The 144,179-nt window shown below is 41.7% G+C and overlaps 1 protein-coding gene and 1 long non-coding RNA gene across 3 annotated transcripts in view; both read left to right on the plus strand.

Annotated features, from left to right (window-relative positions):
- Nucleotides 1–4,335: 4,335 nt before the first annotated feature.
- Nucleotides 4,336–73,773, plus strand: apba1a (amyloid beta (A4) precursor protein-binding, family A, member 1a). 2 transcript variants are annotated; one of them, XM_039620394.1, is made up of 14 exons: nt 4,336–4,435; nt 6,992–8,614; nt 15,229–15,294; nt 18,257–18,355; nt 18,439–18,478; nt 24,143–24,288; nt 32,935–32,967; nt 44,354–44,440; nt 44,902–45,087; nt 45,167–45,346; nt 45,594–45,806; nt 54,726–54,845; nt 54,949–55,089; nt 73,034–73,773. In XM_039620394.1, exons 2-14 carry the CDS (start codon nt 7,070–7,072, stop codon nt 73,103–73,105), a joined length of 2,928 nt encoding a protein of 975 aa, XP_039476328.1. In that variant the 5' UTR covers nt 4,336–4,435; nt 6,992–7,069; the 3' UTR covers nt 73,106–73,773. The 2 variants fall into 2 exon arrangements, with proteins under 2 accessions (XP_039476328.1, XP_039476329.1); XM_039620395.1 differs by lacking the exon at nt 15,229–15,294.
- A 70,387-nt stretch (nt 73,774–144,160) lies between these two features.
- The window catches only part of LOC120443022, a 1,199-nt gene continuing 1,180 nt past the window's right edge, over nt 144,161–144,179 (plus strand). The window contains exon 1 of the long non-coding RNA XR_005615071.1: nt 144,161–144,179. This exon is cut by the window's right edge and continues 155 nt beyond it. This is a non-coding gene — a long non-coding RNA (uncharacterized LOC120443022).

Below are 144,179 nucleotides of genomic sequence, written 5' to 3' on the forward strand. Positions count from 1 at the left end.
TCCCAAAATCTCAGGACGGAGAGGTTTGATTTACCATCTCGATACAAACAGCTGATGTTCCTGCTGAAGAATCCTTCATACATGATGCAGATAAAGTTAAATGCTTCACTGGTTTACCCAACTACAACATATAAGTATTCATGTTTATCAAGACACACCTGGAGGATACTCAATCTCAGCCTTTCAGCAGTTCTTGCTCACCTGCATACTACTCAGGTTCAAAGCAACCATGCAGTTCCTTGGATTCATGTTTTCTGTACAGGCTTCATTTCACTTGGATTGATTTAGCCTGAGCGGGAACACATACCTTCACTGCCTATGTGAACTTTCCTAAATGTATTTCAGTTATTGATTGTTTTGAAATAGTCATCGGATTTCACTCAAGGATTTCAAGGCCAAAGCTCAAACTTACTCCCAGTACAGTCACACAGTACCATCAAGTATTTGATAGGCATTATTCCCACGGGAGCGATATTATTCGATTCTAAGGGGGGGTGCAGGACCACAGACGGTCACATCACAAGCTCCTACCCGGTGATGTGGTACCAGCAGATTCAACATTCAGGACCATAGTGGGCTGTACTGTGCCGAGGTTCACATACCTGCTTTTACTTGAGGAAAGAAGCAGCTTGGATAGTGGAACCTGAGAACACTCGAAAACTGGAATCTGTTCGAGTGGATTTGGAGCATAATATGTGATACGCTCTGCTACAGGAGCCAGTCCCTGCAACGGGACAATGACGACTCTCATTGAAGTTTACCACACCTGAAAACATTGTACGCATCGCTTGTGCAGTGACTAAGTTTGTAACAACATAATATTTCAGATGCATTTTATCTCTCAGGTAATTGTGCATCTTATGTGATCTTTATGAAATTTAAAAATCTCAATGTATGTTCCTCAGTTTGGTGTTTTGCCCTGAACACAAGAATATTTTGTAATTCTTGTTATTTCAATAAAAACTATATTTTTGCTTCTTGGAGCTCCATTTATTTCATTACAACTGTGCAAAGTGTAAATAATATCAAAGTAATATCTCTAAATGTAAATGGGATCCTGACCCCAATTAACAGAAGTAAGAAGTAAGTCTCGAAAGTCGCCAAATCTGGTCATCGATGAGGAGTACCCATCCTGATTTTATATATAGTCCCATTTGAACCATTTGCAGAAACTACAGATGAGGATGGACGGTATGTTCTAGTTTCTGGGAAAACTGAGGGAGTGGAAATGAGCTTTTTGACTGTATGTGCCCCAGCAGGTAATGATTTCTGTTTTTACAGAAATATTTTTGATTTACTGGTTGGTTCAAGAGGTATAGTCATTTGTGGAGGAGACTGGAACATACGTCTTAATCCCAGATTAGACTCCTTCATAGCAGTCCCTTAACCCTCCTACACAATAAGTGAGTGATAAACCTCAGGAGAGATTTAGGGACCAGCTACACTCACACATGTGCTGTATTCCAGGACTGATTTTTTATTTTAAGAGAGACCGTCACAGAATACCAAACTGCCAAATAGGATGATTCGGCATGAGCCCCCGCATCCTCAGGACCTTCTATCGCTGTGCCATTGAGAGCATCCTCACTGGATGCATCACCACCTGGTATGGCAACAGCACCGCTTACAACCGCAAAGCTCTCCAGAGAGTAGTGCGGTGCTCTGAACGGATAATTGGAGGTGAGCTTCCCTCCCTCCAAGACATCTACAGGAAGCGGTGCCTGAGGAAAGCGGGGAGGATCATCAAGGACTCCAGTCACCCCAGCCATAAACTGTTCAGACTACTTCCATCAGGAAGGAGGTTCTGCAGCATCCGGTCCCGTACCAGCAGACTGAGAGACAGCTTTTTCCACCAGGCCATCAGACTGCTGAACACGTCATAGACACCTCACCTTCACTACTGGAACTTCAACATTATGCACTCCATACTGTACATTAATGCCACTGTTTTGCACATACCAACCTCTGTATATTTTATATATCTTATTTTATTGTTTACTCTATTTCATTTGTAAAATATGTATATACACACACACACACACACACACACACACACGCGTAGAAAAACATATTTAGTATACACATCCAATAATGCATATACTCTTATATATTGTATATATATTTATTACTTTCAGATTTAGCCATTCTTATATTTTTGCTTGTTTTACGTTATTGTATTTTTGCACAACTCTGTTGCTTGAGAAGCTCGCACACAAGAATTTCACTCGCATGTACTGTACCAGTGTACCTGCACATGTGACGTGACAATAAAAGTGATTTGATTTATTGACTTATGTGATCATGCACCTCTACTGTTATCGTTGCAAATTAATAACAATCTAAGAAATTGATTATGGAGGCTGAATACTGATGTTTAAAACAACCAACAATTTACAGGAAAAATGAAAGAAGAAGAAATCAACAGAATTATGGTAGAAAATGACAGTGGAGAGGTGGGCCCTGATATTCTGTGGGACTGGTATGACTCAGGTCAGGATTTTGTGTGTTGTCGTTGCTCGTCACACCTGAGGGTGGCGTTGTTTGTTCTCTGTTACTGTCTTTATTGTCTTGGAGCGACTGTAACAACAGAATTTCCTCAGGGATTAATAAAGCATCCTGATTCTGATAATTCCCTTTTTTAATTAAAAATAAATAAATAAAAGTAAATTATCAAGACATTGCCTATTTGCGAATTTGTTTGGAAAATGTTCAGCTGACACCTGGTGAGGTGTCAGCTGAACCACGTCACAGAATACACTCCAATCAGTGGAAGTTAAACATGAGATATAATTCAGTATTAGGTTTATTTTAGTGTTTCATTTGTTCCTGAGCAAACTGATTTAGCTGAGATGAATCTACAGTTCATAACTGGATAGTTTGATTTCACTTTATTGTGTTACTGAAGAGCTTCTTATATGTGGAAATGAATCTTTCACTCATGTTTGTGCTCTAATGTAGAAATGAGCTATACTTGTTTATACAACTTATTTTGAATTAAAATTAACATTAAATTTTTTTAATACACAAAGACAGTGTGAGTATTTTCACTGAGAGCAGAAACAAGCTGTTAGAAACTTGTTAGACACTATGAAACAAATCATATCTCTCTAATTCAATTCAATTCAATTTTATTTATATAGCGCCAAATCACAACAAAAGTCGCCTCAAGGCGCTTTATATTGTACAGTAGATAGCACAATAATAAATACAGAGAAAAACCCAACAATCATATGACCCCTATGAGCAAGCACTTTGGCGACAGTGGGAAGGAAAAACTCCCTTTTAACAGGAAGAAACCTCCGGCAGAACCAGGCTCAGGGAGGGGCGGGGCCATCTGCTGCGACCGGTTGGGGTGAGAGAAGGAAGACAGGATAAAGACATGCTGTGGAAGAGAGACAGAGATTAATAACAGATATGATTCGATGCAGAGAGGTCTGTTAACTAATATTATCTAATAATAATATCAACTAATAACAGTAATGAACAAGACTAAAGGCAGAGAGGTGATATGATAATAATAAATTCATATAGTTTATATGGCACATGCACAGGTGTTAATAAAATGTTACGAGTCAGTAACATAACATTGAGTAATGACTCAATATTTATTTCATTGAAGTAGTTTGTTTTGTTTTGTTTTTGAACTCATCGTGGACGTCATTAGGCACAGACAGGCCTGCTCGCCTCTCCTTATAAACAGAGAATGGAAGCTGTCTCCTTCACCCACACCTCTGCTGTCTCACCTGCACACACAGCACCAACTGTCAGAAACAGCTCGAAGCTCATTTGCATCTATAGTCTGTTGGTAGAAGATCACAAAAATGTCACAAGTATATCAGCAAACATAAACACCCATCAGCACCAAACAAGAAAAAGCAGACATCAGTGTTACGAAGTCTGTCGGTCTTACAGTTGTAGTGTTACAGCTGAGTCCAGGCTTTCACGGAGAATACATAAAAGCACAGTGACAAAGAGGCGCAGCATCTTTAATTAAAGATATCCTTGTGGAGGAGGTGCCAGACCATCAATCGGAACATAATTCAAAAGAATGCAAAGCGGTGATACTGCACAGCGTTGCGGTGCAGCGTTTTTACAGTTCGTCTCTAAAGAGACTCCAGTAGTGACTGTTTCCCCAACAAGTGGTGTTCGTTAAAACTTATATATATACATTTTTATATATATTTTATATTGACCGGCGTGACTATATGAAGCTTTTTCACCCAGACAATGTTCTCTTTTTAAAAACGTATAAACTTTGTTATTTGTTGTGCTTTATGGTAATGTGACGGTGGCGGTGAGCGGAAGGAGGTGCTGAACGGCTGCGGAGCACACGCGCGCGCGCACACACGCGCGCACCGCTACAGGGAAGATGGAGGACGGTGTGGCCGTAACGCAGAGGACCTGCATCCTTTAGCAACATCACTCCTGTGAGCAGGTTCGTGTTCAGGACCAGGCTGTTCGCTGTAGGCCCGACCCACCGAGCGAGATGCGGTCAAAGCAAACGTCTCCGGGCTGGGCTGTTGTCATCATCATCATTATTGTTATTGTTGTTCTGTGGAGCTTCGCTACGCGGTCTGTTCACTGAGGAGTGGTTAGACGGAAAACTGCGCTCCGCAGATGAAACGTCAAACCAGGATTCAGAGTGAAGGAAAATCCGAAATGGCAGCGTCTTTGTGAGGCTGTGTGTCGGACCCACGCAGAGCGGACATGAATAAATCGGCACATAGAGGCCCTGTTGTCTCCAGGTGCAGAGCCACGGCGGGGCTAACCGGTCCATCCAGCTCGGTGCGATGGTTAGATCGTTTCTCGATGTTTCTTATTGCGTGCTTCATTCAAAGCAGGACTTCAGCTGAGCTTTTGTAAAAGCAGAAGCCGAAATCAAACAGATGTTTTGCTGATGTAGTTGATGACAGGAAAGCTGCGGGTTGTGTAGAAAATTCAGAAAATCTGGATGAAATTGGAAAATCTGGGTAGTTTTGCTTTATTCCTCCTGAAGGTGACTTCTACCAAACATATGAACGACTTCTGTAGTGTTTTAGAAAAAGATAAAGTGATATTTGAAATATTAAAGTACAATAGTCCTCACACATGGAACCACGTGTGTGTGGCTGTCTGTGCATAAGGAGGCAAACTGAGGCCAGCGCCAGGGTGGCTGATGTTCCCAAACACAAATCTCATAACAAATAAGAACGTGTCAAATTTTTATGTAAGAAAAAAGTTCCCGCAGGACTTTGACTGTGCACCGCTGTGAATAATACTTGTATCATTAATAGTGTGTACAGGCACTTTGTAGTTTGAAGTAATTGTTTTCTGTATCATTTTGTCAGTTGCTCACATTGTTGAGGAGGAACTTTAGCTTACTCTTTTTCACATTGTTGTTTCAGTTTGTTGAGCTGTGCAGTCATTTGTTCATGCACACATCGTATTGATCTGAAATCTGGACTTAGGCATGTTGCAACACTTGATTCTTTTTTTTTTTTTTCAGATATTCTGTTGCAGGTTTTGCTGGTGTGTTCAGCGTCTTTGACCCAATTTGGGCCAAGCTTTAGCTGCTGAATAGACGATCTCTTATCTGACTGTCATACTTTGATATTCATTGAGTGAACCATATTCACTCAATGACTAAGGTACCAAGGTTGTATGGCTGCAACGCAACCCCAAATCATCACCCCTCCTCCACCATGCTCGACAGCTGCTAACAGATGTTTGTAGCTCTGATGGTCTGTTTGGGTTTCCGCCAAGCACAGCAGTCTCATTGTGGTCAGACGTCTCAGCCTTGTCTGTCCAAGGAACATGTTCCAGATGTTTTTTGGTTTGTCCAGATACAACTTTGCACACCTAAGCTGTGCTGCCATGTTCTTAGAGAGGAAAAGCTTTGCCATGGCAACCGTTCCAAATAAGACAGACAAGTTCAGTCTTTGAACTTGTAAAGCTCAAAATCCCATTGAGACTTTTCAAAATAAACTGAAATGATATACATTATTCTCAAACATCAAATTTCAGAATACGCATCAAACAAATGACCTCAAAGAAAAACACAAGGTAAATGGCGCTTACAGTCGACGCCCAGCTGAAAACACTTCATGCAAGTCGAGTTGCCTGAGATTCACTGAATTTACAGAAAATAAACTATTTTGTGATGTATATCGTTATCGGGATTAGAAATGTCATATTGGGATATGAGATTTTGGTCATGTCGCACAGCCCTAGCAGTGGCAACAAAACTTCTTGTACTTTTCTATTTTTGGTGTTGGATTCTTTTCAGCATACTTTGGGTTGCGTGACAAGATTACCAGAGGAAAAGACTTGTGGTGTATTCAGGCTCGAGGAGCCTGAATTTCTGATATTTCTGAAATAAAGGTTTAAAAGATACTGAGCTGTGGTAGGACATACAATGTGCTTTTACTCATGTCACACCTTCTTAGTTTAAGTGGCTTAATTATATTTATGTAGTTATTATAGTTTTATATAATTAGAGATTGTTTTTATTTTATTGGATTTTGAAGCTCTTTGAACTGCACTAACCTGGATGAAAAGTGGTATTGATAGAACATCCTCCATGCTTACTGTTACAGTATAACATTTTGACATGTAATGTTTGCAGTATAGCTCCTTTTTAGCTCCTTCAAACTGTTTCAGTGACTGAGTGTTGCAGGTACTTGGGCAGAAACAGCCAAAGCAAAGAGTCCCAAACAGAGTAAGGTATTGTTACCGGTTAGATGGGGTGCTATTTAATCCTTCTCTTTCAGAGATAACCGGATACCCACACAGAGTATTGGTCTGTACAGATTCAAGAGAGAAAAGTGACAATTGAGGTTTGGGTTAATAAAAGTGTGAATCTTTAGCTTGTCAGTTACTGTTTTTGCCTGTTAACCATGCAAGTCCTTGCCGCATCACTTCCAGCAAGAACGTAGGATCAGACACATATTTAGCTCATATTTTTACATTTTTGTTTACTCACATTTTCTTTCTTTCTGTTTACCCTTTGTAGTCATTTCCAGTAGCCTTTGCTCTGTTGATGATGGATTCCTAAGCCGTTCTCTGACACCACTTTACCAACCAGACAGCCATGAACCCCCAAAAGACAGAGTTTGTTCAGGACGTTATGGAGGCGATGGATGGTCCTTCTTGCTATCAACACCACACCAGCCTGTCCCATAACCACAGCAACCAGGACAAGCGCTATAGATGCTGTGAGACTTCAGCTGGTGTCACAACAGAAATGGCCAATGGTGCAAATGCTGAAAGCAGAGTTGGGATGCTACAGCAGTACAAGCCACAGGAGGAGCAAGACGTGGAGCTGCAACATGGAGATCAGTCTTCTAAGCCCCAAGAGATCCAGCCCATTCCCCGACCCGCTGTGACACGTTATCGCAGACAGGGCGACAGTGAGGCCCGGCTCAGAACTCAGCAACAGAGGAACAGAATGAAGCAGCAGAGGGAGGCAGAGAGAGCACAGCAGGAAAGGCAGCAGCATGCTAAGATGACCAAGGAAGCTGAACGTGAGAGGGAGGATTCTATGCTGGCCCGCTCAGCAAGTACTGAGAGCGGCTTCCACACCCATACTGACCGTGCAGAGGGAGACGATATCCCAGTGATGACGTCTCTGGAGCCTGAGGCCCAGCGAGAGTCCGAGGATGATGCAAACAGCTACAGCCTCCCACTACGGCCTGAGGCAGAAGAGTACACTGAAAGTGCAGAGGCTGAACAGCATCATCTTCATTCACATTCTAACTATGCTCTTCAGTTCCTAATGCTGCCGCGTGAATCCTTACTTAATATCCCGAATTCCCAAAGAGAAGATAAAGCAGAGGAGACACTAAATGGTGGCTACTCTAACTGTGTCTACACCCAATCCTATGGCCACTCGGGGGCAAGAACCTGTGTCTCATCCAGTCAGGACTTGGAAAGTTTAGATGCTGGACTTGAAGCTTACTCTGAACCATATGACACATATTCGCTGTCTGAGCATGTGTATGAGGAAATATGTGACGCTCCAACCTCAGTATCAACTTCTGCAAATGTAGCAAACGATAGAGAGTCTCGACAGCAGACAGCGACCAGCTTGCAGCTGTTGCAGGGCGGGGCAGGAAAAGGCGATTACCATCAGCAGGAGGCCGTGGGCTCCCGTCTGCGGCACTACGACGAACGTTCAGATGGTGAGTCAGACAGTCCAGAAAAGGAGGCAGAGTTTGCTCCATATCCTCGTGTTGACAGCTGCGACCAAGAAGACGATATTGATAACAGTGTTAATGGGGCTAAAAAAAGCTCACAAAGTTTTGATCCTGCTGCAAAAGATTCCACACACAAAGAAGAAAAACACCAACCAAACAAATTCTCTCACAAAAGCAACAAGACTGCCAGTCGAGGGAAGTCGGCCAAGCAGCAGGCTGTGACTTCTGTAAAGGAGCCAGTAGCAGTGAGGAACAGTGTGGAGAAGAGGGATGCTATATCTTTAGCCATCAAAGACATTAAAGAGGCCATAGAGGAGGTGAAGAATAGAACAGTCAGATCTCCTTACACACCTGATGAGCCAAAGGAACCCATTTGGGTAATGAGGCAGGACTTAAGCCCCACTGCCGAATGTGACCTACCGACATCACTTGGGGCCGATGTAAGTACAAAAGCTCTGACTGTTATTCATCAAGTTATATTGTCCAGTATTAACTGTTCTTTGGATATGAATGTCTTAATAAGCTGAATGAAACTCGAGCATCAGGAACATACAGAGTTGATTTGCTTTTTACTTTCAACATACACTTCCAATGTCACTTTCCTGACCAATCCTTTTTGATAAGATAAGATGACAGTGTGCCGATCAGTGGTGCATTTGGGTAATCTGGGTCTCTCACTGAGCGTGCTCCTGTGATCGGCCAGCACGTCATGGAGTGGGTGGGAGGTACTGTCCAGCATTGTCCTTATGTTGGACAACATGCGCCTCTGTGACACCACCCTAAAGACATCCACCTCCATCCCCATAACATTACTGGCTGTTGGCATCTGCAACCCTCAACCTGCTGCCCCAGCATGTAACCGCACAGAGGAAACTAATGCACAAAATGATGATAAAATTCAATTCAGTTTTATTTACACAGCACTAGGGATGGGTATCGAAAACCGGTTCTTGTTGAGAACCGGTTCCCACTGTTTCAATTCCTTGGAATCGTTTGCCATTTTTGCAAACGATTCCCTTATCGATTCCAGTCGCCCCGAATGACGTCACCACGTTGCGGAGCGTCGGAGCGTCGGAGCGTACCTGGCAGGAAACACGGCGCCTAAGCGGCTCAAACGCTTAAAAGTTTGTTTATACTTTACGAGAACGGATTGTCATCCGTTCAGGGCAACTTGCAATACTTGCAAAGTAGATATTTCATTAAGGGAGGAAACACTACGAATATGCAAAAGCATTTGCTCACAAAACACGCGATGAACTTAAATGAATGTCTTTAATTCCGCTCCGGACTCGTGAATCTCAACCCAGCAGCAGCGGTAACGTTTGCACGTCATCTCCCGTTAATGCGGCAGGTAAATAATCAACTAACAGTGCATATTATGTTAGCGCGATCTGCCTTATTACAAAACCTGCCATTACTGTGCATTTAGGTGACCATGATGAGACAGACAGAGTCTGGCTGGCGCTCGCTGGCAGTTGTCGCTGCAGTCTACCGGTAGCGTCTCTTTTCAGGCCCGAATGTCACCGAGCAGTGACTAGTTTGTGGTCAAAACCTTGCAGCCATTTGCCACAGCAGATGGTAAGTGAATGTGTTTAATTGTAGGCAGGGACATTACTGGATATTCTTGTGTAATTGCTACAGAATAATTTATGTTATACTTTGTTATTGCTACAGAAGAATATTTATTTTATTATTTTACGTTTACAATTTTCCCCGGGGACCCTGTGACACCCCATTGAAGAGCCGTAGGCTGTGGATCTCTTAAGATCTCACTGTTGGGTTTGTAAGGCCATGTTACTCCTAAATTTCTATCTTGTTGAAAGAGAAGATATAAAACAGTTCTAAGCTAATCGACCTTAGTGTTCTCCTTTTTTAAAAACAAGAATCGATAAAAGAATCGAATCGTTAAACAGAATCGAAAATGGAATCGGAATCGTTAAAATCTTATCAATACCCATCCCTACACAGCACCAAATCACAACAACAGTCGCCTCAAGGCGCTTTATATTGTAAGGTAGACCCTACAATAATACAACAATCATATGACCCCCTATGAGCAAGCACTTTGGCGACAGTGGGAAGGAAAAACTCCCTTTTAACAGGAAGAAACCTCCGACAGAACCAGGCTCAGGGAGGGGCGGGGCCATCTGCTGGCAATTTTATCAAAGAATAAAAACAAGATGAAAATTTTCTGGAGAGACGAGATCCAATCAAAACGAATTAAGTTGTGTAGAAAAGTGGTAGAAAGCTGCATCCCATTCTCCCTGTTTCCTCCCTGTGGGAGCGGGAGCGCAGTAGACATGGGGACACATTCCACATTTGAAGGAAAACCAGATGCTTTTTAAATGGTCTTGAGCAAAACTCACCAGTAGTGATGGGTAGATGAGGCCTCGTGAAGCGTTTCAGCACATTCCCCAAACTGTATCGATACTGTGTCGACACAGTGTTGCTGTTTTGCTCCATACTGACACCTGCTGGACCTTAAATATCATTGCAGGGAACTTACTTGAGACTCACAACAGACACTGATTCAATGACATAGTCATACGTGTATACACTGTAAGGTATTGTACTTTCCATGGAATCATTTTATATGTTTTACATTGCAAATATTGTAGACATCTTTAAAATATATTGTGAATGACATAAAGTAAAAATTAAAACGAAAGTATTGTGAATATAATATTACCCATTTAAATGTAATTGATTCAGAGTTTATTATAAATTTCTATTCAGAAAAATAAGTTTATCCAATGTTTTTTGCATTCAGTCTATTGCGGGGTTTTTTCACACCATTTCCCCAGCTTTGGAAAACTCACAGGCACAGATGAAGCTGGGGTACACAAAAACTGTAAAGTCAGGTGGAAAAGGTTCTGATAAGATGTCTTCCTCATCCCCAGTACCTTAAAGGATCCTCTAATCTTGGAATGTTTCTCTCCGACACTCTCCACAATACTAAGGGGTTGGCAGTCCTTTATAATAAACTTCAGGACTGCCTGGTCCAGAACAGTCTTCCTAGATGCTTGATTTCAAAATAATAAAACACATATAATAAAAAAAAAAAAGTGTTGATAAAGCTGTTCAGTGTCAATATAGGCCGACCTGTGTTCATTCTCAGTGTGTCTCCTCATTTTCATGTTTGGCTCTGTAATGCCTCTGTAACACTGAGGAGGTGCTTTTGTTTGTAAGAAAGCTCCGCAGAACAGATGCGACATTTATCCTGCATAAAATGAAATAAATAATTTACACTGCAAGTCACATCGCTGTTTTTCCTATTCTGATAGATTACACTGAAACAAAGACAGACAAACTATTTGCAGTTAAAAGATCAAAATGATCCCACACAGCAGAAACATTTCCATTTTGTTATGGAAAGATGTGTATTTTTATTTATCTTTGCGAGAGTCAATTTGTGGGGTTTTTTGGTGGCGACTCGTTCCGTTGGCAGATGCGGATGCGGTACCTTTTAAACACAGTTTGGCGCGTTGGTAATGAGCGATACAGCAGCTGTATCGATCACGTGACTTTTTCTTAAAGCGACGCATGCACCGATACAGGCATCGCTAGGTGAGCTTGATACATGCGCCGGTGCGTCAGTGTTGCTGGACCCATCACTACTCACCAGTAAAATCACAACAACCCTTTACACTTCACGTTTTAGTCAACTAAAGTTTCAGTTTTATTCACATACTGCCAAATCACAGCACGAGTTACCTCAAGGTGCTTTACATTTAGTCTTCTACACTCTTATGATTTAGTCATTTAAATGCTCAAATGATGACTCTAAATCAAAACTTTGGCTAATAAACGTGACATGAAATGATGTAAACAGTTTTATGATTAAATCTTTATAGCCAATGACAAACACAGGCATGATATATATGTGTGGAAAATGTTTTTTGAAATGTCATAAAACAAAAGCTCTGATATAAAAAAATGTGTGCATGGGTCTAGTAGGTGAGAATAGGGCAGAGTCCCTGTTTTAGATCTGTCACTGCATTGCATAATGACTTTTATGCTAAGTTGAAGATATCAAGAAAATGTCAGCTACTGATTGAAATGATGCGGCGTGAATTAAGCGGCCACATGTTTAGTTTGGAACAAGTAAGAACCACAATCTCCAAAGATAGAAGCAACCTTTTTGTGAGCTTTATAGAATTTGTAATTAAATGTTGGTGATGGTGGACGAGCGCTCCAGTACTGAGGGAATTGTTTCCCTGTCGGACATCCTTCAGGCACTGGTGCTCAGTCATGCAGTTACCTGTAAGGAGGAGAAGTGGGTGTAAGGCTGAGTGGAGCCACGCTGAAGGTCCCAGAAACCCCTGAAACCAATACACTAATAAAGAGCTAGACTGCTGAGTGGACTCCTGCACTGAAGATTGAGTTTTTTTCCTGAGTTTCTTCCTTGTTTATTAACACTGATCAGGTGCAACATTAAATCCACTCATATGGGAAGTAAATATTGAGTGCAGTGTGTTGTAATAGGTTCTGTTAAAATTAGATGGATTTGACCCTCAATCAGAAAAAAACGCGAATACATCATAGATAAAGTGTTTGAACTTTTTTGCATGTTATCGCTGTGTGGAGTGTAATTCAGAGAAGAATGAGAAACATGTGGTCATCGTGTCGTGCATGCCTGTCCTTTAATGAGACCATGCAGTGCAGGCTTGGGTAGTGTTGAAACTGGTTCACAGCTGCAGGAAAAAAAGTGCCAAAGATGCTCAGTGAGTCGTGTTAAGATGCCTCGGATTAGTGGCTATAGCCATCTACCAACCACTCCACACTCAACTGCAGACCAGCCCATCTTTGCCCCCAAGCCAAAAGTCCTCAGGAACAGTTCGGTAAACAGCTTCCAAACTTCCCAGATCCCAGTCTAATCAGTGACCCAATCCACCAGGGGTCTGCCCTCATTGTCTGATGCCAGATAGAACAGGACACCCAAGGGTCCTGTCTCCATTCTCCGGTGCACTGCAGCTGTTTTGGTTGTGTGACAGAGACCTGCTGACAGCATTGGGTCGGTGGTTCTTATGTTGTGGTTGATTCCAGTTAACACAGATAAACCTTATTACCGTCTCTTTCTGTGGAAAGTTTCGTCCACAGCATGTCTTTTGTCCCGTCTCCCTCCCCTCACCTCAGCCTGGTTCTGCTGGAGGTTTCTTCCTGTTCAAAGGGAGTTTTTCATTCCCACTTTTGCCAAAGTTCCTGCTCAGAGGGGGTCGTCTGATTTTTGGGGTGTCTTTACCTTACAATATCAAAGGCTTTGAGGCGACTGTTGTAATTTGGTGTTACGTAAAGAAAATAAAATTGAATTGAATTAGTGAGGCGGTGGGCCGCCAGAGTTTGAATCCAATCTGCAGGACCAAGTGTGTCCAACTGAATTAAATAACTCACTCATTAATTAACAATTGGAAATGTTTATCCAATTTAATAATGACATATATATTAAATAGAAATTAATTTGATTTGATTGATTTGATCCATTTAATAAATTGTGTATTTAGTTCCAATTTCCATAATTATTTCATGGTTCCTGTGCTGCAGTGTTCATGTTATCCTCGCCCATCAAACACTGAGGGAGTCAAAACCATTGATGACCTTTTATTTTTGTTTTTTTTTACCCAAACTATAAGTCATGTTTTGAAATACTACAGTTTCTTTGAATACACTTTTTAAATATTTAGTTTGGTGTAATCTTCAAATATCTGGTTGATCTAGAGCCTATTTGCAAAAGTGTGCCAGTGTTTTTGGAGATGTCTGTTCCCACTAGTGTAACAGCCGCCTTACTGCTGACAGCGGCACATCATTTTCTAAACTCCTGCTGATCCTCACCACTTAAACACGGGACATATTTCTCTTAGGTTTAGCATTTTTACCGGGACCAGAGACATGTGACCTAGTGTGTTGTTGCTGTTCGTGGATATCCAACAGACTGATGTGTAGCCTGCCTAGATATAATTAAAAAGATCTATTTTTAAAAATATATATTTATTTATTCCTCTGTATTCTAAACATGAGCTCTCTGTTATAAATTTCTAATAAGTCTATTAGAATAAAATCAGATTATCTTTTGATTTGTGTGTGTGTGTGTATACACGCATAATCTTTTTATTAACAGAGATGATGTTGGTGGTTTGTGTAAGTGTACATGACAGATTTGTGTGTGTCTGTGTTCAACTTGAGAGAGAGAGAGTAATTTTAAGTTTTTGGTAATTATTATTCTATAAATGCATTGATTACCAATATTTACATATGGCGTACTAACAGTATCCTAATCTTTTATACTTTTACAGCACATAAATCTCCTCGTGTTTTGGTAGATAAACATCTGAGGTTGAGCAGTTTGGAGTTAGAAAGGCAAGGCTCAGATGTTGAAAGCCAGGCAGGAGAAAAAAAAGGAAGCCCTCAGAGGAGGTGAATGGAAGTAGTGAAGGAGGCCATGCAGAGGGTGGTGTAACAGAGCAGCATGCTAGGAAACAAGTGAGATAGAGGAAGAGGATCTGGAAGAAGAAGAAGATGCAGCTGTACTGTTAATGGCGATGAATCCAAACATGATTTTTATCCTACATAAAATGATCAGGTATAGTGATTGTGTTCTCTGCTTCTGCCATTCCTGTTGAAATGATTTATTTATCGTGGGTTAGAGTGAGAAAGGTAATGGATAAGATTGGGTAAATAATTCAGTGTGGATTGAGTTGCAGCATGACCACAGCTGTTTTCCTATGTAGATAAACTCAGTGATACCTGTTTGATTGCACTTCTGTTTTAAATGTCATTTTTTAAAATTTCCACAACAAAAATTATGTTTAAATAAATCTGGTGACTGGCACAAACACAATGTCACAGACTTACTGATCCATGTAGATATACTCATGGATGTTGATTCCATGGTGAATTCTGATATCCCGGTGAAACCCGACCGCCTGTCGGGTCTGTCTGTGTGATATAACTGTTGCATGTACCCACACAACGACACTCTGCATGCTCGTTCATCTGTGGAACTTCACTGGAATTAGTTCATTTACTGAAAGTCATGGAAAATTTTTGGATGTATCAGGAAGAAAAGTTTGAGGAGGAACAAGCAAAGCAGAAACATCCGACTATCCGACATGATCAGGATGAGGTATGGCTGTTTTGGGGTTTTTGTGTAGATGAGTTTCACTTAGGTGGAAAAATCTAAAACGGTATTTCTGATGGAAAAATGTGTATTTTCTGTGAACACATGCAGGACATGAGAGCATTAATGTTCATTCTAATATGTTTTTCTCCAATATGTTCATGTACTTTACAGGTATTGAGTGTCTAACAAAAATTTTAATTTTAGTTAACACAGACCCAGCAAGCATCGTGTAAAAATAAAAAGAGGATTGAACACCAGATAAAGTTGTTTTAACAGTGTTCAGATTTAAAAGTCAAATCTCTGGAAAAAGAAAGACACGGATTTAAGATTTTTAGGGAAGCATCTGAAGGTGAATATTTCCTAAATTAAACTAAAGTAATGTACACTACTGTGAAAAGCATTTTTTGCTTAATTGTATGATTTAAATGTTTCAAATCATCAAACAAATTTTAATATTAGTCAAAGTAATCCATGTAAATGCAGCTAAATGACCATTTTTAAGTGGTGATTTATTCCGCTAATCAAACCTACCTGGGCCTGTGTGAAAAACTAATGTTCTAATACAAACCCAATGCCATCCCCTCCACAAATGCTCGTCTCACAAAAATACCTGAAAATTTTGCCAAAAGAGAATTTGGTGATCCGGTTATTCTCAAAAACCTGGAGTGTGGCTGAATTTAAACTAATTTATGTTGCTAGGTTTAAGGGAATTTACTCCTTCAACAGTTTTCCCTTAAAAAATAAAATCCTCATTTAAAAATTGCATTTTGCATTTACTTGTGTTATTTGTTTGACGATCTAAAGCTTTAAGTGTGAGAAATATGCAAAAAATCATGAATGAGGCAAATCACTGTAGGTGTGAATAAACAAGAAGACTAAACAAATGAATCTATTAAACTCAATGATAAGATATTGTGTGATTTTAAAACTAACTGAAATATGTAAAAATATACAGAAGTTACGCAGAATAATAATTTTGTCAAGTTTGCTGCCTTTACATAATCTTGTGTAGCCACCCAGACGCCTGAATGACTCCATTGCCATGATAAATGCCATAACTCCAATTCCCAGGTGCTGCCAGGAGGTGGTGCTGTTCTCAGCTGTCAGAATTCTCACTTTTTTCTCAGAATTCTGGAAACGAAAAAAAAAAAAAGACATGCCCACTTTTTTTTCCCAGTGGCCCCATTCCTCTTCTGTATAAATGCATATCATACTCCAAATATACTGGATTTTAAAGTTTGCATGCCTTTCCAGGCGGTCCTGATTAAGAAGACGGTGGTGAGTGAGTATTCGTTGTAACAATTTCACTGTCACTGCACACGGCGACATCTACAGTTTGCACTTCACTCCAGATCAGATCATTCAGCTGAAAACATCTAAAGGGAAAAGGAAGTACAGTGGAATGATCACTCCATTCAGCCAAGAAGACCGGGTGTATGGGATCCAGTCTAACCAGCAGAAGATGAGCAGCCTATGGAAGGCAGTCCTGCTGTGGACTGTGAATACTGCTCTGTCCCAGAACTTTCTGGCCTAGAGGCAGTAACTGAAAACATTTAGTTAAAAGAAAAAACAGAAGCATTAACACAAGAGATGCAGGAACTCAAAATTCAGTCGGATTTGCTGGATCCGATGATAGCATTAGATTCTACTCAGTGTTAGCCAGTAAAACCCCGAACTAACCAGACATGTTACACAGAATAACAGTTTAACTCAACTCTCCTGTGATGGGTGATGATCAGTTTATGGTGTTTTGGGGGCAGTTTGAGCAATCTGTCCACAAACTTGTTCGCACATCAAGAAGAAACTGCTGAGAGAAGGAACAAAACAGTATCTGCTGTCCATGCAACACACATGGTTTGCAGCTTTTCTTACTACATAATTATTATTTGTGCATTAACATTTTTCAAAAGAAACTACGTGTCAAAAGATATGAATTCTACATTCAACTTTTTACTGCAATTTTGAACTACATAAAAATGTCATATCTGTCTATTTTTTTTTTTATTACTTACATTTAGTTAGTTTTTTATAAACTTCTTGTCTGAGTGTCTCTTTTATCCTGATCAGAGGCAGTCATTGCAATCCATGATGAGCTCTTGTATGTTTCTATAAACAAGAAACGAACAACTGAAGGGTTTTGAAGATGTACATGAAGTGTGCATGTAATTCTAATGGGTTCTATTATTTAATTTTTTTAAATTTTTTTATTGAATATTTAATGTTAACCTGCTTCAATGTGAATGCTGAACAAGCATTTTTTGAATTTCCTGTGAATCACTTTAAGTTTAATACCAACACAGATTCCCTGAAAGTTCAAATGAAGGTTCGAGTACCTATCCCTGACTTTCAGCAACCAACACTAACTGGTGACATTTGAATGATCGGCCAGAGAAAAAGAAAATGTATTCGCTGATTATCTTTAAAACCTAAGGAAGAAATAATCCACACATACTAACTGTGAGAATAAAAAAGGTGGTAAAGAAAAAATACAGAGATTTAATTATGATTTCATGAAGTGCTCAGAGACTCCATGCCTGCCTGAAAATATTATTGAACTATATGCCGTCTCTCGCTCTCTGCCCTGTCCCCTCACACCCAACCTGTAGTGTCAGATGACTGCCCCTCGTTGAGCCTGGTTTCATCCTGTTTCTGAAGTAACAAAACAAATTTCCCACATGTGGGACTAATAAAGCTTATCTTATCTTAAAAGGGAGTTTTTCTTTCCCACTGCCAAATTCTTGCTCATAGGGGGTTGTGGGACTGGTCAGATTTCTTTATTAAACTGTCGGCTCTTTACTTTACAATATAAAGTGCCGTGATGCAACTGCTGTTGTTAATTAGCAGTATAAATAAGACTGAATTGAATGTTGTTCTGGAACAGTGTTCTATGTAGTAAGAAATCACAGATGTGCATTCAATTGTGTTTGTCATTCTGCTTTTTGGGCTCCTCGTTCTCTTTCTGCAGTCTCCTGGTTCAGCGTCACCTTCTCCACCAGGAGCAGAGTCCTCCAGTCAGCACCTGTTACAGCACGACGGCTTTGAAACCTCTCCCACCAGTAAAGACGTGAGGTCAACACTGGATTACTCACAGTACTCAACTCACACGCTTAACAATGTATTAACAGACTTTTGTCTTTTTATTTATAGTCCAGGAGAAGCCTTGCATCCTTTCCCACATATGTAGAAGGTGAGTTTAGAACCGGCCCACAATTCCATGATATGAGATCATTTCATATGTCAGTGATTAATGCCCAGGCTAAGCCTGATCTTCTTGTTAACACTATTGGAATATGATCACGGATACAAACAAAGAAAATGATCTTTCTCTGAGGGTCTCTCCCTTAGTGTTAGGGTGAGGAGTTCAGTTGTTGGGGAGGGGCTCAGAGTAGAGCTGCCTGCTCCTCCACATTGAAAGGAGCCAGCTGAGGCAACAGGCAACAGCCTCAGCTGGTTTGAAATGCCTTTCTTAGTTTTTGATATTGTCCATTAAGTGGTTCTTACATTTAACTCAATATCTGAGTGTTTCTTAGTTTAGACTAGTTGGTTAGTTTTTAGTTCTTTCTGCCTCCCCTCCTCAGCACCACCATCACCCTGTGTGACATTCACATGGTCCGATGTTGAGCCACACTGTTGTTCCTGCTCTGTAATCTTTCACACAGATCAACTGCAGCAAAATTCAACCATTATAATCATTTCAACACAACAATACATTTTCCCATTTGTATACTGCATATACATTTACACGCTGTAGCTCAGTCACACATGAATATGCACTTCATCATGTCTCATTCAGTTGACATGTTTTTAACTCAGTCACACATGAATATCATGAGTCTTTATAATTCCAACCTGATGTCTCAGTTACACAGGAATACTTTCACAATCACAATGTGCTCAGTATTATTTCTTTTTTTAAATCATACATGTTAAAGTCAGAGAGTCTCAGATCTCTGTCTTTTACTCGCACACACAGAGCCAAGAACACATCATAGTCATAACTCAAACTACATCATATTATTCATCATATTGATACTTTTATTCATGACTATACTTTGATTAGAATCAAGCTTGATTAACTATTAATTAACATACAGATAAACTCTGTTTTAACATTCCATCAATTTAACCAAAAACCTGGATGTTAAGTCCTTTTATTCCACTTTTGGGCAAAGATGAGTCAGAGGATCTCACCACAGGGGAAAAAGACCAAAAGTTAAAATGCTTTGTTTTCCAGTTTTTAATAAAAATTACAACAATACTGTCACAAATAATTTGTATTACGTGTGAAAGTGAGAGAACCCAAAGTACAGGACTCTGAAGGTAAAGTGCAAAGTTTTAATGCTGATTTAATTTTTTTTTAAGTCCAAAAAATTGCAAAAGTGGGTAAAACAAAGGATAAAATGCTCCAGGATGGCACATCAGTGTGGGCCACTGCCCATTCTCCCAGGCCAGACTCAAGAGCAGGAAGAGACAAAAAAAACTTTGCAGAGATCAGTAGAAGATATTTGGCATGCAGACTGGAGCAGATCGAGTCACCAACCTTCCAGTCTGCCTGCTGAGCTACAACCACCCAGCAGTGGGGGGCACGTGGGGGGCATACAACTAATGAGTACCATTTTGGGTTGCTGCAGTCAAACTGTCAAAATGGACTAGCTTCCCAATCTGTTTTTTCTCTTGATTTTTTTCACGATATCTTTGACTTCAGACCTAAAACAACAACTTCCTTTTTGTTTCAAATTTCTTAATTATGCTTTTCTAACTTACTGATTGTTTTTGATTATCGCAAAACTCTAAGTTTGTATCAGGCCTGGCATACAAACTCATCAACTGATATTTGCTCAGAAAGTCAGCAAAGCTGGCCACTTAAAGTAAAAAAAAGAAGTTCAAATTTGCAAAGCTGTTGTCAAATTAACAGAGGTAAAAAATAAATAAATCTGTAAACCAGAGGTCTCAAACCTGCGGCCCAGGGGCCACTTGCAGCCCACGTCACCACTACCACTATAATGCAGTTTGTACCTGAAGTGACTTTTTTTGTTTGTAGTTGAGTGAAATGTTAAAATAAGTTCTTTAAATGATTGAATATGAAGACAATATGAGCAGAGAGCACAAACATGGTGAGGCTGTGTTAGTGACAGACACACACTAATGCGTGCACTTGTTTATTCTGTTAAATACAAACAGAATGTGTGTGCACAGACAGAGGACCAGTGTGTTTGTTTGAAAGGCTTCAGTTAGTTAACTTTGCAGTTTTGTCTTCTTATACAAGATCTGAAATTTAAAAAACAAACAAAACATTTAAGGAAATATTTTGTTTTGAGTGTTTGTTTGTTTATTTGTTTGTTTGTCTGTTTGTTTTGTACTACTTGGACACTACCGTGTCCTCAAATGAGACGACAGTGCCAGCAGTGGCCCTCAGCTCGTTTAAGTTTGAGACCCTGCTGTAAACAGATCAGCATATGAAGCTGATGCAGTTGTTTAATTCAATTACATTCAATTTTATTTGTAAATCACAACAGTTGCTTCAACATGTTTTATAAGCTTTATGTAAGTTGTTATAATAACTTGTTCAGTTTTGATAATTTAGTAGATAGGTTTGGATTTTTCCCCCTGTAAGGATAAAGACCATATTTGATGATCTGAAACATTTCAGTGTGACAAACACACAAAAAAAATATTCTCAGGATATTTGAATACTCTTCCTACTAGAATTTGTAGAGGTCATTCAAAATTTTGAGTGTCGAAATTGAGTAGGAAAGTGCTATACACACGCGCTCAACTATATTTTATATTTTAGCTTCCACCCTTTATTTTGTTGACAGCGCTGCAAACCCTCGGCCTGCTCTCAGTGAGCTTCATGATGCAGTCACCTGACATGGTTTCACCTCACAGGTGTGCCTGTCAGGGTTCATTTGTGGAATTTCTTGCCTTCTTGATGGGGTTGGGACCATCAGTTGAGTTGTGCAGAAGTCAGATTGACAGTCCATCATTACTTTAAGAACTGAAAATTAAGAACAGGAAATTGCTAAAACTTTGAATGTGTCCCCTAAGTACAGTCGTAAAAACCATCAAGCACTACGATTAAATTGTCTCACATGAGGACACCCCAGGAAAGGAAGACCAAGAGTCCCCTCTGCTGCTGAGGATACATTCATCCGAGTCACCAGCCTCAGAAATCACAAGTTAACAGCACCTCAGATTAGAGCCTAGACAGATGCCACACAGAGCTCCAGTAGCAGACACATCTCTACGCGTTCAGAGGAGACTGTGTGAATCTGGCCTTTATGGTCAAATAGCTGCTGAGAAACCACGACTAAGGAAAAGCAACAAGCAGAAGATATTTGTTTGGGCCAAGAAACACAAGGAGTGGACATTAGACCATCTGTGCTTTGGTCTGATGAGTCCGAATCTGAGGTCTTTGGTTCCACCTGTTGTGTCTTTGTGAGACACAGTAAAAGTGATTGGTTGGTCTCTACATGCATGGTTCCCACCATGAAGCATGGAGGAGGAGGTGTGATGGTGTGGGGGGGCTTTGATGGTGACACTGCACTCTGAACCAGCATGGCTACCACAGCATCCTGCAGCCACATGCCATCCCATCCAAACACACCTCCAGGCTGTGTCAGGGTTATTTGGCCAAGAAGGAGAGTGATGGAGTGCTGCGCCTCCACAGTCACATGACCTAAACCCAGTGGAAATGTTTTGGGATGAGATGGACCGCAGAGTGAAGGCAAAAGGGCCAACAAGTGCTCAGCATCTCTGGGAAGACTCTGGTGGCTGAAAGCTTTTAGAAGATCCCTATTTTCAGATTCCTGTCCATTTCTAACACACACTTCAATAACAGGAAGTGGCAGGACTCCGAATTGTATTTGAAGTCTGCTGTATACAAGGCGAAAAGAAATTTTCAAGGATGTCCTTGAAAAATTAAAAACATAACTCTCATATATTCAATTAAATTTATTAATACAGCACCAAATCACAGCAACAGTCGCCTCAAGGCACTTTATATCGTAAGGTAGACCCTACAATAATACATTCAGAGAAAAACCTCATCATATGACCCATTATGAGCAAGCACTTTGTCAACAGTGGGAAGGAAAAACGCCCTATTAAAGAAAGAAACCAGGCTGGGTATCAGGTGATTGGATGTCAACACTGCATGATGACCATGTGATGAGGAGAAGAAGATGATAAGAACCTTTGAAGATAATAATTTGTTGTTATTTTCTCAGAGTGTTGTTGAAGTAAGCAGAAGAACCTGGAATACCCATTTTACAGCAAGAAACCCAGAGGATTTAGGCTTCTTTTCCTGTCCACTGTGGATTATAAATTGGATTTACTATTTTTAGGATTTGCTCTGCGCACAGCCGCCATATTGGACTGGAACTTAGTGGAAGTTTTGGGAACTTTGTAAGGAATTCTACCTCCTCCAAGGGACTTCATACTGCATGGCTTTTGAAAGAATTCACCTGTGCCCATGGTATTCTCCACTAAACCCTCATCATAACCAGTGACAGGCATTTAGCAACACTTTAGATTTGATATTATACATTTTTACTTTTTTAAAATTAGTTAATTATGTAATTATAATGAACTGATTAAGCTGATTGCTTTGCCCTTGCTAAAATTGCTTTATTAAAATATCCTGTCTGCAGTTAAAGTTAATTTTATGGATATTCCCTTTTTGAGTTTAGATAGAGGTAGTTAGCTGCTGGGTGAATCCCCCAGTACCTGCTTAAATAAAACCCCTAGGATCAGAGACTCGGACGCTTTGAATGGACAGCCAGTCCAGACTTCTGTACAGAGGTAACTGGGATCAACCAGCTGGGCCTTAGAGTTTCTGTCTGAGTTGGTGCTCAGCTCAGGTAAAATAATTAATGTGGGTGATTTTAACATCCATGGAGATGGAGAAAGTGACAGCCTCAACATAACATTTAGTCTGTTATTCGGTTCAGCTGGCTTCTTTCAAAATGTAAAACTTCAATCCTGTAAGTAAGTTTAAGGATATAATTCACCCACTGTTCCTCTGTGCCATGTGCCAACACAACACAGAGTAGATACATGAACTCAATTATCTTGTTGTTACATATTAGAAATATGGATACTGTTTCAGTGATGAGAAAACAAGTACACCCAATGAGTCCCTATTCTCTACCACAACATTTAGCAGCAATGACTTTAAATATTTTTTCTGTATGACTTTACGACACAGTTACATAATTGTGGATCTTTAGTTCATTGTAGCTTGCTGGCATTTGCTTGTGAACAGTTCTTGAGTTGAGGTCAGGACTTTACAGCACCTTTTCTTTATCAGCTGGTTTATTTTGTTACAGTCACTATTCTCTTGAATGACCCAGCTTTGGCCAAGCGTCAGCTATTGGACAGATTGTTTCCTGTCTGATTTCAGTATACAGAGGAGTTCATGGATAACTTAGTGACTGCAAGGTGCATAGTTCCTATGGCTACAAATCCAAATCACCACTGTGGCTGGCAGTTAGTGTGAGTTTATGTACTGATATGCTGTGTGTGGTTTTGCTAAATCTGACCAGACATTTCCATTTTGGTCTCGTTTGTTCAGCTCTGACTGCTTCAGAGCCCCAAACTATCAAAAGTTCTATTTTTAATGATGGGGTCACGCTTGCTATTGATCATTTAATCACGTATGTGTCATTATCATCACCTTGCTGTACCCTCTTCATCCATATGGAAGCAGTGAGGGTGCACTTCATGTTTCCTCAAACTCAGCTTAATGAGAAGCTTTCCCTATCTGAAGGAAAATCAGTTATGTTTAGCCTTTATGCGTTTTTGTATGTGTGTATCATGTAGTGAATCTGAACTCTGTGTCATACTCCAGTTCCAGGTCCCTGTGACCCAGATGACCTAATTGATGGAATCATCTTTGCAGCCAACTACCTTGGCTCCACTCAGCTGCTGTCAGATAAGACACCATCGAAGAACATCCGAATGATGCAGGCACAGGAAGCTGTCAGTCGGATTAAGGTAAAAACACACATTGTTCAGACTCAGTCGCACTATAGTGTAAAGTTGTCTGCACAGAGTCCCAGGCTCAGTAATTCAGTGTCTGTGTGTATAAACCAGCCAAAACCTCAAACCCAAGAGTAACATTGTATCGACCTCGCTTCTGCTACCAGAACAACTCTCACTACTTGCAGCCTTGTGTGGAATTATTTATAGTTCAAAAGTTCAGCATGAGAAAAAAAATTTATTTCCTACGTGCAGAATTTACTGCGTCCACCTTCCACGAGCACAAAGAAGGCATCGTGCACATGAAAGTGTGTGCAAGCATTGCAGCAGATCCAAACCCCTGCATGTAACTCTTTACTCTCAAACTCCGGCTTGTGCAAATCAAATTACTTTTGACTGTTTGTAGGGCAGAGTTTACATATTTGTTTATTTACAAACATTCATAGTGTTCATAGAGAGACCAGCAAGAATAATATTAAAGAGCTATTTCTGGTAGGCACTTGCCCAGCAGTGGGGAACAGGTAAAATATCGTCCACTGTTTTGATAAACAGTGAAATATTTTTATAATTTATCTGTATTTGAATAAAAAAAAAATCACTATGAAAGCTGATCAGTAATTTATTGTCATTTTGAAAGTTTGGGCTCAGTCATTTAAAAGTATGTTCTAATAACACAAGACCCAACATGGATCTGGGCAGGACTGAGCATGGCGATGCAGTGTTGACTGAAAAACATTTCATTCACTGTGTCTGGGAGCATGTTTGATGTTTCAGGTAAGAAAATCCCCCAAAAAGTTGATTCTGTTCATCTGGACGTTTGGGTCCTGTTGATGGTTCCCCATCAACTGTTTCAAACTGGATTAAATCAGGCTTCTTAGACAGCCCATGGCTGGACCTACAACAAGCACTCTTTTGAAAAGTAAAATATATAATTTGCCTTCATAAGTTCCAGTATTAAGCATCTTAACTGCTTTATAATATTAAAGCCTAAATAAACATAAACACCTCCCTGACAGCCTTATGGGAATTAAAAAATAACTTATCCCATGTAAACTGATACCTGTTTGGATCAGTACATATAGAAAATACTACATTTTCTGTCAGGGCATAGGAAGGGGATAAAAAAACCTAGAACATGTTCTTTAAGATGGAAACTTTACTTCAGTTCAAGAACTTATATCAAATTATGGGATCACAACAGAAAATGTTTTAAATATCAGAATCTGAAATCTGTCATACAGATTTAAGCCCAAATAACTGAATCTAGAAATACCAACATGGATAACATCATTTCTGTACCCGCAAAAAAACAATTAGAAGACACTTCACTGGTCGCTGCTGCCTTCACTCTGCTGCGACGGACACACGGTTGTTATTAAGATGTGTGACCTCAGGTCGTACTCTTGGGGGGCCGTGGACACCCAGGGACTCCTGGGTGTTTTCCTGTCCACCACTGGCTCCCCGGGGACAGTGATGCAGTCTCTCACCCTCATTTTCAATTATGTTTTATGACAAATGCTCACACACACACACGCACACACACACACACACACACACACACACACACACACACACACACACACACACACACACACACACACACACACACACACACACACACACACACACAGATGTTACAGATGTTACAGATGTTAATCCTACTCAAAAACTCTTCGAGATCTGTTGGAGTCCGTTGGCTTCATCCTGGACTCCTTTTCTCTTCCTGTCTGTTTTCTTTTCCTGTTCCTACATCACCCTCTACTGTCCAATCTGGGCTTCACCCCAGTCCTCTGCAGCATAATACCCACACAGATAATAATGTGAATAATAAAGTAAAACACTTCACAAGCAAATGTGTTTGTCACAACAAAGCATTCAGATTGTGATTGGACTCGCTGTAACAACCAGACATGACAGATTAACAAGAAAGAAAAACAGAAAGAACAAGATTCAGCTTCGAGAGCAAAGAATTACCTGCTAGAGTGTAAATCTGCTGCAGCACTTTCAAAGCAGACATCCTAAACACTATCCTCTTGTGCAGATCCCCAGAACATTAGTGGCAGACCATGAGGTTTGTAAAGAAGTTAAAGGATGTTTGTTCCCTGTGACTGTTTCACTCCCCTCACCGCCCTCTCCCTCCGTCTGCTGTGTCAGTGATGCAGCATGTGTTACACACAGCCTGCCAATGCTCACAGACACAGGCAAAGAGCAGTAATACATTTACAGGATTCACTGTCAATAATCTTTTATAAAATATTAATAACATATAAATTTACAGTAAAGGATTACACAGCAGTGGGGAATACATTTATTTACAGTAGGTGTCTTTCTGAAACTACTATAACCGGTTTAAATGGTAAATGGTAAATGGCCTGTATTTGTATAGCGCTTTACTAGTCCCTAAGGACCCCAAAGCGCTTTACACAACCAGTCATTCACCCATTGGTGATGGCAGGTGATGGTAGCTACAGCCACCCTGGGGCGCACTGACAGAGGCGAGGCTGCCGGACACTGGCGCCACCGGGCCCTCTGACCACCACCAGTAGGCAATGGGTGAAGTGTCTTGCCCAAGGACACAACGACCGAGACTGTCTAAGCCGGGGCTCGAACCGGCAACCTTCCGATTACAAGGCGAACTCCCAACTCTTGAGCCACGATCACCATCGCCACGTTTAAGGATATAAGGATATAATAAACATGTAATAAGGATGTAATAAAGAAATTATAATTAATAATATAATATCAGTTTGAGGACAACACTGATGTCTTCTTCAATGCCGCGTGGCAGCACAGTGCAGAGCACGTAGATAAAACCTGCTGACACAGAGGTTGATGATGTCATTAACAGTGTTATATCGTCACTCTGTGTGACTGTGGACTCGGTGGTTTTTCCTGTTATAACTCTCAAACGTCCACCTTAAAGCACATAATGTGTTGTTGGAGAGGAAAAGAGGTTGTTCTCATTTTCAACATCTTCATTTAGCCTGGAAAAAGAGTTTGTTGCTCTATAAAAAAAAGCCCTTCATTAAGCTGGACATCTTATTATTTATCACAGTTTGATTAAAATCAGAACCATCCTGATTTCTCATCAGCCACACTCACAACGAGTGTATTTAACTACAAACAGAAACTACTATTAGCCTGCTGGTGGTCAGAGATGTCCTAAAATAATTAATACTTTACTCTTAAACATGATCCATCTGTACCTATAAATAGTCTACGTACCACATGCCTTTAACCCACATAGCAAAATTTGTATGGCCCGGATCTGGCCCACACAATGTGCTTACACATGGCCCACGTACCGCAAAGAATGACGGCCCTTGGGTGGCCCAGATCAGATTTGCCAGAGGTGGCCCACACATGGGCCAGCACAAGGCCAGCACAAGGCCAGTTCTATTATGGGCCAGCACAGTGGTCCTGTGCTGGCCCATAATAGAATACTTAGAAGCCTTAGCTATCTTGAGAGATTGTAGTTGTAAAACTGTAAACTGAATGGTTTATTTGAAGGGTTTTACTCAAGTTTCAGAAGTAATCAGAAACAGCAGAGGTTACAGATTATCTTCTGATGTGGATGTGAACATTTTCCTGCTTCTAAACTCAGATAAAATCAAGGTTGATGTAGTTTTAGTGCATTTGTAGAGGTCTGGCTCTTTTGGCTTAGCTTCTTTAGCAGAGCCAGTTCATTTGAAACCTTCTATTTTAGCCTAATTTAGAAATTATGAATGGTTTGTGTGTTGGGAAGCATTTCTTTTCTGTCTCAGTGGGAGCTATGTCCCCACCTGATGACCACGTGTGCCCGTATTTTTCCCACTCAGAGGACGTCAGAGTTGAAGAAATCCTCCCTGGCCTGGGAAGTTAGGTCACTCTGTGTAAGGTGGAATTTAGAGACATTCCTGTGAATCTGTAGCTGACAAAGGTCACACAGACCGAAACGCTGTAGCTGAATAAGCAAATTATGGTAAGCAGGACAGCATGTGGAGGTTATATTATATTCCTCTCCTGTCATTGATTCAGTTTCCTAGCTTATGGTGAAATGAGAAATTGAAATTAGGTTTTTGGTGTATGTTACTATGGTACATGGTAAACGCACTGGTTCATAGATACACTTTACACAGCATGTCTGATTCACCCCTTCACACAACAACTTCTTTCTACACTTAAATGTTTTCTTTCTGTCTCACACACATTGGTACTCTGATGGTCAGAAAGTGTCTTGGGATTCAGTGTGCTGAAGCAACCACTGGTAGAACCAACAAATTTCCAGTTAGTAGATAACCTGCACTACCTTCTGAGCCACAACCAGCCGTTGTGTGGTGGTTTGCCACACAAATAAATTAAATTAGACTGTATGTGGCCCATGAACCGAATGACTTTGACACCCCTGTTTACATCAGGACTTAGAAATAATGTGTAATATAGTTTTCATGAAATTGTATTGTATCTGAGTTTATCATGCTGAGGTCTTCATCTTCTTTTGGAGTCACAGTTGCTCTCTAGGAGCATCGAGGAACTCAGACTGCTGCTGGAATATTTAAATTAATTTAATTCAATTCAATTTTATTTAAACAGCACCAAATCACAACATCAGTCACCTCAAGGTGCTTTATATTGTAAGGTAAAGAAACATTCTGTAAGAGAGCCAGGGATTAATAATAACTAATAATTAAAGTGAAAAAGGTGACTGAAGAAGAAACATCATGGGAATCCCCGGCAGCCTACGTCTATTGCAGCATAACTAAGGGAGGATTCAGGGTCACCTGGTCCAGCCCTAACTATATGCTTTAGCAAAAAGGAAAGGACATGTTGAAGGACATGTCCTGGTCAAAAATGACTCCAAGGTTCCTCACAGTGTTACTGGAGGCCAAGGTAATGCCATCCAGAGTAAGAATCTGGTTAGATATTATATTTACATAATTGCTGTAGGGGTTAATAAAGTATGCTGATTCTGATTTCTAAGATTTTCAGAGAAAAATATCTGTATATCTGGTGGTTTTGCAGAGCTTGTGACCTGGAAGAGATGAAATTGGAAAACTGTCCCACGTCGGCACTACGTACAACACAACACAACACAACACAACACAGTAACTTAAGTAATAAAAAGAAGAGGAATAAGTGTGTGTGTATTGCACAGTGTTATTATTGCACATTAATTATTATTGCACCTTGTTATAAATATAAATATTATTATTGTTATTGTTTTTATCCCCCCAAAAGTCCAGGGAGGTAGCCAATCAGGTCAGCTGTTTGCACTGTTTAGGGCTGTTGCCCTTATTGTAAAAGCTGTCTTTGAGTCTGTTTGAGTCCCATGTCCACCTCAGATGGCTCGAAGCTGATGAATCAAAGGGCAAAATGGAGACAGTGACAGGACTGAGAGAAGGAAAATGCCAGAAGAGAGGATGAGCCTGTGTAAGGCTCAGGGCCGCGGAGGGCCAACAGAACAGAGAGACTGCAAAGACTGAAAATGTACGAGGGAAGAGGCATGTTGGCACAGGGCCACTGTCTCTACATGCATGGTTTCCACTGGGAAGCATGGAGGAGGTGTGATGGTGTGGGGGTGCTTTGCTGGTGACACTGTTAGGGATTTATTCAAAACTGAACACACGCTGAACCAGCATGCCTACCACAGCATCCTGCAGCAACATGTCATCCCATCAGGTTTGCATTTAGTTGGACCATCATTTATTTTTCAACAGGACAATGGCTCCAAACACACCTCCAGGCTGTGTGAGGCCTATTTGACCAAGAAGGAAGAAGGAGAGTGATAGAGTGCTGCACCAGATGGTCTGGCCTCCACAGTCACCTGACCTAAACCCAATGGAGATGGTTTCATCATCATCGTCATCATCATATTTATTTATAAAGCACTTTAAAACAACCACAGCTGATGTAAAGTGCTGTACATTAATAACTAATTTAATTACAAGAGAAACTAAGTCTCACTCAGGCCAAAAGCCAAAGAATAAAAATGGGTGTTTTAAAAGTGGGCAGTGAAAGGTTTGGGATGAGATGGAGCGCAGAGTGAAGGCAAACAGGCCAACAAGTGCTCAGCATCTTTGGGAACTCCTTCAACACTGTTGGAAATCACTTCAGGTGACGACCTCATGAAACTCATGGAGAGAATGCCAAGAGTGCGCAAAGCAGAAATCAAAGCAAAGGGTGGATATTACGAAGAATCTAAAATAAAAACATGTTTGGAGTTATTTCACACTTTTTTGTTTAATCAGAATCAGCATACTTTATTAAACCCTAAAGAAATTATGTGGGTTACAGTTGCTCCAGTATAAATAACAGAAACAGACTAGACTATTTAACAATACAATATGTTACAGATTTAAGAAATTTAAGAAATAGCACAATGTATACAAATCACTCAATAATAAATATCAAGGATTAACAGAGGTGATTATAAATAAATGTCAAGAGTGTTGACACGAATATTACAGAGTAGAAAAGAGCGTGTGCAACAAGGATGTAACTATTGCAGTGTTTACAGTGTGTTAGATGGAGGAGTTGTACAGGGAGATGGCCACAGGCAGGAATGATTTCCTGTGTTGTTTAGTGGTGCATCATGGATAATCTCAGTCTCTCACTGAACGTGCTCCTGTGACTGCCCAGCATGTCATGGAGTGGGTGGGAAGTAGTATCCAACTTTTACTACATAATTCCATGTGTTCATTCATAGTTTTGATGCCTTCAGTGAGAATCTACAATGTACTACTTGCTGTTCCTAGAGTATTTAAAAGTAGAATGGGAGGCAGAGCCTTCAGTTTTCAGGCCCCTCTTCTGTGGAACCAGCTTCCAGTTTGGATTCAGGAGACAGACACTATCTCTACTTTCAAGATTAGGCTTCAAACTTTCCTTTTTGCTAAAGCATATAGTTAGGGCTGGACCAGGTGACCCTGAATCCTCCCTTAGTTATGCTGCAATAGACGTAGGCTGCCGGGGATTCCCATGATGCATTGAGTTTTTCCTTCCAGTCACCTTTCTCACTCACTATGTGTTAATAGACCTCTGCATCGAATCATATCTGTTATTAATCTCTGTCTCTCTTCCACAGCATGTCTTTATCCTGTTTTCCTTCTTTCACCCCAACCGGTCGCAGCAGATGGCCGCCTCCCTGAGCCTGGTTCTGCCGGAGGTTTCTTCCTGTTAAAGGGAGTTTTCCTTCCCACTGTCGCCAAAGTGCTTGCTCATAGGGGTCATATGATTGTTGGTTTTTCTCTGTATCTATTATTGTGCGATCTACTGTACAATATAAAGCGCCTTGAGGCGACTTTTGTTGTGATTTGGCGCTATATAAATAAAATTGAATTGAATTGAATTAAACAGTCATGAAAATAAGAAAAAACAATAAATGAGAAGGTGTATCCAAATATGTGACTGGCAGTGTAAATAAAGTTGGATTGAAAGACTTGTAAAGCTATTCAGGCAGCACCAGACTAGCTATTTAGTGACAGTCTTTGAAATGAATCAGTAGATATAGAGAGCGATTTACTAGTTTCTAAATGCAGACACGTTTGAAGATGTGTGAGAGATACACATATTGACGGGGTCGGGTTATGTTAAAAAGTATAAATTGTTATACTTTGTTCATTGGTTCAAAGGTACCCCACACTTCTTTTTTTTGCTTGTTTGTTCGGGTTTATTTTTCATTTGAACTGTTCATCTGCCAGAGTAGTCATATTTACAAGACAGCATTGAATGCCCCATTGGTGTGTCAGAAACACTTTTTTGACGTATGTTCCTTGAAGGGGATTGGAGTCGTTCTTTTCCACCGTAGTGAAGGGCTAGGAGTTGAAGAGGAGCTGCTGTATGTTTTTGTCAATGATCTGACTTTGAAATAAAGCATATGGAGTGAAAAAGCAACTCCCGTGGTCATCCCTGCCTTAAAGCTGCAACAGATGCACCTTTAGTCTGTTAAGAATGAGTCGTATGTATATAAAAAATCTAAGATAAACGTATCGCCCTGTCAAGAACACAGACACAGGGTGTGCCTGATTAAATAATGATAGGCTGAGACTTCAGGAAAGCAGGCCTACATGTGAAAATCTGTTGAATTCTGCAGCTAAACTTGACTCATCCATAACTTGGTAGTGAAAAAGTCCTTAGACGGTAATATTTGCAGTGCAGTAGGCCTATGCAGATCAGGCTTTGGAAAAATGCGGTGTTAACTACTAACAACTATGTGGCGTGACTACTGGTGTACACAAAAGGCACTATAAATAAAGCATTGTGGGGCGTGACACACCGTGGAAGTTCACTCAACATAAGGTGTATTATTTACTATATACAGCGAATAAATATTATGCATGCAATTCATCATCCACAAATAAACAGTAAAATCTCCATATGGATATTTTCCAATGACATGGTTAGCATGCATTGGGAAATCTAGGGAACCCACTGCATTAAATCAATTTTACTGTGCTGCTTACAAGTCTGGGTTACTTAGACAAGCCTTGTTTGTTAATCATTAATATTCTGTATATATATAGGTTGTTGAAAGGCTGGAGCATTAGCCTTTTGGAGGTGTGACATAAATTAATATAAATCAATTTAAGTCACACCATTGACAGTTATTTAATACACAAATCCATGTTTTACTGTGTATTGACCTAACCCATGATTGTCCTGTCTGCTTTATTCCATGCTTGGCAGATGGCTCAGAAATTGGCCCAGAACAAGAAGAAGGTGCAGTACCTACATTTCTATCTCATCCTTATCACTGCTGAGTGCAGCTTTTCATGTGTTTTACTCTCTGTCCATTTCAGTGTCTATATGATTATCTAGTTATCGTTGTCCTTTGATACTTTTTAAATGTCATTCTGATCAATTATGGTTTTGCTGAATCTAAATGCCAACTTTGCATTGTTTTATGTTGGACATTGGACATGTTGGACTGTCTATGTAACCTGGAAAGTCTTTTTGTTTTTGACATGTAAGAAATCCATGTACTGTTCGATGCAGGTAACAGTCTGAATCTTCTGACACCATTGGGGTTTGTGGGGTTTGGCCTTGTAACCCCTGTTATTAGTCCTTTATTTATCCAGGTAAAAATCTCACTGAGATTAAAAATCTCATGACCTGGCATCATGGCAGCAAAGGAGCACATGGCCACAACCATGATCTGTGGTATGTGCTCTGTGTCTCTTTGGTTGAAAAAAACCTCTTTTTAGGAGTCAACAACCTGACTACAGGTCGCACAATACATGACCTGCATAATGTTGAATTAGAAACATTATAATTTAACATTTGTTCCCAGTCTTTGTACTGAACAGAGCATATATTGAATTTACTTAACATTACCTTAACATTAGACAGCAACAGTATTGCAAAAATGGTAAATTGATCTTCAAACATTTGTCATTGCCCTTTTTTCAGACAGAACTTCCTTAAACACTTATATACAGCACTGTAGATTATAAGTACAGTTCCCCTCATTGGTCATTACAGCTCCCACTCAGAACTGCCTCGGGAAATGTGAACAAACAAAGGATGAAGTCAAGGCTGTCCTTGCAACCACAATTGCTTCAGGGATATTTATAAGTCTAGCTAAATAGCAGATGTGGTTGTTCAGTTTCAGCTCCTCTGTTCTTGTCCCCCCCCCCCAAACTTGATGGTGTTGCAGGTAGAAGCTACTGATTCTTATATAGCATGTTAAGGTTCAAAAATATAGGGAAGGAAACACAGGAGGAATGCAAGTAACCACACTGGTCCAAAGGGTGAAGACGATGATTTTAATGAAATGACACGCGTGGGAGAATGAGCGGACTCTGTAAGCAGACAGCCCCACAATCTCATCCTCCTAACATCAAAATACAGTTTTATATGCATCAGAGTATATTTAGTGACGCCCCCTCATTGCGTCATCACATACATCAGCTTCAAAACCACAAATGTTCTATTTGACAACTCAAGGCACAATTAAAAGTACACTGGCTTCCATCTTCTCCCGGTGGTTTCCGTAAGCCAGCTCAGCTCTCGCATCGTGCATCTACTGCTTCATCAGTCAACTTTCACCTACACACCCTAACAGTGTGTGTGTGTATGTGTGTCTGTGCGTCCACGTGCGAGGGCGTGCATGCTGTGTACTGCGACGTGTCATGACCTCTCACTATTTGTCTGTCTGTGCGTGCAGAGTTTGCATCTGCTTTTCTGAACCTTAGTTGACCTTAAACTGAACTTTCCCCTATCAGTGATTCCTCTAACTAAGTGTGCGTGTGGTTACGTGTCTGTCCGAACCAAGACTATATATGTGTACTCTACTGAATTAATGTTTTGATCAAAAGCCTCTACTAAAAGCTTAAATCAAAGATAAATGCATACTAACTCTTTGGCTGTTTGGCTTTCACTCGCTCTGCTTTCGGTTTCGCTTCTGCAAAAGCACACCGTTTCCTGTCAGGCTGCAATCAGCTTCTCCCCCACTGAAGACTATGTGTAAGAATATAAAACATTCAGAAACCTTTAACTTATAGATTCAACTGATTATAACTGAACCTGTAATAAACCTGTTAATATTTGATTATGATAACCCCTGTAATACAAATTATAACCTAATGCCAGCACTTCAATAAATGCTTGGATGAAATGATAATTAATGCAATGATAAAGATGATGGTTATGAACAGTAACCCTAAAATAATTCCTATAATTCTACACTACCCTCTCTTGACCTCTTGACCACAAGAGGTCACCATACTGTGTGTTGGGTCACTCCTTGGCCCATTCAGCTGCTTCCCTGTCCATCCCAGACATCATGGACATTAGGATCACTGTTCTTAGCTCTGACCCTCTCTTGGCATCCTGTGACTTAACAAATCAGACAACCTCATGTCATCTAGGTGGTCTTAGTTATAAAATGCCCGCTCCCACTTGAGAACACTTCATGCTTAAGTGGTCTCTGCTCCTCTTCTGGGTCCCACTCTAGTGGAAATCTGGCCACCTGCAAAGGAAACAAAACACTTTCTCCCTACTATGCTCTAAGTTACTCTGTTCCTCGATTGTTCTCAAAACATGAACCTAATTTCATATTTGGTTTTTGACTTTTATTTTCAAATCTTAATCAACCGTACTCAGCATTTGTAAAACTCTTCAAGCACTGCCTTCAAGAGAATCGAAGGAAGCACGTCTCTGCATATGCTTCCTCTTTGCTCCTTATCTGATCATCAACATCCTGTGCACAAACTGTCACTGCTGCAAGGGCCTACCTTTCATCTAAAGTCACCTCTCACAAGCAAAATCATCATAAAATCATTAGAAGGGCTTATTCTACTAAAAGGATCAAAGAAAAACAACCATTTTAATCAACTAAGTTTAAGCATATAATCAATTACTCCTAAATAACTTTCATCATAGCTAAAAGCTCCCTAGGAACAACTTCTGTGTGTTGACACTAACTTCATTTTAACACTCACAGTTCCTGTGTTATAACCTGTTGTAATATATCATTTTATTTCATTTTACTACTCTTAATGTAATGGTACATTCTAATTATATTTTATCAGTCATTATATTTTATCAGTTTTAACCAAAATACATAAGCTTTTCCCCCCTTGGACCTGGTTTAAAGCAAAAACTTGATCCCTTCAACAAGTATTTGTTATCCTGTAACTGCATTTTATATAAGAGGACTAATTTAGAACTGCATGTGTTATCTCCATATTTTACATGTCACACAGTTTAGTTACAAACGAAACTCCTATTCAGTTAAATGCTAAATGGATTTCAGGCCTTTTGCCTGGAATCAATCCTGTCAGGTCTTAATGAGCTCTATATGTCTGTAAGCGTGTGCAATCCTTCAAAACTCAGGTCATTCTCACAGTAGATTGGCTAATCATAACGTTAACCAAAAGTTTATGACCCTCAAGAGACGACTCTCTGAGCCACAACTCCGTCAAAGGCACAAAATGCAATGTGTATGAAAAATCATTTCTACATATATAATCTCCAATATTATTCATTCGAGTCCATACCACTCTTAACATCCTCATAAAAAGCTCTCCTCTACCCTAAAAATAAATCTATTTACTATCTGTTTCTAAAGCCTACATTATAACAACATTCTAGCATTATGTCACTGTTACAACTTATCCTAAAAATCAAAAAGAAATCCCACATTTTCTACTCATAAAATCTTCACTATTTTCCCCAAAGCATATCCTTTATTCCCACAGTTTCCCCTTTAAATTTGGTGTACAACTTCTTATTAACACCAGCAATTTATCTTCTAAACCTAATTCAGTTCATTTTAATCCTTTCTTTTAACAAGTCCTCAGTTTTACTATTTCTAGATTATCAAACAACCCCAATCATTATAAAATCCTAGTAAAACCCTTTCAAATTAAACAAATTAAATCTTAAATCCCTCTTTTTTTTGACACATCTCATGTGGCAAAAACTCAACATCTTCACCCAAGCTTAACAAATTAAAAGGAAAAAGGTTAGTCATTTCATTTCTCAGAACAGCTCAGCAATTCTCCTCTCCGGTGTTTTGCTCCAGCCCTGAAAACCTGTGTTTAAAGAACAAAATCAATTTAATCATCATGTCAAATCTCCTCAAAATCGTTGCTCCATGGAAAGTCTGGATCCTTGGAACTTCCTGGAAACAAAACCTGTGCCTCATTACATTTCATACTCAACTCTCCTTTATGATCTAGTCTGTGTCATGACAAAACAAACTTAAACCAAACAGTTATTAATCCTGAGTTACCTCAGTTAATGGTAACTTGAATCTCATCAAACAATGTTTCCCCTTTTAGCATTTAGCATTCTATAGTGTAATAACATGGTCTAACCCAAATCAACAAAGCAGAAATTCACCCAAAGGAACATCAGCATCCCCAGATTTAAGTCTCCCACTTCTCCTGTTTGTCAACCTTTATTTATTTCCCCTTGGTCCAACCACTCACATTCACTCCCATGCATTCACACATGATATTTTTGCTGATCTGCAGCCTTCACAAGACGTCATCAGATGCTCCACATCAGCAAAATGAGCTCAATCATTCGTTTTATTTCGTTTTCCTTTTTAGGAAAATAGTTCTCTATACTTTTGACTGGATTGAATCGATACAATCCATTTTTAGACAGAGACTTGCCGCCAATCAGTCTCTGATTGTAATCAATTATAATTCTGTAAAGCCCACCTGATTTTCGTACTTGGCAATTTTGTCAGCGCCGTCCGTTCACTCTCTTCCAGGCCTGCTTAGAACAAAAATGAAAAAAGAGAGCTGATTATTAGCTCATCAAAGTACAAAACAAAATCACCTGACAGGTTTTTCCTGAGTGCACTTACTACTACAAAAAATTTTTGGGGCCCCTCTCAGACATATCCATGTCTTAATTAAACACCCTCTCTGGAAATAAAACAACAGCCTCAAAAATCTGAAACAATCTTAAATTTCACCCGTTCAACACACGAAAACCTCGTCAAAAGATCAAAGACCGTTTGCACAATGTCACCCTTCCTCACTTTACCATGTGTTCATTCAGCACAAGATAAAAACCAATTTCAACCACATATCATCCTTAAATTATAAATTTCCTGTCCAAATCTGCCCCTCTGAACAGACCTGACCACCGTAATCAAATATCCTGATACTTTACCATTATATATTTCTCCCAATACTCTTCATCAGCCCCGATCTCTCTTGAACTGAAAGCCTCCGACACACACACACACAGGAAGTGTCTCTGCTCCAGCTAATTTGCATAGACACACAGCTCAACAGCCAACTTAACAAGAGGAATACATGTTTAAACCTTATCACATTATTGAATTATTTTCATTTTCTTTCTATACTAATCACTTACTTTGATAAATCAGTGCAAGAGCACTCCTGAGTAATCACTCCTCTTTTGTTTTGTTTTTTTCCATAACTCACTCCCTTGTCATCCAGCTTCGTTTGAGTTATTCCACAACAACTCTATTTTATCCAAGTGTGTTTTAAGTGTATTTTCTTCAACATTCACACCATTTTAACCCTCATGAAATTACCAGGCTGATTTAATTACATATGTTTGTGTTCTTAGCCAAGTTTTAATCACTATCTATACATTACTCTTCATGAGCTTATCTCTGTAAGGTTAGTGCATTTTCCGTTTGTATGTGTGATTTCTATAAATGTTTCTTTATGATCTTTGTGATCTTGTAAATGTTTCTTTTGCAGTGTTTCAAACTCCTTTGACAGGGTGTGTTTTCTCTCTCTGGTTCATCACTGGTCATTGTTAATGACATTTCCCCTCGCCTGTGCCCAGTGGCCTTACCTGTTAAATCCCGTCTCCTCCAGTGACTCCAAGGTCACTCCGGGACTTAGGTTCGAGCAATCGTGACTGCGCCTTGCCTTAGGTTGTCCCAGGGTTTCGAGGTGGGATCTTACCCGTCATGGGCTGTCCAGCCTTCCATGCCCACCTACTACAGGAGCCAACTGGGCAAGGGTGTTATCAGGCCTAGGGGACACACTGGTTCTGGAAATTAAAGGAGTGTAAACTGCTTTCTTTCTTAAACTTTCCAACAATAATTTCACATGTAACAGTTTGTGTACGTGCGTTTTCAATTCATTAATGTAATTGTTAGTTCATGTATTTATTTCTCTCAGTCTGTCTCTTTTCTAAAACCTGTAATTAATATAATTATTACTTTACTTTATTACTTTTTCTTAAAACATGCATTCGCTTCATCTTCTTAGAATTTAACTCTGTCTATTTCTCTGGGTGCTCCCCTGACATCATCAGTCACACACACCTTCCTCTCACACACACTTTTAAATATTCTAACCTCTTTCAGACGCCATGACTCGTCTCACACACACTGCCTTCTCTCTCTCAAACTTCCATTTTCCACTCACTCAGACAAATCATGCAGAGTCACTCAAATCACATACTGACAGCCTTCACACAATTAAAATCACACAAGATACGCTTTCATATGAGTATTTTGGACATGCCTTCCATGATCAGAAAGAGCAAGTCAAAAGAAAAAAGAAAAAGAAAACTGAAACCTCTCATCGTCTCGCAGCTTCTCCCCACACACACATAACTGGAAAATAAACCACACCAACCTTTATGGCTCACGAACTATACATCTATCAAAATTCAGTCATTTACTATACATCCACACTAATATATTTCACACTGTATTTACACTCTCATAATAAGCAAAACCAACCTCTTATATACAGGCATTTAGCAAAAGCTCAGTCCTCTCGAAAACTCAAACCACCCTCTCTGCGCGTCTCCGCTGCTCATTTGCATTTACACACACAATCAGTGCACTTCCGGCTGTGCATGACTGACACAGAGACTGATCTTACTCATAGATCTCATATTTTATATTACAGACGTCTTATTAATTACAACTGCACAGATTTTTTAGGCCTTGTCGCTCCTACAAATTTCGACAAATTTATCCATAACGGTCCAACCGATAAAAGTCCCTGACTTTTTGCGACCAATTTTAGCCAGTATTCCGTCCCTGACGGTGGCCCGATTGCTAATGCCCTAACCAAATTTATCGTAGCCAAAAAGCGCAAATAGGAGACTCTAACTCCTAGCAATTTCAGAGGTTCCCAAGTTCTCTCCCGCTGTCGACGGTACTATCCCTACTGTCCTAGTAGGTCTAAGATCAGCGTCCTGTCTTAGCGCAAGCGTTACCAAGGAGAAAATGCGCTTCTTAAGGGTCCCAGACTCCTCGTCCTCAAGTAATTTTAGAATAATTTGAAACAACAATCTACACCCAAAACAGGATTAAGATTAAGGACAACCCTCAACAGTTTTGGAGATTCCCGAGTCCTCCTCGAATGTTGCCCGAAACTATCCCTAGTCATCGCTAGGTGAAGGATAAATTCTCTATCCAGCAGGGAGCGTCACCTCCGAGAAAGTTCTTAAGGGTTGCATAACCAATGGGACTTGAACCCACACAATGACCAAATTCCCTATCATTCTAAAGTTCACTTCGCAGTCCAACTGCTTTAATTCTCTTTTCATTCCTTTATTCTCATTACTCAGTACTGTCACTTATACTTCCTTATCATTATCATTACTTCAACCTTCAACTTTTCACCAAAATCAAAGCAGACATCTACCAGTAGTTTCAGTGAGTAGACTTTCAATTTACACAGCCCAATTTGACACACTTTGGTTCATAAGATCAACAGGTGGTGCCTACCTTTTTGTTATATGCCGGCTTGTCACTCACTTTGACCACTGACCAATGCCTGAGCGCCTGACGCCTCGGACCTTTCTCCGTCCTGTCTCACTTCCCCCCTCGGACGAGCCCCCAAATGTTAAGGTTCAAAAATATAGGGAAGGAAACACAGGAGGAATGCAAGTAACCACACTGGTCCAAAGGGTGAAGACGATGATTGAGCGGACTCTGTAAGCAGACAGCCCCACAATCTCATCCTCCTAACATCAAAATACAGTTTTATATGCATCAGAGTATATTTAGTGACGCCCCTCATCATTGCGTCATCACATACATCAGCTTCAAAACCACAAATGTTCTATTTGACAACTCAAGGCACAATTAAAAGTACACTGGCTTCCATCTTCTCCCCGGTGGTTTCCCGTAAGCCAGCTCAGCTCTCGCATCGTGCATCTACTGCTTCATCAGTCAACTTTCACCTACACCCCTAACAGTGTGTGTGTGTATGTGTGTCTGTGCGCCCACGTGCGAGGGCGTGCATGCTGTGTACCGCGACGTGTCATGACCTCTCACTATTTGTCTGTCTGTGCGTGCAGAGTTTGCATCTGCTTTTCTGAACCTTAGTTGACCTTAAACTGAACTTTCCCCTATCAGTGATTCCTCTAACTAAGTGTGCGTGTGGTTACGTGTCTGTCCGAACCAAGACTATATATGTGTACTCTACTGAATTAATGTTTTGATCAAAAGCCTCTACTAAAAGCTTAAATCAAAGATAAATGCATACTAACTCTTTGGCTTTCACTCGCTCTGCTTTCGGTTTCACTTCTGCAAAAGCACACCGTTTCCTGTCAGGCTGCAATCAGCTTCTCCCCCACTGAAGACTATGTGTAAGAATATAAAACATTCAGAAACCTTTAACTTATAGATTCAACTGATTATAACTGAACCTGTAATAAACCTGTTAATATTTGATTATGATAACCCCTGTAATACAAATTATAACCTAATGCCAGCACTTCAATAAATGCTTGGATGAAATGATAATTAATGCAATGATAAAGATGATGGTTATGAACAGTAACCCTAAAATAATTCCTATAATTCTACAAGCACTTTTCTTCTCTCGCAGAGTACTCAAAGTGCTCTATGCCACATGCCTCATTCACACCCATTCACCATTCACCCATTCATACAAGCACTTTCTTCTATACTTTAGTGCTGCTTAGCTAACATTCACACTCCGATGGATGCATAGTCGAGACCACTATTTCCCAGTGGTGTAGGAATGTGACTTAGATTGGCAGGAATGAACTCTATTGAATAGGTTACAGGGAGAGAAATCCTCTTTGACGAATAGAAACCTCTCACCTGCAGTGCAGCTAACCTCTGACTTGGGATGATTGTATTTCTGGATGAAAGTGTGGAGAGCTTTAACTCCACTGGCTCACGTTTTGTTCCCAGAGCTTCTGCCTCTTGCACGATGAATGTGGCAACGCTTTGGTTATCATGTAGTGCATATACGAGAATTTCATTCTCTGGGTCACTTGATGTAGATAACCATACTGGGACAACTGTAGAGGAGTACATGCTGCCCATGCTTTGCACTACTCTGTTTGATGTAGCTTCATTTGATGGTTTAGGAGTGTGTTTGCGCTCTGTTCCTCCCGTTGACTCAGCATTTTTTTGAGTTTTTACACTCTCCCCATGCTCACTGCACTTCTCTCCTCTGTTTGCCCTTTTGTGATCTTCCTGTAAAAACTTTGGGTGTTTTCCTTAAACATGTTTCACAAAGACTTCTTCTTTTGCAGCTCTTTGACTGATGTCCTGGTTGAAAACATCCAAAGCACTTTTTTTTTTATTTGGACAAATATTTGACGTCTCTAACTGTTTTTTCCTTGAATTTCAACAAGTCTGAATACCACTGTATCTTCACAGAAGGTTCACCTCTTGAGTTCTGTTTTCTCTTCAGAGTTCAGAACGTTCTGTGTCTTGCAACGGAGTGTTTAGCTTTATTTGTGGAAGTCCACGTTCTATTTTTTACTGTCTGTTAATGGATTCATTGTTCATTTAGAAGTGCTTTTATGATTCTTTTTATTGTTCATTAAAATAGCAAATAATAAATGAATTTATAATTTACTTAGACATTAAGTAAATGACTAAAGGTAGCAAAGAAGGCGAGACTTGGTGGTGAAAGGAGGAAGTACTGGAAAGTATTTAGAGGACGAGGCTGACAAAGACAAAGAGGAATAGTCAGGAGCAGTTAGAGTCTAGAATAAAGACAAAGGAGGTAAAAACACTAGAAAAGGCTTATAATGAGCTGAATGTGAGACTAGACAGTATGGTAGGGCAAAATGACGTATCAACTTGCTTGTCAACATCAGCAGACATCAGTTTAAATTTAAGTTGATGATGCTGGTTAGATTCACTCACTCAAAAATGACTTGTGTCAGTTGGCTTGAAAGAAAGATTTAGCTCCAAATGATGTGCAGCAGGAGGATTAAGGATAGGAATAAAAGTGTAGTAACTCCAGCAAACTTTAAACAGACCTTTCATGCTCAGAAACCAAATACAGATGCAAAGAAGATTGGGCCAATCTTGGCGTGTTACAAAAGACACGCTGTAAATGCTTGATTGCAGTTCTTGCTGCAGACGGTGGAACAACAGTTATTAGATTTAAAGGAAAATTACTTTTCCAGACCAGACCTGGATTACTTTGTGATCTTGAAGAAAACATCATTTTAAAACTGCATTTTGCATTTAACTTGGTTATCACTGGTTAAAATTAATGTTTTCTCGATAAACTGAAACATAAATAAAACAAATAATATTCAAAAACCAAAAAATCATGAAGGGGCAAATATTTTTGACAGCACAATATAGACCCTTGTTTTTTCTTAGAACTTCATGGGACAAAAAAACTCATGTGATTTGTTTTAGTTATAGTTTGTAGTTTGTAGAGTTTAATTATACTGCAGGATGAGCACAGGTTTATTTATTAATTTAATGTAATAAAATCAGAGGTTAAAGTGAGATTTGGCAAGTGGAGGAACCTAATTTGTGGTGTGAAACTAAAACGATGAATACATTCATGTTAATGATTGTTCACTTTTGTCATGGTTCGGGGTCCTTTTGAACCAGCATTTTGTGTTCCTTGTGTTTTTATGGCCTGTTGTGTTATGGTCTATTATTCTTAGTGGTATCCTGAGTTTATTCTATGTTAACCTTTGTACATTTAGGCTCCACTTGTGTCTTTGCCCTCTGTGTGTCACTGTTTATTTAATCGTGTGAGTTCTTGTGCTTTGTTTCGCCTTGTGTTTTATTCCTTCATGTTATCCATGTTTCCCCAGCCCGTCATGTCTGTGCTCTCCCTTTTGTGTTCCCTCGCTCCCTCTCGTCTGCCTCTCCTCCACTCCTGCATCATGTTTCCTTTTTTATTGTGAAGGTCCCATGTTTTCATGTTCACTCTGTTCAGTCTGGCTTCCCCTGTCTTGTTATGGTTATTCGTGTCAGCTGTGTTCCCCGTGTGCTCCCACGTCTCTCGTGTGTGTTTATGTCAGCGTCTCCCTCAGTTCCGTGTTGCTCCGTGTCCCTCATGGCTCTCCATGTTTCCCAGAGTGTATTATTATTAGAATTTTCCCAGTTTAGTTTTGTATTGGTTTGCATTCAGCAATAAAGCTGTGTTCTTTTGAGTTCACGTTTTTGTCTGTGAGTTTGCGTTTGGGTCCTATTCCTGCCTGCACACAGCCAATTTGTGACCAGTTTATCCCCAGAACTTAAGGCAGTGCACTTGCAGTTATATAGCACTTCTCTGTTTTTACTGACCACTTTAGCAAATGCTTGGTCATGTTTGCCTAATCCCGCGTGCTGTACTGGTTTTGAGACCTATCACCGTGTCTAATACTGCTTTCTGCCTATGTTTGTGTATATGTGTAGGAACCTGAGGGTGATCCTCAGCCTATGACAGAGGTGGATCTTTTCATCTCTACCCAGAGAATAAAAGTGCTCAATGCTGACTCTCAGGTACCCATTTACACTTTAGGCACACATTTCCCTTTCTTCTATATTACCATTTAATTTTTTGCATATTCTGCAGTTTGTGTAGTGTTCTGGTAACATCTGTGTTAACATTGGATTAATGGTCCGTATGTTAGATCATTGGTAATAATGTGCTCTGAACAGATGAATCAAAGATGGGGTTGTTTTGTCAACAGTAACAGTTGACATGTTTGGCTTTTCAAGTCAGGCACCTCATATTACTGTGATGCATAATAGTGGACAAAGCAAGAAGCTCATGTATATCGTTTATCTATCATTTTTACATTTTTTGTAAACCTTCACTTTCCCTACACACACTGTTTATGGGGTTTAAATGCGATTAATTGCTAACATATATTGTTAGATTCTAAAGTACTTGCAACAAATGCAGAAAGTCTGCATCTTGTACACATGAGGAGGACTGTAAATGTTTCTATGGCTTTAAGGAAACTATGATGGACCACCCTTTGCGGACTATCTCCTACATTGCTGACATTGGCAACATAGTGGTTCTGATGGCCCGGCGCAGGATGCCTCGCACTGATTCTGAGGAGAACGTGGAAACCTCAGAGCCAAGTCAAGACAGCAAGCGCCAGTATAAGATGATCTGCCATGTGTTTGAGTCTGAGGATGTGAGTCCAACAGCATACTTCTGTCATGTCTTTGAAAACTTTTTCTTCCAATATCTTCTAACTCTGCCATGTCCTCTAGGCCCAGTTAATTGCCCAGTCTATTGGACAGGCCTTTAGTGTGGCCTATCAAGAATTCCTGCGGGCCAATGGCATTAACCCTGAGGACCTTAGCCAAAAGGAATACAGTGACCTGCTGAACACTCAGGACATGTACAATGATGACCTCATACACTTCTCCAAATCTGAGAACTGCAAAAACGTAAGAAGGCTTTATGTATTTCCAAACATTTCTGGTTTCATAACAGTATTTTTTATTCTGCTTTCCATCCACAGGTTGGCATAATCACATGTCTGTACTGCTGAATATGTAGTAGAGATTAGAAAGACAAATTAATATGGCATCCTTTTATCATGATAGTTCAGAAAAAATGAATTCCAATGAAATGTAATTTAAAATGATTTGATTTTGTCTCTCTTTGCCTGTCGACTGCCTACTGTGTCCACAGGTGTTTATAGAGAAAGCTAAGGGGGAGATTCTGGGCGTGGTCATTGTGGAGAGTGGATGGGGCTCCATCCTACCTACAGTCATTATTGCCAACATGATGCATGCTGGGCCAGCTGAGAGGTCTGGTAGACTGAACATAGGAGACCAGATCATGTCAATCAATGGAACCAGTTTGGTGGGACTGCCACTGTCCACCTGCCAAAGCATTATAAAGGTATGTATGGTATGTGCACCCATTGGTGGAGGCTCATTTCCAGCATTTGTATTTGTGTTCTTATTATTTTGTTTCATACCCACATAGACATAGCTGAGATAAGAATGTAAATATACAAAAATCTAATTTGGCTTCATGCTCAGCACTCTGTGCACCATTCAGTCTCTCCATCTCCACACTTCCTCCACTCATGTGTAATTCCACGAGATACAACAACCCATCCCCTACCTTGAGAGTGTTCTCCACCCACTGCTTGCTGAGAATCATTGCCTCAAAAATGGAGGTGTTAATTCCCATCTCCCTGCACTGAATTTGGCTGCAAATAAGCTGAAGGTCACCAAATGATAAGACCAGCAGGACCACATCATTTACAAAGAAAAGTAAGATCCTGAAGCCACAGAACCAGAAATCTCCTCTTTCTTGGCTACTCTTTATTATATTCTCCATTAAAACTATGAACAGAATTGGTGACAAAAGACAACCTTGGCATTCACAAGGAAAGAGTCTGCCTCTAGCAAAGCAACCATGCTGATGTTACAGCTGTACAGGGACCAAATAGTCTGAAACAACAGGATTTATAATCTATGCTCCCAAAGCACATCCCACAGAACACTCCAAGGAACATGATTATGTGTCTGCCCCAAGACCACAAAGCATGTATAGACCAGTTGTGCAACTGTCCCAGGACTAGACAGAAGTTGCTCCTTCTGAACTGAGTTTTGACAAATGGACACATTCTCCCGTATGAAGGGCATAGGCCTTCATGGGAAAACTAAGAAGTGTGATCTGCTGAAGTTAGAGTAAGCATTTCATATATAAGAGAAACCATCTCCACATCTGCCAGTCCAGAGGAACTACCCCCAATTTGGGGCAGAGGTGTATCCAGTACAACTTCACAGCATTCAGAGCTTTCCTGGAACTTAGGGGTCTAACACCTGGTGACACGAAAACGCTGCAATGAAGTCTGTTGAAACAAGTGATTTGCATAGCTTATTTTTACAAATAGTGGGATTTATCTTGTGCTTGAAGATGCTCTTTGGATTCGATTCTCGATTCTTTGAAGTCCTCTCCCAGTTTTATTGGTCAGATGAACTTGTTTAGTTGTGTTTCTTACCTGCTAAATACATTCACAGTAGTCAGTCACTGTGATGCTAGGGACTCACTAGCTTAGCTTAGCTTGTAGCCAACTTACTTGCAGCATTAGCCTCTTCACCGGTCCCTGCTGCACTTTCCTGGTCAATGTGTCAGATGTTTAGTTACTCTTCATCCTCATTTAGTAATAACTATATTTGTAATAAATGTAACCTGTTTACAGTTCTAGAGGCAAGGATCACGGAATTGGAGAGTCAGCTTCACACCTATGAAAAACCTATAGCTATCAAGGCCCCTGTAGTCGGTGCAGCTGAAGGTAGAGCATCAATACAACTTTGGACTGAGCAGCTCTCGTTTCTAAAAATCTGATCAAATTTATTAAAACGTGTCTATCCACATTTGGGACCAGGAGTTCCAGTCTTACACACCTCTTGCAGCTTCTCTCCTCTTGTTATGTCCACAAAACCCCATCCTCTTAGAGACTGTGTCAGCTCCCAGACCACCAAAAAACAAACCTAACATAAAAAAATCACACAAAAGGAACTCTATAGTATCTACCACTTCACCAAAGAGTAAAACAGCGAAATGGGGATTATTAAACACTAGCTCCTTCTCTTCTAAGTCACTGTACATAAATTAATAATTGATAAACAAATTGATTCTCTGCCTTACAGAAACTGGGTTACAGCAGGATGATTATGTTAATTTAAATGAATCAACACCGCTGAGTCATAGGAATAGTCAGAATCCTTAAAGCACAGGCCGAGGAGAAGTTGTTGAGGCAGCAGTCTTTCACTCCAGCTTATTAATCAACCGAAGACTCAGACAGGGTTTTAATTTATTTGAAAACCTAAGCTTTGTCCATGATTTATACCCCAGCTGTTTTGGAGTAGACCACCTGAGAGATGCTTTGTCTGACCCATGCATTAACTGTGGCATTTTGATACTTTCAGTGAGAAATGAGAGGCTGTGTCAGGTGGAAACCCTACTCCAAAACAGTAGGCCTTCCACCTCCTTCACCTCCTCCCTCACCTGCCTTTCTGGGAGAGCTGCTGGGCTGATCCTGTAGCCTTTTCCGTTCAGAAAGTGGGGAAGTGTGGTGGAGTGCAACGAAGAAGCTGCAAAACCAAAAACACTGTGTGTCATAAATAAAAAGGAAATAAAAGCGGCCAGTGTGTCATGGTCCTTTTGTCATGGCTGTGTGCAGGCAGGCAGAGAGGAAGGACCCACGATGCAGGACTCACGGAAGCGAAAGTGAATTCCAAACAAACAGCTTTATTGCAGGAGTTACCGAACAGAAAACTAACTATACTGAAAACCACTAGACTGGCATGACGGCAAACAGAACACACAGGGAGTGAGGGCAGAAGACGTTAACGACGCGACACCGAGTAGGGGAAGACACAGACACTAAATACAAAAGGTGAACGGAGCGAAGAGGAAACAGCTGGGAGACACGGCTGACGCTGATTACACTGACGAGACAGGGAGAGCACAAAGCTGAACGCACTGACATAGGACGCAGACCTACAAAATAAAACAGGAAGCACACGACAGACAGAGACACAGACGCAGACTCATAAGCAGGCATAAAGACATCATGGACAGACAGAGAAGACTAAGCACAGGCAACCTAAACTAAACATGAGGGCAAGATAACGAAACCCAAACCAGAAATAATCATCATCACCAGATAGCTTAAAGAAACAGAATACAATCACAATCAAAACAGCATCACCCGAGAATAAGAACTAATCCATAATGCAGAGATAAACCAAAACCTAAGGAACTCAAAATGCTGGGTCGAACCGACCCAGGACCGTGACAGTACCCCCCCCTCAAGGCCTGGCCCCAGACAGCCCAACAGAAACACAAAAACCGACCAAAAAGCAGAAAACGACCCGACCAGGGCGGGCGGTGGGGGTCCAGGACGGAGGGACAGAGTCCAAAAGGCCCAGATGGCCAAGTTCAGGGGGCCGACCCGGAGGCCGACAGCGCCGGAGGCCAAAACAGTTCAGTTCCGGAGGCCGACCATGCGAAAAGCAGCGGTAGCGGGGCAGGTCCGAAGGCGAGCCACGCAGTAGGCAGTGGCGAGGAGACAGTTCAGGGGGCCGACCGTGCGGACGGCAACGGCGGCGGAGAGAAAGCAGTTCAGGGGGCCGACCGTGCGGGCGGCAACGGCGGCGGCGAGAAAGCAGGTCAGGGGGCCGACCGTGCGGGCGGCAACGGCGGCGGCGGCGAGAAAGCAGTTCAGGGGGCCGACCGTGCGCGCGGCAGCGGCGGCGGCGGCAATGCAAGTCCGGAGGCCGGCCACGCGGAAGGCAGTGGAGACGTTCAGGAGGTCGTCCATAGCGGCGAAGATGCCCAACAAGCGGCCTGGCAGATGACCGACGATGTTGAGGCGGCAGTTGGGGACCTGAAGGTTGCGTGGCCCCCGCAGCACCAGGCGAGGCGGAGACTGGACCAGGCGAGGCTGAAGCAAAGGCTGGATCAGATGAAGCTGATGATGCTGAAGCCGGACCGGGCGACGGCGAGGCTGAAGGTGCTGAAGCCGGACCGGGCGACGGCGAGGCTGAAGGTGCTGAAGCCGGACCGGGCGACGGCGAGGCTGAAGGTGCTGAAGCCGGACCGGGCGACGGCGAGGCTGAAGGTGCTGAAGCCGGACCAGACGAGGATGAGGCAGCTGGTGCGGGAGCTGGACCAGGCGACGCTAAAGAAACTGATGAGGAAGCTGGACCAGACGACGGCGTGAGTGAAGCTGATGAGGAAGCTGGACCAGACGACGGCGTGGGTGAAGCTGATGAGGAAGCTGGACCAGACGACAGCGAGGATGAGGCCACGGAGGCTGCAGCTGGCGAGGATGAAGCCTCGGAGGCTGCAGCTGGCGAGGATGACGACCCTGAGGCTGCAGCTGGCGAGGATGACGACTCTGAGGCTGCAGCTGGCGACGGCGTGGAAGCCGGAGACGGAGGCGCTGCAGCTGGCGACGGCGTGGAAGCCGGAGACGGAGGCGCTGCAGCTGGCGACGGCGTGGAAGCCGGAGACGGAGGCGCTGCAGAAGGCTGCGGCGTGGAAGCCAGAGACGGAGGCGCTGCAGCAGGCGTGGATGAGGCTGCTGATGGAGCAGCTAGTGGCTGGACGGGCTCCTCGGGCCCTCCAGCTGACGAGGCAGGAGGCTGGACGGGCTCCTCGGGCCCCCCAGCTGACGAGGCAGGAGGCTGGACGGGCTCCTCGGGCCCTCCAGTGAGAACTGTCTCAGGACCAGTAGGCACAGGGGCCCCTGGGACACACAGGACAGAACCAGCAGGTGCGGGGACCTCTGGCAGGCGCAGAACAGAACCAGCAGGCACACAGGCCTCTGGCAGGGACAAAACAGAACCAGCAGGCACACGGGCCTCTGGCAGGAACAGAACAGAACCAGCAGGCTCACGGGCCACTGGCAGGGACAAAACAGAGCCAGCAGGCACACGGGCCTCTGGCAGGGACAAAACAGAACCAGCAGGCACACGGGCCTCTGGCAAACACACAGCAGACTGCAGCTGCACGGAGCATTGATTCTGCTCAGGCAGTGACTGCCGCTTGCAGTCCTCAGCTGGCTTCTTTATGTCCAGGGGGCCAGAGTTAACTGAATGCTGATATTTAACCTCTGGGGAGGCCCCGGAAAGAGTAAAAGTCTCTGATTTAGCCAGGTCTTGAGGAGCAGCAAAAGTCGGTGTGGGGCTATCCTCCTCCTGAAACTGAGTGGGTGGAGATGGTGGCTGAGGAGCGGGCAGTGCTAATGGCTGAGGTGCTGGCAATACAAGGGAGTGCACTGAACTCGACTGAACAGACTGGAGAACAGGACGAGACTGAACTGACTGAAGAACAGGTTGTAGTGGTGGTTGTGGTAAAGGTGGAACTGGTGATTGAGAGAATGACTGAGCTTCGGGCCGGGCGGCTAACTGAGCTTTGGGCCGGGCGGCTAACTGAGCTTTGGGCCGGGCGGCTAACTGAGCTTCGGGCCGGGCGGCTAACTGAACAGCCATAGCCCCAGGATAAACACCTCCAGTCTTAACTCCTGGGTCCGAAGGAGCTTTAGACGCACAGTCTTTTGACTCAACGGGAAAACGATCACTCTCAAAACGGATACTTTCATTTTCCCCAACAGGAGAAACACGAGTCCCAGAGTTCATGAAGCCGGCGTTAGCGGCCTTGGGGGAAACAGTGTGTTTATCCCTTGACACAGAAGTCGAATGTAGCAAGACTTTGTCACTCACCCTAGGCGGTTGTTCGAAAAGAGTCCCAGGCTCCTGCTGGAGCGGTGAGTGCTGGCGGCGCGTTCGCCGCTTACTCGTAGAAGAGGGAGCAGCGCTGGCAGAATGTGACGAGGCATGACTCGGCTGAGGCTGCTCCTGCTGTGATGTGGAAACGCTGGGTGAGTCGGGTGGCACGATAATAATCCCTAACATCTTATAGAATGCCTGAGCCGGCGTAAGCTGGTTGCTTGCGGGCTCGTAGTGATCCTCCCGGGACCGGCTGGAGCGTTTTCTGCGAGACCGGGGCGTCCGAGGGGAGGAAGCAGATGAGCGGGCCGAAGTGTAGGCTGCTAGCGAGGAATGGCAGCACGGAGGCCCTCCAAGCGCTAGCCGGGTCCCGTCAAAACGGGAGCTGCGCTTCCACCGTGAGTCCGCTGGGTCCGTGTACTGGTCGCGTCGTTCTGTCATGGCTGTGTGCAGGCAGGCAGAGAGGAAGGACCCAAGATGCAGGACTCACGGAAGCGAAAGTGAATTCCAAACAAACAGCTTTATTGCAGGAGTTACCGAACAGAAAACTAACTATACTGAAAACCACTAGACTGGCATGACGGCAAACAGAACACACAGGGAGTGAGGGCAGAAGACGTTAACGACGCAACACCGAGTAGGGGAAGACACAGACACTAAATACAAGAGGTGAACGGAGCGAAGAGGAAACAGCTGGGAGACACGGCTGACGCTGATTACACTGACGAGACAGGGAGAGCACAAAGCTGAACGCACTGACATAGGACGCAGACCTACAAAATAAAACAGGAAGCACACGACAGACAGAGACACAGACGCAGACTCATAAGCAGGCATAAAGACATCATGGACAGACAGAGAAGACTAAGCACAGGCAACCTAAACTAAACATGAGGGCAAGATAACGAAACCCAAACCAGAAATAATCATCATCACCAGATAGCTTAAAGAAACAGAATACAATCACAATCAAAACAGCATCACCCGAGAATAAGAACTAATCCATAATGCAGAGATAAACCAAAACCTAAGGAACTCAAAATGCTGGGTCGAACCGACCCAGGACCTTGACACCTTTCACACATAGGTTTTAAAAATAATGTTCCAGGGTCATAGGCTGCAGTTTTGCTGCCAGCCTTCACCCTTTTCAGGGATCATAGACTTCTCACAGACATTGTGATGGTTTTACTGCCAACCTGAAGGCATGTAGTATGTAGCCCATTAATATTTACATTGTAGATTCTCACTGAAGGCATCAACACTATGAATGAACACATATGGAATTATTTAGTAAACAAAAAAGTGTGAAATAACTCCAAACATGTTTTATATTTTAGATTCTTCTAAATATCCACCCTTTGCTTTGATTACTGCTTTGCACACTCTTGCCATTCTCTCTCTCTGAGCTTCATGAAGTCGGCACCTGAAATGGTTTCCAACAGTATTGAAGGAGTTCCCAGAGATGCTGAGCACTTGTTTGCCCTTTTGCCTTCACTCTACGCTCCATCTCATCCCAAACCATCTCCATTTGGTTTAGGTCAGGTGACTGTGGAGGCCAGGCCATCTGCTGCAGCACTCCATCTCTCTCCTTCTTGGTCAAATAGCTCTTACACAGCCTGGAGGTGTGTTTGGGGTCATTGTGCTGTTGAAAAATAAATGATGGTCCAACTAAATGCAAACCTGATGGGATGACATGTTGCTGCAGCATGCTGTGGTAGGCATGCTGTTAACTTGTTATTTCTGAGGCTGGTGACTTGGATGAATGTATACTCAGCAGCAGTGTTATGAAAAATACCGGTGGACTCAGAGAGCAGAACACACGGAGGCACAGAGTTGCGGTGAAACAATTTATTTACAGTGAAGGGGATGAATTTTCAGGGACAGTGTATATACAATAAAATGTGAATGGGAATGTGGTGCCGGGATTTACAGATGGGAAGACGCACACTGGTAGCGCACTCGATCTGAGTGGAACAGGAGAATTAGGAGGGTCTTGCCCGAACTGAGAAAAGCATAAAAGAGACTTTACAGAGAGTTGGAGAGCTTGCTTGGTACTGTTTGCCAAAAACCTCCGGAAGGGAAACAAACCAAACAAGGCGACCCGGAGAAACAGAGAGACAAAAATCCTGGGGAGGAAACAAAACTATGTACAGTCACCAGCGAAAATAATCCACAGGCTCCAGTAGGCAGGCTGGCAGATTTACAGGCACTCCAGAAAAGTCAGTACTCCAACACTAGTCGTCTGTCGGGCAGCTCCTAAAGAACGCTTCAGAAGAAAGCGTCTGAAGGGTAACAGGTGTGCCAGGTTCATTGAGACATGGGAGACAGTTTTAACGTAGCGCTTGATGGTTTTTGTGACTGCACTCAGGGACACATTCAAAGTTTTAGCAATTTTCAGGACTGACTGACCTTCAGTTCTTAACCCTAGAACACTATCGCTATAAATAGTAACACAATCACTAATGCCGGGTGATTTTTACCCGATATAATATAACCAATAAAAAGTAATCAAATATATCAAAATATGACAACACATGACAAATTAGAGTGGTCTTCTTTTACTTTCAACTGTGCCATGTCTAACAAAATAAAAAAAAAAACTCCTAAAACAAAATAATGACTCTGGAAAGCTGGTCTTTGGTCCACCCATTCCTGGGACATTTGAGACTTCCCTGGTGAAGGCACAGGCTCCTCGACACGCAAACAGCTGCAGGAGAGAGAAATCATGTAAATGTATTTGCTTGGGTGTAAATCACCCAGCGATAGTGTTCTAGGGTTAAAGTAATGATGGACTGTTGTTTCTCTTTACTTAGCTGATTGGTTCTTCCCATAATATGAATTATAACAGTTGTCAAATATGGCTGTCAGCTGTGTACCAACCTGACTTCTGCACAACACAACTGATGGTCCCAGCCCCATTAAGAAGGCAAGAAATTCACAAATGAACCTTGACAAGGGGGCTACTTTCAGAAATCTAAAATCTAAAACATATTTAGAATTATTTATTAATTATTTCTTTGCTACATAATTCCATATATCTTGCTTCAAATACTTGATGTCTTCAGTTTGTATCTACAATGTAGAAAGCAGTAAAAATAAAGATAATGTATATATATATATATATATATATATATATAAGTGTGTATATATGTAAAACTACCAGTGCAGGACTCTGCGTTTTGTGATCGAACATAAGCGTTCAATTTGTGGCGTGGACCACACCATTTATTTAGACACTGGGGCATAAACCACTCCAAGTCTGCTGTTGGCCCTTGCAAAGCAAACACAGTAAACACTGAGCCAAGATGGTGCCCGGGTGAATGAGAAGCTTGAACTACAGTGTCCTGTATGGGTCGAATGCTTGAAATCTGCCTTTTTTCCATTATTTAAGCTGCCCTGCAGTGACCACTGCATAGGAGAGAGCGCTTGCTACCACATATATATATATGTGTGTGTGTGTGTGTGTGTATGTGTGCATATTATGTATAATATGTATACACATATTATTTGCTGCTGAATTTATTTCATCCTAATAATTGCTCTTTCCTGCTTCTCTTTTATGTAGGGTCTGAAGAACCAGTCTCATGTCAAGCTGAATATTGTGAGATGTCCCCCAGTGACAACTGTACTCATCAGACGGCCAGACCTGCGCTACCAGCTGGGTTTCAGTGTCCAGAATGGCATTGTGAGTAGTGTCTGCTCTGTTACATGATAACTGCAATTTTGTTACATTTCTTGAGTGATTTTTATTTGTTATTTTTAAAGAAAAAGTGACATCTCTTCAACAGATTTGCAGCCTAATGCGTGGGGGCATTGCCGAACGGGGCGGGGTCAGAGTCGGTCACCGCATCATCGAGATCAACAGCCAGAGTGTGGTGGCCACACCACATGAAAAAATTGTCCACATCCTGTCCAGTGCTGTGGGAGAGGTAAGACATTGCATCACATTATACATAACAAAGAAATCAGGATCTTTCGATGCTTGTGTACAACAATTAAAAGTGAAACAGTACAGTCTATTGTGCCTAAGGCCTTTCTGGTTGGTGCATTTGTGGGTTTCCTCTGGGTACTATGGTAAATGGACTGATTCTTATATAGCGCTTTTCTACTCTCCCGGAGTACTCAAAGCGCTCTATATAACATGCCTCATTCACCCAATCACACAAGCACTTTATCTACACTCAGTGCTTTCTAAGTACATTCACACACATTCATACTCCGATGGATGCATCGTAGAGCAAATTGGGGTTAGTGTCTTGCCCAAGAATACTTGGCATGCAGAGGGATCAAACCACCAACCTTCCGATCAGTAGGTGACCTGCTCTACGTCCTGAGCGAAAGCCACCCTACAGGTACTCTTTGCTTCCTTCCTGGTCCAACGGCATGCATGTAAAATTAACTGGTTATTCAAGCACTTACATCTATACGGTAGAGTACTTCAGTTCACTTTATATACACTGATCAGGCATAACATTATGACAACCTGCCTAATATTATTTTAGTCCCCCTGTTGCTACCAAAACAGCCCTCACCCATTGAGCCATGAAGTATCTGGCACCAAGATGTTATACGCCACTCTGCATTGTATAATAACTTGTTATTAATCTCTGGCTCTCTGCCACAGCATGTCTTTAATTCTGACTTCCTTCTCTCACCACAACCAGTCATGGCAGACTCTGCTGCCGGAGGTTTCTTCCTGTTAAAAGGGAGTTTTTCCTTCCCATTGTCAGTGGGAAGGAAGTTATTTTAGGGTCTACCTTACAATATAAAGCACCTCGACTGTTGTTGTGATTCAGCACTGTATAAATAAAATAAAATTGAATAAAATTGAAGTGAATAGATTCTTTAAGTCCTTTAAGCTGCTAGGTGGGTGCCTCCATGCATCAGACTGGTTTTCCCAGCACCTCCCAAAGATGCTTGACTGGGGTCAAATGCGGGGAATTTGGAAGCCAGTGAACACCTCAGACTCATTGTTGTGCTCATTCCTGAACCAGTTTTGCTTTGTCTCAGAGGCCACAGGCATGAGGGAATACCATTAAAAGGTATTCCCTTTCTATGATCTATAACAGTGCTTAATGTTACATGTTAAGGTAACATTCACATGGATGACAGCACTTAAGGTTTCCCAGCAGAACATTGCCCAAAGCATCATACTGCCATTGGCTTGCCTTCTTCCCGTAGTGCATACTGGTGCCAGGTGTTCCCCAGGTAAGCTGCATGTACACACAGACAAGGGGCTGCAGTTTTGTAGTTGCTCTCATCCAATCGTCTATCCATCACATTTAGCCCCTTGCACCTACCCATTTTCCTTGCTTCTAACACATCAGCTTTGAGGGCCAGATGTTTACTTACTTTCTAAAATAGCCCACCCAATAACTAAAAATATCCAAATATTAAAAAGTTATTTTTAAATAAAGTTATTTTAAAAGCTAAGTCTTTATATTCATTGCAGATGATACTGAATTTTATGTTTTTATTGTTTTGTGTGATTATGGATGTCAGGAGTTTTCCTGTTATGCAACTCAGGTCAGAATAAAACGCTCAGACAGGTTAACGTGTACACGGGGAGACTCAGAGAGACTCTCCGCTGCAGCAAAAAGAAGCAGTCTTTTATTAAAAGCACATACAGGAAGAAATACAGGAAGAGATAAAATAGCTGCTGCGTGCAGGCTTCCCGTGGAGTACAGAGTGTAACTTCCCCATTTAGGAGTCTGCACAAAGTGTGACTTACTGAAAGAGCAAAAGATAAAGTAATAAAATAAAATAAAAATAAAAATCCCAAAATCCTGAAATCTTTTGACAATGGACCATGTAAATCAAGAAGTCTAGCCCTTGTATTATGTTGAAAAAAAATCACATTGATTACACAGTACGGGTCATTTGGACCACTCAGAATTGTCAAAAAACTGCAATAAAACAATAGCAACTTTATTTTCCATTAGATAAACATTTAGAACACAGACATACAACGCAGTTTGAATTTCCATAACTATTTTTAAGAACAATTTACAAAAAGTTTTTCCTTCTTTACAAACACATTTCTTTTGAACTTGCCTGATTTTCTCAGTTTTTTAATGTTCCACATTTTCAGTGTTGTCCACATGATGGACAGAATGTAACTGTGTGCTTTCTGCAGATTTATTTCTTGCATTTCTCACAAAAAGTGCTTGTTTTAATGTCCTCTCGTGAGGGACAGACCTGGCATCTTTTCCGTTTCTTTACACCTGTATCCACTGGATCCACTGCAGACTGGTTGGATGGTGCACACTTGACCTTTTCAATGACAGCTGCTGCTGGGGATTGAGCTTGTCTGACTCGCCTCTAGATCTTGGGAGTAAACAAGACTTTTGCCCAGTTCTTCCAGGAAAACCGACGTCGGTGCAATATGCCGGCATTCCAATGTTGGTTGATTTCAGTCCACAGGACATAGGCATTGTAAGCAGACACATCCAAAATATTGTAGAAAATTACCAAGGGCCAACGAGCTGTCTTGCGCTGGCAGCTGTATGTCGCTGTGACTTTGTCAAGATTGTCTACTCTTCCTTTGGTGGAGTTGTAGTCTATCATTTGTGGTTTTTTGTCTTCTCTTGTGCTCAGAGATGCATGTGTAAGCATTGTGCTCATGACAAGAACATTCTTGTTTTTCTTTGGGCAGTATGAAACAACTGGTGCTTTCTGAGTGAAAACAAATAATGAGGAATGCAGAGATCTTCCCTGCATCTTCAGAATTTTACTGGGAAGTTCTGGCTTATTTCTTCTGATTGTTCCCAACATAGTCAGCTTTCTCTTCTGAAGTTCCTCTCCAAGCCAGTAGGATGTAAAGAAATTGTCACAGGTGATGTTATGCCCTTGCAGCCCTTCACTCATCTGCAGCACCACACACATCCCCTGATTCTTCTCAGATGCTCCTCCAGGTAGCTTTCCAGTGTACACTTGCATATTCCATGCATAGCTAGATTTTGCATCACAGGCTGGCCATATTTTGATGCCATACTTGGTCGGCTTGTTGGACATATACTGTCGGAAAGGACAGCAACCCCTGAATGGAGTTCATCAACAGTAACGTGGGGACCAGGGTTGTACAACAAAGGTAGAATTTCCACCCATTTATCCCATACATCTCTGATTGCAGCAAGTTTGTCTCTTTCATGTCGACCAGCTCTGATTTCACAGTTGTCAAATCGGATCACACGAGATATCTTGAGAAATGTCTCCAAAGACATTGTTGCTTGAAAGATTAGCCTTCCATTCTGTTCATTCCATAGACTTGCAGTTGCTTCTCCCTTGGACCTCCAGCTAATATCAGAATTCCAATATAAGCATGCAAGTCAGTCTGATCCAGTGGCTTCCATTTCTCTTGAAGTACACGCCTCCCTTCCAGGTTAGTCATGTCCAGTATGATCCTTTCTATTGGAGGGGATATGAAGAGCTGAAATGCTGATTGAATATCATCAAGTCATGTGACGGCAAATCTTGTAGGACCAGGAGTCATTTTGATGACATTAGAAGATGACAACCTGCCTTGACTTCGGTGTGGTGATAGTGACCATTTTATATTACCATCTTTAGATGTCCATGTCTCCTCTGTGGATGGTGATTGCTGCATTCCTTGGTTTTCATTTGATGTAGAGATGGCAGCACACTCCTCAGAATCCTCCTCTTCGTTGGAAAATTGGCAGTCTGGATCATCAATAACATTGTCCTTGGTCTCTGAAAAATTCTCTGTCTCTGACACACCTTCTTCTTCATCACTATCCCAGTTCAAAAGCAGTGATAAAGGTTCTTCAGTCGTCAACCTTCAGGAGCTCATTTTTGGTGTGTTGAAATGACATGAGAACAGTGACAAGAACAGGGGAGAGAAAGTTTCTTGCATACACACCTGGGTCTTAATGTATATTCAGAGGCAATCAAAACAAAGTACATCAAAGAGAAACGTTTGTTTTGGATCTGATAAATCTGCATAAAAGTGTGCGGGTCAAAATGACCCACAACATCATCTTCGTATACAAACACTGCAAAGACATTCCAGGACCCATGTTTTACACACCAGTTCATGACCCCAGATAAGGAAAAGTCATAAACTTTCATGAAGAAAAAGAAAAGATGACCAGTACTTTGGTCAACACAAAAACTGGAATGGGTCAAATTGACCCTTAACATTCCAGCCCTAACCCTAACCTTATCCGTAACCTTAACAAGCACTTTAATGACTTAAAATAGTGTTTTCCAAAGTGATTTAAGTAAAATGAACGAACATGTGTAGATTCCAAATGGTTCTCATGTTTCCTCATTTTTCCGATCTCGTCATTTGGGGATGTGTTGGGTGCCTGGAAGCGTAATATGGATTTGTCACCTAGCATAAAATATTACGCTTTTGGAGTGAGAACGTGTTGCAGGATTCAGGATTCCAACAATGGCGGCAGCTCCTTAGTTTTAATATTGCTCTTATTAAACTTTAAACATATTTTGAGAATGTAGCTGTGTAAACTTCAAATATCTGCTCGGTTTATCAAGACATTACATATTTTCCAAAGTCCTGCAGCGTTTTCGGAGACGTTGTTACCCACCAGCTCGATAGCTGACCGTGAAGTCAAGGGTCACTAGAGCCAGCGAAAGCAGCGAACTCTCAGCACATCGTTTTCAAACCCCTCGTGGTCTTTTGCTACTCAGGTTAAACATGATATATAAGTCACTTAGATAACTTACTAATGTTATTGTTTGGCTTTTTTTGTGTTTTATTTGTTCCTAAGTAAAACTGGTGTCACGAGTTCAAAATATTGGGGATGGATACAGGAGGAAAATCAAAATAACAACACTGGTCCGGCCGGGTCAAGTCAAACGATGATTTTAATGCACACGTGTGGGAGATGGGACACTGTACGCAGACAGCACCAGATCTCTCTCTGAAAACCACACAACAATAGTTTTTATGAAAATCACGGTATTAGAACGCCCCCTCATACGTAAAGTAGGTACAATACAATCAGTGTTGACAACTTTTAACACATTAAAAGAACATCTTCTTCTTCCCGAGGCCAGATCCTTCCCAGTAATCTTCTTACTCTGCTTATCCCCTGGAACAAACAGTCTCTCCTGCAAGCATAATCAAACAGCTACAAGGCCTTGCAAACTATTATTTAAATGTTTGAACTCCCCCCTCTACATGAGTTTAACTGCTGCTTGTATGTGTGCGTGTGTGCCTCGACCTCAGCCTTCACTCTGTCTATAAGGACAGAGGCCAACTCAGCATGTGTGCAATAACCTAACTGAAACCATACATGTAATATGTTGAATAAATGTTCTAATCAAATGCCACTACTCAAAGCTTAATAAAAAGAATATAATTGAATAAAGGATAATGATGAATAACATGATATATGTGTTTTGTAAGCATGTGCGGCCTTCTACGCTCTACGTCACTTCCCTCAATAGATCAGCCAGACATCCCGCTGACTGTAGCTTTTAACCCTTACTGACGTGAGCACAACTCCATAATAAGCACCAAGCGGCAATATGATCATGGTTACACCTGCAATGAAAGATTATATGATTATACCAACACCTGTAAATAGAAGATTAACATGAGGTTATAACAATCACTGTAATACAAACGTTAATGTAATGTCAATAGCTTCAATAAATGCTTTAATGCAATGCTTATTATATGATTCTAATGTAATGATAAAATAACAGTAAATTATCTCTTCTCATTCCCTCTATTGACCTCTGGATAACATCCAGAGGTCACCACAGTTATTGCCGTGTCACACCCTCGACCTACACAGCCACTTCCGTGTCCATCACCGGCATCATGGACATCGGAGTGATCACTCCTGGGTCCACCGCCCTCATAATTACCTTTTCCAGCAAACCTCTGGCACAAGGAATGAGACAACAACCACATGTGACCAAAATACCCACCAGAACAGAGAAGGAAAGCATGACCGAGATCACAAACCCTTTCCACCGTCCGAACACCGAGGTCAGCCAGCCCCCCAGCGGATTATCAATCCCCGAGTGTTCATGCATGGTTGTAGACAGACTCTTCAGGGCCTCCCGAACTCGAGTTACTGACCCATCTGGAGCCGTGTTCTGCTCCGCTAACCCCTCCATGGCGTCTCTGAGACCTCGCGTTTTGTTCTCGCCCACGGTTCGATTCCACTAAGTGGTGTTTCGGATGGTGCTGGACTGGCATGACCTCCGTGGTCAGACAGTTTGTGTGAGCCGGTCTGCAACAAATAAACCAAAAAACATACAACTGTGATTAATAGCATAACCGACATCAAACATATGATACTAAGTAATATCTTGATAATTCGTGTCCCATCACGGGTTTCTGATCGCTGTGATGGCATTGTGTTCTAATGAAAAAGTAAAGACAATAAAAGTGATAAAGTAAAAATCATAAAAGTTCAAAGCTCTTTTGCTAGAGCCTCTTTCTCAGATGTTCACTTTGGCACCGCTCCTTTTTGCAGGCGCAGCGATTTCCTCCTCGGCTGCTCTTCTTTCTTCGGCCTTCCGGGTAGACTACCGGTCGGCCCGTTGCACAGGTGAGAGGATTTATTCTGCCTCTGATTTTCACCTGTGATGGGTGGAGGTGGATTTTCCCCCACCAAGCTCTCGTGTGCCGCTGCGCACTGCGACCAGTGGTACCAGGTGTCGCCTTTCCCTTTCAGTTGGACCGCTATAGCTGTCCGGGCCGTTACTTTATATCGATCCGTCCAGCGGGGTTCCTTCCACTTGCGCTTAATGACTTTCAGCCACACCGCCTTTGCGTCCGGGACCTCTCCTTCCCCTTGGGCCTTTCGCAAGCCACCCGTTTGGTGAAACTGGACACAAGCGCTTTTACCTCGTTCCAGTAGTCCAAGGTGCCGGAAACTGTCTCCCAGTTAGCAGCTCGCCATTTTGGCTGTTAACATGGGACGCCCGTCTGGCCCCCGCCACAAGTCTCCATCCTGCCAGGCTCCTTTGTTTCTCCACACCCCCTTTTCCTCTGGTGATGCCTCCTTACACTCGTCAGACCCGTCGTCCGGTGTCCGTTCCTTTCTCTGTAAGAGACCGAAAACCAAAGCACCTCCTGCCTAATCTTCACAATCTAATTTTTATTGTTCATTGTTCTTCCAGTACTGCAAATTTGGTTTAGAATATCATGTTCAGGGCTCTCTGACCCAGCGACCTATTCTAACCATAATCTATGTGTGTGTAAGCGTGTTTGCATTTAGCCCTCTGCACTCAAAGCCAATACCTACAATCTATCAGTCCAGACATCACGCCGAATGAAGCTTATGACCTTCAAAAGACCGAGCGCCAACTCATCAAGAGCACATTTGCAATGTGTGTATGAAAATTATTAACCACTCATTTTAATCAAAGACAGCAAAAACAAATTAACCATACCTGCATTATTAAACACACAAGTAAAGACATAAAAATGTTCATAAAAACATTGCTTGATGTTAAAACTCAACTTCCCCCCCTTTTGACACACTCCCTTGTGTCAATTCATCCGAGCTGGAAAATTAAAAGAAAAGGTTAGTGACATCATATCGCAGAAAGCATCAAAAATTCTCCTCTCCAGTATTGTTGCTCCAGCCTTGTCATCCTGTGCTAGGGAATGGAATCAATTTAGTTATTACGTCAAATCTGTTAAATTCCGGGCTCCGCCCAGAGCTTGTGTCCGCAGAATTACCTAGAAACAAAACCTGTATTAACATGAACTTCACATATAAAAACATCTTTTTAAAATTTTATTTCCCCCTTTTATCCCTCACTGACCACAGCAGGGGAATCTATGTCTTGATTCAGCCATGAATCCCGCTCACCAGATTCATCACTGAGCCCCACATTCATTCACAATAAATCAGCAGTCCAATGTGATACAAATCAGTTTAACAAATGTAATAGTTATCACCTTCTTCTAATTCATAAGAATAATGCAAACTAAAACTACATAATAGTTTCACAATCTCTAATTAGGGGTATAACGTGGCATAAAATGATATAATAATCTTACAATTCCCCCTTTGATCTCTTATTTTTTTTTAAAAAGAGATCACCTACACCTCATAATCCAGTTTAGCGAGGTCCATTGCTTCTTCCTAGTCCTAAAGCCCTCTGTCCCCCTTTAACGAGTGGACCCCATGTATAATGACTTCTATGTTAGCACATATCAGATGCAATACAAACTAAATTTACAACAACAACACAGTTTTTGAGAAATTTTATGTTTGGTGTCAAATTATAAGAATTCAATTCAAATCTATGGTTTTATCACCCCCATCGGGGCTTACCTTTCTCACCTTTCATAATATTTCTCCCTCAAATATTCGCAATTTCCCTCCTTTGGTGGCGAAAAGCTGTTGGTGTGGTCAAGTAGGCGCTATAGGAAACAAAAGCTCAGGACAGAACAGTCACCAGTCATGTACTTCATACAGAATTTGCATATATTTTGATTTCATATTGATCCTCTGAGTGTAATGGTACATTTTAATTCGAATTCATCAAAACTAAACACAATAGTTTTCTCTTTCTCTAGCTTGCTCTTGTTCTTATGCAGGACCACATCCTATCACATGCCCCCGTCGGTTATATTCTACTTTTTAAAATTCTGACTATTTCATGGGTGAACCCAAATCACATGGACCAGTGTTTGTTATTCCATATCTCCATTCTGAATGTGAAGTTTTCCATTTCCCTGTTATTCATACATATAATTAAAGTTTTGGCTTTTTCTCTATAAAAGTTAATTGACTTTTTACAGTGGCCTGCTATGGTTAATAATTACATGTTCAGTCATTAGTAAAATCAAACCTTTCCTTCACTGTAGCCTTTGACATTCCCCAAGATTTTTAAGGTGGATATAATGTAATGCCTTTAATCGAAACACAGCTAATAAAACACAATTTTCTTAATGCAAACATCAGTAACTCAAAATTAGCAACCAAAGGGTTAAGTTTGCAGTTCCACACTCTCATGTGAAGCTACATTCTCCCCCTCAGCTCTCTCTTATCCTCCTGCTCCTGCAAAAACAAAACAAGACAAAGTATCCACCCCTCTGTTGCAGGCAGGGTGAATTGTTGCTCCACATTTACTAATCCTAAAGTCTGTGTCATTTTGTCTCAGTATCGAGTCAGTCAAAACGTTTAGTCGTCAGTCCATCACAGTCCAGTCACATGCATACCTTCACACACATTCATACCAGATGTTGCTGATAATGGAGTCTCACCTATTCGAGTATCCATCACCAGTAAGATGACGTCATCATTTTAAAGGAAACAATTCCTTGTTTTTTGGACTGGATTGACTCGCTGCAATCCTTTTAGACTTAGAACTATATGATGTAATCAGTGTCCCATATAAGTGAATTTCTCCAGAGCCCATTATAATCATGGAGAAGCACACTTTGGAACTGTTTCCAGTAAGAATATTTCATAGCACTTTAAATTTAAATTTTTCAGGCCTAGTTTAAAGAGCTGATTGTTAAATCATGAACTCACAAAATATCAAAATATCACCACCGGTGGATCACACCTCTCCGATTTTCTTATCTCAGTGCACTGTAACAAAAGCAAAAACAAACGTAATCAACAAAATACTAATAAAACAACACATACTAGGGCCCGTTGCAGACATGTTCAAGCATAAAACCATCCCTCTCTCTTAGAGAAAGAAAACAACCCAAACCTCACTGATAAAATCAACCTAGTGCTAAGCAAAACCCAAAAATCAACCGAAACTTCATCAGAAAGTTTTCCTCCCTCCCGGGACAATATTGTATAGAAATGAGAACCTCAGGTACGGTAACACCTTTTGTTCCTCCTTGAATTAAATCTCAATCACAGAAAATGCGGCGCTCCGAAATAAATTCACACTGTTAAATCATCATTTTCACTCTGTACCACTGCTCCTCATCAGGCTGTGTCAAGCACAGTAAACAATTCATTCAAGGCCTTGAGCCATAAACAGACATCACGCACAGACATTGTTTTCATAACCAAACTGTTTTAGACCTTGTCCCTTAAATCTACATAAATGACCTCTGGGTGACAAAAAACACATTTAACCAATAATAAAACACATTTTAAGTAATCAATGGCTTCTTATAACAAATTCTGTATATTTGGATGTTTGCGTGCAGGATTTTGCATATCAGCATAAGCATTTGTTAGCAAAGCATTCTTCATTGCATCAGTGTGTGTGTGTGTATGTGTGCGTATCACTTCTCAGTGAATCAGCATTTCGATTTGTGTGTGCGTCATTTCTCACTCAATCAACGAATGCATATGTGTTCATGTGTGTATTTCTCTTCATTCTGAGTCAGTGTATGTACGTAGATGTGTGTGTTTGTGTGTGTTTGTGTTCATCACTTTCCTGTTCTGGTGTTCTGGGTAAACCACAGCCTGAAGCGTGCCCTGGGGTCCTGCCCTCCTCCATCTCAGTCTGTTTGCCACCCCTGCTGCTGTTCAAAGTTCAGTCTGTCCTGGTTCTGGCCCCAAATCAAGCAGTCCTTTTCTCCAGTGTCCATGTTCATCGCAGGTGAAACCTTCATCTTCTCCTTGTCCAGCTCCTCCTGAGCCCTGCTCAGTTTCTGCTCTGATGCCTTGAGCTCTTACTGAGGGCAGAAACCTCAGAGTCTTTTCCGTACATGTCATATTGAAGCTTATTGATGTTTTCCTTGCTTTGCTCTAAGGCCTTCTGCAGCTCTGCTGTCCGGCTCTTCTCAGAAGTTAGCTCCTGGCCGAGCCCCGACACCTGTGCCTTCAGCTTATTTTTCTTCTTGTGCTTCTGTCCATTCTGAGGTGCCTCCTGACCTCAGTTGCTCCTCCTGTCTCTGGCACGCCCTTTTTGCTGCCCGATAATCCGTGTTGGTCCGTCACTGTCCTGCACAGTTTTAATGCAGAGTTGTTAAGGTCAGCATTCTGTTGCTCGGCCTCACTTTTCATCCGGGCTTAATGGGCGTCTCGTCACAGCTCCGTCAGCTGAAGCTGTCTGGAAATCTCCCCCGTGTAGTGAAACGAGCCTTGGATTTAACGCTCTCCGTCTCTGCTGCATGAGATCGCTTTCCTGCAGCACTGTTGACATTTTCAGGTTGTTGTTGTTGTGGGTCCAGCTGCTGCAGCATTTGATCAGGGTCACGTCAAAGATGGTAGAGGGGAGAGCAGGAGTCCAGGTCAGCCTCGGCTTTCCGGGCTGGCAAAGCAGCCTGTAATTAAACATAAAGAGAAAAAACAAAAACAAAAACCGACGAACAGGGAAATGATGTTGTTTTGGCTGTGTGATTCAGAGAGGGGAGAAACACCGGGCCAGGCCCTGTGTCAGCCTTCTCTCCCCCTTTTTTGTTTTTTGTCACCATATAATCAACTCATAACCCACCAAGTTGACAGGACAACACAGGTACATGTTAAAATTCTTAAGATCATGTTTAAAAGCACAAAAAGCAATTTCCTTCCTTCAGTAATCATTTCTATTATTCAATCAGCAGAAAACATCTCACAATTTGACTCTTAACCACTAAATTTGTTGTTTCATCACTGGTTGGTCATACCAGCCTCTTTCTTTTTGAAGTTAAGTTGTTGTCCTGCAACCCAGAAACTTTATTTGTTAGTAATGGATAAACTTCATCATTCAACAACAGGTGTATGTTAAGTTTCGCTGCTTTAACCTTGCTGGAAAATCTTCACATGTTCATGAGTGTAAGCTGTTTCTTCATTGCGTGTGTGTGCATTTGTAGGCGGTTTACTTTTTACTTTTTTCTCAAACAAGGCATTACCTTAAAAGGAGCCTTTCTCTCACATTTCTCTGCTTGTGTGTGTTTTTGTTTCACCTTTTGTTGTGATGCTCCAGACGCATTCCCAACCTCCACAAGTCCGTTGGCCCCAATTTTATGTGTTACAGCTTCTCTTAACTTCTCCTCTAATTCTCTCCTCACTGCTGTCAGTTCCACAGCTGCTGATTCTTGCTGGGTGTGGTTCCCATTACTATAATTTTGTTCTGGGCGCTGTGCTTGTGGTGGGCGGTTGGTCCAGGTCCGTAGCCACCTGTATTAACACACTAAAACATACAATTAGTATTTCTTTTCTTAAGACGTCCATTCGCTCCATCTGCCTAGATTTCACTCTCTCTCTCGCTGGGTCCACACTTCACACAGTCAGGCAGTTGCCTTTTATGGGCATGCAGAGTTCCGGTCATACACACACAGCTACTCACACCCAGCGGCTGCAAAGCAGTCTTCACATTATCTACGCACACACTCAGCCACAATCATCCGCTCCTCAATATAAATGTATAAAACCAGTAGTCATTATCCCTAGAAACACACACACCCTCAAGAAAATTCACTGTATTTAATCATTTATCACCCCCTAAATAATGATAGAACCAAAGAGTAAAGTAAATTAAATGTAAGTGCTTATATTATTGAACTGAAGGAAGAACCACTTAAAGATCTTATAAAATCATGCTTCACACCACAAAAATGAACCAAATCATTTTATGATTTTATCAATTTCAAATAAAAAAGCATTTTCAAACTCTAAAACATCCAGCTTTGCATCACAAGAGAAATATGCCAACCACAGCCATTAATCATATATTCACAACAATAAATCAAAACTCATTTTTACTAATATGGTGAGCAAAATCAGCATCTTATTTACAGGCTTTTAACAATATTTGCAAATCATGATTATAAAACTCAGTAATATGCTAAACAGGAAGTACAAGCCCTCTGTGCGCTTCACAGCAGCCACCTCATTTGCATGTTCACACACAGTCTAAAAATAGCTCGCAGTGCTGCAGCACGCTGTTGTCACACAGAGCCTCCTTCCACACCAAACTCTCTTATTTTATATTACAAAGACGTCTTTTATTTACAACTGCAGAGATTATCAGGCCTATTCACGCCTACACAATTTCGACAAATTTAAATTAACGGTCCAACCGATAAACTCCCCGAGTTTTTTGCGACCAATTTAATCCAGTATCCGTCCCCGACGGTGGCCCGATTTCTAGTGCCCTAACCGAATTTAAAAGCGTTAACCAACCCAAACTTTGCTTGAAGCTCTGTTTTTGGCATTCCACAGCCAAGGCTTTCTCGCAGTTTTAAGTTTCACGTTTCACGCCCGTAACTGGGTTTCTGTCGACCAAAAAAGCGCAAACAAAGAGCGTCAAACTCTTAGCTTGTTCCAGGCTGCCCTGTAATCTGCAGTCAAGCCAACTGTGTTATCCCTATTCGCCGATAGGTCGATGGTCCGCGTCCGAACCAAAGAGGGAGCACAACCTCCGGGCTTTGCGCTTCTTAGCAGCCCCGCTGCCGTTCTTAAAGAATTTATAATACATAAACAACAATATATAAACAACAGTCAACACCTCAGGACAAGTGTATGTCTGACGCAGGTCCGACCTTATGACCAATGGGGACTCTAACCCACAAAATAACCAATCCCCTAACTTCTACGTGAGACTCTAACTCACTTTCACTGTTTTCCTTTTCCTTATTCACTTTGGAGATGGGACACTGTACGCAGACAGCACCAGATCTCTCTCTGAAAACCACACAACAATAGTTTTTATGAACATCAGGGTATTAGAACGCCCCCTCATGCATAAAGTAGGTACAATACAATCAGTGTTGACAACTTTTAACACATTAAAAGAACATCTTCTTCTTCCCGAGGCCAGATCCTTCCCAGTAATCTTCTAACTCTGCTTATCCCCTGGAACAAACAGTCTCTCCTGCAAGCATAATCAAACAGCTACAAGGCCTTGCAAACTATTATTTAAATGTTTGAACTCCCCCCTCTACATGAGTTTAACTGCTGCTTGTATGTGTGCGTGTGTGCCTCGACCTCAGCCTTCACTCTGTCTATAAGGACAGAGGCCAACTCAGCATGTGTGCAATAACCTAACTGAAACCATACATGTAATCTGTTGAATAAATGTTCTAATCAAATGCCACTACTCAAAGCTTAATAAAAAGAATATAAATGAATAAAGGATAATGATAAATAACATGATATATGTGTTTTGTAAGCATGTGCGGCCTTCTACGCCTCGTCACTTCCTCAATAGATCAGCCAGACATCCCGCTGACTGTAGCTTTTAACCCTTACTGACGTGAGCACAACTCCATAATAAGCACCAAGCGGCAATATGATCATGGTTACACCTGCAATGAAAGATTATATGATTATACCAACACCTGTAAATAGAAGATTAACATGAGGTTATAACAATCACTGTAATACAAACGTTAATGTAATGTCAATAGCTTCAATAAATGCTTTAATGCAATGCTTATTATATGATTCTGATGTAATGATAAAATAACAGTAAAATATCCCTTCTCACTGGTTTTCACACAGCTGAATAAAAGTCAAACAGAAAACTGATTATCAGAAGTGTGAGATGCTCGAGAATATACTCTGGTGTCCTGTTATATTTTAGATAGCAAGGAGCAGACTGCTGAGTTTATTAAACTCCACCGAGACAGCGGTGACGCTAATCAGAAGGCTAGACTGTCCAATTTCACAGTCTCACACTTCCAGCCTTCGAAGGACCCGGCCCACATAGACCGCAAAGGCCGGGTCCTCCAATGGATGCGGCCTAGGTTTTTGGACACAGCTGTTCTTTTTTTTGCTTTGTATCTGTAACCAGACCTTAACAAAAAAAAATTGTAACTTGTGTAAATATATACAAATTCTCATCAATCAATGCACAAACATCAAAAGTTCAGATATTCTGGTTTTCAAGGTTACAAAACTTAGTTCACAACTACGCATTTGATTTAAAAGTACAAAATATTTATGAAAGCAATTTGAGCCCATAATGCTGCTCCTAAATACGGTTCTATTGCAGGTCTGTTTTTAGTTAGAGATGTAAGTGAACGCTACAGAGTGATGCATTAGAATAGAATAGAATAGAATAGAATAGAATAGAATAGAATAGAATAGAATAGAATAGAATTCAACTTTATTGTCATTGCACATGTCACAAGTACAAGGCAACGAAATGCAGTTTGCATCCATCCAGAAGTGCTTTAGCAATAATATAGATATATTACAGAAATGGGTCTGTTATAGGTATGAGGGTACAAAATATGTGTCTATTATGGGTATGTTACAATGTACACGGTATGAAGGTATGTTATGAATATGCTATAACTATAAGTATGTACAGGCTATGAACAGGATATAAATATGAAAATATACAGAAATATGAAATAAAAAAAAGCTATACAGGAATATGAACTATGCAAGTTATAAACTGTTGTAAACAGTTGTAGAATTATAATTATCGTATTGTACAGAATGATTGTCTATACAGCATTTACAGTAGTGCAGTTAAGATAAGTGAAATATGTGGATAATTCCTACAGAGGCTATATAAAGTGCTAGTGGTTGTGAGTGGTGGTTCAGTCCATGTTTTTGTGTGTATGAGGGTACAGTTGGTTCAGTCCATGTTATTATTGTGTGTATGAGGGTACAGTTGGTTCAGTCCATGTTATTATTGTGTGTATGAGGGTACAGTTGGTTCAGTCCATGTTATTATTGTGTGTATGAGGGTACAGTTGGTTCAGTCCATGTTATTATTGTGTGTATGAGGGTACAGTTGGTTCAGTTCATGTTATTATTGTGTGTATGAGGGTACAGTTGGTTCAGTCCATGTTATTATTGTGTGTATGAGGGTACAGTTGGTTCAGTTCATGTTATTATTGTGTGTATGAGGGTACAGTTGGTTCAGTTCATGTTATTATTGTGTGTATGAGGGTACAGTTGGTTCAGTCCATGTTATTATTGTGTGTATGAGGGTACAGTTGGTTCAGTTCATGTTATTATTGTGTGTATGAGGGTACAGTTGGTTCAGTTCATGTTATTATTGTGTGTATGAGGGTACAGTTGGTTCAGTCCATGTTATTATTGTGTGTATGAGGGTACAGTTGGCCATTTGTTTGTTTTTGTCCATTGTGTGTGTGTAGGTGGTTGTGTGTGTGTGTATGTTCAGTCCATGAGTTTAACGTGGGTCAGATGTCAGGAGGCAGAGTTCAGGAGTCTGACAGCTGTGGGGAAGAAGCTGTTCCGGTACCTGGTGGTCTTAGTCCGGAGGGTCCTGTAGCGCCTCCCAGAGGGCAGGAGGGTGAAGAGTCCATGTGATGGGTGACTGGGGTCTTTGATGATTTTCCCAGCCCTTTTCAGACACCGCTTCCTGTAGATGTCCTTTATGGCAGGAAGTGGTGCTCGGTGATGCACTGGCCAGTTTTCATGACCTCTGCAACGCGCCTTCCGGTCCGAGGCAGAGCAGCTCCCGTACCAGACTGTTATACAGTTGGTCAGGATGCTCTCGATGGTGCAACGGTAGAAGTTCACCAGGATGTCCGAGGACAGGTGGTTCTTCCTCAGAGTCCTCAAGAAGAAGAGGCGCTGGTGAGCCTTCTTGACCAGCTTGGAGCAGTTGGTCGTCCAGATGAGATCCTCAGAGATGTGGACTCCCAGGAACTTGAAGCTGCTCACACGCTCCACAGCCGTCCCTTTAATGTAGATGGGTGGATGTGGGTCAGCATTCCTCCTGTAGTCCACGATGAACTCCTTGGTCTTCTCGGTGTTGAGCAGCAGGTTGTTTGTCGCACCACTCAGCCAGACGATCCACCTCCTCCCTGCAGGCGGCCTCATTGTTGTCAATCACTGTGGTGTCATCTGCAAACTTAATGATGGTGTTGGAACCATTGGTAGGTCTGCAGTCGTGGGTGAAGAGGGAGTAGAGGAAAGGGCTCATCACACAGCCTCGTAGTACACCGGTGTTCATTGTGATTGTAGATGAGCAGCGGTTATCCAGCCGGACATGTTGGGGCCGGTTGGTCAGTAGTCCAGTAACCATTTACACATGAGGGAACTGATGCCCAGGTCTGTCAGTTTCCTGATGAGTTGTGAGGGGAGGATTGTATTGATTGCTGAACTGAAGTCTATAAACAGCAATCTGGCATAGGTGTTGATATTGATCAGCTTATGGTGGTTTATAAGGTGTTAATGAGGTCCATGTTGCTTTGATAGCAGCCTTCAGCTTGTCTGTATCGTTGGGTCAGGTGTTTCTCCTATCCTTTTTACTCCAAGACCCCATGTGGTCACGGTCAACAACAGTGCCATTTGACAGTAGCTTTAGGACACTGTGGGTGGGACTTTCATATGCCTTTTTTACAACCTTGACTTCCAATTAAAATCCAAAATTTAATTTTATCTGAAAAGAGGACTTTGGACAATTGAACAACAGTCCTTGTAGGGTGGCTGTAGCTCAGGTGGTAGAGCAGGTCAGCTGCTAACTGGAAGGTTCGATCCCAGGCTCCACCAGTCTGCATGCCAAATATCCTTGGGCAAGATATTAACCCCATGTTGCTCTCCGATGCATCCACCGGAATGTGAATGTGTATGAATGTTAGACAGTAAGCACTTAACAGTTTAGAACAAGTGCTCGTGTGAATGGGAAGTAATTGGGTGAATGAATTAGTTGTATAAAGCACTTTGAGTGCTCAGATAGAGTAGAAAAGTGCTATATAAGAACCAGTCCATTTACCATTCCTTAGTCTGATGTTGTTTGTGGTCCACGAGTGGCTTGATGTCAGGATGTAGCCCCTTTTTAATTACTTCTGCACGGTTCTTGTGTTGACTATTCTTGACAATCGTTTCAGGGCTTCAGGCATCTCTGATTCTTGGGCACCCTTCCCTACCCGAATTTCCATTAATTTCCTTAGATATACACTACCATTAGATCATTAGATCTAATGGTAGTGTATACCATTATACCATTAGATATGTAATGATATAAATAAAAACCTTTATATCAGAATTCCATGATGATTACTTTGTTCTGTTCTGTCTGCCTTAGATTCATATGAAGACCATGCCTGCTGCTATGTATCGCCTGCTGACCGCCCAGGAGCAGCCTGTTTACATTTAACCCACAAACTGACCTCACAAATCAACTCCCTCAACCCAGCCCAGACCTCATCCTGTATAGCTGATGAATTGTAGTGAGTTGTTAAGATTGTTCTGTTGCTCAAACTCATCTAGCTGCAACACAAAAACCCATATTATCCATGTGTATGTAGGCTTTTATTATTACAATAAAAAGATGTTCACACCTGATGCATTTTCAGTACCTAGTAGTGCCCCAGAGTCTGCAGAGTATCTTTATGGTTTACTGTTGATATTTTGAAACACAATATATAATAACGTGTATTGCCGTTTAGTTCATGAAACTAAAACAGTTTCCTCATTGTTAAATAAGATGAATGATGTTTGCTTTACACAGTAAAAATCTTATTTCCAATCTTACACATAAAGCACATCCAGCCACAGTTGTGGGCAAAAGTTTAAATACTTTCATGACATCGTGGGTCACTAGATGCTTTTGGTAGCCATCAACAAACTTCTGGTGTAATTCTAGCTGAATATTTGATCACTCTTCTTGCCACAATTAATCGAGTTCATTTAAATTGGTTGATTTCCTGGCATGGACCCATACTAGGCCCAAACATGCTGGGGAAAGCTATTCCAGAAGTAGATGAAACATTACTTGATGTTGTCTGTCTTGATGCATGCTCAATCATCCAGGTAAGGAAATCCCAAAAAGTCTGGACGTAGAGTTTTCAGTGGGAGAAACGTTTCATCATCATCATCCAGGTGACTTCTTCAGTCTCAGCTGATTGCAGGTTTCCCCAATCTTATAAACAGCAATGACTGAAACTAGCACCACTGAATGAACAATGGGCTGGGATGTCAGTTCCTAGATCATCAATATGCAAATTGTCACGACCATTGATCAACAACCACTGATCACTGGCCATGAGTACCATTCACAGAGTTGGGGAATATTTGCCATCACAGCATTGTAAGATGGTGTGTGAATCTACAGTCCTTTGCTCTTTAGTGAGTTCATTTAACTTTGTGAATATTGATCAATCTGAATACTATTATTATAATCTATAATCTATAATAAATAATCAGCATAAATTATTAAAAAATTATAGATAGGTAGTGAGAGAGAGAGAGAGCGTGTAGGTTTATTTTTGACCCGATATGGATGAGAGAAAATCCAAAACAAATTCAAACTTTTTCACCTGATTCTTATTTTTTTAAAGTTTATTTTAAAGGCCCAAAATGAATATAACATTCATGCACATGATGACTGTATGTAAACTTCTGAACATAACTGTATATGTTGCTAGTACCCCCATTTTCACCACAGGGCACTGCCGATGTCTAGTTACATTTTCTACACCAAACCCATGTATGAAAAAAATCCTCTTTTATGTAGAATTAAATTATGTAGTGACTAGGTTTCACTTTGTGGGTTCAGTCTTGTTTCTATTCTCAGCTCAGTATCACAGTATTTTGAGTAGATTATTCTTGTTTATTACCAAAATTTAATGGTAAATTTACTCGTTCTTATATAGCACTTTTCTACGTTATCCCAGCACTCACAGCGCTTTATACAACTTGACTCATTCATCCATTTCTACAAGCACTTCTTTCTGGGGGTTGTGCTTTCTATCTAACAATCGCACACATTCATAATCCGATGGATTCCCCGGCGAGCAGCTCGGGGCTAGTATCTTGCCCAAGGATATTCGGCAAACAGCCAGGGATTGAACCATGAACCTTCCAATGACCTGCACCATCTGAGCAACAGCAACCCAAAATGATCTGTCATCACATTTTAAAATCGGGTAAATATAACCTCAGAGGAACAACAAACCATGACATGTTACAACATCATTATTCACTTAATATAAATTCAGCCCAAATGCAGAAACATGTGTGAAAAATTAACTACTGTTTCCATGTAGGAATTAAGTGGGTAAATACACCCATTTACCCTACATGAGCATAAACAGTGATTGATTGATTCTCAATAGATTTGATCACCTCTAGAAAAGCAAAAGTTTTAGCAGTTAATGGTTCTGGATCAATCACTTATAGTTCACTGCCATGGAGGAAAGACATCAGCAGTTACCTAAAAAGCAATTATTGCTACCCAGAAGGCTCATAAGGGCATTTTCAAACAGTTTCAAATCCATCATTCTACAGTGACAAAGACTTTTCACAAGTGGAAAACATTCAATGCAGTTTCCAGTCTTCTAGCCTCAGTGGATGTCTCAGCAAATTCATTCCAGCTCTTGCAATACTCAGAGCTACAGTCAGAGTCCACATGCCTCAGTTAGCCAAGTTAAATGTTAAAGTTCCACATAATACAGTAAGAAAAACATGGAACAAGTATGGCATCTTTGCAATTGTTTCCAAGAAAAAGCGCCTAAAAAGAATGTACCAGCATGGCTTAGCATTGCAAAACTGCATCTGAAATAACTTGTTGGCTTCTTGTGCAGCGACAGGACCTGGGCACCTTGCAATTATTGAGTAAACTCCTTGGTATACCGAAGTATTCTAGAGTAAAATGTGAGGCTGACTGTCTGACGGCTAAAGCCTGGCTGAAAATGGCTCCAAATGATCCCAAGCACACCAGCAAATCTACAAGAGAACAGGTGAAAAAGCAAGGAATCAAGGTGTTGCAATGGTCCAGTCCCACCTCAAGCTGGGTGAAATGCTGTAGTGGGACATTAAGAGAGCTGTTCATAAATGACTGCCCACAAAGCATGGAAGCAGCTTTGTAAAGGACAATGAGACACCTGAGTGACTGATGACGTGACACACAAAACATTACTAACATTTTTGGTTGCTTAGGTCGTTCTACAAGCTGGAGTATACTTAACTTTTTACACATTGCTTCTGCATTTTGATTTAGTTTTTGTTAAATAAATCATTTTAAATAAATATGAGGTTATGTTTCTTTAAAGTGAAGAACACACACTTAAGTTGTCTTCATTGCAAATGAAGGAAAGTTTAATTTTGGCAGTGCCACTACCAGACTGTTTTGGCCATGTCACACCAGTGTGTAAAAGATCTGATGATCTGTTTGATCAAATCTATGTCAAATCAATCAATGTCAAACCTTTTGCATAAGATGCATTTTATGCAGATACATTGTGTAAATAAATATGAGTTGCATCTGTATGAATTATCATGAGATAATGAATCCAGATAATATCTGTGGGCAGAAGTCTTACCTTATGTCTTACCCTGTTACCTGTGAATACAGAAAGAAAAATACAGTACCAGTTTCTGTTTAATTTTGGCTTTTATAGCAAACATTCAGCAATGTACAAAGATGTCTGTATAACATAACCCACAAATGTGACGACTGTGGCTGTATGTGAATGTACAAAGCAGCAGCAGGATGTACAACTGTCTGTTTTTGGTTTTGAGGGGACTCTGCATTGCTTAAAGAATGTACACTATACTTTGCTTCTACAAAAACAATAAAGCTCAAATATTCTACTATTCAAAATCTAAATATGAATAATGAATTTTAGTCTCTGCCACTTTGTGATAACTGAAATAAACAACACTTCCTGTATTAAAAGGATTGTTGTGAATGAAGAAGTAATACCCTTTCCACGGGTTATAGCTGGGGGAAGCTGCACCTGTCTGCATGATTAAGATAAGAAAGGTGAAAACTCATTGCCCTGGTCTGCAGGGTGCTCAGTGACACTGTGTATGGTAAACACTTGAGTCACAGAAACCTCATTGTACTTTGGTATGCACTTGTATGTATGTATGCAGAGATTTTTGCAGTCTCCATATATGGAGGAAACGCCTTCTCCAGCAGCCTCTCTGTACACCTCATTGATCACCATCCCAATCACAATGTTTCCATTAGATATATCGGCTAAGATTGACCAGTCTCCTGTTCCCAACAAGCTCTAACATGCTTCGGCTAAATCTGTCATGTGCAGACCCTTCAGCTGCTCACTAGGTTTGTCTTTAAAATGAACCAAATATATTTATTTATTTATCATTTTGGAGTGCTGTCTTTTCCTACACTGCTCAGGGTCATCGACACAGCACAACAGACACAGCACATTGGCTGTTCTCTTCGCTCCTTAGAGGAGCTCTACAGTAAAGCTGCAGGGACACATCACACCCAGTCAGTGGGGAGTAACGGAGTACATGTACCGCTGTTACATATTCAAAATACAAAATATGAGTAACTGTTATAGTTACCGTTTAAAAAGGTGGTATTAGAATAGAATAGAATAGAATAGAATAGAATAGAATAATCCTTTAATTGTCCCACAAGGGGAAATTTGGTTGTAACAGCAGCCAAAAAGACACATATACAAACAAACAGGACACAGAACAGAAACATACACAATTTTTCTTACAGATTTAAGAATATTAAGAATACAGTTACTTTGTTGAAATGAATGGATTACATGGCGGTCTTTTCCTGTTTCATATGTTCGGCTATGCCCTCTCTATTCTTGGTCTCCACGCCCCAAACAAAACACGCATTAAGAGGCTCTAATGCCTGTGTCTCAATCTCGCGGCCCATGTCACCTCTACTTGCGGCTGCACAATGACGTGAAGAAATATTTAAAAAAATTATTCACAAAAATGATCTAATATGAAGGCAATAGGCAGAGTGTTACAGGCATAGCCATAAAGAATGTAACCTGATGGGCAGTGTAGTCCGTGCTGCAGGGAGAATGGACTGCCATACCCGTGATGTGTCTGTGAGCGAGGGAGGGAGAAAAAGGGAAAGTAGGAGCTGTGACCGAGCAGAAACGGGAGCTGGAAGCATGCAAATATAATAATAACCACTGCAGCCAAACAGAGTGCCTGATGAGCCCAGTTGTAAGTGAGCTGTTAAGACTCGACTGTACACTGTGTTCGTGTTTTCCTTCCGTTGGAGCAGCCTTTCAACGCCTCTCTCTGTCTCTCGCTAGCAAAGTTGACCCAGACAACAAAGTAAAGAGTCATTCCATGAAAATGGCACAATTTGAGTCCCTCTCACCTCTTATGGTGTATTTCATCTATTGGGTCACCAAACTTTCAATTTAAACAGCTTTACATATATATTGAAATGTACCCTTTAATACAGTGTAAAAAAACTGAACTAATTTTTATCTTTTTATGGGAAATAATACATTTTTTTCATTTGACACCACCTATTTTGTCATGTCCCTCATGGCCTTGATGAAAGTTTACTTTGAAAATACCAAATAAAACTTTTTAAAAAGTCAATAAATTTTGGTATCAACCTAAACATGTGTTTGTGGTCTTTTGTTGTTAACATTTCTTTTTTTCAAATTTAATTGTTAATTATTCATTAAAATCACAATTATTTCTGTACCTGAGTAACCCCTCAACCCCGTTACACCAATGATCTCATCCCCATAAATACAATGGTGTGATCCACCATTATAAGAAAGCCCTCCGCAAAGCCAGAACATCTTACTATTCGTCACTGATTGAAGAAAATAAGAACAACCCCAGGTTTCTCTTCAGCACTGTAGCCAGGCTGACAAAAAGTCAGAGCTCTACTGAGCCAACAATCCCTTTAACGTTAACTAGTAATGACTTCATGAACTTCTTCACAAATAAAATTTTTATCATTAGAGAAAAAATTACCAATAATCATCAGTGCAGCGTTCGATACTGTTGACCATAATATCCTATTAGAGCGATTAGAACATGCTGTAGGTATTACAGGTACTGCACTGCAGTGGTTTGTATCATATCTATCTAATAGACTCCAATTTGTTCATGTAAATGGAGAGTCCTCTTCACACACTAAGGTCAATTATGGTGTTCCACAGGGTTCAGTGCTAGGACCAATTCTGTTTACATTATACATGCTTCCCTTAGGCAGCATCATTAGAAGACATAGCATAAATTTTCACTGCTATGCAGATGACACGCAGCTCTATCTATCCATGAAGCCAGGTAACACACACCAATTAGTTAAACTGCAGGAATGTCTTAAAGACATAAAGACCTGGATGGCCGCTAACTTTCTGCTTCTTAATTCAGATCAAACTGAGGTTATTGTACTCGGCCCTGAAAATCTTAGAAATATGGTATCTAAGCAGATTCTTACTCTGGATGGCATTACCTTGGCCTCCAGTAACACTGTGAGGAACCTTGAGTCATTTTGACCAGGACATGTCCTTCAATGCACATATTAAACAAATATGTAAGACTGCTTTCTTCCATTTGCGCAACATCTCTAAAGTTAGAAATATCCTGTCTCAGAGTGATGCTGAAAACTAGTTCATGCATTTATTACTTCCAGGCTGGACTACTGTAATTCATTATTATCAGGATGTCCTAAAAACTACCTGAAAAGCCTTCAGCTGATCCAAAATGCTGCAGCAAGAGTCCTGACAGGGACTAGAAAGAGAGAGCAGATTTCTCCTGTTTTGGCTTCCTTCATTGGCTTCCTGTTAAATCCAGAATTGAATTCAAAATCCTGCTCCTCACATACAAGGTCTTAAATAATCAGGCCCCATCTTATCTTAATGACCTTGTAGTACCATATCACCCTATTAGAGCACTTCGCTCTCACACTGCAGGCTTACTTGTTGTTCCTAGAGTATTTAAAAGTAGAATGGGAGGCAGAGCCTTCAGTTTTCAGGCCCCTCTTCTGTGGAACCAGCTTCCAGTTTGGATTCAGGAGACAGACACTATCTCTACTTTCAAGATTAGGCTTCAAACTTTCCTTTTGCTAAAGCATATAGTTAGGGCTGGACCAGGTGACCCTGAATCCTCCCTTAGTTATGCTGCAATAGACGAGGCTGCCGGGATTCCCATGATGCATTGAGTTTTTCCTTTCCAGTCACCTTTCTCACTCACTATGTGTTAATAGACCTCTCTGCATCGAATCATATCTGTTATTAACCTCTGTCTCTCTTCCACAGCATGTCTTTCATCCTGTCTTCCTTCTCTCACCCCAACCGGTCGCAGCAGATGGCCGCCCCTCCCTGAGCCTGGTTCTGTCGGAGGTTTCTTCCTGTTAAAAGGGAGTTTTTCCTTCCCACTGTCGCCAAAGTGCTTGCTCATAGGGGGTCATATGATTGTTGGGTTTTTCTCTGTATGTATTATTGTGCGATCTACTGTCCAATATAAAGCGCCTTGAGGCGACTTTTGTTGTGATTTGGCGCTATATAAATAAAATTGAATTGAATTGAATTGAATTGAATCCAGAATTCCATATACATCAGGAAGTGACATCATTGAAGTCTTTTGGACAACAGGACCACAGAGACAGGCAAGTTGCTCCCATCTTTTCCTTTATTTTAGTCATTTATCTTGTGATATTGTGGTCGTCAACCTCAATGACTTAACACCGTAACATGAAAAAAAGATAGAAAACTATTACTTATGGAAAAGTTTTTTGTTGTTTCATGAATACATGGTGATTTCGAATTTCATGCATGCCATGTGCTCTCTGTCTGGTATTCACTACATTGAGCAGCGGCCAGTTTGTGCAAAAATCTCAACCCTGTTATGTTTTTGATTGTAACGGGGTTGTGAGATTGTGATGGGGTTGAGATTTTAATACCTTGGTTGTTAAGTTATCCAAGTATTTAAATTAATTATTATTATATTCAATCAACATTCTTATACTGCATGCATGCTGAATGTGATTTATGTTCCATGTTAAGGATGCGAGTAAGATGGCACCAACAACAGCAGCAGAAAGGCAAAGGAAGTATCGTGAACGCCTTAAAGCTGATCCTGAAAGAAGGGAGAGAAACCTGCAGAGTGAGCGTGAGAGATGGAGAAAGAATGTAGAGATAGGGAAGAAGAAAGCAATTAATGAACTGAGTAAAAGAGAACAGCGTAAGAAAAGAAAAATGTGGAGAGCAGCTTATCATAGGAACAAGGAGAGGAAAGAAGTGCTCAAGAACTTGAGCACTCCTCCACAGAGTCCTGATCAGGGAGATCACCCAGAGCAGCCTTCACAGCCAAGATCTTCAAGGTTAGGGCAATGGGTACTTAACAGTGTTATAGTGAAAATGTCATTTTATGTCACTTTCACAATGTCATTTTAGAAACAGGGAGGGCAGGAGGAAAAAGGCATAACTTTCCAAACCCAAATCAACTTTTATTGCTTTGTTTTGTAGGCAACGTCTGGTGGCTCTGAAAAAGTACAGAACAGAAAAAAATAAGCTCAAGAGGCAAATAGCAGAACTCCAGGAAAAACTTGGAAAAGAAAGGAAAAGCAAAGAAAAATACAAAAAAAGGTGCCAACGTTCAAAGAAATCTTCGGATCTTCGGTAATAGAGGAGAAGGAGACAAAAAGGGAGAAAAGGCAACTGTCAAGGTGACAGTCAAGAAATCTGTGGAGGGCACACAAGAGCACCTCATTGAGCTCTTCCAGAGCTTTGTAAAGAAATTTAAAATGCATCACTTTAATATCAAGCAGCAGTATGCCTTCTGCCGTGAGCTGAAGAACAACATGTCAGGGGAGGAGGCTTTGATACATGTTGACTTCTCAGAAAACTACAGCTGTAAATACAGTTCTCAAGTTCAGGCGGTCCATTTTGGGGCTTCACATCAGCAGGCCACCCTTCATACTGTTGTGTTGTATGTTGGTGGACTCTCAGAGCCTCTGTGCTTTAGCACCATCTCCCCCAGTAGACATAAAGGCCCTCCAGCAATATGGCAGCACCTAAATCCTGTGCTAGATTACCTTCAAGGCCAACATCCACAAGTGTCTGTGCTGCACTTTTTAAGTGACGGACCCTGTACGCGATACAAACAACGAGGAAACCTCTAATTTTTCACTACAGAACTGGACAGAAGAGGATTCAAGGCTGGTTCTTGGAATTTTTTCGAGGCTAGTCATGGAAAAGGAGTACCAGATGGTGTCGGGGGAGCCTTAAAAAGAGCAGCTGACATGATGGTAGCAAAGGGGCATGACATCCCAGATGCAGAAGAGTTATTCAGGGCCTTGTCTGAAACAAACACAAGTGTGAAACTGTTCTTTGTGAAAAGTGAAGATGTTGAGGAAGCAATGGAGAAAATGCCAAAGCAGATACCAGCTGTTCCTGGAACCATGAGAATTCACCAGGTCGTTACTGTAGCTCCAAGAGAACTGATGGTTCGTGATGTAAGCTGCATGTGCACAACACGGAAGCAGTTTAACTGCAAGTGCTTCAACACCCAGTGTTTCACTTTTGGCCAGAAGACAGAAACGGCTGTATCACAGACAGGCAGTGGGGGGAATCCAGAAAAAGAAATCCAGTGGGAAAGTCCAGAGCTGATTGGTAAATGGTGTATTCTCAGATATGACGATGATTTGTATCCAGGCATCTTTCTAAACATACAAACAACACAAGTCCAGGTCAAATACATGCATCATGTTGGCCGCATCAGGATGATATCCTCTGGTACCTGTTTGATGATGTCCTTGAACTCATTCCACCCCCACAGGCTGTGACAAGGCGCCATGTGGAAGTCTTGAAAGAGGTGTGGAACCGACTCACAAGATGAATTCATGAAACAAAAGGCACATTCATGCATATATACAGACACATACACCGATGCAAGCACACACATGCAAAAACACTCTGACATGGACACAGACACAGGCACTGATACAGACAGACACATTGAAATCGTTAACTGATTATTATTGTTATTACTTCAACCAGTTCATCAAGTTTAATTGTATGTTATCGGAGCAAGGATGAGGTGACTTTTAGCACACCTCATGAGGCTCTCTTATGCCTAGACACACACACACCCACCCACTTTCACTCACACACACACACGCACACACACACACACACAGACACACACATTATGTTACATTTGAGCAATTCACTTTACAATGTTTGTTAGTTGTTAATATGCTGTTGTGGTTGTTTTTACTTGAGATTAATAAAACTTAATTCTACTGCAATTTGTATCTGGTGTCCTTCCTATGGTTACAAAGTGAGATATAATGCTAATGGAAAGCCCTATACATTGAATTTGAGAGTAAACAACTGTTTATATGTAAAGCTGTATTTGTCTCTTCAACCCTGTTACCATCTTCAACCCTGCTAGTCTCAACCCCGTCACACCTACATTTTCATATATTATTTTCTTAAAATGTTGGAAAAATTATTTAATGTTTGCTGATTTCTGTCTAAAATATAGAGCGCGATCATATGATCATTGATTTTGATTACAATTCTTAGTTAAACTAAATTTTTGATGAAAAATGACAAGATTGCTTTCACTTATTAGTTACATTTCAGGATTTAAGAGAGTAAAAATGTGTGATTTTATGTATGTAAAATTATTGAATTAGTATGGGGGACATCTAACTAATTGATTTCTTTAGAAATACATTTTATGATATGTCAGGAGTTTTCCTATATTGCAACTCAGGTCAGAATAAAGACACTCAGACAGACAGGTTAACGTGTACACGGGTGAGACTCACGGAGACCCGCACCCTGGAACAGTTGTCAGGCTTTATTTATACCCCAAGCATATTCGTGTAGCATGTACAGGAAGAGATAAAATAGAACTGTGCTGCATGCAGGCTTCCTGTTGAACAGAGTGTAAAAGAGCAAACACATCTAGATAATGAAATGTACTTTTAAGCATAACATAATAAAAATCCTAAAAAATCCCTTAACATTCCCTCCTGTTGTACATATGTATATGTACATAGCAACCACTAACACTGTATCAGTCTATGGCCACTTGTAAACATTATTAGCCAAGACATCATAAAATAGTGGGTTTCGTGAGTATGTTATATCCAAGTGTCTATCTCATTATCACCTTCTTCATTCTGTGATAGGGTGATGCAAGCATGAATTGAAGCAGTTACCATTTTTGATACCATGTTCTTCAAACAAGGTATGACACATGAAGTGAAAAGACACAATAACAGTATTATAACACCAACAAAAACAAGTCCTTTAATCAGCAGGGACTTCCAAGAGCCGCTTAAAAGCCACGTAAGCCAGTCTTCTGTGTTTGTGGCATAGTCTCGTTGTTGTGCATCCCGAAGTTGTCTGAGTGTTTTCAGAGCATCAGTCATGTTCGGTGAGTGCACATTATCTGGAATGTATGTGCGACATGTGTTGTTAAAGAGGACACATAGTCCTCCTTTCTCGGCGAGAATCATGTCCAATGCTACCCTGTGTTGCATTACTGCAATGCGCAGAGCGTCAATTTCTTGATCCTGTTCGTCGTTGATTTTACATGACGCATTCAGAAAAAGTCCAAAACGGTCCAAAAAGCCTGTTTTCCTACCCCCACCCATGGGAAGAGTGCGTGAGTAACTTTTTGTCTTTCAGTCCAAAGTTTAAATTCCCCTGGGACATTGGAACCCCACACAGAATCATGCTGCTTGAGGTCTGGGGTGCTTCGTCTTTTCCTTGTTGACGTTGAAGTTGACGTGGCGTCCATGGTTATCTTGAAAGTGTGGTCAGATATGAAAATGGGAGCGCACTGACCTGTCCAATTCCCAGGAAGGATAAAATAGGCTTGTTGGCCACAGATCCAGGCCATTCCTTGCACCCAAAAGGTGCCATTTGAGATGTTGCTGCTCTTCACGGGCCCTCCAGGAGCGTGCGTCTGTACTGCTTTGCAGTTGGTGGTGTTTCCCATTGGCGTGGATCCGTTCTCTTGGCGGTAGCATAGGCTGTGGCTCAAATTCCCATTGTTTTCTCCTCGAATGTTGCCCGAAACTATCCCTAGTCGCAGCTAGGTGAAGGATAGATTTCTCTATCCAGCAGGGAGCGTCACCTCCGAGAAAGTTCTTAAGGGTTGCATAACCAATGGGGCTCCAACCCACAAAATGACCCAATTCCCTACCACACTAAATTAGCAGCTCCAACTGCTTTAATTCTCTCAACGGCTCCAACCGTTCTTAATTCTGTCAGCGGCTCCAACCGCTTTTAACTTTCTCAGTACTGTACTTTATTACTTTCATTATCACCAAAATCAAAACAGACATTCACCAGTAATTTCCAGTGAGTAGACTTTCATTTTGTCATGTCCAATTCTGGCACACTTTGGAAAATTCAACAGGTATGTGCCTTACCTTTGGATAAGCCGGCTTGTCACTCACTTTCAACCACTGACTCGTATCTGCCCGTCTAATCACCACGGACCCCGGATCTCTCAAAATTCCTCCCTCTCACCGGACGAAGCCCCCAAATGTTAAGGTTCAAATATTGAGGGGGAATCCAAAAATAAGCACAGATCCAGGCTGGTGCAATTAGACGGCATTTTAATGAACACATGTGTGAGTCCGAACGCTGTGCAGATTTCAGCATCGAACTGAACTTACAATAATTAGACAAAGGTTTTATAGGGTTGGCAGTCTTCCTGTTACCAGGCAGACTTAAACAAAGCATACGTCACTCCAAAACCACAATGACTTTTAACATAGTTTAAAACAGAACATCATCTTCGCCTCGAAGGCAGATGCTTCCTGTCTCCATCCTCGCTGTCGCTCATCTCTGGGACATCTGGTGTACTTCCTGGAACAGACTACCACGTATGCACCCAAACTTTGCAGTTATAAACTCTTACCTAAATGAGTCTACCTAATAGGTGTGTGCGTGCACGTGCGGGGGCGCGTGCGTGCTGTGTACTGCGTACGTGTCATGACCTCTCTCACTATTTGTGTCTGTATGTGTGTCTCGCCTGTCTGTGCGCAGATGCTCTCTGCACCTTAGTTGACCTCAACTCAAGCAACCAGGCTAAGGCCATCCTGTGTGTAATGATCTTGACTTATGTAAAATATATAAAACAACTGTTTCAATCTAACACAACTACTTAAGGCTTAATCCGCAATAAATGCATAATAAACACCCTACTCTTTGGCTTGCACTCACTCTGCTTTCGGTTTCACTTCTGCAAAAGCATGTAACTTCAAAAACATGTACTTCCTGTCGCTGCAGCTCAGTTTTCTCACTCACTGAAGACTTCAGTGTAAGAATATAAAAACATTCAAAAACCTTTAAATTATAGATTCAACTCAGTTTCAACCCAATTATACCCTGTATTCTCGCACTCGCACTTTCCCAATTAATCTATGCTTTTGACGCTGTACTCAAGGTTCCAGGTTGAGAGAAGTGGGACATTTAGGTTTTCTTTGGATTTCTCCATCTATATGCACTAATTTGTCCGGCGCCTGGACATTTTTCTCTAACCACTGCTCGTCAGCAGTGAGCTTTGAAGCTTTGTTACCCATTTTAATCCTTTACAACTACACAACTGCGGCACCTTCTCTGGCACAAGAATCGAGAGAGGTAGTTGACACGGCCTTCTACTTTCAAGCTATTCTTGAAAGCGGTGTCAGCTTTATGTGATGAAACACGACCTTTTTCTCTTTTCACCAGTACTTGGGTGGCCAACAGTAAACAAATTAGTGGAATAGTTCAGCCTCCTTATTGTGCTGTAAAATCAACTTATTCCACCAACAAAAATAAAACAATAAATACCTTTATACGCGCGCTACCTTTACCCACTACGGGGGAGCTACCAGTCCCAGATGAGCTCTATCTTTATTTTAAAATGCTACCAGCCCCTCTCGGGCGAGCCTACTTCTTACGCGAGGTGTCTCAGAGTGTTAATATTCACCTGGTTGCTGATTCACTGCCGGTCTCTCAGGTTTGCCTCATCGACCCCCACCGCCGTGGACCACTTTTAAGAACGTTGGCCAGAACCCGAATTCACGCTTCTGGTCTTTATCCTGTACCTGGACAGGAGCTGTCGACAGACTTCAGCGCAGGCTTCTCACGACGTCAGGACTCGATGAGGTTTTCCCGTGGGGTCACACAAAAGTGTTATGTCCCATCCGGCTCGAAGGACCAAGAAATGTCAGGAGTTTTCCTGTATTGCAACTCAGGTCAGAATAAAGACACTCAGACAGACAGGTTAACATGTACACGGGTGAGACTCATGGAGACCCGCACCCTGGAACAGTTGTCAGGCTTTATTTATACCCCAAGCATATTCGTGTAGCATGTACAGGAAGAGATAAAATAGAACTGTGCTGCATGCAGGCTTCCTGTTGAACAGAGCGTAACTTCTCTATTTAAGCTGAACACTGAAAGAGCAAACACATCTAGATAATGAAATGTACTTTTAAGCATAACATAATAAAAATCCTAAAATCCTAAAAAATCCCTTAACATGATAATATTCAGAGAGCCTTCAAAATGTCCATAACGGGGTTGAAGAATTACAGTAACTACATCTTAAAAATATGATCAATAATAAAAGAAAACTAATGCCTGACATGGGAAAATGCATGTTTCTGATAGTTAAATATATCCTTAATGATGTGGGATATACATATAAATAATACATGTTGGTAAAAAATGTGAAAATATCCAAATCCAATTTTAACCATTCTCGTGGAATGACTCTAAAGCTAGTTTTCGGCTACGAGCCCGACGTATTAGCCAGATGTCCCTTTACGGTTTTACGCCTTTATGGTTCGGAGCCGCGAACCTGTTTTACAGGTTTGGAATAGTTTTTTATAGGAGATCGCTGCAAAAAGTGCAGCCTTACCTAATGTCCACCCTACTGTTACTCATTTTATATTAAGATTTAAACATCTAGTTGGTATTGGTATGGCGAGTAACCTTCAGTAATAGTAATAAATCACACAGCAATAGTACATTCATGTAGTTGTAAAAAGCTTGATAATATATTAAGTAATCCAAAGTATTCAGAATACGTTACTCTCATTGAGTAACGTAACGGAATACGTTACAGAATACATTTTGGGGCATGTAATCTGTAATCTGTAGTGGAATACATTTTAAAAGTAACCTTCCCAACACTGCACCCAGTATATCACCTGTTCCTACTGTTATCCTAAGGGAGGAGCTACAGGACAGTAAACAAACAAACTGACTGAAAACCAGCACATATACAAGGTTTGTTTATTATAAACAATAAATGAACACACCTCTCTGCATTTAATTGTTAGATATTATTCATCTCTGGCTCTCTTCCACAGCATGTTTTTGTCCCATCTTCCTCCCCTAACTCCAGCCAATCACAGCAGATGACTGCGATTGGCCCCTCCCTAAGCCTGGTTCTGCCGGAGGTTTCTTCCTGTTAAAAGGGAGTTTTTCCTTCCCACTGTCGCCAAAGTGCTTGCTCATAGGGGGTCATATGATTGCTGGGTTTTTCTCTGTATCTATTATTGTAGGATCTACCTTACAATATAAAGCACCTTGAGGTGACTGTTGTTGTGATTTGGTGCTGTATAAATAAATTGAATTGAATTGAACAGGGAACGGTACACCTGCTGTTAAGAGAATATTGTATAATATGATCAGCTATATGAAATGTATCTTTTTATATTATTATTAAGCACATGTTTAAATGACTTTTTACCTAGTAACTTGTGTGATGAACCTATGCAGCTACTAACCGCTTCCTGTCTTCAGAGAACATTTAGATGTAGAAAAGGGAAAGTCCCGCTACTGGAGTGATGATGTTATCTATGTAACAAACACACATACACACACACACACACACACACACACACACACACACACACACAATACAGACAATCTTGTATAAATAAATGTCGCAGGCAGTCGTGGGGCGCAGTTCGTGCGTTCTACGACTGCCCCTCGCGAGTGAAAAACTTCTGCAGTGTTTGTGTGTTTTCTGACTCAGACGTCTCAACTGAAGAACGGCAGGGTGATTTAAAGAAATCCCCTGTCACCTGCCTTCACAAACCTGTTAGGCCAGCTGTGCAATATCTAACCTGTACAATCAACACAGAAGCACAGATGTGTCTATATTACCAAACATATTAACTTACCCATACAAATCACTGAATTCAGGTGTTCCAATCATTTCCATGTCCACAGTAATGTGACTGGATGTTCATATGTAATGGGATTTTCTATGTCACATGGAAAAGAAGAAAATGTAATGATGTGATTTTCATGAAGTAACTTGTGCCTTAGTTAAAAGTGGGTAAGGTTAGCGTATAGGGTGTGGCTAGATATCAGGTGATTCTGTATAAATGATGCTGAGTGGATGTCCAGATAGGAGGTGAGAGAGAGGGAGGCAAATGTGCAAAAGAGTATAAAAGAGGAATATTCAGAATATTTTCTGTAGTTCTTTCAATAAGCTGAAGATATCATCTTAAGACATCTTAAGGGACCACAGTTAAAAACTACAGCATGCAAAGCTAGAGGAGCCCCCAGCACCACCCGAACACCACAAACTGGTTTTATGATTTTTGCCATATTGGGTTATAAATTCAAAAGGATTTGCATTTGGAACACAGAGATAAGTGTGTCGGTGGCCAAGGCGTGCCCATTTCTCTCTCAATCTCTCTCCTTCAAAAGATCAGAACAAAATCATCATTTGCTCCGAGTAAGCACACTTCAAGTGATTTAATTGCCTTAAGTGCAGGGTGTCCCTTCACCTATCAAGCCCCATCTGAACTTTGCAACACTGAACTCCCAGTTGCATACTGGGTAATACCCATAGGATCAGATTAGGGTTAGTTAGAGATACCCCTGAGACAATCCAACACCGCTGGGTGTGAGATATTGTGTGAGGTGGGGCATTGTTGTATGACCTGGGGTACAAAGAGGTTGAAGTCCCCCTCGCTGCCCCCTACATCCCAGCTGAGAGAGCGTAAAAGGTCTGAATATTCAGCCTTTTGAGATTAATAATGATCATAGTGCTAAAACAGAGCTTTTCCTTATTTCCTAATAGTAAAGCAGTTTTATTCTTAAACAAAGATAAATCACTAGGTTTGATCAGTATATGAATGAGAAATGTAGTTTGAGTGGTAAAAATGACTGTTCTAATGTCTGAGCGTTTCTGTGTGTGTGTTACTCTGAGAATGGCTTGAAGTCTCAGAGATGAGTTGTTATTTGTTTATTCACTCTAAGCCCCTCCCACCTGTCCTGCTTCAGGTGGAGTCCCGCCTCCTTCCAGGAAGCAGCTCAGCTGTGTGTCCGTGGCTGTATCCCAATTCAGGGTCTGCAGCCTTAAAGTACGCAGCCTTAACGGTCCTCAAGGGCCGCGTGCTCAAAGACCGCTAAGACCGGAAGTGCGAGGCTTGTGAAATGTCTAGCCTCCGTCGCACTGCCCAGGTTGCATAGCAACCATGATACTAACAGCTGGAAACGTTTCATACAGCTTTGTTTGACAGAAATGAAGGAGAACATATTTTGTTCATTTGTTTGTTTCTACATGAGCTTTGTGTGATTTGATAAGTATCTGAGGCTGAGACCAAAGGACTGTAAAACATGATAGTTGGGCTTCATTTCTGTACTGAACAGACATTTAAGATTAGCTAGTAAATAACAATTAGCTAATGTTGTTCATGAGACTAAAGTCATCTTACTTTGGTAATGTAAATATATTATGGCCAATATTACAGTTATTATATTAATCATTATTAGTTATTACAGCAGTGAGTTTGAACTCTGTTAAGAGATTTTTTAGGATTTTGGGATTTTTATTATGTTATACTTAAAAGTACGTTTCATTATCTAAATGTGTTTGCTCTTTTCAGTATTCAGCTTAAACTCTGCAACTCTGTGCAGACTCCTAAATGGGGAAGTTACACAGGAAGCCTGCAGTTCTATTTTCTCTCTTCCTGTATGTGCTCTCTGAATAAAGACTCTTTCTTTTTATTGCACAGTGCGAGTCTCCCTGAGTCTCGACCGTGTACACGTTAAACCTGTCTGAGCGTTTTATTCCGACCTGAGTTGCAATACAGGAAAACTCCTGACATTTCTTGGTCCTTCGAGCCGGATGGGACACAGCACTTTTGTGTGACCCCGCAGGAAAACCTCATCGAGCCCTGACGTCGTGAGAAGCCCGCGCTGAAGTCTGTCGACAGCTCCTCTCTAGGTAGAAGATATAAAGTCCAGAGACGTAACGTTCGGGTTCTGGCCGACGTTCTTATAAGTGGTCCACGGCGGTGGGGGTCGATGAGGTAGACCTGAGAGACCGGCAGCAACCAGGTGAATATTAACACTCAGACACCTCGCGTAAAACATCTAGGCTCGCCCAGAGGGGCTGGTAACATTCCTAAAAGTAAAGGCTCGCCTGAAAAAGGGGCTGGAAGCTATTTTAGGGGGATTTCTAAAAGTAAATGCTCGCCTGGAAGGGGCTGGAAGCTATTTTAGATAAACCTGGTCCGTAAGATGTAGTACGCGTTGAAAAGGTATTGTTGTTGTTTTGTTTTTGTTGGTGGAATAAGTTGATTTGTTGATTTTACAGCACAATAAGGAGGCTGAACTATTCCACTGTTTTGTTTGCTGTTGGCCACCCAAGTACTGGTGAAAAGAGAGAAACAGGTCGTGTTGACACCGCTTTCAAGAATAGCTTGAAAGTAGAAGGCCGTGTCAACTACCTCTCTCGATTCTCGTGCCAGAGAAGGTGCCGCAGTTTTGTAGTTGTAAAGTATTAAAATTAAAAGGATTAAAATGGGTAATGAAGCTTCAAAATTCACTGCTGACGAGCAGTGGTTAGAAAAGAAATGTCCAGGTGCCGGACAAATTAGTGCATATAGATGGAGAAATCCAAAGAAAACTAAATGTCCCACGTGGGAGGGAAAATGCATTAACTAAATTATAAGAAACCCTCCAAGCAGAAATAAATACTGAAAAGGAAGCTAAAAAGAAAACAAAGCGTACACAAGAGTTGTAATATTTTAAAGCATGGAAAGAGGAATGAAGTGGAATAAACAAAAGGTTAAATTAAGGTTAACTTAAATTAAAGCAAAGCTTATCTAGTGATAAGCATGATAATAGGAGATAATAGGAAGGTTAACAACCTGTAAACTGGTATTAACAATGAAACAAAATTGGGAAGACAACCAAGCTGAATGAATAGAATGCGTGAAACCAGGTAATTCACACAAAATATATCAAATAAAAAAGAGAGATGCATAAGGTATATTACGGCTGTGTCATTGTTCAGCCAAGGAAAATGTCTCCAGCTTGGGAAGGTGTGAAGCTGCAGATTCACACAGACCCGTGATGGGTACATAATAAAATATAAACTAATATACTATTGTATATTAGTAGTAAAGTAGTAAAGTAGTGAAGTAGTGTATATACTATTGCTGTTATAAAAAAGGAAAAACAATACAATGATAACATCATGATATACTATTAATAGGAAAAGGCACCTCAGTCAGTTATGATGTGAGGTGGAAGAGTAGTAGTAAAGTAGTCTGATTCAAGCTTAAGGTTTGCTCAAACTCAGTACAATGATATATGAGATGAAGAAAATAAGGAATTAACTACACTAATCAGGTGCATAGAGACAGTTGACCTGCTTGTAAACCTGTCATCTTAGATGAGACTTTGTTAAGATGAAGACCTATACTAACAACTAATGAGCCAAACCCTGTATACAACAGCTACAAGATTGAGAAGCTGAATTAAATAAATATGTGGACACTACCAAGCTAATGTGGAGCGGTGACACACATGGAGATGCTGGTTTTGCTCACTACAATTGTATAAATAGAGTTCGAATTCTGTAGATGTACAGTGAGTGACCTCTATATATCTTGAAAAGCATATCTGAAATACTCGTATGGAAGCATATTGTGTTGGTTTTAGATCAAGATTTAGTAGAATTAAAGAGGGTTTATAGACTTGGAATACAAAGAAAAAAAAAAAGAGTTCGATTAGTCTGCAGAAACAGGAAATATGTGTGCCTGTGGTGTGTCAAGACAGCTCACAGAGAGAAACAGAACTCTATGAATAGACTCTATGAATAGAATGAATACACAACACATACTCAAACTGTTATATGTGAAATTATTTCTGGAAAGGGTCAGAAGAGATAGTTTGAACTTAGAACTCAGTGATATGATGCATGAATTAAACCTTATGGCAATAAACACTTGCAATGAAGAAAGCAGCTTACACTCAATTAATATGAACGCAAAGCCTTGATGCCATAGGCAATTTGTTTTGTTTTTGTTTGTTTGCTTAGTGAGTTTGGAAAACAAATTTGTGATCATACTTGTGGATTACAGTGACACATAATGATTAGGGCATATGATTTGTTGATGCCTAGTTTTAGAGCTGTGAGCTATGAACTGTAAGCAATGCAAGGAAGAATGCAGAAGTTTGACACATGCCAGACAACTTTCCTATGCAGGCATTTTGCTTACACTGTTACACATCAGAATTGCTGTATGCTGTATCACGCGCTGACCTTCACAGCACCCCACAGGCTGGTTTCGTTGATATCTTTGTAGATGGTTCAGCGTCCAAAAGTAGCCTTGGGTGGAACTGTGTAGGTTATGCGGTAACCACAGTAGACACAGATTTCCATGTAGCAACATGGAAATCTTTTGAAGGCACTGTTGGAAGTGATAATATTGCCAAAACAGTTAGCATTATGTAAATGTGCTGCACACCAGAAAGGCTACTCAGAGGTCACTAAAGGCAATAACTTTGCAGATCAAGCAGCAAAAGCAGCAGCACAACAAACTATAGACACATTAATGTCTGACTCCTCAATGCAAATACCACTTGATGTGCTTATAAACGAACAGAAAGCCGCACCAACTAGAGAACAAAAGAGGTGGTTAAAAGGTGGAGCACAGCCAGAAAATAATTTGATGACCTGTAATAGCAAACCAATACTACCAAAGTCCCTACACATATCAGCAGCATTATTGTCAACAGGAGGGGGGGTAGGAGTGGTAGATAAACTTTCAGAAATTTGTCGGAACATGCATGATTTGCCAAAAACATAATGCACATAATGCGCATAATGCACACCACCTCATCCTTTTCATACGATCCACATGAGTTTTATTGAGCTAAATGAATGCCAAGGCTCAGAATACGCTCTAGTGATCATAGACGTGATCTCAAAATGGCCAGAAATCTATCCAGTAACAAAAGCAGATGCCAGTAGCAAAATGTTTGTGCAACCATTTTATTTCAATATATGGCATCCCCACTCTGATAAGATCAGACAATGGGACACATTTTGTTAATGAAGTAATCAGTAAGGTCTCTGAAGCACTAGGAAATAAAACAGAGACTGAGAAAATGCATGGAAGAAACAGGGAGACCATGGCCTGAGTGTATAGGCCTGGTGAAAATGTGGATGAGACTGACACAAAGTTCTCAGAAACTCACAACTTGAAATTACTTGAAAATAAAGAGATTGTTCTAAACAACTCTCCAGTGTCTTGCAGGTTGAAACCAGGTGATTGGATCCTGATCAAAGTACTCCAAAGGAAAAATTGGAGTTCACCAAGGTGGGAAGGTCCTTATCAAGTGCTACTCACCACACCTACTGCCTGCAAAATAGCAGAAAGACCGTCTTGGATCCATCAAAGCCACTGCAAAAAAGTGAGTGACAACCTAAATGTTTAGACGCCGACACCCCTAACTCCTGTATGGTGATCTATTGGTGGAGGGAGGGCTGATCGGGTATACCCCGCCTTCTTCTTCTTGCCAGTAGTCTACTCATCAGAGGTCACAGGTGTGTCTGGTCATCATGAAGACACTCGTCCTCCTAGTGGCTAATGTTGCACTCCTGGTGAGTTTCTTAACACTCACCCGAAAGAAAGAAGATGAACAACGATGGTATCGATATATACATGACAGCACACCCAGAAAAGACTGCTATGTTTGCTCCTATATGCCCCCAACGACACAATACGCCACCTTGTATGCGAAGGGAATGGACATAATTCAGGCAAAGTGTGCCGCAAGCTACGCCAGCCGTGGGCATCAATTCCAGGGAATCGTGGTCAACCATGAGGAACCTCTCCAGATAGGATGAAATGGCACATGTGACGAATGGTTCTGGGTTGACCTGAAAGTGAAGCACAGAAGTAAGGCTAAATCATTCCCAGTCTTTCTTGGAAACAATGGGAATTTGAGCCGCAGCCTATGCTACCGCCAAGAGAACGGATCCACGCCAATGGGAAACACCACCAACTGCAAAGCAGTACAGAGACACGCTCCTGGAGGGCCCGTGAAGAGCAGCAACATCTCAAATGGCACCTTCTGGGTGCAAAGGATGGCCTGGATATCCTTCCTGGGAATTGGACAGGTCAGTGCGCTCCCATTTTCATATCTGACCACACTTTCAAGATAACCATGGATGCCACGTCAACATCAACGTCAACAACAAGGAAAAGACGAAGCACCCCAGACCTCAAGCAGCATGATTCCGTGTGGGGTTCCGATGTCCCAGAGGAATCTAAACTTTGGACTGAAAGACAAAAGGTTCTGAATGCTTCATGTAAAAAATCGACTTAACAGGATCAGGAAATTGACGCTCTGCGATTGCAGTAATGCAACACAGGGTAGCATTGGACATGATTCTCGCCGAGAAAGGAGGACTATGTGTCCTCTTTAACAACACATGTCGCACATACATTCCAGATAATGTACACTCATCCAACATGACTGATGCTCTGAAAACACTCAGACAACTTCGGGATGCACAACAACGAGACTATGCCACAAACACAGAAGACTGGCTTACGTGGCTTTTAAGCGGCTCTTGGAAGTCCCTGCTGATTAAAGGACTTGTTTTTGTTGGTGTTCTTCTGCTGTTGTTGTGTCTTTTCACTTCATGTGTCATACCTTGTTTGAAGAACATGGTATCAAAAATGGTAACTGCTTCAATTCATGCTTACATCACCCTATCACAGAATGAAGAAGATGATAATGACATAGACACTTGGATATAACATACTCACAAAACCCACTATTTTATGATGTCTTGGCTAAAAATGTTTACAAGTGGCCATAGACTGATGCACTGTTAGTGGTTGCTATGTACATATATAGAAGAAAAGATCAAACAACAGGAGGGAATGTTAAGGGATTTTATTAGGATTTTAGGATTTTTATTATGTTATGCTTAAAAGTACATTTCATTATCTAGATGTGTTTGCTCTTTTAGTATTCAGCTTAAATTAATGTGCAATAATAACAGTGTGCAATACACATAACACTTATTCTTCTTTTTTATTTCTAAGTTAATATACTGTGTTGTGTTGTTTGTGTTGCGTTGTGATGTGTCATATCGTGTCGTGTTGTGTTATATGTAGTGCCGACGTAGGACAGTTTTTCCAATTTCATTGTACTACTGTACTATGTATGACTGTGCAATGACAATAAAGAATTATCTTCTTCTTAAATAGAGAAGTTACGCTCTGTTCAACAGGAAGCCTGCATGCAACACAGTTCTATTTTATCTCTTCCTGTACATGCTTATACCTCTATTCTTGGGGTATAAATAAAGCCTGACAACTGTTCCAGGGTGTGGGTCTCCGTGAGTCTCACCCGTGTACACGTTAACCTGTCTGAGTGTCTTTATTCTGACCTGAGTTGCAATACAGGAAAACTCCTGACACAGTGTATATACAGATGTATTATATATAAGAGACAAATGTTGTTCTTTTAATATGTTGGCATTACTAAATTTGGCTCAATGCTTACATATATGTGTAAAAAGCAAATGTACGAGCTGTGATAACTGTTTCTGATAGAATGAAGATCAGACTGATATATTAAATATTCCTTTATTGGGTGAGAAAATCAGACCATGTCATAACTGCTTTAAGTCATACAGAATAGATATCTTCTTCCCCACAGCTGTCAGACTCCTGAACTCTGCCTCCTGACATCTGACCCACATTAAACTCATGGACTGAACATACACACACCCACAACCACCTACACACACACACATAATGGACAACTGTACCCTCAAACACACAATAATAACATGGACTGAACCATCACTCACAACCACTAGCACTTTATATAGCCTCTGTAGAAATTATCCACATATCTCACTTATCTTAACTGCACTACTGTATAGTTCTGTGTAAATAATCATTCTGTACATACAATAATTTTTAATCCTACAACTGTTTATAACTTGCATAGTTCACATTTCTGTATAACTGTATATCTCATATTTCTGTATAGTTTTTCATATTTATATCCTGTTCATAGCCTGTACATACTTATAGTTATAGCATATTCATAACATGCTTCATACCGTGTACATTATAACATACCATAATAGACCCATTTCTGTAATATACTTACATATCTATATTATTGCTAATATATATTGTAATATATCTATATCATGGCTAAAGCACTTCTGGATGGATGCAAACTGCATTTCGTTGCCCTGTACCTGTGACATGTGCAATGACAATAAAGTTGAATTCTATTCTGTTCTATTCTATTCTATTCTATATCAGAGCCTTAAACAGGCTGACTTCTGCTAAATGGGTCAAACTGGGCAGAAAGTCTACAAACACATAACATCCTTATAGAATATGATGTAACACTATAGATCAACTTACCTCAGAATATATAAAGCATATAAACAGTTACAGCAATATGATGCAACAAACACAGCAGTGCTACTAATCCAAAATACTCAAAGCTTCATAGAACTGAAACAAACATTTATTTTAGCTCCATTCTGCTGCTGATACATACTTTAGGTTTCTGAATATTAAACTTGTTGCTGCCTTTCATAGTGTGTAACTTGAAGGCCCTGAGTACTTTCTCCCACACTGAAAACACTGGGATGATAACATTATTTGAACATTACCTAATAAGACTGATTCAGGACAGACAATTAGTTATGTTAAACTTTCCTAGCAGTCCTTCACAAACAGGGAACAGTCTGTCTATTCTCTCCATCTGTCAGCTGCTGCTGGCTCTTCCTCCTCCTCTTCCTCACACACTGCTGAGTTTGTCCTGGTGGATCATCAGGGTGCAAAGCCTCACAGATGATGTGCAGCAGTGGGTCCCTCAGTCTGTCCTCACTCTGGACACTTGCAGTTGTCACACATGGAAATCAAATGTGTGATAAGCTGCAGGATTCAAACACAAGTGTAACTTATAAATACATGTTCATACTTTTATTCCACAATCAGAGAGAAAGAAAAAGAGAGAGAGTGCAGGACAGACAGACAGGTGACAGTCTCAGGTGTACACACTGCTACAAAACAGCACAAGACAAGGAGGATTTAGTGTTTGTGTTATTACGAGTGCTAAACAAGAAGAGTTCCCAGATGGTCCAGTGGACACATGTGTGACTCCTGTGATTAAAGCATCTTTCTTTCAGCTTAACGAGTGAACCGTCAGCTCGTTCAAACACACGTTAAAGTCCGTTTGGCTCGACACCACCGAACAGAGGCAGCAATATAACATAGCTAACATTAACAGTGCAGTGAATCCTACTTGTGCCATCATATTCAGGACTGCAAACTGAGCAGCATCACTGACTTTCAGCTTGTTGTGTTTGTGGATATATGACTGACTTTAATTATCCATAAAATCATCACATTCTCTGTAAGATTAAGGTCGACTATTGAACAGCGTATATTTTAAAGTAAAGGCTCTAAAACCAAGTTAGTACAAACATCACTAATGTCACATAACTTTACCAACATGTGGCCAACAGTAATGTTTTAGTGTTCTTCATTATTAACCCTAGAACACTATCGCTGGGTGATTTACACCCGAGCAAATACATTTACATGATTTTTCTTTCCTGCAGCTGTTTGCGTGTCGAGGAGCCTGTGCCTTCACCAGGGAAGTCTCAAATGTCCCAGGAATGGGTGGACCAAAGACCAGCTTTCCAGAGTCATTATTTTGTTTTAGGAGTTTTTTTTTTTATTTTGTTAGACATGGCACAGTTGAAAGTAAAAGAAGACCACTCTAATTTGTCATGTGTTGTCATATTTTGATATATTTGATTACTTTTTATTGGTTATATTATATCGGGTAAAAATCACCCGGCATTAGTGATTGTGTTACTATTTATAGCGATAGTGTTCTAGGGTTAAACATTTGCACATAAATAAGTGACATAATATTCATTACTTACTTTTAAAAGTTTACTCTTCGGCCGCTCCTCTTCCGCCGTTCTTCTTCGGCAAAATTATCCACACCCACCGCCACGCTATGAAGTCTGGGATATGTTGGGCCACGAAGTCTACACCCACACATCCTTAAAATTCAGGGTAATGAAAGACGCATTTGAGGGCCGCATTTCGAGCAGCCTTTGAATTGGGACAGCCTTCATCGCGTCACTGTGACGTAATCGGCCTTAAAATGCAGCCTTTAAGGCCACAGACCCTGAATTGGGATACAGCCTCAGTTTGTATTTTGTCAGTTCACTCAAGCTGTGTCCAAATTCATGGGCTGCATCCTCCTGAGGACCCGGCCTTCGCGGTCTACGTCGGCCTGATCCTCAGAAGGTCGGGTAGGCTGGAAGTAAACGGCTGGGGAAATGGGACGGGCTAGGCTTCAGATTAGCGTCACCACTGTCTCGGTGGAGTTTAATAAACTCAGCCGTCTGCTCCTTGCTATCTAAATTATAACAGGACACTGGCGTAAATTCTCGACCATCTCACACTTCTGTTTAATCAGTTTTCTGTTTGACGTTTATTCAGCTGTGTGAAAACCACCCGGGGGATTAATAAAGTTTTATTTTATCTAATCTAATTTAATCTCTTTAATCTCAGCCAAACCGATTTACTCACGAACAAATAAAACACTGAAAAAAAAAGACAAACAATAACATTTTTAGGTTGTCTAAGTGACTTATATATTACGTTTAACCTGAGTAGCAAAAGTCCGCGGTGATCTGAAAATGATGTGCTGGGAGTTATGCCGTTCTCGGCGGCTTCAGTGACCCTCGAGCTATCGGCTAGCTATCGAGCTGGTGGGTAACAGACGTCTCTGAAAACGTCGAAGCACTTTTGCAAATATGCAATACCTTGATAAATCGAGCAGATATTTGAAGTTTACACAGCTACGTTCTCGCCTGAAAATATGTTAAAAGTTTATTTTGTGACCCAGAAAGATTAATAAAAGTAATTGTAAAAATTAGTAGCGGCCGCCATTGCCGGAAACTGGAGTTTGGCTGGGCCGCGCTATGAATTCTGGGATATGGTGGGCCACGAAGGACACACCCGACCCATCCTTCAAATTCGGGGAAAAGGAGGAAGCATTTGTCGGCTGCATTCGGCGGAGTCTAGGAATTTGGACAGCCTTCGACGCATCGCTGTGACGTAATCGGTCTACAAATGCGGCCTCAGGAGGATGCAGCCCATGAATTTGGACACAGCTTCAGAGTCCACAGACTCCGAGGACGCAGCGTGCGTGATGACGTCACAGCCCAGCTGCAGTGTTTTTACCGCCTTTACCTCCTTTACTGTTGTAATGGGGCGACTGTGGTTCAGGGGGTTGGGAAGCTCATCTTGTAACCGGAAGGTTGCCGGTTTGATTGCCAGCTCTGTCTGTCTTGGTTGTTGTGTCCAAGACACTTCACCCTACCGGTGATGGCGGGGAGGGGCCGATGGCGCGATATGGCAGCGGTGGCTACAACTGTAGCTTGCCTCCACCAGTGTGTGAATGAATAGTGAATAATTGTAAAGCACTTTGGGGGTCTCGAAAAGCGCTATATATTCAATCCATTATAATTAATGTTCTTATTCCTCTATGAACATCAAGAATTGCTCCTTATGCTAGCTTCAGCTAACTGTTTATTTTTTACCTGCGATCACGTTCTTCTTCTATTCTATATATCTAATTGATTCCAGAGCGCCCCCTGTGGGTAGCTCCCTCAATAGCAACTATCATTAAAACTGTCACTGTGTCACAGCATGCTAAAGCTGAGTAAATGCTGACCCCAGACCAGCACCGTAATAAAGTGAGCTACTGCTGAACTTGAACAGGTAACAAACTGATGAGCAGTCAGGCTGCAGGTTTCTATCTGTTCATGTTTCTACAGTAGAATCACTTTGAAGTGTCTTTGTGCTGGTTTCATCTTTGATTTGTGTTCATACATAAACACTCAGAGAAAGATCACGTGTGTCCTCATCAGGATAGGATCTGTGTTGGTGTGTGGGGCTGTAGCCTCAGCTTTATATTGTTAAATGGTGATTATGAGACAGTGTGCAGATCATTTTACAGAGTAACATGAAAGTAATGTCAGTAAGTAATATCGATAATGATTCACAATCACTAATTCTTATCAATTCACATCCCTGTCAGTAACACACATGTGCTGTATAAAGTATAATCTGATAAATGTAGAGGTGCTGACTGTTCTCTCTCTCTGCTGTTTGGCTGTAAAGGATGCCTCCCTGCCTTTGTCTCATTCATGACCTTTAATAGTTTCTTCTAGGGCAGGGCGATATGGCCAAAAATATTTATCACAATATAGATTTGAAAATTTTCCATAACGATATAACTGACTATATAATTGACGCGAAACAAAATACAACTCCACAACTTTATTAGTGGAAAAAAACCCATCAATTTCTTTTTGTTTAAACAAGCAGCTGGTTTTTTTAACGTGCATTACAGCTACACAAAATTTAACAGTGGTTATCCTGTTATATACATGGTTATCCATAACCATGTATATCCACACAACTTAAGAGGTGCTTTGCAATGAAAGTGCAGTGTGCAAAATCAATAAGTCAAATAATAATATTGCACAAACTCTTGAGTAAAAACAAACAAAAACATAGATAAATTATGCTACTGCTCCTGGAAGTTTTCTACATTTCAAGTTTTAAGATTCTTTGTCAGAAACACTAACATGTTCACAGATGCGGGCTTAAGGGAGGACCTTTGACAAGTTACAACATTTCCACCTGTGCTGAACAACCTTTCAGATGCAGAGCTAGTTGATGGAATGCAGAGGTATTTCCTAGCTAATCTGCTGATGTGGGGAAAGTTTACTGTGTGAACTTTCCACCACGAAAGAGGATCACACTCACTGTCTGTTGGTGGACTATTCACATAACTGCTCAGTTCAGATGATAACCTCTCTGCAGTTACCTCTATCTTGCCACTAACTGGTCCTTTCAAAAAACTCCCGAGACTCTTCTTTAGCTTTTTAACAGCTCCCTGACTTGTTTGGTCACCAGTAGATGTATGAGGTGTTTCTGAAAAGCCTGTGGCTGTGCTACCCTGGTGTGACACAAGATGCTCTAGTTCACTCATGACTTGAACTTTGATGGCTTCGCTTTCACTGAAATATTCTGTATGAAAACGTGGATCAAGGAAAGAAGCCATGTTAACAAGCCTCTCTGTGACACTGTCTTTGTAGCTTTTGTTCATGTAGTGTTGCTGTTTTGATGTCTTTGGTCAGCTCAGTGTCACCTTCTTTTACTTTTAACATGTCATTGTTAAACATCTGAAGAACAGGCTTGACACATGAAATGGTTACATACTCTTCAGCAGAGAAAGTATCTGTAAACTCTAGGAGTGGACTCAATGCAGTGCTGACCGAGTCGAGCATTTCAATATCTTCCCATGTCAACATGAGGTGTCTTGTGGTTTTATCAATTCAATTCAATTCAATTCAATTTTATTTATATAGCGCCAAATCACAACAAAAGTCGCCTCAAGGCGCTTTATATTGTACAGTAGATAGCACAATAATAAATACAGAGAAAAACCCAACAATCATATGACCCCCTATGAGCAAGCACTTTGGCGACAGTGGGAAGGAAAAACTCCCTTTTAACAGGAAGAAACCTCCGGCAGAACCAGGCTCAGGGAGGGGCGGGGCCATCTGCTGTGACCAGTTGGGGTGACAGAAGGAAGACAGGATAAAGACATGCTGTGGGAGAGAGACAGAGATTAATAACAGATATGATTCAATGCAGAGAGGTCTATTAACACGTAGTGAGTGAGAAAGGTGACTGGAAAGGAAAAACTCAATGCATCATGGGAATCCCCGGCAGCTCACGTCTATTGCAGCATAACTAAGGGAGGATTCAGGGTCACCTGGTCCAGCCCTAACTATATGCTTTAGCAAAAGGAAAGTTTGAAGCCTAATCTTGAAAGTAGAGATAGTGTCTGTCTCCTGAATCCAAACTGGAAGCTGGTTCCACAGAAGAGGGGCCTGAAAACTGAAGGCTCTGCCTCCCATTCTACTTTTAAATACTCTAGGAACAACAAGTAGGCCTGCAGAGCGAGAGCGAAGTGCTCTAATAGGGTGATATGGTACTACAAGGTCATTAAGATAAGATGGGGCCTGATTATTTAAGACCTTGTATGTGAGGAGCAGGATTTAACAGGAAGCCAATGAAGGGAAGCCAATAGAGGAGAAATATGCTCTCTCTTTCTAGTCCCTGTCAGTACTCTTGCTGCAGCATTTTGGATTAACTGAAGGCTTTTCAGTGAGTTTTTAGGACTTCCTGATAATAATGAATTACTGTAGTCCAGCCTGGAAGTAATAAATGCATGAACTAGTTTTTCAGCGTCACTCTGAGACAGGATATTTCTAACTTTAGAGATGTTGCGCAAATGGAAGAAAGCAGTCTTACATATTTGTTTAATATGTGCGTTGAAGGACATGTCCTGGTCAAAAATGACTCCAAGGTTCCTCGCAGCATTACTGGAGGCCAAGGTAATGCCATCCAGAGTAAGAATCTGCTTAGATACCATATTTCTAAGATTTTCAGGGCAATAGTACAATAACCTCAGTTTGATCTGAATTAAGAAGCAGAAAGTTAGCGGCCATCCAGGTCTTTATGTCTTTAAGACATTCCTGCAGTTTAACTAATTGGTGTGTGTTACCTGGCTTCATGGATAGATAGAGCTGCGTGTCATCTGCATAGCAGTGAAAATTTATGCTATGTCTTCTAATGATGCTGCCTAAGGGAAGCATGTATAATGTAAATAGAATTGGTCCTAGCACTGAACCCTGTGGAACTCCATAATTGACCTTAGTGTGTGAAGAGGACTCTCCATTTACTTGAACAAATTGGAGTCTATTAGATAGATATGATACAAACCACTGCAGTGCAGTACCTGTAATACCTACAGCATGTTCTAATCGCTCTAATAGGATATTATGGTCAACAGTATCGAACGCAGCACTGAGGTCTAGCAGGACAAGCACAGAGATGAGTCCACTGTCAGAGGCCATAAGAAGATCATTTGTAACCTTCATTGAAGCTGTTTCTGTGCTGTGATGAGCTCTGAAACCTGACTGAAACTCTTCAAATAAGCCATTCCTCTGCAGATGATCTGTAAGCTGTTTGACAACTACTCTTTCAAGGATGTTTGATATGAAAGGAAGGTTGGAGATTGGCCTATAATTAGCTAAGACTGCTGGGTCTAGAGATGCTTTTTGAGTAAAAGTTTAACTACAGCCAGCTTGAAGGCCTGTGGTACATAGCTGATTATTAGAGATAGGTTGATCATATTTAAGATTGAAGAATTAATTAATGGCATGACTTCTTTGAGCAGTTTTGTAGGAATGGGGTCTAAAAGACACGTTGATGGTTTGGAGGAAGTAATTATTGAAGTTAACTCATATATATATATATATATATATATATATATATATATATATATATATGTATATATATATATATATATATATATATATATATATATATATATGTGTATATATATATATATATATATATACATATATATATGTATATATATATATATATATATATATACATATATATATATATATATATATATATATATATGTGTATATATATATATATATTTATATCTTGCAGTACAACTACCCACATTCAGAGATTAATAACACAAAACGTATTATTACCATCATTTAAACTAATACAATAAGTGCTTAATCTGACGTTATAATTAACTTACCTGTTGCAATGTGCAGGCGATGTCCGGAGAATGAAAGTCTGGTCCAGTTCTTGAGTGTGACGGCTTTCACAATGTTGGCCCCGTTGTCTGTCGTCACACACACTTGTTTTTCCCCCTGAAGATTAGGGCTGGGCCATATTATACCATTCACGGTAATACTGGTATAATGTTGGGCAACGATAAGAAAATGAAATATCGCGATAGAATATGGGTAAAACGCGCATGCGCAGTGCCTTTGTTTACATACACACATGGCGGCGACGCAGAATGAGAAGAGCGAAAGTGGATCGTTAAATGAAACGGATGAACCAGAACTGGTTTGTAAAAATGCTGCAACTTCAGTGGTGTGGAACTGGTTTAGCTTTCGTCCGTCAGATACACAACAAAGCACATTTTTTGTTAGAGCATGCTAGCGGGCCGTCGTTATTACCGTGTTTTTTGGAAAATACGGTACACTTAAAATCAATCCTTTGATTTTTCTGAAAATCGACAGTGCCCCTTATAATCCCGCGTGCCTTATGTATGAATTCTGGCTGTGTTTACTGACCTCGAAACGATTTTATGTGGTACACGGCGCTCGAAAATCTGTCAAATGTTTTAGTACGACTTTGCTAAGCTACGAAGCCGCACCGCTTGATGGATTGTTGGAGCATTACGGCTATCGCAGGCAGGAGCCTCGTGGAGTAATACATACTGTGCTTCAACATAATATTACCGTATTGTGTGTGTATAACCTCTTTTTAAGTTTTGTGGATATTATACATGGTTATGCTGAGGATATGTCGGCCAATTTCCACTGGAAATGCCTTTTGGTTAAACTGTCAGCAAGGAATTTGCATTTGCACTGTTAAATTTTTGCTTGTTTAAGTGAAAATACATTGATGGGTTTTTTTGCACTAATAAAGTTGTGGAGTTGTAAAGTATTTTGTCTAGTGTCAATTATATAGTCAGTTATATTGTTATCGCAAATTTTCAAATGTATATCGTGATAAATATTTTTGGTCATATCCAGAGTTGGGGAGTGTCAGGAGTTTTCCTGCAGTGCAACTCAGGTCGGAATAAATGACACTCAGACAGGTTTGCAAGTTAACGTGCACACGGGTGAGAGCTCAACGGAGACTCACACCCTGGAACAGTTGTCAGGCTTTATTTATACACAAGCATATTTTTTCTTCTCAGAGACGTATAGGAAGAGATAAAATAGAACTGTGCTGCGTGCAGGCTTCCTGTTGAACTTGTACAGAGCGTAACTTCTCTATTTAAGCTGAATACTAAAAGAGCAAACACATCTAGATAATGAAATGTACTTTTAAGCATAAGCATAATAAAATCTTTTGACAGGGAGTAACGGAATACATGTACCGCCGTTACGTATTTAAAATACAAAATATGAGTAACTGTATTCCGTTACAGTTACCGTTTAAAAAGGTGGTATTTAGAATACAGTTACTTTGTTGAAATAAATGGATTACATGGCGGTCCTCTGTAATTTTGGTCATTCCACGCCGCACATTGCGGCTGGAAACCCAAACAAAACACGCGAGAAGAGGCTGTAAAAAAAAAAAAAAAAAAAAAAAAAAAAAAAAAGCCAGCACAACAGAGTCAGCAGTGCACATCGGGGAGGAATGCATTTCGGAGTTGGAAGTTCCAACACCATTTCATATTCAAAGAAGAAAGTGATGGGCGGAATTTCACAGTGCAATGCAAACTCAGCTTGCCAGCAAAGAAGATGCACTCCGCATCAAAAGACTCCACCTCCAACCTAACAAAACATCTGAAAGTAAGTTATTTTAAAAAACTGACGTTAACATACTGCAAAAATCTTATTTTAGTTGTGGTAGCTACCTAGGCTATGTGCCACTTCAGTAGCTTCGATATAATATTGCTGTGATTTTGGCTAACATTGTTAGCTGGCGTTAGCTAACGTTAGTTCATAGACTGTTAAACTTGATAGATAGCATTAACGAGCTGTAAATTATCGTGTGCAGTTGTGAAAGCAATCCCAAAATGATTAACAGTAGGGTGGACATTAAGGTTGGGCGAGATTTAAAAATTTTCCAACCGACTATCGTCAGTCAAACGATAACCAACATAATCGTGTAGGTGACTTGTTAATGGGCGGAGCAATGTAATAATGCCCGGCCTGATTTGCGCATTTAGAACATAACTAGAACGTTTAGTTTGGGGGGGATATTTTATCTTCTTTTCCTGTTGGAGTTTCTGTATTAACATAGCTACTTTTTGGATTATTCATTTATTTATTCGAGATGCACCAAATTGCACAAAAAACTTAACTTTACCTCTGATATTTTTTTGTGGTCGCTGGAAGTGACATTTTGGTTTTTAACTTATTTGTTTTTTGGTTGAGTATCTAAGACATAAACACTGAAACACAGTTAAAGTGGAAAAAGAAGTCAGTTTCTTTGTATCCCTTCCCACCATTGTGGTTTGTTTATTTAAATTAAATGTTTTGTTTTTTCCTGAACATAGACTACTGCTTTTCTTTCATTCTGTTATGAGTTTGGGTAAATGAATCGCTGCATTTGTTCATGCCGTTAAAACACCACTGTTATATTTTCCATTGACTCCTTCTCTTACCTTCAACCAACATTATTATTATAATTACTCATGGGCAAAAAAAAATTAAACTAAAGCTGCAAGCAGCGTTATGAGGGCCCTCGCACCCCCGACGCCTCGAGCCACGCCCAACACCTACAACCAGCACGTCCAATCTGATGTCACATTGATGGAATTCATGCATTTTACCACCAGCTAACATTTCATCTCATTCAATCATGATTATAGTCATCCCACTAGGTGGCGCTCTAACCATTACTGACAAATGGCATAACAAACATTTCCGAGCTCGAATCTCATCATACCTGTGACCTTTGGGAGAGATTGGACATTGTGTTTTTGAGTGACAGCAGATTACTGCTTTTTGGCGAGTGATTGAAACTCTACGTGCCGCCATGACCACCCCGTTTCCCTGAACGTAAAAAGCTTCGCAATTTAACATCACAAAGGTCTTTGGATTACACGCGCTTGAGATCGGGTCAATCTGATGAAATTCCTTAGAGGAGTTCGTCAAAGTATGAGCCCTGAAAGGAGGGGAAAATGTCGCCAAAATTACACATTAATTTCAAAACGGCTGACTTCCTGTTGGATTTGGGATATTGCTCCAAGAGACTTTTTTGTGCATCTTGATATCTTCCATAAGCTGACCAGTTTTCAGACTCATACATAAAACACAGAGCAGGGGCTGATGTTTTGAAATTTTGTAGGGGGCGCTGTGGAGCCATTTTGCGCTATTCAATGAAAATGGTAAAATAACAAGAAAGCGCACATCACATTGGAGGTGTGCGCCAAATATCAAGACATTTTAAACTTTCCAAGCCCCTCAAAAGCCATTTCATTGTTCATTGTGAACCGCGTTGCCACCAGGGTGCGCCGTTCAATTTAAAGTCACAATTTTCTCACTGAAGCATCATGAGGGACTGATGGCGATATTCACCGCTTTTGAAGTGGCCACGATGAACCTGTGAAAATCAGTGCAACAAAATATAAGACATGACATTTCCTGGTCCCACTAGGTGGCGCTCGACATATTCCTGACAATGGGCACATCAATCTGTTCAGGGCGGGTCTGACATCATCCCTGTAAAGTCTGGTACTGAGCAGACTGGATTTCATTGAGTTATACTAATTTGTTTCTGCATGGCGAGACATCAATGTTCGCCATGCTGCTTGGGTCACACCCTTTTGCGAAAAGTCACAGTTTTCACTATAACCCAAGACCAACTCCTTAAGGCTTTCCTGGAGAAATTTGAGGCTGCAGATGTCACCCATAACAATACTGTACACCAAAGTGTAAAACATGACATTTCCTGTTCCCACTAGGTGGCGCTGTCCCTGGTGTCAAATATGGCAGTTGAAATATGTTCAGGGTTGGAGCCTTATCATATGTGTGCTCTTTGGTCCACGTCGGACCATGTATGAGGGAATGAGAGACAATAAGATTTTCATGGCGAGTCATCGAAATTCGCCATGGCGCCACGGCCTCACCGTATCGCGAAAACTCAAAAGCTCCGCAATTTAACATGGCCCAGGTGTGTAGTTGACACTGACCAAAGATGAAGCTTATACGACCAAATCCAAAGGAGGAGTTCGAAAAAGTTCGAGGCATGGAAATGGCAAAATTAGAGCAAAAATGTCACCGTCAATCCAAAATGGCAGACTTCCTGTTGGGTTTGCGTCAATGGTCCCACTGACTTTTTTGTTCATCTTGGCATGATACACATGTGTGCCAGATTTCACACATGTAGCTCAAACTATGTGGTCGTAGGGCTGCATTTAACAACGCATAGGTGGCGCTCTAGAGCCATTTCCCAGTGCTCATATGTAAAACCATTAAAATACAAAATTTTTCACCAGACCTGACATGTGTGCGAACTTTCATGAGTTTTTCAGCATGTTAAAGCCCTCAAAAAGGCAATTCATTTCAATGAAAAATAATAATAATTAAAGCTGCAAGCAGCGTTATGAGGGCCCTCGCACCCCCGGCGCGTCGAGCCACGCCCAACTCCTACAACCAGCACGTCCAATCTGATGTCAGATTGATGGAATTCATGCATTTAACCACCAGCTAACATTTCATGTCATTCAGTCATGATTATAGTCGTCCCACTAGGTGGCGCTCTAACCATTACTGACAAATGGCATAACAAACATTTCCGAGCTCGAGTCTCATCATGCCTGCGACCTTTGGGAGAGATTGGACATTGTGTTTTTGAGTAGACGGCAGATTACTGCTTTTTGGCGAGTGATTGAAACTACACGTGCCGCCATGGCCACCTTGTTTCCCTGAACATAAAAAGCTTCGCAATTTAACATCACAAAGGTCTTTAGATTCCCCACCCTGGAGATCGCGTAAATCTAATTAAATCCCTTGGAGGAGTTTGTCAAAGAATGGTGCCTGAAAAGAGGGGAAAATGGCGCCAAAATTACACATTAATTTTAAAATGGCTGACTTCCTGTTGGATTTGGGATATTGCTCCAAGAGACTTTTTTGTACATCTTCATATCTCCTATAAGCTTACCAAGTTTCAGACTCATAGATAAAACACAGAGCTGGGGCTGTTGTTTTGAATTTTGTAGGGGCGCTGTGGAGCCATTTTGCACTATTCAAGGAAAGTGATCACATAACAAGAAAGTGTTCATCACATTGGAGGTGTGCGCCAAATTTCAAGACATTTTAAACTTTCCAGGCCCCTCAAAAGCCACTTAATTTTTCATGGTGAACCGCCTTGCCACCAGGGTGCGCCGTTCAATTTGAAGTCACAATTTTCTCACTGAAGCATCATGAGGGACTGATGGTGACATTCATCGCTCTTCAGGTGGTGGCCCACGATGGACCTGTGAAAATCAGTACAACAAAGTGAAAGACATGACATTTCCTGTTGCCACTAGGTGGCGCTCTTCGTATTCTTGACAATGGGCACAACAATCTGTTCAGGGCGGGTCTGACATCATCCCTGTAAAGTCTGGTACTGATAAGTCTGAATTTCATTGAGTTATACTCATTTGTTTCTGCATGGCGAGACATCAATGTTCGCCATGCTGCTGGGGTCACACCCTTTTGCGAAAAGTCACAATTTTCACTGTAACCCAAGACCAACTCCTTAAGGCTTTGCTGGAGAAATTTGAGGCTGCAGATGTCACCCATCACAATACTGTACCCCAAAGTGTAAAACATGACATTTCCTGTTCCCACTAGGTGGCGCTGTCGCTGGTGTCAAATATGGCAGTTGAAATATGTTCAGGGGTGGAGCCTTATAATATGTGTGCTCTTTGGTCCACGTTGGACCATGTATGACAGAATGAGAGGCAATAATATTTTCATGGCGAGTCATCGAAATTCGCCGTGGCGTCACGGGCTCACCGTATCGCGAAAACTCAAAAGCTCCGCAATTTAACATGGCCCAGGTGTGTAGTTGACACTGACCAAATATGAAGCTTATATAATCAAACCCCAAGGAGGAGTTCGCAAAAGTTCGAGGCATGGAAATGGCAAAATTAGAGACAAAATGTCACCTTCACTTCCAAATGGCGGACTTCCTGTTGGGTTTGCGTCAATGGTCCCACAGACTTTTTTGTTCGTCTTGGCATGATACACATGTGTGCCAGATTTCAGACATGTAGCTCAAACGATGTGTTCGTAGGGCTGCATTTAACAAGGCATAGGTGGCGCTCTAGAGCCATTTCCCAGTGTTCATATGTAAAACCAATAAAATACAAAATTTTTCACCAGACCTTGCATGTGTGCAAAATTTCAAGAGTTTTTGAGCATGTTAAAGCCCTCAAAAAGGCCCTTGTTTTGCCTGAATAATAATAATAATAATTAAAGCTGCAAGCAGCGATATGAGGGCCCTCGCACCCCTCGGCGTCGAGCCAAGCCCAACACCTAAAACCAGCGCTTCCGATCTGATGTCACATTGATGGAATTCATGCATTTAACCACCAGCTAAAATTTCATCTCATTCAACCATTATTATAGTCGTCCCACTAGGTGGCGCTCTAACCATTACTGACAAATGGCATAACAAACATTTCCGAGGTCGAGTCTCATCACGCCTGCGACCTTTGGGAGAGATTGGACATTGTGTTTTGAGCGACAGCAGGTTACTGCTTTTGGCGAGTGATTGAAACTCCACGTGCCGCCATGACCACCCGTTTCCTTGAACGTAAAAGCTTCGCAATTTAACATCACAAAGGTCTTTAGATTACACACACAGGAGATCGTGTAAATCTAATGAAATCCCTTGGAGGAGTTCGTCAAAGTATGAGGCCTGAAAAGAGGGGAAAATGTCGCCAAATTTACACATTAATTTTAAAATGGCTGACTTCCTGTTGGATTTGGGATATTGCTCGAAGAGACTTTTTGTACATCTTGATATCTCCAATAAGCTTGCCAGGTTTCAAACTCATACATAAAACACAGAGCAGGGGCTGTTGTTTTGAAATTTTGTAGGGGCGCTGTGGAGCCATTTTGCGCTGTTCAAGGAAAATGAACATATAAAAGAAATCCCTCATCACATTAGAGGTGTGCGCCAAATTTCAAGACTTTTAAACTTTTCAAGCCCCTCAAAAGCCACTTCATCTTTCATGGTGAACTGCGTTGCCACCAGGGTGCGCCGTTCAGTTTATAGTCACAATTTTCTCACTGAAGCATCAAGAGGGACTGATGGTGATATTCACCGCTTTTGAGGTGGCCACGATGAACCTGTGAAAATCAGTACAACAAAATGAAAGACATGACATTTCCTGGTGCCACTAGGTGGCGCTCTACGTATTCCTGACAATGGGCATATCAATCTGTTCAGGGTGGGTCTGACATCATCATCCCTGTAAAATCTGGTACTGATCACATTGGATTTCATTGAGTTACACTAATTTGTTTCTTCATGGCGAGACCTCAATGTTCGCCATGCTGCTGGGGTCACACCCTTCAGCGAAAACTCACAGTTTTCTCTGTAACCCAAGACCAACTCCTTAAGGCTTTCCTGAAGAAATTTGAGGCTGCAGATGTCACCCATTACAATACTGTACCCCAAAGTGTAAAACATGACATTTCCTGTTCCCACTAGGTGGCGCTGTCCCTGATGTCAAATATGGCAGTTGAAATATGTTCAGGGTGGAGCCTTATCATATGTGTCCACTTTGGTCAAGGTCGGACAATGTATGACAGAACGAGAGGCAATAAGATTTTCATGGCGAGTCATCGAAATTCGCCGTGCCGCCACGGCCTCACCGTATCGCGAAAACTCAAAAGCTCCGCAATTTAACATGGCCCAGGTGTGTAGTTGACACTGACCAAATATGAAGCTTGTACGATGAAATTCCAATGAGGAGTTCGAAAAAGTTCGAGGCATGGAAATGGCAAAATTAGAGCCAAAATGTCACATTCACTTCCAAATGGCGGACTTCCTGTTGGGTTTAGGACATGGCCATAATAGACTTTTTTGTGCGTCTCCGAACGTTAGATATGTGTTCGAGTTTTATACATGTAGGTCATACCCATCTCGGGGCTCGCGTTTCTCATTTTTCTAGGTGGCGCTACTGAGCCAATTTTCCCTGGACATGTCTACGGACATTAAAATACGTAAATTTTCACCAGACCTGACGCGTGTGCAAAATTTCATGAGTTTTTGAGCATGTTTAGGCCCTCAAAAAGCCGATTCATTTGCCGAAATAATAATAATAATAATATTAATAATTAAAGCTGCAAGCAGCGTTATGAGGGCCCTCGCACCCCGGCACGTCGGGCCAAGCCCAACACCTACAACCAGCACGTCCTATCTGATGTCACATTGATGGAATTCATGCATTTAACCACCAGCTAAAATTTCATCTCATTCAACCATTATTATAGTCGTCCCACTAGGTGGCGCTCTAACCATTGCTGACAAATGGCATAACAAACATTTCCGAGCTCGAGTCTCATCACGCCTGCGAACTTTGGGAGAGATTGGACATTGTGTTTTTGAGCGACAGCAGGTTACTGGTTTTGGCGAGTGAGTGAAACTCCACGTGCCGCCATGACCACCCGTTTCCCTGAACGTAAAAGCTTCGCAATTTAACATCACAAAGGTCTTTAGATTCCACACACAGGAGATCGCGTAAATCTAATGAAATCCCTTGGAGGAGTTCGTCAAAGTATGAGGCCTGAAAAGAGGGGAAAATGTCGCCAAATTTACACATTAATTTTAAAATGGCTGACTTCCTGTTGGATTTGGGATATTGCTCCAAGAGACTTTTTTGTACATCTTGATATCTCCAATAAGCTTGCCAGGTTTCAAACTCATACATAAAACACAGAGCAGGGGCTGTTGTTTTGAAATTTTGTAGGGGGCGCTGTGGAGCCATTTTGCGCTGTTCAAGGAAAATGAACATATAAAAGAAATCCCTCATCACATTAGAGGTGTGCGCCAAATTTCAAGACTTTTTAAACTTTTCAAGCCCCTCAAAAGCCACTTCATCTTTCATGGTGAACTGCGCTGCCACCAGGGTGCGCCGTTCAGTTTATAGTCACAATTTTCTCACTGAAGCATCAAGAGGGACTGATGGTGATATTCACCGCTTTTGAGGTGGCCACGATGAACCTGTGAAAATCAGTACAACAAAATGAAAGACATGACATTTCCTGGTGCCACTAGGTGGCGCTCTACGTATTCCTGACAATGGGCATATCAATCTGTTCAGGGCGGGTCTGACATCATCCCTGTAAAATGTGGTACTGATCAGATTGGATTTCATTGAGTTACACTAATTTGTTTCTTCATGGCGAGACCTCAATGTTCGCCATGCTGCTGGGGTCACACCCTTCAGCGAAAACTCACAGTTTTCTCTGTAACCCAAGACCAACTCCTTAAGGCTTTCCTGGAGAAATTTGAGGCTGCAGATGTCACCCATTACAATACTGTACCCCAAAGTGTAAAACATGACATTTCCTGTTCCCACTAGGTGGCGCTGTCCCTGGTGTCAAATATGGCAGTTGAAATATGTTCAGGGGTGGAGCCTTATCATATGTGTCCACTTTGGTCAAGGTCGGACAATGTATGACAGAACGAGAGGCAATAAGATTTTCATGGCGAGTCATCGAAATTCGCCGTGGCGCCACGGCCTCACAGTAACCCGAAAACTCAAAAGCTCCGCAATTTAACATGGCCCAGGTGTGTAGTTGACACTGACCAAATATGAAGCTTGTACGATGAAATTCCAATGAGGAGTTCGCAAAAGTTCGAGGCATGGAAATGGCAAAATTAGAGCCAAAATGTCACCTTCACTTCCAAATGGCGGACTTCCTGTTGGGTTTAGGACATGGCCATAATAGACTTTTATGTGCGCCTCCGAGCGCTAGATATGTGTTCGAGTTTTATACATGTAGGTCATACCCATCTCGGGGCTCGCGTTTCTCATTTTTCTAGGTGGCGCTACTGAGCCAATTTTCCCTGGACATGTCTCACGGACATTAAAATACGTAAATTTTCACCAGACCTGACGCGTCTGCAAAATTTCATGAGTTTTCGAGCATGTTTAGGCCCTCAAAAGGCCGATTCATTTGCCGAAATAATAATAATAATAATAATAATAATAATAATAATAATAATAATAATAATAATAATAAGAAACAGAGCAGATACAATAGGGCCTTCGCACTTTTGTGCTCGGGCCCTAATAATAATAATAATAATAATAATAATAATAATAATAATAATAAGAAACAGAGCAGATACAATAGGGCCTTCGCACTTTTGTGCTCGGGCCCTAATAATTAAAGCTGCAAGCAGCGATATGAGGGCCCTCGCACCCCCGGCGCGTCGAGCCAAGCCCAACACCTAAAACCACCGCTTGCGATCTGATGTCACATTGATGGAATTCATGCATTTAACCACCAGCTAAAATTTCATCTCATTCAACCATTATTATAGTCGTCCCACTAGGTGGCGCTCGAACCATTACTGACAAATGGCATAACAAACATTTCCGAGCTCGAGTCTCATCACGCCTGCGACCTTTGGGAGAGATTGGACATTGTGTTTTGAGCCACAGCAGGTTACTGCTTTTTGGCGAGTGATTGAAACTCCACGTGCCGCCATGACCACCCGTTTCCCTGAACGTAAAAAGCTTCGCAATTTAACATCACAAAGGTCTTTAGATTCCACACACTGGAGATCGCGTAAATCTAATGAAATCCCTTGGAGGAGTTCGTCAAAGTATGAGGCCTGAAAAGAGGGAAAATGTCGCCAAATTTACACATTAATTTCAAAATGGCTGACTTCCTGTTGGATTTGGGATATTGCTCCAAGAGACTTTTTGTACATCTTGATATCTCCAATAAGCTTGCCAGGTTTCAAACTCATACATAAAACACAGAGCAGGGGCTGTTGTTTTGAAATTTTGTAGGGGGCGCTGTGGAGCCATTTTGCACTGTTCAAGGAAAATGAACATATAAAAAGAAATCCCTCATCACATTAGAGGTGTGCGCCAAATTTCAAGACTTTTTAAACTTTTCAAGCCCCTCAAAAGCCACTTCATCTTTCATGGTGAACTGCGTTGCCACCAGGGTGCGCCGTTCAGTTTATAGTCACAATTTTCTCACTGAAGCATCAAGAGGGACTGATGGTGATATTCACCGCTTTTGAGGTGGCCACGATGAACCTGTGAAAATCAGTACAACAAAATGAAAGACATGACATTTCCTGGTGACACTAGGTGGCGCTCTACGTATTCCTGACAATGGGCATATCAATCTGTTCAGGGCGGGTCTGACATCATCCCTGTAAAATCTGGTACTGATCACATTGGATTTCATTGAGTTACACTAATTTGTTTCTTCATGGCGAGACCTCAATGTTCGCCATGCTGCTGAGTCACACCCTTCAGCGAAAACTCACAGTTTTCTCTGTAACCCAAGACCAACTCCTTAAGGCTTTCCTGGAGAAATTTGAGGCTGCAGATGTCACCCATTACAATACTGTACCCCAAAGTGTAAAACATGACATTTCCTGTTCCCACTAGGTGGCGCTGTCCCTGGTGTCAAATATGGCAGTTGAAATATGTTCAGGGTTGGAGCCTTATCATATGTGTGCTCTTTGGTCCACATCGGACCATGTATGAGGGAATGAGAGACAATAAGATTTTCATGGCGAGTCATCGAAATTCGCCGTGGCGCCACGGCCTCACAGTATCGCGAAAACTCAAAAGCTCCGCAATTTAACATGGCCCAGGTGTGTAGTTGACACTGACCAAATATGAAGCTTATATAATCAAACCCAAAGGAGGAGTTCGAAAAAGTTCGAGGCATGGAAATGGCAAAATTAGAGCCAAAATGTCACCTTCACTTCCAAATGGCGGACTTCCTGTTGGGTTTGCGTCAATGGGCCCCAAGACTTTTTTGTTCGTCTTGGCATTATACACATGTGTGCCAGATTTCATACATGTAGCTCAAACGATGTGTTCGTAGGGCTGCATTTAACAAGGCATAGGTGGCGCTCTACAGCCATTTCCCAATGCTCATATGTAAAACCAATAAAATACAAAATTTTTCACCAGACCTGGCATGTGTGCAAAATTCCAAGAGTTTTTGAGCATGTTAAAGCCCTCAAAAAGGCCCTTGTTTTGCCTGAATAATAATAATAATTAAAGCTGCAAGCAGCGTTATGAGGGCCCTCGCACCCCAGCACGTCGGGCCACGCCCAACACCTACAACCAGCACGTCCGATCTGATGTCACATTGATGGAATTCATGCCTAGAACCGCCAGCTAATGACTCGTCTTATTCAATCATTATTATAGTCGTCCCACTAGGTGGCGCTCTAACCATTACTGACAAATGGCATAACAAACATTTCCGACCTTGAGTCTCATCACGCCTGCGAACTTTGGGCGAGATTGGACATTGTGTTTTGAGTGACAGCAGATTACTGCTTTTTGGCGAGGATTGAAACTCCACGTGCCGCCATGGCCACCCCGTTTCCCTGAGCGTAAAAGCTTCGCAATTTAACATCACAAAGGTCTTTAGATTCCACACACAGGAGATCGGGTTAATCTGATGAAATCCCTTGGAGGAGTTCGTCAAAGTATGAGGCCTGAAAAGAGGCGAAAAAGTGGCTAAAATTACACCTTAATTTTAAAATGGCTGACTTCCTGTTGGATTGGGGATATTGCTCTAAGAGACTTTTTTGTACATCTTGATATCCTCCATAAGCTTACCAGGTTTCAGACTTATAAATAAAACACAGAGCAGGGGCTGATGTTTTGAAATTTTGTAGGGGGCGCTGTGGAGCCATTTTGCGCTATTCAAGGAAAATGATCACATAACAACAAAGCCCTCATCACCATTGGAGGTGTGCGCCAAATTCCAAGACTTTTAAAATTTCCAAGCCCCTCAAAAGCCACTTGTCTTTTCACGGTGAACCGCGTTGCCACCAGGGTGCGCCGTTCAGTTTAAAGTCACAATTTTCGCACAGAAGCATCATGAAGGACTGATGGTGATACTCACCGCTTTTGAGGTGGCCACGATGAACCTGTGAAAATCAGTACAACAAAATGTAAGACATGACATTTCCTGGTGCCACTAGGTGGCGCTCTACGTATTCCTGACAATGGGCATATCAATCTGTTCAGGGCGGGTCTGACATCATCCCTGTAAAATCTGGTACTGATCAGATTGGATTTCATTGAGTTACACTAATTTGTTTCTTCATGGCGAGACCTCAATGTTCGCCATGCTGCTGGGGTCACACCCTTCAGCGAAAACTCACAGTTTTCTCTATAACCCAAGACCAACTCCTTAAGGCTTTCCTGGAGAAATTTGAGGCTGCAGATGTCACCCATTACCATACTGTACCCCAAAGTGTAAAACATGACATTTCCTGTTCCCACTAGGTGGCGCTGTACCTGATGTCAAATATGGCAGTTGAAATATGTTCAGGGTTGGAGCCTTATCATATGTGTCCACTTTGGTCAAGGTCGGACAATGTATGACAGAACGAGAGGCAATAAGATTTTCATGGCGAGTCATCGAAATTCGCCGTGGCGCCACGGCCTCACCGTATCCCGAAAACTCAAAAGCTCGGCAATTTAACATGGCCCAGGTGTGTAGTTGACACTGACCAAAGATGAAGCTTGTACGATGAAATTCCAATGAGGAGTTCGCAAAAGTTCGAGGCATGGAAATGGCAAAATTAGAGCCAAAATGTCACCTTCACTTCCAAATGGCGGACTTCCTGTTGGGTTTGCGTCAATGGTCCCACTGACTTTTTTGTTCATCTTGGCATGATACACATTTGTGCCAAATTTCATACATGTAGCTAAAACGATGTGTTCGTAGGGCTGCATTTAACAAGGCATAGGTGGCGCTACAGAGCCATTTCCCAGTGCTCATATGTAAAACCATTAAAATACAAAATTTTTCACCAGACCTGGCATGTGTGCAAAATTCCAAGAGTTTTCGAGCATGTTAAAGCCCTCAAAAAGGCCCTTGTTTTGCCTGAATAAAAATAATAATAATTAAAGCTGCAAGCAGCGATATGAGGGCCCCTCGCAATTAAAGCTCCCGCGCGCAGCGTCGAGCCAAGCCCAACACCTAAAACCAGCGCTTCCGATCTGATGTCACATTGATGGAATTCATGCATTTAACCACCAGCTAAAATTTCATCTCATTCAACCATTATTATAGTCGTCCCACTAGGTGGCGCTCTAACCATTACTGACAAATGGCATAACAAACATTTCCGAGCTCGAGTCTCATCACGCCTGCGACCTTTGGGAGAGATTGGACATTGTGTTTTTGAGCGACAGCAGGTTACTGCTTTTGGCGAGGATTGAAACTCCACGTGCCGCCATGACCACCCGTTTCCCTGAACGTAAAAAGCTTCGCAATTTAACATCACAAAGGTCTTTAGATTCCACACACAGGAGATCGCGTAAATCTAATGAAATCCCTTGGAGGAGTTCGTCAAAGTATGAGGCCTGAAAAGAGGGGAAAATGTCGCCAAATTTACACATTAATTTTAAAATGGCTGACTTCCTGTTGGATTTGGGATATTGCTCCAAGAGACTTTTTGTACATCTTGATATCTCCAATAAGCTTGCCAGGTTTCAAACTCATACATAAAACACAGAGCAGGGGCTGTTGTTTTGAAATTTTGTAGGGGCGCTGTGGAGCCATTTTGCGCTCTTCAAGGAAAATGAACATATAAAAAGAAATCCCTCATCACATTAGAGGTGTGCGCCAAATTTCAAGACTTTTAAACTTTTCAAGCCCCTCAAAAGCCACTTCATCTTTCATGGTGAACTGCGCTGCCACCAGGGTGCGCCGTTCAGTTTATAGTCACAATTTTCTCACTGAAGCATCAAGAGGGACTGATGGTGATATTCACCGCTTTTGAGGTGGCCACGATGAACCTGTGAAAATCAGTACAACAAAATGAAAGACATGACATTTCCTGGTGCCACTAGGTGGCGCTCTACGTATTCCTGACAATGGGCATATCAATCTGTTCAGGGCGGGTCTGACATCATCCCTGTAAAATCTGGTACTGATCAGATTGGATTTCATTGAGTTACACTAATTTGTTTCTTCATGGCGAGACCTCAATGTTCGCCATGCTGCTGGGGTCACACCCTTCAGCGAAAACTCACAGTTTTCTCTGTAACCCAAGACCAACTCCTTAAGGCTTTCCTGGAGAAATTTGAGGCTGCAGATGTCACCCATTACAATACTGTACCCCAAAGTGTAAAACATGACATTTCCTGTTCCCACTAGGTGGCGCTGTCCCTGATGTCAAATATGGCAGTTGAAATATGTTCAGGGGTGGAGCCTTATCATATGTGTCCACTTTGGTCAAGGTCGGACAATGTATGACAGAACGAGAGGCAATAAGATTTTCATGGCGAGTCATCGAAATTCGCCGTGGCGCCACGGCCTCACCGTCTCCCGAAAACTCAAAAGCTCCGCAATTTAACATGGCCCAGGTGTGTAGTTGACACTGACCAAAGATGAAGCTTGTACGATGAAATTCCAATGAGGAGTTCGCAAAAGTTTGAGGCATGGAAATGGCAAAATTAGAGCCAAAATGTCACCTTCACTTCCAAATGGCGGACTTCCTGTTGGGTCTGCGTCAATGGTCCCATTGACTTTTTTGTTCGTCTTGGCATGATACACATGTGTGCCAAATTTCATACATGTAGCTCAAAAGATGTGTTTGTAGGGCTGCATTTAACAACACATAGGTGGCGCTACAGAGCCATTTCCCAGTGCTCATATATAAAACCATTAAAATACAAAATTTTTCACCAGACCTGGCATGTGTGCAAAATTCCAAGAGTTTTCGACCATGTTAAAGCCCTCAAAAAGGCAATTCATTTCAATGAAAAATAATAATAATAATAATAATAATAATAATAATAATAATAATAATAATAATAAACAGAGCAGATACAATAGGGCCTTCGCACTATCAGTGCTCGGGCCCTAATAATAATAAGAAACGGAGCAGATACAATAGGGCCTTCGCACTCTCAGTGCTCGGGCCCTAATAATAATAAGAAACGGAGCAGATACAATAGGGCCTTCGCACTCTCGGTGCTCGGGCCCTAATTAAAGCTGCAAGCAGCGATACAAGGGCCCTCGCACCCCAGCACGTCGAGCCAAGCCCTACACCTAAAACCAGTGCGTCCGATCTGATGTCACATTGATGGAATTCATGCATTTAACCACCAGCTAACATTTCATCTCATTCAACCATTATTATAGTCGTCCCACTAGGTGGCGCTCTAACCATTACTGACAAATGGCATGAAAAACATTTCCGAGCTCAAGTCTCATCACGCCTGCGACCTTTGGGAGAGATTGGACATTGTGTTTTTGAGTGACAGCAGATTACTGCTTTTTGGCGAGGGATTGAAACTCCACGTGCCGCCATGACCACCCCGTTTCCCTGAACGTAAAAAGCTTCGCAATTTAACATCACAAAGGTCTTTAGATTACACACACAGGAGATTGGGTTAATCTGATGAAATCCCTTGGAGGAGTTCGTCAAAGTATGAGGCCTGAAAAGAGGCGAAAAAGTGGCTAAAATTACACATTAATTTTAAAATGGCTGACTTCCTGTTGGATTTGGGATATTGCTCCAAGAGACTTTTTTTTACATCTTGATATCCTCCATAAGCTTACCAGGTTTCAGACTTATAAATAAAACACAGAGCAGGGGCTGATGTTTTGAAATTTTGTAGGGGGCGCTGTGGAGCCATTTTGCACTATTCAAGGAAAATGATCACATAACAAGAAAGCACTCATCACATTGGAGGTGTGCGCCAAATTTCAAGACTTTTTAAACTTTTCAAGCCCCTCAAAAGCCACTTCGTCTTTCATGGTGAACCGCGTTGCCACCAGGGTGCGCCGTTCAGTTTAAAGTCACAATTTTCGCACAGAAGCATCATGAAGGACTGATGGTGACACTCACCGCTTTTCAGGTGGCCACGATGAACCTGTGAAAATCAGTACAACAAAATGAAAGACATGACATTTCCTGGTGCCACTAGGTGGCGCTCTACGTATTCCTGACAATGGGCATATCAATCTGTTCAGGGCGGGTCTGACATCATCCCTGTAAAATCTGGTACTGATCACATTGGATTTCATTGAGTTACACTAATTTGTTTCTTCATGGCGAGACCTCAATGTTCGCCATGCTGCTGGGGTCACACCCTTCAGCGAAAACTCACAGTTTTCTCTGTAACCCAAGACCAACTCCTTAAGGCTTTCCTGGAGAAATTTGAGGCTGCAGATGTCACCCATTACAATACTGTACCCCAAAGTGTAAAACATGACATTTCCTGTTCCCACTAGGTGGCGCTGTACCTGATGTCAAATATGGCAGTTGAAATATGTTCAGGGGTGGAGCCTTAACATATGTGTCCACTTTGGTCAAGGTCGGACAATGTATGACAGAATGAGAGGCAATAAGATTTTCATGGCGAGTCATCGAAATTCGCCGTGGCGCCACGCCCTCACCGTATCCCGAAAACTCAAAAGCTCCGCAATTTAACATGGCCCAGGTGTGTAGTTGACACTGACCAAATATGAAGCTTGTACGATGAAATTCCAATGAGGAGTTCGCAAAAGTTCGAGGCATGGAAATGGCAAAATTAGAGCCAAAATGTCACCTTCACTTCTAAATTGCGGACTTCCTGTTGGGTTTGCGTCATATGTGGCCAAAGACTTTTTTGTTTGTCTCGGCATGATACACATGTGTGCCAGATTTCATAGATGTAGCCCAAACGATGTGTTCGTAGGGCTGCATTTAACAGCGCATAGGTGGCGCTCTAGAGCCATTTCCCAGTGCTCATATGTAAAACCATTAAAATACGAAATTTTTCACCAGACCTGGCATGTGTGCAAAATTTCATGAGTTTTCGAGCATATTAAAGCCCTCAAAAAGGCCCTTCTTTTGCCTGAACAATAATAATAATAATAATAATAATTAAAGCTGCAAGCAGCGATATGAGGGCCCTCGCGCTTCCGGCGTGGTCGAGCCAAGCCCAACACCTAAAACCAGCGCTTCCGATCTGATGTCACATTGATGGAATTCATGCATTTAACCACCAGCTAACATTTCATCTCATTCAACCATTATTATAGTCGTCCCACTAGGTGGCGCTCTAACCATTACTGACAAATGGCATAACAAACATTTCCGAGCTCGAGTCTCATCACGCCTGCGAACTTTGGGAGAGATTGGACATTGTGTTTTTGAGCGACAGCAGGTTACTGCTTTTGGCGAGTGATTGAAACTCCACGTGCCGCCATGACCACCCGTTTCCCTGAGCGTAAAAAGCTTCGCAATTTAACATCACAAAGGTCTTTAGATTCCACACACAGGAGATCGCGTAAATCTAATGAAATCCCTTGGAGGAGTTCGTCAAAGTATGAGGCCTGAAAAGAGGGAAAATGTCGCCAAATTTACACATTAATTTTAAAATGGCTGACTTCCTGTTGGATTTGGGATATTGCTCCAAGAGACTTTTTGTACATCTTGATATCTCCAATAAGCTTGCCAGGTTTCAAACTCATACATAAAACACAGAGCAGGGGCTGTTGTTTTGAAATTTTGTAGGGGCGCTGTGGAGCCATTTTGCGCTCTTCAAGGAAAATGAACATATAAAAGAAATCCCTCATCACATTAGAGGTGTGCGCCAAATTTCAAGACTTTTAAACTTTTCAAGCCCCTCAAAAGCCACTTCATCTTTCATGGTGAACTGCGTTGCCACCAGGGTGCGCCGTTCAGTTTATAGTCACAATTTTCTCACTGAAGCATCAAGAGGGACTGATGGTGATATTCACCGTTTTTTGAGGTGGCCACGATGAACCTGTGAAAATCAGTACAACAAAATGAAAGACATGACATTTCCTGGTGCCACTAGGTGGCGCTCTACGTATTCCTGACAATGGGCATATCAATCTGTTCAGGGCGGGTCTGACATCATCCCTGTAAAATCTGGTACTGATCAGATTGGATTTCATTGAGTTACACTAATTTGTTTCTTCATGGCGAGACCTCAATGTTCGCCATGCTGCTGGGTCACACCCTTCAGCGAAAACTCACAGTTTTCTCTGTAACCCAAGACCAACTCCTTAAGGCTTTCCTGGAGAAATTTGAGGCTGCAGATGTCACCCATTACAATACTGTACCCCAAAGTGTAAAACATGACATTTCCTGTTCCCACTAGGTGGCGCTGTCCCTGATGTCAAATATGGCAGTTGAAATATGTTCAGGGTGGAGCCTTATCATATGTGTCCACTTTGGTCAAGGTCGGACAATGTATGACAGAACGAGAGGCAATAAGATTTTCATGGCGAGTCATCGAAATTCGCCGTGGCGCCACGGCCTCACCGTCTCCCGAAAACTCAAAAGCTCCGCAATTTAACATGGCCCAGGTGTGTAGTTGACACTGACCAAAGATGAAGCTTATACGATGAAATTCCAATGAGGAGTTCGCAAAAGTTTGAGGCATGGAAATGGCAAAATTGGAGCCAAAATGTCACCTTCACTTCCAAATGGCGGACTTCCTGTTGGGTCTGCGTCAATGGTCCCATTGACTTTTTTTGTTCGTCTTGGCATGATACACATGTGTGCCAAATTTCATACATGTAGCTCAAAAGATGTGTTTGTAGGGCTGCATTTAACAACACATAGGTGGCGCTACAGAGCCATTTCCCAGTGCTCATATATAAAACCATTAAAATACAAATTTTTCACCAGACCTGGCATGTGTGCAAAATTCCAAGAGTTTTCGACCATGTTAAAGCCCTCAAAAAGGCAATTCATTTCAATGAAAATAATAATAATAATAATAATAATAATAATAATAATAATAATAATAATAATAATAAACAGAGCAGATACAATAGGGCCTTCGCACTATCAGTGCTCGGGCCCTAATAATAATAAAAGCGGAGCAGATACAATAGGGCCTTCGCACTCTCAGTGCTCGGGCCCTAATAATAATAAAAGCGGAGCAGATACAATAGGGCCTTTCGCACTCTCGGTGCTCGGGCCCTAATTAAAGCTGCAAGCAGCGATACAAGGGCCCTCGCACCCCAGCACGTCGAGCCAAGCCCAACACCTAAAACCAGTGCGTCCGATCTGATGTCACATTGATGGAATTCATGCATTTAACCACCAGCTAACATTTCATCTCATTCAACCATTATTATAGTCGTCCCACTAGGTGGCGCTCTAACCATTACTGACAAATGGCATGAAAAACATTTCCGAGCTCAAGTCTCATCACGCCTGCGACCTTTGGGAGAGATTGGACATTGTGTTTTTGGTGACAGCAGATTACTGCTTTTGGCGAGGATTGAAACTCCACGTGCCGCCATGACCACCCGTTTCCCTGAGCGTAAAAAGCTTCGCAATTTAACATCACAAAGGTCTTTAGATTACACACACAGGAGATTGGGTTAATCTGATGAAATCCCTTGGAGGAGTTCGTCAAAGTATGAGGCCTGAAAAGAGGCGAAAAAAGTGGCTAAAATTACACATTAATTTTAAAATGGCTGACTTCCTGTTGGATTTGGGATATTGCTCCAAGAGACTTTTTTTACATCTTGATATCCTCCATAAGCTTACCAGGTTTCAGACTTATAAATAAAACACAGAGCAGGGGCTGATGTTTTGAAATTTTGTAGGGGCGCTGTGGAGCCATTTTGCACTATTCAAGGAAAATGATCACATAACAAGAAAGCACTCATCACATTGGAGGTGTGCGCCAAATTTCAAGACTTTTAAACTTTTCAAGCCCCTCAAAAGCCACTTCGTCTTTCATGGTGAACGGCGTTGCCACCAGGGTGCGCCGTTCAGTTTAAAGTCACAATTTTCGCACAGAAGCATCATGAAGGACTGATGGTGACACTCACCGCTTTTCAGGTGGCCACGATGAACCTGTGAAAATCAGTACAACAAAATGAAAGACATGACATTTCCTGGTGCCACTAGGTGGCGCTCTACGTATTCCTGACAATGGGCATATCAATCTGTTCAGGGCGGGTCTGACATCATCCCTGTAAAATCTGGTACTGATCACATTGGATTTCATTGAGTTACACTAATTTGTTTCTTCATGGCGAGACCTCAATGTTCGCCGCCATGCTGCTGAGTCACACCCTTCAGCGAAAACTCACAGTTTTCTCTGTAACCCAAGACCAACTCCTTAAGGCTTTCCTGGAGAAATTTGAGGCTGCAGATGTCACCCATTACAATACTGTACCCCAAAGTGTAAAACATGACATTTCCTGTTCCCACTAGGTGGCGCTGTACCTGATGTCAAATATGGCAGTTGAAATATGTTCAGGGGTGGAGCCTTAACATATGTGTCCACTTTGGTCAAGGTCGGACAATGTATGACAGAATGAGAGGCAATAAGATTTTCATGGCGAGTCATCGAAATTCGCCGTGGCGCCACGCCTCACCGTATCCCGAAAACTCAAAAGCTCCGCAATTTAACATGGCCCAGGTGTGTAGTTGACACTGACCAAATATGAAGCTTATGCGATGAAATTCCAATGAGGAGTTCGCAAAAGTTCGAGGCATGGAAATGGCAAAATTAGAGCCAAAATGTCACCTTCACTTCTAAATTGCGGACTTCCTGTTGGGTTTGCGTCATATGTGGCCAAAGACTTTTTTGTTTGTCTCGGCATGATACACATGTGTGCCAGATTTCATAGATGTAGCCCAAACGATGTGTTCGTAGGGCTGCATTTAACAGCGCATAGGTGGCGCTCTAGAGCCATTTCCCAGTGCTCATATGTAAAACCATTAAAATACGAAATTTTTCACCAGACCTGGCATGTGTGCAAAATTTCATGAGTTTTCGAGCATATTAAAGCCCTCAAAAAGGCCCTTCTTTTGCCTGAACAATAATAATAATAATAATAATAATTAAAGCTGCAAGCAGCGATATGAGGGCCCTCGCACCCCCGGCGGGTCGAGCCAAGCCCAACACCTAAAACCAGCGCTTCCGATCTGATGTCACATTGATGGAATTCATGCATTTAACCACCAGCTAACATTTCATCTCATTCAACCATTATTATAGTCGTCCCACTAGGTGGCGCTCTAACCATTACTGACAAATGGCATAACAAACATTTCCGAGCTCGAGTCTCATCACGCCTGCGAACTTTGGGAGAGATTGGACATTGTGTTTTTGAGCGACAGCAGGTTACTGCTTTTGGCGAGTGATTGAAACTCCACGTGCCGCCATGACCACCCGTTTCCCTGAGCGTAAAAAGCTTCGCAATTTAACATCACAAAGGTCTTTAGATTCCACACACAGGAGATCGCGTAAATCTAATGAAATCCCTTGGAGGAGTTCGTCAAAGTATGAGGCCTGAAAAGAGGGAAAATGTCGCCAAATTTACACATTAATTTTAAAATGGCTGACTTCCTGTTGGATTTGGGATATTGCTCCAAGAGACTTTTTTGTACATCTTGATATCTCCAATAAGCTTGCCAGGTTTCAAACTCATACATAAAACACAGAGCAGGGGCTGTTGTTTTGAAATTTTGTAGGGGGCGCTGTGGAGCCATTTTGCGCTCTTCAAGGAAAATGAACATATAAAAAGAAATCCCTCATCACATTAGAGGTGTGCGCCAAATTTCAAGACTTTTTAAACTTTTCAAGCCCCTCAAAAGCCACTTCATCTTTCATGGTGAACTGCGTTGCCACCAGGGTGCGCCGTTCAGTTTATAGTCACAATTTTCTCACTGAAGCATCAAGAGGGACTGATGGTGATATTCACCGCTTTTGAGGTGGCCACGATGAACCTGTGAAAATCAGTACAACAAAATGAAAGACATGACATTTCCTGGTGCCACTAGGTGGCGCTCTACGTATTCCTGACAATGGGCATATCAATCTGTTCAGGGCGGGTCTGACATCATCCCTGTAAAATCTGGTACTGATCACATTGGATTTCATTGAGTTACACTAATTTGTTTCTTCATGGCGAGACCTCAATGTTCGCCATGCTGCTGGGGTCACACCCTTCAGCGAAAACTCACAGTTTTCTCTGTAACCCAAGACCAACTCCTTAAGGCTTTCCTGGAGAAATTTGAGGCTGCAGATGTCACCCATTACAATACTGTACCCCAAAGTGTAAAACATGACATTTCCTGTTCCCACTAGGTCGCGCTGTCCCTGATGTCAAATATGGCAGTTGAAATATGTTCAGGGGTGGAGCCTTATCATATGTGTCCACTTTGGTCAAGGTCGGACAATGTATGACAGAACGAGAGGCAATAAGATTTTCATGGCGAGTCATCGAAATTCGCCGTGGCGCCACAGCCTCACCGTAACCCGAAAACTCAAAAGCTCTGCAATTTAACATGGCCCAGGTGTGTAGTTGACACTGACCAAATATGAAGCTTGTCCGATGAAATTCCAATGAGGAGTTCGCAAAAGTTCGAGGCGTGGAAATGGCAAAATTAGAGCCAAATTGTCACCTTCACTTCCAAATGGCGGACTTCCTGTTGGGTTTTGCGTCAATGGTCCCACTGACTTTTTGTTCGTCTTGGCATGATACACATCTGTGCCAAATTTCATACATGTAGCTAAAACGATGTGTTCGTAGGGCTGCATTTAACAAGGCATAGGTGGCGCTACAGAGCCATTTCCCAGTGCTCATATGTAAAACCATTAAAATACAAAATTTTTCACCAGACCTGGCGCTGTGTGCAAAATTTCATGAGTTTTCGAGCATGTTAAAGCCCTCAAAAGGCCCTTCTTTGCCTGAATAATAATAATAATAATAATAATAATAATAAGAAACAGAGCAGATACAATAGGGCCTTCGCACAGTCAGTGCTCGGGCCCTAATTAAAGCTGCAAGCAGCGATACGAGGGCCCTCGCACCCCAGCACGTCGAGCCAAGCCCAACACCTAAAACCAGTGCGTCCGATCTGATGTCACATTGATGGAATTCATGCATTTAACCACCAGCTAACATTTCATCTCATTCAACCATTATTATAGTCGTCCCACTAGGTGGCGCTCTAACCATTACTGACAAATGGCATGAAAAACATTTCCGAGCTCAAGTCTCATCACGCCTGCGACCTTTGGGAGAGATTGGACATTGTGTTTTTGAGTGACAGCAGATTACTGCTTTTGGCGAGGGATTGAAACTCACGTGCCGCCATGACCACCCCGTTTCCCTGAACGTAAAAAGCTTCGCAATTTAACATCACAAAGGTCTTTAGATTACACACACAGGAGATTGGGTTAATCTGATGAAATCCCTTGGAGGAGTTCGTCAAAGTATGAGGCCTGAAAAGAGGCGAAAAAGTGGCTAAAATTACACATTAATTTTAAAATGGCTGACTTCCTGTTGGATTTGGGATATTGCTCCAAGAGACTTTTTTTTACATCTTGATATCCTCCATAAGCTTACCAGGTTTCAGACTTATAAATAAAACACAGAGCAGGGGCTGATGTTTTGAAATTTTGTAGGGGGCGCTGTGGAGCCATTTTGCACTATTCAAGGAAAATGATCACATAACAAGAAAGCACTCATCACATTGGAGGTGTGCGCCAAATTTCAAGACTTTTTAAACTTTCCAAGCCCCTCAAAAGCCACTTCGTCTTTCATGGTGAACCGCGTTGCCACCAGGGTGCGCCGTTCAGTTTAAAGTCACAATTTTCGCACAGAAGCATCATGAAGGACTGATGGTGACACTCACCGCTTTTCAGGTGGCCACGATGAACCTGTGAAAATCAGTACAACAAAATGAAAGACATGACATTTCCTGGTGCCACTAGGTGGCGCTCTACGTATTCCTGACAATGGGCATATCAATCTGTTCAGGGCGGGTCTGACATCATCCCTGTAAAATCTGGTACTGATCACATTGGATTTCATTGAGTTACACTAATTTGTTTCTTCATGGCGAGACCTCAATGTTCGCCATGCTGCTGGGTCACACCCTTCAGCGAAAACTCACAGTTTTCTCTGTAACCCAAGACCAACTCCTTAAGGCTTTCCTGGAGAAATTTGAGGCTGCAGATGTCACCCATTACAATACTGTACCCCAAAGTGTAAAACATGACATTTCCTGTTCCCACTAGGTGGCGCTGTACCTGATGTCAAATATGGCAGTTGAAATATGTTCAGGGGTGGAGCCTTATCATATGTGTCCACTTTGGTCAAGGTCGGACAATGTATGACAGAATGAGAGGCAATAAGATTTTCATGGCGAGTCATCGAAATTCGCCGTGGCGCCACGGCCTCACCGTATCCCGAAAACTCAAAAGCTCCGCAATTTAACATGGCCCAGGTGTGTAGTTGACACTGACCAAATATGAAGCTTGTACGATGAAATTCCAATGAGGAGTTCGCAAAAGTTCGAGGCATGGAAATGGCAAAATTAGAGCCAAAATGTCACCTTCACTTCTAAATTGCGGACTTCCTGTTGGGTTTGCGTCATATGTGGCCACAGACTTTTTTGTTTGTCTCGGCATGATACACATGTGTGCCAGATTTCATAGATGTAGCCCAAACGATGTGGTCGTAAGGCTGCATTTAACAAGGCATAGGTGGCGCTCTAGAGCCATTTCCCAGTGCTCATATGTAAAACCATTAAAATACGAAATTTTCACCAGACCTGGCATGTGTGCAAAATTTCATGAGTTTTCGAGCATATTAAAGCCCTCAAAAAGGCCCTTGTTTTGCCTGAATAATAATAATAATAATAATAATAATAATTAAAGCTGCAAGCAGCATTATGAGGGCCCTCGCACCCCGGCACGTCGGGCCACGCCCAACACCCTACAACCAGCACGTCCGATCTGATGTCACATTGATGGAATTCATGCATTTAACCACCAGCTAACAATTCATCTCATCCAATCATTATTATAGTCGTCCCACTAGGTGGCGCTCTAACCATTACTGACAAATGGGATAACAAACATTTCCGACCTTGAGTCTCATCACGCCTGCGAACTTTGGGAGAGATTGGACATTGTGTTTTTGAGTGACAGCAGATTACTGCTTTTTGGCGAGGGATTGAAACTCCACGTGCCGCCATGGCCACCCCGTTTCCCTGAACGTAAAAAGCTTCGCAATTTAACATCACAAAGGTCTTTGGATTCCACGCACTGGAGATTCATTCAATCTGATGAAATGCCTTGGAGGAGTTCGTCAAAGAAAGTTACCTCAAAAGAAGGGGAAATGTCGCCAAACTTACACATTAATTTCAATATGGCTAACTTCCTGTTGGATTTGGGATATTGCTCCAAGAGACTTTTTTGTACTTCTTGATATCTTCCATAAGCTTACCAGGTTTCAGACTCATACATAAAACACAGAGCAGGGGCTGTTGTTTTGAAATATTGTAGGGGGCGCTGTGGAGCCATTTTGCGCTATTCAAAGAAAATGATGACATAACAAGATAGCACTCATCACATTGGAGGTGTGCGCCAAATTTCAAGACTTTTTAAAATTTCCAAGCCCCTCAAAAGCCACTTCGTCTTTCATGGTGAACCGCGTTGCCACCAGGGTGCGCCGTTCAGTTTAAAGTCACAATTTTCTCACTGAAGCATCACGAGGGACTGATGGTGATATTCACCACTTTTGAGGTGGCCACGATGAACCTGTGAAAATCAGTAGAAGAAAATGAAAGCCATGGCATTTCCTGGTGCCACTAGGTGGCGCTCTACCTATTCCTTACAATGGGCACATCATTCTGTTCAGGGCGGGTCTGACATCATCCCTGTAAAGTCTGGTACTGATCAGACTAGATTTCATTGAGTTATACTAATTTGTTTCTTAATGGCGAGACATCAATAATCGCCATGCTGCTGGGGTCACACCCTTCGCGAAAACTCACAGTTTTCACTGTAACCCAAGATCAACTGCTTAAGGCTTTCCTGGAGAAATTTGAGGCTGCAGATGTCAACCATAACAATACTGTACCCCAAAGTGTAAAACATGATATTTCCTGTTCCCACTAGGTGGCGCTGTACCTGATGTCAAATATGGCAGTTGAAATATGTTCAGGGGTGGAGCCTTATCATATGTGTCCACTTTGGTCAAGGTCGGACAATGTATGACAGAACGAGAGGCAATAAGATTTTCATGGCGAGTCATCGAAATTCGCCGTGGCGCCCACGGCCTCACCGTATCCCAAAAACTCAAAAGCTCCGCAATTTAACATGGCCCAGGTGTGTAGTTGACACTGACCAAATATGAAGCTTGTACAATGAAATTCCAATGAGGAGTTCGCAAAAGTTCGAGGCATGGAAATGGCAAAATTAGAGCCAAAATGTCACCTTCACTTCCAAATGGCGGACTTCCTGTTGGGTTTGCGTCAATGGTCCCACTGACTTTTTTGTTCGTCTTGGCATGATACACATGTGTGCCAAATTTCATACATGTAGCTAAAACGATGTGTTCGTAGGGCTGCATTTAACAAGGCATAGGTGGCGCTACAGAGCCATTTCCCAGTGCTCATATGTAAAACCATTAAAATACAAAATTTTTCACCAGACCTGGCATGTGTGCAAAATTCCAAGAGTTTTCGAGCATGTTAAAGCCCTCAAAAAGGCCCTTCTTTTGCCTGAATAATAATAATAATAATAATAATAATAATAATAAGAAACGGAGCAGATACAATAGGGCCTTCGCACTCTCAGTGCTCGGGCCCTAATAATAAGAAACGGAGCAGATACAATAGGGCCTTCGCACTCTCGGTGCTCGGGCCCTAATAAGAAACGGAGCAGATACAATAGGGCCTTCGCACTCTCGGTGCTCGGGCCCTAATTAAAGCTGCAAGCAGCGTTATGAGGGCCCTCGCACCCCCGGCGCGTCGAGCCACGCCCAACACCTAAAACCAGCACGTCCGATCTGATGTCACATTGATGGAATTCATGCATTTAACCACCAGCTGAAATTTCATCTCATTCAATCATGATTATAGTCGTCCCACTAGGTGGCGCTCTAACCATTACTGACAAATGGCATAACAAATATTTTCGAGCTCGAGTCTCATCATAACTGCAACCTTTGGGAGAGATTGGACATTGTATTTTTAAGTGACAGCAGATTACTGCTTTTTGGCGAGTGATTGAAACTCCACGTGCCGCCATGACCACCCCGTTTCCCTGAACGTAAAAAACTTCGCAATTTAACATCACAAAGGTCTTTAGATTCCACACACTGGAGATCGTGGCAATCTGATGAAATCCCTTGGAGGAGTTCGTCAAAGAACGGTGCCTGAAAAGAGTGGAAAATGTCGCCAAAATTACACATTCATTTTAAAATAACTGACTTCCTGTTGGATTTGGGATATTGCTCCAAGAGACTTTTTTGTACATCTTGATATCTCCTATAAGCTTACCAGGTTTCAGATTCATACATAAAACACAGAGCAGGGGCTGTTGTTTTGAATTTTTGTAGGGGGCGCTGTGGAGCCATTTTGCGCTATTCAAGGAAAGTGATCACAGAACAAGATAGCGCTCATCACATTGGAGGTGTGCGCCAAATTTCAAGACTTCTTAAAATTTCCAAGCCCCTCAAAAGCTACTTCATCTTTCATGGTGAACCGCGTTGCCACCAGGGTGCACCGTTCAGTTTAAAGTCACAATTTTCTCACTGAAGCATCACGAGGGACTCATGTTAATATTCACCGCTTTTCAGGTGGCCACGATGAACCCGTGAAAATCATTACAACAAAGTGAAAGACATGACATTTCCTGGTGCCACTAGGTGGCGCTCTACCTATTCCTGACAACGGGCGCATCAATCTGTTCAGGGCGCGTCTGACATCATCCCTGTAAAGTCTGGTTCTGATCAGACTAGATTTCATTGAGTTATACTAATTTGTTTCCTAATGGCGAGACATCAATATTCGCCATACTGCTGGGGTCACACCCTTTCGCGAAAACTCACAGTTTTCACTGTAACCCAAGACCAACTCCTTAAGGCTTTCCTGGAGAAATTTGAGGCTGCAGATGCAAACCATAACAATACTGTACCCCAAAGTGTAAAACATGACATTTCCTGTTCCCACTAGGTGGCGCTGTCCCTGGTGTCAAATATGGCAGTTGAAATATGTTCAGTGGTGGAGCCTTATCATATGTGTGCTCTTTGGTCCACATCGGACCATGTATGAGGGAATGAGAGACAATAAGATTTTCATGGCGAGTCATCGAAATTCGCCATGGCGCCACGGCCTCACCGTATCGCGAAAACTCAAAAGCTCCGCAATTTAACATGGCCCAGGTGTGTAGTTGAAACTGACCAAAGATGAAGCTTATACGACCAAATCCCAAGGAGGAGTTCAAAAAAGTTCGAGGCATGGAAATGGCAAAATTAGAGCCAAAATGTCACCTTCAATCCAAAATGGCGGACTTCCTGTTGGGTTTGTGACAATGGTCCCATTGACTTTTTTGTTCGTCTTGGCATGATACACAAGTGTGCCAGATTTCATACATGTAGCTCAAACGATGTGTTCGTAGGGCTGCATTTAACAAGGCATAGGTGGCGCTCTAGAGCCATTTCTCAATGCTCATATGTAAAACCATTAAAATACAAAATTTTTCACCAGACCTGGCATATGTGCAAAATTTCATGAGTTTTTGAGCATGTTTAGGCCCTCAAAAAGGCCCTTGTTTTGCCTGAATAATAATAATAATTAAAGCTGCAAGCAGCGTTATGAGGGCCCTCGCACCCCGGCACGTCAGGCCACGCCCAACACCTACAACCAGCACGTCCGATCTGATGTCACATTGATGGAATTCTTGCATTTAACCACCAGCTAACGATTCATCTCATTCAATCATTATTATAGTCGTCCCACTAGGTGGTGCTCTAACCATTACTGACAAATGGGATAACAAACATTTCCGACCTTGAGTCTCATCACGCCTGCGAACTTTGGGAGAGATTGGACATTGTGTTTTTGAGTGACAGCAGATTACTGCTTTTTGGCGAGGGATTGAAACTCCACGTGCCGCCATGGCCACCCCGTTTCCCTGAACGTAAAAAGCTTCGCAATTTAACATCACAAAGGTCTTTAGATTCCACACACAGGAGATCGGGTTAATCTGATGAAATCCCTTGGAGGAGTTCGTCAAAGTATGAGGCCTGAAAAGAGGCGAAAAAGTGGCTAAAATTACACCTTAATTTTAAAATGGCTGACTTCCTGTTGGATTTGGGATATTGCTCCAAGAGACTTTTTTGTACATCTTGATATCCTCCATAAGCTTACCAGGTTTCAGACTTATAAATAAAACACAGAGCAGGGGCTGATGTTTTGAAATTTTGTAGGGGGCGCTGTGGAGCCATTTTGCACTATTCAAGGAAAATGATCACATAACAACAAAGCCCTCATCACATTGGAGGTTTGGGCCAAATTTCAAGACTTTTTAAAATTTCCAAGCCCCTCAAAAGCCACTTCGTCTTTCATGGTGAACCGCGTTGCCACCAGGGTGTGCCGTTCAGTTTAAAGTCACAATTTTCGCACAGAAGCATCATGAAGGACTGATGGTGATACTCACCGCTTTTGAGGTGGCCACGATGAACCTGTGAAAATCAGTACAACAAAATGAAAGACATGACATTTCCTGGTGCCACTAGGTGGCGCTCTACGTATTCCTGACAATGGGCATATCAATCTGTTCAGGGCGGGTCTGACATCATCCCTGTAAAGTCTCGTACTGATCAGACTGGATTTCATTGAGTTATACTTATTTGTTTCTTCATGGCGAGACCTCAATGTTCGCCATGCTGCTGGGGTCACACCCTTCAGCGAAAACTCACAGTTTTCTCTGTAACCCAAGACCAACTCCTTAAGGCTTTCCTGGAGAAATTTGAGGCTGCAGATGTCACCCATTACAATACTGTACCCCAAAGTGTAAAACATGACATTTCCTGTTCCCACTAGGTGGCGCTGTCCCTGATGTCAAATATGGCAGTTGAAATATGTTCAGGGGTGGAGTCTTATCATATGTGTCCACTTTGGTCAAGGTCGGACAATGTATGACAGAACGAGAGGCAATAAGATTTTCATGGCGAGTCATCGAAATTCGCCGTGGCGCCACGGCCTCACCGTATCCCGAAAACTCAAAAGCTCGGCAATTTAACATGGCCCAGGTGTGTAGTTGACACTGACCAAATATGAAGCTTGTACGATGAAATTCCAATGAGGAGTTCGCAAAAGTTCGAGGCATGGAAATGGCAAAATTAGAGCCAAAATGTCACCTTCACTTCCAAATGGCGGACTTCCTGTTGGGTTTTGCGTCAATGGTCCCACTGACTTTTTGTTCGTCTTGGCATGATACACATGTGTGCCAAATTTCATACATGTAGCTAAAACGATGTGTTCGTAGGGCTGCATTTAACAAGGCATAGGTGGCGCTACTGAGCCATTTCCCAGTGCTCATATGTAAAACCATTAAAATACAAAATTTTTCACCAGACCTGGCATGTGTGCAAAATTCCAAGAGTTTTCGAGCATGTTAAAGCCCTCAAAAAGGCCCTTCTTTTGCCTGAATAATAATAATAATAATAATTAAAGCTGCAAGCAGCGTTATGAGCCCCCCTCGCACCCGGCACGTCGGGCCACGCCCAACACCTACAACCAGCACGTCCGATCTGATGTCACATTGATGGAATTCATGCCTAGAACCACCAGCTAACGATTCATCTCATTCAATCATTATTATAGTCGTCCCACTAGGTGGCACTCTAACCATTACTGACAAATGGGATAACAAACATTTCCGAGGTCGAGTCTCATCACGCCTGCGAACTTTGGGAGAGATTGGACATTGTGTTTTTGAGTGACAGCAGATTACTGCTTTTTAGCGAGGGATTGAAACTCCACGTGCCGCCATGGCCACCCCGTTTCCCTGAACGTAAAAAGCTTCGCAATTTAACATCACAAAGGTCTTTAGATTACACACACAGGAGATCGGTTTAATCTGATGAAATCCCTTGGAGGAGTTCGTCAAAGTATGAGGCCTGAAAAGAGGCGAAAAAGTGGCTAAAATTACACCTTAATTTTAAAATGGCTGACTTCCTGTTGGATTTGGGATATTGCTCCAAGAGACTTTTTTGTACATCTTGATATCCTCCTTAAGCTTACCAGGTTTCAGACTTATAAATAAAACACAGAGCAGGGGCTGATGTTTAGAAATTTTGTAGGGGGCGCTGTGGAGCCATTTTGCACTATTCACGGAAAATGATCAGATAACAACAAAGCCCTCATCACATTGGAGGTTTGGGCCAAATTCCAAGACTTTTTAAAATTTCCAAGCCCCTCAAAAGCCACTTCGTCTTTCATGGTGAACCGCGTTGCCACCAGGGTGCGCCGTTCAGTTTAAAGTCACAATTTTCGCACAGAAGCATCATGAAGGACTGATGGTGATACTCACCGCTTTTGAGGTGGCCACGATGAACCTGTGAAAATCAGTACAACAAAATGAAAGACACGACATTTCCTGTTGCCACTAGGTGGCGCTCTACGTATTCCTGACAATGGGCATATCAATCTGTTCAGGGCAGGTCTGACATCATCCCTTTAAAGTCTGGTACTGATCAGACTGGATTTCATTGAGTTATACTAATTTGTTTCTTCATGGCGAGACATCAAAGTTCGCCATGCTGCTGAGGTCACACCCTTTCGCGAAAACTCACAGTTTTCACTGTAACCCAAGACCAACTCCTTAAGGCTTTCCTGGAAAAATTTGAGGCTGCAAATGTCACGCATCACAATACTATACCCCAAAGTGTAAAACATGACACTTCCTGTTCCCACTAGGTGGCGCTGTCCCTGGTGTCAAATATGGCAGTTGAAATATGTTCAGGGCTGGAGCCTTATCATATGTGTGCTCTTTGGTCCACGTCGGACCATGTATGAGGGAATGAGAGACAATAAGATTTTCATGGCGAGTCATCGAAATTCGCCGTGGCGCCACATCCTCACCGTATCGCGAAAACTCAAAAGCTCCGCAATTTAACATGGCCCAGGTGTGTAGTTGGCACTGTCCAAATATGAAGTTTCTATGACAAAATCCCAAGGAGGAGTTCGAAAAAGTTCGAGGCATGGAAATGGCAAAATTGGAGCCAAAATGTCACCTTCACTTCGAAATGGCGGACTTCCTGTTGGGTCTGCGTCAATGGTCCCATTGACTTTTTTGTTCGTCTTGGCATGATACACATGTGTGCCAAATTTCATACATGTAGCTCAAAAGATGTGTTCGTAGGGCTGCATTTAACAACGCATAGGTGGCGCTACAGAGCCATTTCCCAGTGCTCATATATAAAACCATTAAAATACAAAATTTTTCACCAGACCTGGCATGTGTGCAAAATTTCATGAGTTTTGAGCATGTTAAAGCCCTCAAAAAGGCAATTCATTTCAATGAAAATAATAATAATAATAATAATAATAATAATAATAATAATAATAATAATAATAATAATAAACAGAGCAGATACAATAGGGCCTTCGCACTCGAAGTGCTCGGGCCCTAATAATAATAATAATAATAATAATAAGAAACGGAGCAGATACAATAGGGCCTTCGCACTCTCAGTGCTCGGGCCCTAATAAGAAGAAGAAGAAACGGAGCAGATACAATAGGGCCTTCGCACTCTCGGTGCTCGGGCCCTAATTAAAGCTGCAAGCAGTGATATGAGGGCCCTCGCACCCCAGCACGTCGAGCCAAGCCCAACACCTAAAACCAGTGCGTCCGATCTGATGTCACATTGGTGGAATTCATGCATTTAACCACCAGCTAACATTTCATCTAATTCAATCATGATTATAGTTGTCCCACTAGGTGGCGCTCTAACCATTACTGACAAATAGCATAAACCGAGTTTTCCGAGCTGAAGTCTCATCACGCCTGCGACATTTGGGAGAGATTGGACAGATTACTGCTTTTTGGCGAGTGATTGAAACTCCACGTGCCGCCATAACCACCCTGTTTCCTGGACGTAAAAGCTTCGCAATTTAACATCACAAAGGTCTTTAGATTCCACGCACTGGAGATCACCTCAATCTGATGAAATCCCTTGGAGGAGTTCGTCAAAGTATGAGGCCTGAAAAGAAGGGAAATTGTCGCCAAAATTACACATTAATTTCAAAATGTCTGACTTCCTGTTGGATTTGGGACATTGCTCCAAGAGACTGTTTTGTACATCTTGATATCTTCCATAAGCTTACCAGGTTTCAGACTCATACATAAAACACAGAGCAGGGGCTGTTGATTTGAAATTTTGTAGGGGGCGCTGTGGAGCCATTTTGGGCTATTCAATGAAAATGGTAAAATAACAAGAAAGCGCTCATCACATTGGAGGTGTGCGCCAAATTTCAAGACTTTTTAAACTTTCCAAGCCCCTCAAAAGCCACTTCATTGTTCATGGTGAACCGTGTTGCCACCAGGGTGCGCCGTTCAGTTTAAAGTCACAATTTTCTCACTGAAGCATCATGAGGGACTGATGGTGATATTCACCGCATTTGAGGTGGCCACGATGAACCACTGAAAATCAGTACAACAAAGTGTAAGACATGACATTTCCTGGTGCCACTAGGTGGCGCTCTATGTAGTCCTGACAATGGGCACATCAATCTGTTCAGGGCCGGTCTGACATGATGCCAGATTTCATACATGTAGCTCAAACGATGTGTTCGTAGGCCTGCATTTAACAAGGCATAGGTGGCGCTACAGAGCCATTTCCCAATGCTCATACGTAGAACCATTAAAATACAAAATTTTTCACGAGACCTGGCATGTGTGCAAAATTTCATGAGTTTTTGAGCATTTTAAAGCCCTCAAAAAAGCAGTTCATTTCAATGAAAAATAATAATAATAATAATAATAATAATAATAAACGGAGCAGATACAATAGGGCCTTCGCACTCTCGGTGCTCGGGCCCTAATAAACGGAGCAGATACAATAGGGCCTTCGCACTCTCAGTGCTCGGGCCCTAATAAACGGAGCAGATACAATAGGGCCTTCGCACACTCAGTGCTCGGGCCCTAAAAATTCCTCTTGTAAAAACAATCGGTGAAAGGCTCAACTTATTGTTGATAGTCGAGATATTCGTCCAATTGCCCAACGTTTTTGCAGTGATCTTGAATACAAAACTATTTCTTCATCAGTAATATTTTATCTTTTGGTCGGTCTCTCTCTTCTTTTTTTTTTTTTCAGAGGATGCATCCCAGGGTTATACACAATTTACCCAAAGCAGATACATCGGATCATGGTGATGAACAAAGTGGCAAAGACACAGCCCCTCCTCCTCTCAAACAAGCCATCCTTAGCACTCCAGCCATCACCCAAAGGAAAGTAAATTCCTTGGTATTTGACTTCATAGTCAATGAAGTGCAGCCCTTTTCTACCGTTGAGAACACCTCATTCCGTAAGATGGTTGAAGGACTAAGTGGGGGCAGGAGTCCTGTTTGCAGAAAAACATTGATGACTCACATTGAGAAAACCTTTCCAACAATGAAGGAAGCAATAACTGAAATTCTTCTACATACTCAAAATGTGTGCACAACAGCAGATATCTGGACTGCGCATCACAGAAGTTTCATTGGCATCACATGTCACTGGATCGAGTCAGACACATTGGATCAAAAGTCTGCTGCACTGGCATGTGAGAGGATAAGAGGCCATCACACTTATGATGTTATTGCCGCCAAAATAAGTCAGGTTCATACTGAATTCCAAATCCAAGGCAAGGTTAGTGCTACAGTCACAGACAATGGGAGCAATTTTGTAAAAGCTTTCAATGAATATGGAGATTCAGAAACAGAAGATGATCTGGAAGACACAGATGATGTACAATTTGATGATGTCACTACAGTACTTGAGCAGGAGCAAGAAGACGAGGAGCTGAACTTCTTTTTGCCACCACACCATCGATGTGCTGCGCACACACTAAATCTCATTGCCACGACTGACCTTGAGAAAGCTGCTTCACAGCAGGGTGTTTCCAGAAAATTATATAGGAGTGCAAAGGCAAAATGTGCAGCCATCTGGAATAAGGCTCATTGCTCATCAGGTGCTTCTGATGTAATTGAAGAAATTGCCCAAATGAGATGTGTTGTACCTTCAGTGACTAGGTGGAGCTCAGAGTACCATGCAATCGAGAAGCTAATGAATCTACCTGAAAGTCAGCTCAATGAAATCTGTGAACAACTGAAGGTGGCAAAACTGCATCCTCAAGAGACAATGTTTCTGAAAGAGTATGCAGCCATTCTGAAACCACTTGCCTACTCAGTCAACCTGCTCCAGGGGGAAAAGAACTGCTATTTCGGATATGTGATTCCCACCCTTCTCAGTCTGAAAGCCAAGTTATCTGAAAAGCTGACACAAGTGCAATTTTCAATTCACATCCTCTTAGCGATCATCAAAGCAATTGACACTCGATTTGCAGCTGTATTAGCCTCCCATGAAGCAAGGATGGCAGCATCCACCATCCCAAAATTTCGACTCTGGAGGCTTGCTGATGATGAGAGAGAATCCATGAGAAGAACAATGGTCCAAGAGGCTCGTCTCCTCAACACAGAACCTTCTAATGACACCAGCACCACTGGACATGCCTCAGTGGAAATGAGCCGGAAGATGATGATGACGACAGCTTCTTCAGTTTTCAGAGTACACAGGTGACCTGTTCTACAGCGGAGGATGAGGTACAGAGGTATCTTCAAGATTTAGATAAGACATTGACCTCATTAAAGGGATATCCATTGATCAGAGCCCTCTTCTTAAAATACAATACAACTCTGCCGTCAAGTGCTCCTGTCGACCGCCTCTTTAGCCACGGAGGACTTGTTTTCACCCCACACCGTAACCGCATGACAGACAAACACTTTGAACAGGTGCTCTTACTGCGTTACAACCGCCTTTACTGGACTGTAGACTAGGCGGAACAGATGTAGGTAGTCTGCTGAAACTATCTTATTATTGTTCACAGATAGGGCTTGCAACCTCCGTATTTTGTAGTCTTTGGTATTTGTTTTTGGCATGCATTCAAAAAGCAGCACCTCATATGTTTACTGCAATTGTTAGCCAATTATTTGATTTTTGGGGCTAATTAAGGTTTTCAACCAAGCAGTTCTGCACTGACACCTTGGACAGTTCTTTGTTGCATGCCTTACTGAGTTGCATTAAAACATATATTGTCTTATTTTAAAAATTATATCTAAGGGTAAGGTTTAAGGTGTAATTTCTCATTGTTACATTGAGTTTGAATATCTGAGTTGTATTGAAAAATCTTTTGTAATTTAAAATTATTGGTGGAAGAATAATATTGACAGTAAATGCCAAAATAATATATTTTTAATTTTTGAGTCTAATTTTATATATTGCGTTTTTTTGTCCTAATAAGAAAACAGTCATTGAAAATGCTGATATTTTTTTCTCCTTCTGCAAGGCTACTTTTTATTTTAACTAAGTGATGTTGGTGACCATAACAGTAAATACTTTTCAATGGCATATTTTATGTTTGTCTAATACTCTTCCACTTGTCAGCTTTATAAATAAAAAAAATGTTAAGGAAAGACGGTGCTTTTTTAAATTATCTTTAAGAAGACAAAACAGCTTATACAAACATACCCAAGTCTTTGCTCCTCTACATTACATATATTGTCTTAAGTTGGGCTTAACAGCTAATTGGTAAAGAAAAACAAACAAGGATTTGCAGGATGTGATAGCGACATTCGTGTAGTTGTAAAAAGCATGACAATATATTAAGTAATCCAAAGTATTCAGAATACGTTACTCACATTGAGTAACTAAACAGAATACGTTACAAAATACATTTTGGGGCATGTATTCTGTAATCTGTACTGGAATACATTTTAAAAGTAACCCTCCCAACACTGGTCATATCGCCCTGCTCTTACTGAAGATTCCACGAGCTGAGGAACTCTTTTAAGACTTTGGCTATTTTTCCCCAGTATGGTCCTCGGGGTAAAAACTTCTTTCGAGGCACTTGTTTTGCAGCTTCCAGTCTTTGTCCATGTAATGTATTGTGAGGCTCATGTAGGGGTCTGATGTTCGGCTTGACCACATGTCTGTGGTGGACGCAAAAAACTCCACTGAAGATAACGCATTTGACACCTCAGTATGGATCTCTTCATATAAAGCAGGCAAGGCGACTTTAGAGAAGTATTTCTTTGTGGGTAGCTTGTAGCGTGGATCGAACGTTTTTGAAACCTTCTCTTTCCACACTCTGAATAGGCATCATATCCCTGGCTAAACAATGTGTCACTGCATTAGTTAGTTCCCCCAGCGTTTGTTACTTTTGTCATAAGGCGTGCAGCTATTTAAAGCTACGTCGATTGTTTGTTGAGTCATCTTCTTTGGTCTCACCACCTCGCTAGTTGAAGCGGACAACTCCGCACGTTCTTTAACTGCTTTTTTGTACCCCAAGAAGTGCTTCTGCTTCTAATGATGAAATAGGTTTGTAGTGTTTCCTCCCTTCGCCACGACGGCCCACTTGCACGTTCTACCAAAAATTGTGCTTTGGTGGGTATCTGATGGACAAAAACCAAACCACTTCCACATCACTGAAGTTGCAATGTTTTTACTGACCAATTCTGGTTCACCCGCTTCATTCAAAGATGCGCTTTCATCCATGTCCTTCTCCATCGCTGCCATACTTTTTCTGCCATGTGCGTATGAGCGTATGAAAACAAAGGCATTTTACCCATATTCTATCGCAGTATTTCATTTTCTTATCGTTGCCGAATGTTATACCGGTATTACCATGAACGGTATAATATGGCCCAGCCCTAGTTTCTTCTAACATGCAGAGATCTGTATGATCTGTTTCATAGAGTCTAACCAGCCTTGTACAGTTAAAAACAACAGTCACTACATCACTGACACACAAACTTCATCTCTGGAATAACATGGAATAAAAACATCAGCTAAGTGGACTTAAAATGGTTTGGTTCTTATATAAATGGTCTCATTCTGATATAGTGCTTTTCTACTTTCCCGGAGTAGGTGAACATGCCACATTCACCTAGTCACACCCATTCTCACAAGCACTGTCTCTAAACTGAGTCCTATCTAACCACATTCACACACAGCAACTTGGGGTTAGTATCTTGCCCAAGAAAACTTGGCATGCAGACTGAAGGAGCCTGGGATCAAACCATCAACCTTCCAACCAGTAGGTGACCTGCTCTACCTCCTGAGCTACAGAGTAACGCTTTTCTACTCTCATTGAGCACTCAAAGCACTTTATACAACTCGTGCATTCACCCAATTGTAGCCAGATGGGCTACTCGCCTTTCTTTTCTCTCTCGCTCTCGCTCACTCTACTGCTCTCGCTCTTGCTGCGCAACTACGTTAATTAGGAACCC

Source organism: Oreochromis aureus, linkage group 12, assembly GCF_013358895.1.
Source record: "Oreochromis aureus strain Israel breed Guangdong linkage group 12, ZZ_aureus, whole genome shotgun sequence".
NCBI classification, from domain to species: Eukaryota; Metazoa; Chordata; class Actinopteri; order Cichliformes; family Cichlidae; genus Oreochromis; species Oreochromis aureus.

Bases quoted from the DNA above. Each gene is read 5' to 3' on its own strand.
- apba1a (XM_039620394.1), top strand. From the start codon at position 7,070: ATGAACCCCCAAAAGACAGAGTTTGTTCAGGACGTTATGGAGGCGATG. The intron at 8,615-15,228 runs GTAAGTACAAAA...TGGATGTATCAG, and splicing joins CGACATCACTTGGGGCCGAT to GAAGAAAAGTTTGAGGAGGA. The intron at 55,090-73,033 runs GTAAGACATTGC...TGTCTGCCTTAG, and splicing joins TGTCCAGTGCTGTGGGAGAG to ATTCATATGAAGACCATGCC.